Source organism: Poecilia mexicana, unplaced genomic scaffold, assembly GCF_051168715.1.
Source record: "Poecilia mexicana isolate PSO_F unplaced genomic scaffold, ASM5116871v1 scaffold_2, whole genome shotgun sequence".
NCBI lineage: Eukaryota > Metazoa > Chordata > Actinopteri > Cyprinodontiformes > Poeciliidae > Poecilia > Poecilia mexicana.
The window spans coordinates 33,152,405-33,268,424 of NW_028263371.1; the positions used below are offsets into that span (position 1 = coordinate 33,152,405).

At 39.2% G+C, this 116,020-nt stretch overlaps 1 protein-coding gene across 1 annotated transcript; it reads left to right on the forward strand.

Moving 5' to 3' along the window:
• The first annotated feature begins 33,200 nt into the window (after positions 1–33,200).
• tns1a (tensin 1a) lies at positions 33,201–89,253 on the forward strand. The gene is made up of 34 exons (XM_015012059.2): positions 33,201–33,315; positions 37,879–37,916; positions 52,559–52,597; positions 53,610–53,651; positions 57,051–57,100; positions 58,509–58,671; positions 58,753–58,803; positions 58,918–59,040; positions 59,943–60,007; positions 60,456–60,539; positions 62,324–62,436; positions 62,518–62,578; positions 62,690–62,765; positions 62,841–62,970; positions 64,400–64,465; positions 64,555–64,680; positions 75,049–76,719; positions 77,806–77,886; positions 78,146–78,309; positions 79,132–79,213; positions 79,486–79,560; positions 79,977–80,003; positions 80,134–80,212; positions 81,030–81,568; positions 81,653–81,739; positions 82,519–82,647; positions 82,734–82,829; positions 82,916–82,993; positions 83,124–83,195; positions 83,551–83,577; positions 83,816–83,984; positions 84,498–84,566; positions 84,658–84,687; positions 84,761–89,253. Exons 6-34 carry the CDS (start codon positions 58,522–58,524, stop codon positions 84,888–84,890), a joined length of 4,650 nt encoding a protein of 1,549 aa, XP_014867545.2. The 5' UTR covers positions 33,201–33,315; positions 37,879–37,916; positions 52,559–52,597; positions 53,610–53,651; positions 57,051–57,100; positions 58,509–58,521; the 3' UTR covers positions 84,891–89,253.
• Positions 89,254–116,020: the final 26,767 nt, after the last annotated feature.

A 116,020-nucleotide genomic window follows, 5' to 3' on the forward strand; every position in this document is an offset into this window, starting at 1 on the left:
TTTCAGATCTTTTACATTTTGACTTAGGTTATACTGAATGTGTTGCGTCATTTCTATAAATTAGCAAAGGCAGAGGTGTGGAAAAACTGCACCAGAAATATTGATTTCCCTTCTGGAATCTTGAGGGAAGGGACTTTAGAGACCCTTCAAAAAATAATCTTAAGACGCAGAAAGTTAGTGTTGAGGTTGCTTGGAAAGCTACTTTTTGCAGACGATGTTATTATGTTTGCTTCTTTAAAGGGGATACTTCATGTAAAATCTACCTTTTTAGCCCTTAAATATTTTTTTGTACTATGAGTGTCAATGAGTATGGAAAAAAAAGTATTCTCTCCCGGTGCTGCGTAGATGTTTTTAAGTTCTTCTTCTTTTCTGTTATGGCAAATCACAAGCGCCACCTACTGTACATGAGTTTGCAACAACACTACATCCATTAAATTCTATTTCTTTTATTTTGTATTAAGAAATGATGTCTTTCTTTTTGGGTTATATTTTACAATCTGATATTTTTTCTCTACTGCCTACGTTTCCTTGGCTATGATATATCACCGCTGTGGAACATGACTCCTGGCTAACGAGTTTTGTGAATCCGCCATTTTTCCTTCCTCACAGCAATGTTGTAGTCCAAGTTCAGTTATGCAGAAGTTGCAAGTGGACAAGTCAAAATGTTCTGTTCCTTAAATGGCCCTCCGGCATCGGAGCCTCTTCGAAGTGTCTGGTTAAATGTTTCTTCTCTCGGGAATGTTCCCACATCACGGAGCGCTTTAAGGACATGTCTTCAGCAACCTCCAGCAGTATCAACAGGCATTTTGCGAAAGACTAAATCTGGGCGAGGGTCAGTTCCTTTTCTCTATGGAAGCGGGGAACACAGCAAAGCGATAAGGTGCTAATAACGCTAAGATGACAGCAAAGCTAATTTTAGACATGAATTTTGTGTGTTGATATTAACAACTGACTAGAAAAGGGTAAAGTAGTCCTGCTGTTGGTGAGTCTTTGCCATCTTTGTGAATGGAGTGGAAGATTAAGTTGGTGAACTTGTGTGAAAAAATAGCTGAGCCAGTAAACAAAGCTTTCTTTTTTTCCTGCTTTACATCTTAAAGTTGGAGTATGCTCAAATCTATATCTGAACGTTTTTCTGAGAAAAACATTAAATATGCTTTTTGTGTCATTCAACACAGCTCTCTGATCCAAACTTCCACTGACTCAAGGCAATCCTTCCACCTCTACTCTGGCCTCCTCCTCCCTGTCAACTGCTGAGCCAACTTCTGATGGTTCATCTCTTCTCCAATGAGCGCGATGTACAATTTAAATCTTGCTTTGCGCCAGTGGCTTCCGGCACTGGAGAAAAAGCAAATACCAGGACGACCAATCTGTCACCACCACAACTGTCATTAGCCAGATGCCAACAGTTGGCCAGATCCAGAGAAATGCTAAATGGACCTGGGTCTGTAATGGAGCAGAAGGGAAGGTGAGGAGACTGTATGATTTCTCTGTTTTTACGACGACGAATCAGAGTAGCTGAGATGTAACAGGGGTCTGAACTATTGAAACGTCACACGTGACTGCACTGCAGTGCTGTGCTGGCTGCTGAGAGTAAACAGTTCGTTTTACAACTGCTCTGTCATCACAAAACCACTAATCTATAGACATGTTTTCATGCGCACAGCAAATAAGAAATGTTGGCTGGGCTCTTTTGCTTTATATGTTGCCGTAAAGACAGAATTCCCCCGTGCATTATCCTCTAGAGTAGGGGTGCCCAAAGTCGGTCCTTGAGGGCCGGCATCCTGCATGTTTTAGTTCTCTCCCTGGTTTAATGCACCTGCATCAAATGATGGCTCGTTAGAAGCCGTAAGAGGAATATAGACAAGCTGAAAAGGTTTTTGCTATCACCAGGGAGAGAACTAAAACGTGCAGGATGCCGGCCCTTGAGGACCGACTTTGGACACCCCTGCCTAGAGCATGCACTGCAGCTCGTTGTGGTCACAGTTTGGTTTTTACATAATTGAAGATCTATGAGGTCAAGTCAAAGTGGACAGAATTCATAAAGAGGCCCTTATTCCCTCAGGATCTGGGTTCAATGCTCCTCTGTGTGCTGGGATAAGCGGGTGCATTAAAGTGTTGATGACCTGCTGAGCTAGAAAAATGGTTTTCTAGTGCTTATTTCTGTGTAGTTCAACTAATTTTAAAAGTATGAAAAGGAGCTTACCATGACCTCCGAAGTTAGATTGTGAGCAAGGCTGCACTGATTGCGGTTCTCTGGCTGATTGAAAATTACCGATCTTTAAACACCTTGACCTGCTGAGTCTTTTGCCTAAATATAGCCAAAAGCCACTGAGTCAGTAATAATGGGGTGACCACTGTTAACTGCATAGCTGCAGACAGGACCTGGTTGGGGGATCTATCAGTCAAACCTTTCTCACAGGAGTGCAGAAGATGACAAGTGGTTGATTTTTAGACTTTTACTGAGGTAGAGAAGATCGGGAGGTAAGATCGGCTCCACAGATAAGTATTGACTGATCACAGTTCTCCCAAAATTAACTAAATCAGAGCCGATAAATCGGTGCACCCCTAATTGTGAGGACATCTCTTACCCACAGCCATCTTCAGGTGAAAAAACAGACTTTGGAGATGTGTGTCCAAAGTCTGTTTTATTCTATTAGAAATAAAGTCTATTAGAAAGAATAGCGAGAGAACCCATATCTATCCACTACAATGTTTTATTGCTGTGAATCCACTACATCCCCAAGTTCCTCAACTGGACTAGGATCTGGTGACCATGGAGACCTTTGGGGTACAGTGAATTCAATGTCTTGTTCAAAAAACCATAGCGTAACTCCAGCCTCTACTGTAGCGTCTATTCTATGTGCCTTACAATGCGGTGCGCCTTATATATGAAAAAAGTTTTAAAATAGGCCGTTCATTGAAGGTGCGCCTTATAATCCAGTGCGCCTTATAGTGTGGAATATACGTTACATTATTGTGGTGGAAGACGCCAGTAGAAGATGTGTACACTGGTCAAATAAAAGGATGGACATGGTCAGAGAGTCATTGACTCTGCAACATTTTTTCATCAGACATCGTCAAATTTTGGTGAGAATTATCCTCAGTTTCTTGTTCCTAGTGGTCTAAGTTTTTGTGGTTTTCCACTGGTGGGCATATTAACAAGTCATTTTCTGTTTCCGTAAACCTGAGAGATGCTTGTGCATCAAAATCTCAAAAGATTGCGAGGTTTCTGATTGTGAGTACTCAGACCATGCCTCGTTCAAAGACCCTTAAACTCCTCTTCTTTCTCATTCTGATGCTCAGTTTGAACTTTGGCAATTTGCATTCACCAAATCTAGATACATAGAACCATAGGATTCCTGCCATGTAATAAGCTTATGAGCTGCTTCTGCAAAGAAGCAATTGATCAGGTGTACCTAATGAAGTGGCTGGTGAGTGGATCTTTATGAGACCTAAACGCTCCATCGAGAACTCTCATCGTTCACGTCTGCCTCTATTTTAGTCATTTTGTTCCACTCCCACTTGTTCCCTTCATTCTGTATAATCCTCTTTTGTGTGACTCTTTTAAACACTCTGCTTGTTTACTGTAACAATCGGACCTGCATCCATGGCCTTCACAGAGGAAATAGCCAGATACTTTTGTATCTGGCTATTTGTGCTAAATTTGGGCTAAATGTGCAAGTTGTCTTTTCCTGACGTTGACGATGGTGAAGAGTTTGCTGTAAGAGAGAAAAGCTGGGATGTCTTTCTTTTTGGCCTGTGTGTACACTTGTGCATCTCTGCAGCCTAAGTAACAGCTAACAGGATTAGACATGGCTTACATAAACGTCTCCCATGGCAACTGTGCACAGACACCAGGAAAAGATGAATTTGTTACCGGAAAGTGTCATCCTCACGTTTGGTCCGCTGACTAACGGTCACTTTTCACACATCTGAAAATTTCTGTCATTTATCCCATAAGCAAAACGACTGTTATAAATATACATTGAATATACATTGTTCATGCAGAAATTGGATGGAAAAGAGCTTGAATGTGTTCCTCCTAGCTCTGTGTGTAGCTTTTCTCTGCCTGCCTGTGTACACGAGTGTGTTGTGACACTCTGACAGTACTGCCTCAGGTTCTGTCCCATTGGATAAACCAAGCGGTTAGAACGCTTCATTTACTAGAATTCCCTCAGGGAAGACGCATCGCTCACTGACTCTCCTAGGCTCAAGCTCTGAAGGACAATCTTTTTTCTCTTTCTTTTGATCACTTTCACTGTTACTGGTATCAAAGTCCCTGCTACTTTCTTTAAATTACAAAGTCTTCATTCATTCCCTTTAATATTTGGCAGAATCACTTTTTACATTTTATGGCTTGGGTCAAATGTTTTAGGTATGGATTTAAAGGTTTTGTACTTGTACTTTAATAGTTTAATATACATATATTTTTAATTCAATGCTCAATTCAGATTTTTTCCCCCTGAAATTACATTGTTGTTCATACTACTAAATAAGTGTGGCCACAATCAGACTTCATACTCAAAAGAGTGTAGAGGTCAGACAGCAGCACACCGTTTACCGAAGTAATAGTCGACAGTGCTTTCTAATGATCAGTTTTAAAGTTGTTTAACATTAGAAATCACAAGATCATAAGATAAAGTTAGCTAAGAAAAAATAAATCACTGCTTGCTTAACCGGTTTGTGTCCAGATTTACTGCGTCTGGCTTCTTCATTGACGTGACACTACTATCAGATATGTATCTGATTTAGTATGACATATGGAAGCACAAATCTGATTCTTCAGGGGATGTAAAGATTGGAATTGGGCAATGAAAAAGTCGGATATGTGTCACATATGTGCAAAAGAATTGGATTTGGGTAGCATTTGCCTGGTGTGTTAGCCTTTAGTGTTAATTACTCACCTTCCCTCAATCTGCTCCCTTCCACAGCTATTAACAATCACCCGATTACCCTCAACTGTATCTAATGTAATTTTCCACTCATGCCTCCCATTATTGTACTTGTTTTCCTTCACGACAGCCTTGCATGTCTTTGTTTTTCTCAGTTATTCAGTACTCTCACTTCACCGTCTGCCTGCATCTGGGGCCTTCTAACACCAATATGACATCCTCCTCTCTCTTCCACTTTGACAATTTTTCTATTCTTTAATTTTAGTTTCATCAAACCACAAGCTTTATGTCAGTGATTGTACCTTTAAAGTAACCATGTGGTCTTCAGGAATTAAAAGTGGGAAACAGCTCTTCTTGTGTCTGGTTCTCAAACTCCTTTAGAAAGGGAAATTAATATGTGCATAAGGGCCTCTATATATGGGAAGAATGTTCATATTAAAATGGAACCTATCTGGTCAAATAGTTGTGCTTTTAGGAAAACCCAAAACCGTTATTACTGAGAGATTGTAAGAAAGGGTCTTGAGCTACAGAACATACACACTGAAAATGGAGATCAAACCAAAAATGTCATTGTAATCGTGACTGTAAACAGAAAAATTAAAACAAGCTATCATTTTGTTGTTTTTAATGACTGAATTCCACCATAAGGGGGTCAAGGTGGAGCTTCGACAACCAAGCACGGTGAAGCAAAATCTGCATTGTGTGTGACCAAACTAGTGACCAGCTTAAGGACAATGTGTCAGACTTTGGTTGTATACGGTTGTATACATGCCACCCAGCCACCTGTTTCTTAAATAAATAAATTATGATATTATAATATGTCTTTCTTCTTCTAACTTTCATCTCCTGATCCAATAAATGAAACCAAACGTTAGTCAGTAGCAGAATGAGCTGTTTGGCATTGGTAACCGAATGACTGAACTGTTCTGCCACTTAAATGATGTGGCTATATTTAAATAGCTTTCCATCAGAGTAAAACCTTTTTTTCCTAATAAGCAATCAACTAAGCACCAAATAAGTTCTTTATTTTTGTGTTCAGTTCTTCAGACCACATAGTAAACACTTTAAAGAGCTCTCTACTGTTTCTCACAGAATCCTAAATATCAGCTTTTTGATTAACCAGAAGAAAATCAGTGCTGGCCCATGTTCTCTCCCTCTCTGGCTTTATGGGTATTTCCTCTAATCTTTATCTCCAGCACTGCAAATTGCCCTTATCCCGATATCACTCTGCTGAGTCTTTCTTTACGGATGAACTGCATTGCGCTGATCTGTCACTTTGCCTCACAGTACAACAGAGTCTCTGCATCCAGAATTCAAATGCTAGGCTGTGATCAGTGATAAATGTGTATAATTACACAGAGTAAAAGCCTGTGGTCTTCCTATTGATTTCTTTGCTCATTTAGGGAATTAAGGAGTCTGAAAATTCCTAAGCACAGCAGACAGAGCCAGGGGATTTCAATGTAGAGTCTGTCTTTCAAGGTGTATTCCTACATACGACAGAAATTCTTACTCCAACTGAAATGAGAATTCAGATTTATTACTCTAACATTGGAAATGACGTTGAATGTTTCCTTTGTCCTTTCCCACTCTGAATAAATCAACAGCAGCTGAAATGTGTCTCTCTGACATTGTCTTTCCTGTCCTGTTCAGTGTTGACAGTACCTCTGAAAGGGAAGTGTATGATCGGAACACCGTGTTCACCTTGAGATGTCTCCCCTGGCACTAGTGTTTTTGTTGACCACAAGGGGGTCTTTAACCTACATAGGTAGCTACATTAGTGGGGCTAAAAGCATGCTGGAAAACAGCCAAGTCAGCAGCGGGATGTGTGCTATGAGCTGAATCCTTTGACATGGAGGTGTGTGTGTGTGTATTTCTGTTGGTGGGTTGTAGAAAATCTTCCCTCAGGCTTTTTCCAATCTTGCTCCGTATGGAAATGGTTTCGATTCAATGTCCTGCTTTGCTGCAGAAGGCTAACACCATGTGATGAACAGAAGGACTGTAAGAACGCAGCATTTTAAGAATTCAGAGTTGTCTTTTGTTTCAGTCTCGGAACAATTGTGATAAGTTGCAACTACCCTGACAACTCCTGTAGTCTGAACAGATACACCAGCCTTCCCCATCTTGCTCAGCTGAAAACGGCAGAACATGGATCACTGAAAGACAGAGAGCTGAGACTCTGGTCAATTCTAATTTGGCTTTGGCCTGCAGCTGATGGCGACGATAACGGATCTGTTGAGTTGCATTGCACTACTTTCATCTGGCTGATACCTGATTGCTGCTTATCTGGGATGTTTGCATCGTTGATGACCACATAGGAAACACTGCTGAGCTAACATGGGTCGTCCTCAGACGAGGAAAAAGACTACAAATAAGAAAAAAGAAGAAAGTTTCTTGTCAGAGCAGGACTGCTTTAGAAACTTTAACAATATCTACGAGTGACCATGTAGCATACAAACTCACAAACTGTTATAAGTTGAAAAAAAAGTCTGGTTTTTCCTTTGTTGGAAATTATTTAGGGTGAATAAGGATTACATATTTGAAGAGATTAAAAGGCAGTAATTATTGTTAGTATCTTGGGTTTGAGTTTGTTTTGGGATTTGTTAGTTATTAGTTTAGCCTTGTTTCTACTTTTAGTTCAGGCCCTTATTGATTTTAGTTATGTTTTTTGTTTTCTTCTCTGTGGTCCTTTTCTTAGTAACTCTTGTTTTTATTATGTTTCTTATTTCTAATTATTTTGTTATGTTTTCTGGTACCCAGTGTACTCTCCCTTGCTCCTATGTCACTTCTTCTCTCTTCAGCCTGCCTTCTGCTCTCTCCTCACACCTACAACCCATTAGCTAATCAGGCCAGGTCTTTCGTTCAGCCTCACAGTACTTAAGCACCTCATTCTCAGTCACTCCTCGCTGGTTTCTCCCATTTTTTTCCCTGATTCCCCTGCATTCTCCCTGTGTCTCCTTGCTGGCTTTTTATTGTTAATTACTTTTTGTTGAACTCTGGCTTCCCTTGTTTTTTGTAAGTTATTTTTTATCCTTTTTAACTTTTCTTTAAATCTTCAAAACCACTTCCAGTTCCGTCTGTCTGCAGTTGGGTCCAACATCAGCCGTTGAGAACATGACAATTATAAAATGTGATCACCTTTGTTATTTCTGGTGATATTCAAAGCAAGTGCCAAGATGCCCATGTCTGGGAAGTCGCCAGTTGAAAGAAAGTCACAAGTTGTAAAGACCTAGCCACAACTTAGCGACGGCCTCTGTATCCTCCACCACGCCTCAATACAAAAATTATGACGTACCTCAAAGATCATATGCTTGAGACTGGATCTGTAGTCAATGAACTCCATGTACCTTTGTAATTAATACCTTATCAATGAATCCTCTAAGGCTAGTTTTGTTAGTTTTTCAGAAAACGTGGATTAGTGACAAAACAGGTGCAACATTTTATAGCAGAAGAATGCATTGTACTATCGCTCCATCTGTTGTTTATACAAACCAGCACCTCATGGGTTGTGAAGTAAATTCCAGACCACCACCGATCCAGTACACTGAGATCAGCAGCTTACCTGCTAATGTTAAGACTTCCTGCGGTTTCGTATCTCTGGGTGATCCTGGAAAGGCTGGTAAGGGTCACGTGTGTTATGTGTGTTGGTGGAGGGGGTAGGTGCAGGAGGGGAGTAGATGTTTCTAGATAACTGAGTTTCCTTTGGCAGCCAGCCCCAGAAGTGTCACCACCCATAGACCTCCACTCTAAGTGCACTCAGGTGCCTCCCTGTCCCTGAGCATGATTTGCTCCCGCTAAAAATGAACCTGTCACCTGGAGGATTTTCCAAGAGCAGACCACGAAATAAGACTGTATGAGAACTGAAGACCCTAATCCTAGCCTTCTTTTTAATTATGAAAAATCATACTTACATGTAGGATATTTTGGCGATTTAGACAAACATATAGTATCTGCTACTACAATGCTCATGTACCACTGAGATTGACTGATTAGGGCACCTTCACTTAATAGACTGAGTCATTGATTACAGGCCAAAAAGGGGTCACCTCTGCCTCTGCGGTGCTTTTTGCTGGATTAGATCTAATGAAGCAAGACATTTCAGAAAAAGTACCGTGTTATTTATATTATTATTATATATTTTTACATATGACCTGGGAGTCTGGACTGACTTCATTAGCATACAATATCAAAGTAGGATGTTGAATTTGAGTTTGATCCTAGACTAGATAATTTTTTAAAAACCTAAACATAGTGATTCTGTATGATGAAGAAAAGTAAAAAAAACTGCATATGTCTGAGCTTAGTCTGTGTTAGAGAGAAACCTGAAAAAAGGAGAGGAATGGAAAGCATATTAGTGTGCATGTTGGTGAATGATGAGGTGTGCAGTGGGGCCTAATCTGCTATCTGCCCTGTACAGTGCACACTCTGTGCACTGAATGTGAATGGGCTGCTGGTGCACAAAACTAAACCCTCCACCTCCTTCTGTCTCCTGTTTGTCTTGCAGCCACCATTCAAAGTTGCCTGACTGTTTTCAGAAAACCTGTACCTTCCAGTCTAAAAATGAAACCTTTTTCATATCAGTTTTACTGTGAACATGGGTCAGTGCTATTCTTTACATTTGGAGATCTCACAGATTTTTGGAGTAATCTTGTCTTTATATCTGATGGCTAATGCTAACAACAACACCTAGCCTAATTATTGGTATCATTTTCTGAAGAGTTTTGGCAATGGTAATTTATTTCAAAAATGCTTGAGGTGAGATCTAAGATGATCATCTTTTCCTCAACTGGAACATTTGAGAAACTACCATGTGTACATCAATATGTTAAGTTTATGCTTAGTTATGACTTATTTTTTCCTTTCTGCTATAAATTACATTTATCTATCTTTATTTTAAAATGACACTGTCATGCAGATAAACATAAAATCACCATAGATTTTTGTCAAAAATTCTGACTGTCAGACCTCTACAACTGAATGCTAATGTTTTTATGCTTAATTTTATTGATTTTCAGAATTTTCCTAAATGCAATACTTGCTTTGGCAATTTAATGTGAAGTCACAGCAAAGAACGTCTATCGGACGGGGAATAATTTGGGAGAATCATTACTGCTAGAAGGTTTTATTGTGAGACTTTTCAAAAACACCTAAGCATAATTCTTCATCAGTTTGTCCCTTTCTACCTCTGTCTGTTTTTTAATGACAGGCTCAAAACAAGCCACTCATCTGTGAACTTTCTGTAAATGTGGCTGAATTAAAACAATTCTGCACAGAAGAGTTGGCCAAAATCTCACACGACGACGTGAAAAACTGGAGACACTGATGGAAGAGCCACTGTATGTAATCAGTTTGTTTAGGGCACTGTGAGGGATTTACCCCCTCCCTAACAGGTGCTGTTTTTTGTGTGCTTTGTATATTCTGGTTTATTTGGGTGGATGTGTTGTTTTGGGGGGTGGTTTGATTTATTTACTTGTTTTAATCATCTTCTCATCTCTTTGAGGTCACCTGGTTATGTGTTGCCATGGAAGCGTGCTCATGAGCAGTGCTGACGAGGATCTGGTGTTTTCAATCAGCCTCATTGGGAAAATCCATTTTCTGAGAGGGAGCAGAGATGTATTTTGGATTTGTAGTTTTGCTTGAGTTAATTGTAACTGTGTAGACATTTTTTTTGTAGGAATAGTTTAGTGCAAATGTTTTCTCTTTCTGAAAATGTGATTGTCTCCACCCCTCTAATTAGTCCTGGTGGGAGCCAATCCTTTAAAAGCCAGGTGGTTCAGGTAAGAGGGAGATTCTCCCTCTTCTTGTTGTGACCTGATATGCCATGCTGTGTACTGAACTGAACTAAAGATAAAAGAAAAGTATTGAGTACTCTACAACTGCTGGCTCCAGTCTGTTTTTCTCTTTGGTCGCAAACTAACAGGCACAATTATTTTTTTTCCCCATAGGCGCATAGGTATGTGTTGCAACAATCATTATCCCATACTAGATGTGCCCTTGTAAGGTTTGCATGTAATGGAAAATTAAGTCGTCATTACACAGAAGACATTCATAATCGCAATTAATAATAATAGGAGGTTTTAATCTGTGACCTGATACTTGAATTAATGTCATAACAAATTTTGAAAAAAATAAAGTTAGAGTTCTTTTCTGCACTTGATGGAAAATTCCCATGTTTCCAAAGATGACAATAAAAAGTCACTTAGATGGAATACTGGCAACTGGCACTTTTTCACAGGCTTTCCAGTCAAAGGCATAGACAGCGTGACAAGCCAGCCAATAGAAGTCAGCAGTGATTATGCAAGTTGCTTATGCCTAATGGGTAAGGTCAGCACATTGCCAGAAATGGGACACATGCCCAGTCTCACACAGGGCAGAACATGTTCCTCGTTCATTCCTCCTGTAGAGAGAGAAACGGCACTGGTGAAAACAGAAAGGAGGTTTAGTTTGCATAACACCTGTGGAGACCAATCTTAGAAATATATTTTAATTTCACTACATGGCATAGGGTTTCATAGCTGTAGTTAAATATCACTTTGTTGCAACTTTTGCAAAGGAAGGTAAGTAGATTCTCTGTCATCAAGGACATGACAATCGAAAGGCAAAGTAGAATAAGTTAACCATAGGCTGGGGTTTCCGGGATTGGATAATTGCACTAATGGAGACCCATAGGTCTCCATTAGTCGTTTGGGCGATTGCTACTTATGAAGTGCTTTCTAATGAGGACATCGTGTGAGGTGGTACAGTCACATGTCCAAGGTGTACATTGTTATGAAACCTCCCTGAGGAGAAAAATCGAGGCTGTTTGATAGGAGACACCTGAGGCCAGCTCCTCTCTTCCTGGTTTATGGACTCCTTAACTTTTCTTTTGAAACACGTGTCTTCCTTGTTTAGCAAGTCTGCATTACTGTTCCCAGAGGAGTGTCTGTCATTTTAGAGACCTAGCCTGAATCACCTGAGTCTAGACCTGATGAACTGGGCCTTTTATGTTTTTGTCCATAAGATTAATTCAACCCTGCTACACCACAATGCCTGAATAACAGCCCGATGCTTGAGACCCCCTCTAAAAATGCTTATAACTGCCCATTTAAACAGTTCAAACATCAAATATACCTGAATATACATTAATACTCCAAGTGGAAATCATCTTGTCACTTCCACAGAAGCCAGCATCTTCAGGCTTCCTTATCACTGCTCTTGGTTTACAGAGAGTCAGCAGCAAGGCAGTTCCCAGATCCTTGCACCTGGAGTACTATAAATCCAATTGTAATAATTCTAGTAAAAACTTGGGAAAAACACTAAAAAGAACAAAAGCATTGGTTGCATTCAGCAAGAAAGGAATTGTTTTTTTTTTTGTTTGTTTTTACATTTTTATGTGTTTGCCCACAATGACTTGTATTGTTTCCAAAATGGAGCGCACTGCATCAGGACATTGTACATAGACCAAACTTGTTCTCTGTTAGATCATCAAAATGATTTGTTTGCTAAATCCTGGAAAAATAAGACAAAACTCATTTTGAATCTTTCTTAAAAGTTTACGTACATTTCCTTAGTAGCTAGTGAATTGACTTTTAGACTGTATTATTTGGGTCAAGTGTTCTGGATATTCTTTGACAAGATTCTTATAATAGCGAAGAAGAAATATGGCTCATTCCTAGTGTGTCAGGTTTGAACTTCGTTTTGCTCGCATCTGTTTTGTGAAGTGCGCCCCTTCCTCCTGTAGAAAATGTGATGCTGCCACCACCGTGCTCCCCAATTGGAACAGTGATAAGGCTTGTAAGGTTACTTCCCAAGTGTAGTGATGGTCATTGTGATCAAAGACAAATTCTCCAACAGTGAAGGTATTTTTTTCTTATGTTTTCAAGCTGTAATTGTCTTTTTATGTTGGTTATGAAATGATGGCTTCTTCCTCACTGAGCGGCCTTTAAGCCCATTTTGGTACAGAACTCACTTCATCTCATGATGATAATGATAACGACACCCTCCTACTGACTTCAGCCAATATCTTGTTTCTTTCAACTATGGTTTGAAAGAAACAAGATATTTCTTTCAAACCATAGTTATGCAGATTTTCAGAGGCCACAGCTAGTAATGGTTCTGTTGAATGCTTCATCTACCTGAGCTGTAGGACTCTGCAGCTCCTGCAGAGTTACCACTGGCCTCCTGGCTGCTTCTCTGATTAAATCTCCACACATTCATTAGGTGCCTTCTGCATTTCAGGATATTAGAGTAAAATCAAAAGGATTTGAACTTATTTTTCTAGGATCAAAGAAGGAACCATTTGTGTTCCCCCATCGACCCTGTAGGCTAAGCAAGCTTTGGTTGACAGAAAAGCCTCCTCTGCACAGTTTATCTCCTTTGCTCATTGCTTTGATGTGTTGTGATTGCATTAGTGTGGCAGTGGTGTGCTGCATGGAAAGGGGTTTGGAGATTGGATGGAGGGGGCGGGGGTGTAGCAGAGGAAAGCGTTCTGCAGTGAGAATGTGCTCCCACTGAAGCGTAGAGAGACTGCAGCAGAGTGAATGAGGCTGTGCACCACCTGCAGTAGTATGTGTGTGTGTGTGTGTGTGTGTGTGTGTGTGTGTGTGTGTGTGTGTGTGTGGAAGAGAGAGAGTGGGAGAGATAGTGGGAAATAATCACCCAAGACACAATGATTCAACACCCTGCCCCTCTCCTCCTTTCTGCGACCCAGTTCTTCTCAGACTACAATCACCAACCTGCGCCTGCATCGCATCAGCTTCAGTTTTCATCCATCCGTCTGCGTGTGTGCTCAGTTTTCTAAAACACACTCCCCCTCTCCTGCTTTTCTTCCAGCGACCTGCTGCTTCCCATTTTGTCATTCCCTTCCGTTCCTGTCCTTTCACATTTATCCATATTTTCTCCTGTGAGCCGTTTTCCATCTCGTCCGTTGCTACTTGATGCACACTTTTGTTTATGTCATCATTTTTAACTCCAAAATATCCCTGCAAACCCCCCCACCGCCCGCCCCTCACCCCCTTGTAATCCATCCTTTTTTCCTTGCTCCCCATCATTCCCCCACCCCCCACCCCTCCTGACTCTTTTGCTCCCCTCCTCCCACTCTGACTGAGTAAATGCTGCAGCATCACTGCATGTATGTGTGTGAGAGCGTGTGTGTCGCTGAGCAGCACGGAGCGAAAGAGATGGACAAGTGTGTGTAAGCGGAGTGTGTGAATGCAAAGCACCGGCGATCCTGAGCCTGGAGGGGTAGCCGTGTGATGAGAGAGGAGGAAGGGGCGGGGGGTAGGGGCTGTTCTGCCTGCGAACACATTTGCCAGGACAGCGTTACATGCAGGCGAGCGTATGTATGTGTGTGTGAGGGGGAAAAGTGAGTGAGGGTATGCCAGCGTAGGTGTAGCGGTGTCGTCGATCAGCAGCGGGCTCTTCGCATTATGCAGCCGACGGTACTGATCACACTTTGAGGACTGACTCATCCAGACTAGACTGAGAAGACGAATGGATGAACATACAGGGAGACATTTTTTAGCTCAAAAAATGCTCCAGGTCCTCCAAGATTGTTCAAAGGTCTAGTCCTTTTCGGGGATTGCTGGTAGCCCCTCTTGTTTCCTTACAAATTGGAATTGCAGGCACACAGACAGACATTCAAAATTTCCAGAACCTCCTGAAAGGAACATAAATCCTCAATCATTGTCTGACTCAGACACTTCATATTTGCTCCAGGGACTAGGACAAGAGGATCTCCTGTCTTTCCATAGTCTTGAGGACGGTTGCAGGATCCTTTCCCAGTGCCGGGAGTGGGAGATAAGAAGGCTGGCAGACAAGACGGGAGAGACACAGGCATGGCTCGCCTCAACTGGTGCCTGGCTGCTGTCATTAGCTGGGGCAAGTTCCTCTTTGCCTGTTTCTTTCCTCTGCGAGGAGCCAAGCGAAACAAGGTAAGACCTCGATGAATGTGCAAGAAGGGTAGTAGGAAATGACTGACTTAAAGGACTGTTCTCCAACTGCCTCTCTGCTGCTTTAGCATCTAATTGAACTAATCAATCTGCATGGAGTCTACTTCAGGATTGGTTCTGTTTTCAATCAAATTACCCAACCGTGACTTGCATTCAACTGGCCTTGCCTAAACCACCGAAATGACGTAGCTGCAAAAAATTAGCTTGGCAATGGACCATTGTCTCTAGAAGACCATTGTCAAAGTGCTCCAAGTGCTGATTCAAGGTCAGTGTTATATGTTCAAGAGGTCTTCAGACGGCTAACTTGAGGTGAATGGAGAACTTTAGTGCTCGGATTTAAAGATTTGCCATTGAAACTTCTGGCCAATCCTGCTGCCAAGGAGGGTCACCTTGATTTGAAACCTGCAGAACCAAGATGCACCATTATGGGAGCATTCCATAGAAAAGAACTTGCGGTATTGCCTCATTTTTATCCTGTTTAACCTGTTCTTAGTTGGTGATTGCAAGTCTGTCATGCTTACAACATACTTAATCAGTCATGTGTCATATTTGTAAGGCCAAGCAAAGTTCATTGAACAGTAACCAACAAGCCAACATGCTTTAGAGGCAGCTTAACTGGCAATCTATGCATTTTTCATTTATTTGATTAATCAGATAATCAGTCATGTAGCAACAATTGTTCTGGTAACTTTTCCAGTAACATCAAGACGTGTGTGCCAGGTTTTACTCAGGAAACATGAACAAAATCACCATATCGCAAAACGCCCTTAGCAGAATATAACCACAAGCAAATTGTCAATTTTGGAAACTTTGCTATAGGATTCTGAACATGAAGGTTTAAACTTGCTGTGATCCTCCCGTAGTGTCGTTACAAAGTCTGCTGGTGACGCTGTAGCTCGCAATGCTGCAGGCACACATCTCTTCCAGCACCAGCACCAAGAGAAAACCCACTCCCCTCCGCGGCACCACCACCACCCTCGCCCAATTGCCGCAGCTCCTTATCTCTTTGCCCGCACTCATTCCCACCACTCTGCCCCTCCTTTCGACGCATTCTTGTGTAGCGTTTGTGTGTGGAAATCCACTCATAGGTCCTTTTTTCCTCAGTTCAATTTCCATAATTTCCATGTTTTTACTTGCCTTGCAGTAATGACGCATAATTCTGCAAAAATGTTGATTGCTTCATTGAAAATACCACTGCTTGTTCTCAAAAGCATAACCTTAACACTCCAACCTTTAGACTTTTGAGAGAATATTCATGCAGCCTTCATGCTCCGTTTGCATGTCTGAATCCTTATATTGTTAAGTAAGGGCAGTGTGAGCTTCTGTCAGATGTATAGATATTTGATAGATAGTTTGTCAGTAAGAATTTGTTTTACTTTGAAAAAAATAATATAAATAAAACATTTTATTAATAAGTTTGGGTCTCGGCGAGAGACTGCTTTATCTGGACAGTTTTCTTCACCATAAATGTAGATGGATCAGGACACAACAGGTCCAAGGGTACAATGACCATTTCATCTCTAGTTTAGCTTCTGTCAGCTTGTTTTGGGTTTTCATTATTCTTGTTTACATTTGAATCGACATTTTCCACATTTCCTTCATTTGTCTCCTGATTGTAATTTAGTATTTCATTTACATGTAATTTTGGTCATTTTTTTTGTCAGCCAGTGTCTTTGTACTTCAAATTTATGTCTCCTGTGGGGTTCATTTATTAATTTTTGATCTCTTTGTGGTTCATTTGTTTGTCATTATCACATTCTTGAATTTTTTTTCCTCAGTGTTAGTCTTCATTTTTTTTGGTTATTTAACTTCCATCTAGTCCCTTCTACGTCCCTTCTGTGATATTTGACATCCTGTTCAATACTCAAGCAGGTTGCTGCATGACAAATAGATTTCCGTAGCGTCTGCTGTTGCCCTGTTGAGCCGAAAAGCCGACTGGGAGGTGAAAGTGGAGAGATATGGTGGCTCCACATCTTCCCTCTGAGGACTGCTGTGAGGTGTTCAGTTTCCATGGCAATGTGGCTCAAGCAGTCCCCACATGACGGGGCCGGGTTACTACAGGAGATGGGATGCGTGTTCTGCCGTGGATGTGCGGTGGTTTTCTAAGAGGCAGACTAGGGGGGAGTGGAGGAGAGAGGGAAGTGGGAGTGATGCTGGGTGAAGCTTTCCTCCATATGTGTTACTAAGGCGACACTGCTGCAGCTTTATGAAGGAAGCAACCTCTCTTTCGACATCATTCTGTGGCGTTTTAAGCTTATTTTTCCCTTTCCCTTCATATGCTCTTTAGCTTGATTTACTCAGCATTTACCTGCATCTGTATTAGTTTAATAAATGCATCCTTGCCCTGTACAGTCCCTCCAGACAGCAGAAAGGGAATTTCCAGGCCCACAGAACTTGATGGATTCTTTATTATTTTAGCATGAATGTTTAAAATGTGATGGATTCTTCAGCAACAGCAGGAGATTCCTCTTCTGAAATAGATTTTTTTCTAACACATTTTTGGTTATTAATGAACCTATCCATGTATATGTATGCAAGCTTGAGTTTTCCCATGCTTTAAACAGGTAGCATAGATTGTTAATGGTGTCTTCTGGGTCAGAATCGAGAGTTGTGTTGGTTCAAATGCATTTGTAAAGGAAAGCTTACTCAGCAGCTTTGGAATCAGTGAGTTTTGCTGTTGAAGTATCCTTCATAGTGATTATATGAGGAATAACTATGGAAGCAAAAATGCAGTCAATCTGCTGTTGACTATTTGGAGGCCACTAGGGGCTGCTAGCAACCCAGTTTAGAGCAGGAAAAAAACAAAAAAAACATGGCTGTAATGCATCAAACACATGCACCAAAAATCTATCTGAACAATGCTTCCTAGCAGTTAAGTGACTTCTCCAGCATTTCCCTAATGCCGTCCTGTTATGTAAATACACAGGCAGAGGCTGCCTCGCTCATAAACACACATAGAGAGATAATGTGTCAGGTGAGCCTATAGATTGAGGTAACTGTTACAGTGGAGGTGATGGAAAGCAGCGTGGATCAATAGGGGGTGTTTTCTCAAAATGAATTGGCTCTTAGCCCTTTATGGATCTGACTGTGGAGTGATGTAATGTCCCTGTGCAGCTGGGGTAATGTTGATTCAGTGCTGTGGTTTGTGCACACAAACACATGCATTCTGCAATTCTTTTCAATGTGCAATACAGTGTATGGATGAATATTTGGTACTCTAGCCTTTCTGCAAGGATTTTAGCTGTTCTGTTTTAGTAATTATAAAGCCTGCAGAATGCAAACAGAGACTCAATATTCTGCATAAAAACTGATGTAAATATATTTTCAAACAGAGTAAGAAGGCATTGTTAAGTGCTCTGCAGTCTAGGAGTGTCCCTGATCATCCACTGGGTTGGCACACTTCAGTGGATCAAATTTTGTTTAACTTTGAAAACATTTAGCACATTTAGTTCCCCCTAAATTAATTTTAAATCCTAAAACGCTACTTTATTTGGAGTTTACTTTCATCTGAATAAAGTTCGGCATCTGTTGAAGTTTTTGTTATCCATTGTTAAGTATTAGATATTTATATTCATGATCTTATTTTAAAGTGGACACAACACTCCAATGCATTCTGGTCCAATAAGTTAGGTCAGTAGAATAAATGAGTAACAAATAATCCTAAAAAGATCATAATGAAAAAAATGTCCACTTACTAAAAAAAAGCTGCTGAAAAACTATGAATAATTCTCTAATTTAAATGACTATTCTTAAACCTATTATATCTCTCATGGAATTTTATTCTTTTTAATACCTTCATGTTTTATAGTTTGATTTTGCAAAACAAAACAAAAAATCCCTAAAATACATTACACAGCATAAAAGTTAATGCTGACTTACATTTGTCATTTCAGCAGAAAGGCTCAGCTCCAGAAAACAGTGCTAAGTGTGAAATTTGATGGGATGCTTTAGATGAAACAAAGTAGCACCATCTATATTTGTCAAAACTGAAATTGTAACATAAAAATGTTTCATTTTAAGATAAATGTGAGATCTAAAATGGAAGTTTTCTTTCTCTTTTTTTTAAACATCCTGTCCTGGCATTTCTAGAAAATGAGATATCAGTTCATATTATTCCAGTTCTTGTTGGTTCTTGTCATAATCTTGTTTAATAAAGATAGCACTTTGCAAATGTAGAATTCGTCCTTCATATCTAGTTTGATTAGTTATAAACATAGCTTAATATTTCTCAATGAAGAACCAATTAAGAACCATCTGAAGAGCAGTTTTAATTAGAAAAATTTCTTTCACTTCTTCTTGTTCAATGTTTAGGGCTGTTGTGCATAGTCCTGGCCTATAGATCTTGCAGTAGATGGTTGTATAACAGGTTGTGTTTTCATTGACACATGGAATCCTGTCACCCAAGATGCATGATAATCTCTGAGCAGTTCTCTAGTCTGCCTGTAATAGTGGACAATATCAGATGTTCACTGATTTTTTGTCGTCTGATATATTTAAAAAAAACAATCACCTTTTACTGGTAGTTGCTTGTAAGGCTTGTTGAGGCAGTTGGTGATCCTTGCTGTGACATCATCCTGACTCCCTACTGGGGACAAACCCTGTCGAGTGCCAGAGTGGGAGCAGGAAGTCCAGAAGCCACATGAGTCCTGCATTGTTTGATGAATGAATGTCCTCTTTCATTAGAGGGCTGAAAAACTTTAAAGGTTTGGACCAACCAACTCTGAGATCCTGAAGTCCAAAGCCCTTACTCTCGCAATTGCCATTCCTTTCCAGCTGGTGCATGAACAAAGAAAACCTGTCCATGTTTATTCTGGTTTGTGAATGTAGTTTGTGTTTACTGTCATAAGGGTCAGGAGTCAAGCTAACAGTAGGGTTTAGGGGTCAGGATGTTGGAGCAAATAATCTGGCAAACATATCAACCATAACAGAAAGAGAGTTTTGGGGCCCTTAGCACAACTGTCTCTATGGCTCTTTGTTTTGAGGGCTTGATGAAGGTTGAAGGAATGGATATGATGATGTGGTGATAAATTAACAGAAGCATGGCAACTCCTTTAGACCACAGACTTGGTAGTATTTTTCTTCATATGCAAGAAATCCTAGTAAAGGTCTTTACCAATAGCAGCATAACAATTCCTGGCATTACTGTACAACATTTGTTAGTAATCTGATTTTAGACACTTTGCACAATAATAACTAAATTCAAGATAAACATATACATATAGGGGTATGATATCACATACAAATCCGCAAATCTGTTGCAAGGAACTATTCTGATGTATCGTATAGGCAATTGGACTTGGCCTTGGCAGAGTCACAGCAGCCAGTTTGTCCTGCAGATATTTCACAGGAGGAGAGACGATTTGGAAACAGGAAGGGGCTGCCGATGAAAAATTGAAGTGACATTAGCACAGACATGAGTGAGCATGCTTCCAGGAGAAAAAATGGAGGGAAGGAGAGGTGAGGTATGCGATGCAAGAAAACTAAAAGTGGGGGTGGAGGGTTGGTCAGTGAATAGAGTTTGTATGTGCATGTGTGTAAAGAGAGGGAAGGGGAAAGGAGGGGCTAACAAGGATCATTTGAGGAGAGGGAGTTTTTGGAGAGAAAAGTAAAGGTTAGCACTCACCTCCTTCCCCCAAAAAATGGAATAAAGTTACCACACTTCAAGAGGAAAGGACTGCAAGGCAGAAGTGAGCTAGAGAACAAGAGGGACAGCTTAAAGTAGGAGAAGGGAGGGCGCTCACATGAGGGAGACTGACTAAAGCCAAGCAGCACTGGGTTTGTTACTCCTCTGTGCATCTCAAACGGCTGGCATGGATCTGTGTAACCAGGGTTTGGGTGGAAACGCTCCGAATTTTTGGGAACACTGTGGATTCTGGCTGTGAGCTTGGATAGGTTTTTTTTTAAAGGATGCCTTCTGTCTCTCTGTCATTGCCCTCTGCTCTGGCCGGAAGGGCCAGGACCTGGGTTTGCCTCTCCTGCATGTTCTGGGTAAGAGAGCTACATTTTGTGTAAAACATTTTCAGAAAGACAAACAAACCTACACTAGAAAGGGACATAAATTAGGAAGGCTATTGCTTCACAGTTGGCTTCCATGTTCAGTTAAGAGGGTGATTGTGTTTAAATGTAAACTCTGAGGAAGTGAACAGTTCAAGATGAAATGTTGCTTTAGAAATCCCAACAGAGTGTCCACTGATGAGTTCACTTGAAGCATGAAAGTTGTTTTTTTTCTCCCACAAATCTGGTTCCATATTTGCTTTGGAAGTTCAAGAACCCGCACGTCCCTTCTCATTCATCCCATCGCACGTCAAATTTATAGTAGACTGCTCCGTTCAGTGGTCCGGGCAGCACTAATCCAGTTGACTGTTCCTGTGGCGACTTGCAATGCCGTGTTCTCGCGTCTGGAGTCCACGCGGCCTCAGCACTTGAGCTATTTCTGGGCTCTCCTGTATAATTTAATCTCCTTCTTCTATCTGGTACTGACTGAGTGCTTCAGGAACTGGGGGCTTTCCACAGAAACACGCCAAACAAGCCCTTGAAATTTGTGATACACATCAACATGGGCAAAAGACCTTTAACACCTGTCTGTCTTTTTAGACCTTCTTTATGTTTTTTGATTGCATTTTACAAGGTCAAGACTTTGCATCATCTCTTTACCTTAAGTATTTACCACTAGCTTTAGAGTTGAATTAGTGGTTTCTTTAGATTGCAGAATGTGCACACACAGTATGCAATGATGGGACACACACATGTACATGAGGCATCTGCCCTACTTTTCTCCAGCTTGCAGTGGAGCACAGAGCTATTTAGATGCAAGTGGAAAGAGGCAGGGTGGAAGGAAAACACTCCCGTGCAAAGCAGAGCATTGAGTCGTCCAGATGGAAGCCTTCAATAGCGCATCAAGAGCCTTTACACCGACAACAGAAAGGAGTTGAACGCTGAGCAGGAAAGGGATGTTAGGAGGTGTGACATCATCAACAGAGAGGAAGAAGAGTGGAGAAGCTGAGTGACGTGTGAGAAGCTGCTTCTCAGAAAGCTCCTCAAATACATGCTATTAATAATTTATCAGCCCCACACACTGAGAGAGAATATTAGATTTGACAGAAGAAGCTACAAATGCCAGCTAGTTCCTACAGCGCTGGTCAAATACATCTGTGAGCTCATTACTGTTGTATAAAATGCAAAGCAGCTTAACAAAACTTACTTGACAAGTGCAAAAACCTACTCAACAGTTTGCTTCTCGTGTTCACCTGAGTTCAATTTGCAGGAGTGGGTTTCTAAACCGGTCATTCTAGTAAATAAAATCTACTTATACCAAGAAAACAATGTAACATAATGTGAGACTTGGATTAATTGCAACATTTGTAGGTAGGTGATTAACTTGACTGAAATGACGAGGTGTACTCTATTTTTCTTTTTCAGGTGATTCACCAGAGAGTGAAATTTGTTAAACTTATGAAGTAATGTCACAGCTTTGAGAAGAAACTGTTCTTATAGTCCATTTGTTAACTTTATCGTGTCCTACTGAAATCTCCATTTTCCCATTTTTTTCTGGAATTTTTTATTCATTATTAAAACACTAGAAAGTTGTCAAAGGGTACATAAAAGTATGGATTCTGCACTGGTTCTATTAAAACAGACCAAAATCAACTGTAGTCTCTGCGAGCCAATCATGCTAATTGTTAGCAGGGTAACCCTCCTGGCATTTCTCTAAATACCACATTCATCCAGCTACTTGTATGCAAAATTATTTTAAGATCATCAGTAACTAACAAAAGGGATTACTGGATAGCAAAATAATAAATAAAGTCGACCGCTGAATTTTCACTTCATTACTTCATTACCAATATCTGCTTTAGCACATGCTAAAAAAATGTCTCTAAGTAATACATAAATATTACTGTACATATACATTATGGATTTATCAGTTGACAGTGGTCATTATTAAAAAGCTGCACAATAATTAAGCAACAGACCTGCCATAATGATAGCCTGCTTACATAAATGTTACCATGCTAATTCTAACATTACTATGAATACTACATTGTCCTAATGATGAAAGCAATTGTTTATGTTAATTCTAAATTAATCAAGTAACATTGATTGTTATCAAAGAACAAATTATGGAATATGAAAACACCAGTTGAGCATTAAATACAACTACATAGTCAACCACAATTGAGGAAACACTTGTGTTGAGCACTACAAAAAGAAGCTGAGTAAATGCTTGGATACCCACAGCTGAACAATTACAACTTGAATCACAACTATTCCAGACAGAAATGTTAAGGAATAGGATTTTCTCTTTTGAAATATCCTGGTTTAAGATCAGAAATGTTTTGTATGGGTCCCAAACAAGCACCAAATCTAGGGAGTTCTATTACAGGGCCCTAATTCCAGCATGTTATTACAACCTTTACTTAGCTCCATGGTGGAACAGTTGTTAACACTGATCACTTTTAACAAGAAGGTCCTGGGTTCAAATCCCAGTCCTGGGACTCTCCAGGTGGACCCATGGATAGTTGGGTACGGACAATGAATGTAAGGATACTTTAATATTTAAAACATTTTCTTGGGTAACCAAATTAAACAGACTTTCAAGTCCCTATTATATGAGCTTTTCCCCGAATGGACAGTAAGTCATTACTTTTACATTGTGGTTTCTCCTCAATTCTTTTCACCTTCACTTAACTCAAGTCTCATTATTTCAAGGCAGCTCAAATAAATATTTCTATTCTCTGCTCTAGTCAAGTTCACGGCAGCTGCAATGCTGTCAGGCAAGACGTATGGCAGATCCATCATGTCCTGAGTTGTCTAACAGAGTCCCTTATTGACCGACCAGAATCCCCAGAGAGCTCTGAAAATCAATCAGGCTTTGATCGGACGGTTACTGCCTGCCATGCCTCTGCGTGTGACACCTCTGTTGAGTTTGTGCACGCATGTGTATGTGTTCTAGAAATTCCATTTTCCTCTTGTAATCATGCTAGCCCTGCCTTGTAATCAGCTTGTGTTGAGTGAACAGATTATTGAGTGATAAATTTACTATGGATCCTCCATGTGTGGCTGTGGGCGTAAGAGTTCCATAAAAATACCACAGAAACCGCGTTAATCATTTTCTTTTAAAGTTAAAAGGCAAAGCTTAGGGGTTTTCTGATGATGTTGTTCATCTATCAGTCTATTGTCTTCTGCTTTCTAAGATAAAGTTGTTAACATAGTGGGTACAGGAGAAAATCCCAGACATCCCTCTCCTCAGTGTCACCCTGTTGCTCCTTCTGGAGGATCCCAAAGCATTCCCAGCCCAGAAGGGATTTAGAGATCCTGAAATTCGGATCTGACCTGAAAACCTTCAAGGAGGTTTCAGACACACAACCACCTGGGCTGACTATCATCCTGCCTGCTTTACATTCAGTCACCAACATCTCCAGTGAATGTTGAACGTCATGGCTTGAAGACGACAATAGAACCACATTATCCACAAAAAGCAAAGTGAGAACCTGAAGAGACCCTCTACTCCATGACTTCAATTTCAGATTCTGCTAATGAACACCATAAACAGTATCAGCTCTTGTTCTTGATAGCCTAAGAGGTAATCACATTTGACCGATTGATCAATTTGTCTTTTTCCAAATTTTTGGTGACACGTTATCTTGACCATTGCCTTCTTATGTAGTTGCACTTGATTCTCATCTCCCTTCAGTGCACCCTCTGGGATTTTTCCCATTGAACTGGATTTCTAAGGATCAATTTCAACCGAACCAGTCCATGAAGCGTTGTGAACAGTGACTGTCTTAGAACTGTAATCTGCCTGTGGTTAGAGTTTGACAATGGCAGCAGAGGAAGTGAACAAAATCATTTAGTCTGCTTTTGGCCAAGCTTAAGAATAGTCAGTCGAATAAGAAGAATACTTACGACATTTTATTGCTTGCAATGACATCGTGACCTACTCTTCACGGAATTCAGCAAAAGTCTTTTCAGTGGCTGATGGTTGTTTACAGTGTAGAACAAGGAGCTAGTTTTTACCAAGCTGGTCACATATTGGTTCAGCCTATAGTGTTTGTTTGCACAGTTTCTGTTGCTCATTCTAATGATGTTATGAAGTTGACAGCTGAATGTTAGCTTTTTGATGCTGATGTCCTCCCAGTGACAGAATTGTACTCAGACCCAGTTCTGGTCATGAGCCTCCAATGGGACGTCATGTCCTGTCTTGGTTCCAGTTCTCACTAGAGCTTCTTCCTTGCTCCAGTTTTTTTTTTTTTATCTGTGAAACTGCATGAATGCATGGCCAACATAGAGTGAAGACTTTCCTCAGAGACTTTTTGCTGTCACTCTGGCTAAACAATGCTCTTTGTATTCATGACCAGGTGATTTATATCCATTGTGACTGAACACCTCCCTCCAGACCCCCAGGCCACCATCAGGTAGCCCTCAACCCAGCTTTAGCACCCTTCCCCTGGGCACTGTGAGATGCTCTGCCCCCATTTCTCATACTGCAGTTTGAATTTCAGCCCACATATCTCAGTAGCTGCCAGATGAGATGGTTTCTCTTTGCCTTTAGAAGTCTTAAATGTCAAAAACTGTGAAACTTTAACATGGGGATGACCACAGGAAATACACAGCTAGTAGATCAAGACTGAATCATTGTTCTAATCTGTATTTTCAGTACTTTTCTTACCAAAACAACTGTATTGCCTGCATGTTTTGAGTAGTACTCGTAGAAGTTCCAAGCTAAATGCACATTCCCAAGGGGAAATATTTCATGAACTGTCATTGGCTGGAGCAATTAACCTAATTAATCGTGATGAATTAGTCTTTAAAATATCACTAAGTACTTTAGTAATTGATTGTTAACCACAGTCTCGAAAAGGTCATTTGCTGATAAAAAAATGTTTTGTTAAAAACTGAAGAAATCAGAAAGGGTTAATTTTTCACAACCTTAAATTATACTATACTAGATAGAACAAGATAATTCCTCTACTGTCTCAGATAGGAATCAATAGTACACTAACAAGTTGATTTGTAAACTGCCTGTTTAGAATAATACTCATTGTTTTAATCAATTTATTGGCACAGATTTCCTTAATTTTGGGAAATTGGTGATTGCATATTGCATTATAACACTCATTTTTATTTCAGATAGTGAAAATAAGTTTTTTTTAATATATGCAGTACTTACAAATATCTGCCTTCAACTGAATGTGACCCATGTATCCCTAAATCTTAACAAAGACATTTAAAAAGTTAGAAGTACCTGCTTCCCAAGATCAAACAATGTAAAAAGCTGCAGTGTGTGTTAGAACATCAGCTGTAACACTTCCTAATGAATAATTCAAACACTACATCTTTGTGTTCTTTTTAAAAGTTTTTCTCCTTTTTCCTGAAACAAGAGTCAGAAACAGCAGAGCTCATTAGCCAGTATGCAAGTCCAGGTTCATTAGCTGCAGAGCAATGATCATAAGCAGGCCAGACTTGATGATCACAGCACATTGATCTTTGGCTCTCTCTGTCTAAACCTGATATCGATCGCTCTGCACACATGCACAAACAGGACAAACAGCTGCAGTCAGGCTTTCACACTCAAAGGTAAGTGCTTTCATGTAAAATGACACTCAGCTGAGTAAAAAAAGCTTTCCAAAGCAATTTGGCTCAGTGTGAAAAAGTAATTACTCCCTTTAAATCATGAATTGTCTGTCCTTCTAGAATCAATGAATGTGCTACTTAATGTCACAAGTTTGGACCCATTGAGATTACTTTATATCATGCTGTGCTATGCACACGCTCTGTCTGCACTGATGAACATTCACTCACCTTTGCAAAACTGAATGGTTGACGTGGCTCCAACTGAGGGCATCCTAACCTATTTTCTGATTAATTCAGCTATTAATTATTTGACCACTTGGGGGCACTAACAAAATCACATAAATAAAGTAAGTAGGCTAAAGAACTGGGCGTGACTTTGTTTTGTGGACAACAGGAACAACGGCATCGATATTTATCATCATGGAAAAGGTTTGGGACGTTAGTGAACCATGAGAGTCGATATCCAATATATAGAAACATGGAATAGTATCTCCCAAAATCAATGACAACTCACCCCAAAGGGATGCTGATGGTAGTGCTTCACTGTTTCAGTATTTGGAGGATTAGCTGTGATGAAGGGAACCATGAATTTAGCTCTCTAGCAGGAAGTCCTGGAAGAGAATGACCAGCCACCAGTTTGACTTTAATCCCAAACACACTTGGGTTATGTGGCAGAACAGTGATGCCAAGTACCTCTGGAAGCAAAGAGCAGATGTCTGGAGTGGCTTTGTCAAAGTTTGGACTTTAGCTTGATGGAGACGCCCTTTAATGGGCCATCCATTTAGAATAATTCTGCAAATATGATTGGGTTGGCAGCTGTCACTTAATGAAAGTTGTTCCTGTAGCTAAGAAAGTTATCAGGTTTCGAGGCTAGCTTACCTTAGATAACATTTTATACTTGATTTTACATTGAATCTGATGATCTGAAACTTTTAATGTGACAATAAAGCCTAAACAGAGGAGATCTGTAAGCAGTAGCCTGTGGTCCTTCTTAACTTACAGTAATGATGATGGGTAGTAACATTCCGTAACATGTTACGGAATGAAGAACAATGATTTTTGAAGATGAAATTGAGCAACAGCAGTGACATATTGATATGTATTTATGTAAAGAATTGTTCTACATATTTACCCGGCTAGGCTACCTTTTATGAAATCTAGTTTCTTCACTCTCTCCTTCTAGTATCTCTCCTTGGCTATTCCTGTTTTCTGCTGCTCGCAGTCTCACAAAGCACAGCATTGTTCCCAACAGAATTTCAATTCGCTCCAAATTGAAAGCAGGTGTTGCGCTGTGGTTTCATCCAGTAAGAGGGGTGACCGGCGGGTCGGGTGGGGTCCAGACTCCTCTCTTTTGGTGGGGTCTCCCTCGTGCCATCATGATCTCCAGCCTTTTCTCTACACAACACAACCATCTGCTAACAGCGACTCAAGTGACTGAAATTATCGCCGTTTTTTTTTTTTCTTTTCTTTTTTTTGCATTTTCTAGAGTTGAGTACAGCTGAACAGCCACACATGGCTCTGAAAAACATAATCAAGCTCAAACAAATCATTCCAGTGTCGTATTTTATTCCAAAATGTGCTTGATTTACAGCGCTCTGTTTGAGAATTCTGCCTGAGCGGTTGAAGGGCTGCACGGTTTGTGTCAAATGTGCTCATAATGCAAGATGATACGACACAACTTTACTTCAACATGTCCCGCATTGTGTGCTTAAGACCCATACTCCCAATTCATGCAGAAAGACTTCCCTCTTACAGGGCAATAAACGGAACCACATGTGGAAGTCTTGGAATAGAAAAGGTTTACCGGCTCTAAATATGGGAATGAAAATGGATGTGGGTTAGCTTGCGTTCATGGATGTACATTTTTGTTGGCCATCAGGGATTTGGCTCCAGATGGAGCACCTCAAAGTGGTGCTCCATCTGGATGATGATGACTTACTGTCATGTTTACATCTTCCTCCAATGACAGTGTGCTTTATCTGAGGATGGAGTTTGGTTCAGCTCAAAATGAACAGATTGGAAAAAATCAACCAAACTGATATAATGTCAGACAGAAATAAGGAAAAAGGCTTTTTGCAGGGTTCATATCAGTCTGTGTCCGGACAGAGGGACAGAAGCTTGCCTTTGAGACTTCCCTCCCGTCTCTTCGGCTCTAAGTGGGGTCGCGGTCGAGTTAGTGTAGCGATGCTTTTCATTAGCTAAGTGCAACTGCAGGAGAAGAGCAGCAAGCCTTGATTTACTGGGTCTCCTCTGTACGTGCACACACGTACACAATCATACTCTCTTCTTGTTCCGTCTTCCTCTCCTTCCTTTCCTTTAAACCATCTTTTTTTTTTTCCGTCATCTACATCCATTTCTGCCTCGGCTTCCTTGCCACTCAGCATGACTCTCCTGTACATTGTTCCTCCTGGGAATCTCCTGCAGCCTGCAGGGGAGGAGAGTATGGGTTTCCAGTTAAATTTGGAAACGTGAAGTGACTTTTGCAGCAAGATTATTACTGGTAATTACAGGAAAATAGTTGTAGTTTGCAAAAGAGTTGTAGTTTGCTTTTGTTAGTGGCTAAATTTAAGATAATCAGCTATATAGCATATTTATCTTCAGACAAAAGAAAAGTTTAACCCCTTCCCCCAACGCAACTCACTTCTATTGTTTTGCTCTTTTTTTTTTTTACTGAAATCTAATCAACTCTTATTTAAACAGTGACAGCAAATTCCAGATGTGGCTTTGCCCACACACAGCTTCTATTTGTCCCCCGGTTTTCTCGATACTTCCTTGTGTGTGTCTGCAAACTTCTGGATGTTTTTGTTCTCCCGTTCTTCCCGTCGCGCCTCATCCATTCTGGTGTGACAGGGCACGTTGACCCCGGTTGCCACAGCAGTCAGGTAACCATGGCACCTGGCTGTGACACAGCTGGCTGTGTGTGATTGGTTCAGTTTTCTGGTGGCTTTCTGCCAGGTCATCTTTAACAACGGGGCTGTGGAGTGGCACCGAGGTGCTTTGAGTTCTATTTATAAACCCAGACCGGACCTGCACTGTAAAAACACTCTGTGTGGACGAGTTGGTAAAAGCACTTGGATATTTATTATTCATTTTTAACAATATTGACTAATTTGAAGAATATGAATAAACAATAAAGCCTGAAGAAAAAAACTTTTAAAATTTCTGTAAAATAGAAGACGAAATAGGGAGTTTATGGTGCGAGACACCCAGAATTATTCTTATCTAGAATTTCTACAATGTCACGGTCATGTTAAATGAAGTTCTCAGATTTAGATGAAGATTTATATAGTTTAAAGAGAGATTGTTTTATTGGTTTATGTGTCAATTGTGGAGATTTAAAGCCAATCTAATGAAGGATTATTAAAAGTGAAACTCCAAAAATGTTCTCCATACTTCGTTTCTAAGAGCCCAGTATCAGGACTGATGAACAAAGTTCTTTTTCTTGACTAAAAATATATTTTTTTAAATTCAGCCACTTAGGGTGTTTTCATATCTGGTAGGCGGATTCAGTTTGATTGAACATTTGTTCCATTTTCAGCTGCTGCGGTTCACTTTCACACTGCACTGTGTCAAACTAACCAAACTAATTGAAAAACCTGTTCACCTCCACGCCTGTGGTGGCGCTACACCAAGAACTACTGAAGGGAAAGACAAGAAAACCTCTGAGGAAGACCAGTGGAACTTCTTTTTACACAAAATGCAAACAAAAATGGAGTGGCATCAGATAATGTTGTTGCTCAGATGAATAGAAATGAAGAGAAAGGAAAAATAATTTGTGTTTTGAAAAATGTTGGATTCATGAAGAGAATGTGAGGCCAGAAAATGATGAGTAGTCAAATCCAAGAGATGGCAGTAGTGCAACATTGATGGGTGCAAGCTGCCATTAAAAAGTAAAAAAGAAAAAGAAGCCAGATTTTAGAGGATTTTATCTCTTTTATCTCTGGTAAAAGTACTGAACTTGTGCATTTATTTTGCTTGTATTTTCCCAGAATGCCCTGCGTTGTATCTGGTTCCTGCTTTTGTAGCAGCATCCACATGCATTCAGTTCACTTCAACTGAACCGACACTGAGTTTTCTTAGAGGGAACCAGAGTTCATATTTTTGGTCCACATTACAGTTCAATTACACATTCACACCTCCCCAAACAAACCAGGCTTTCTAGTCATGGAGTAATCTTCATCAATCAATCAAAAAATTATATATATATTTTTTTATTAGTTTTGCAATCCCTAAAGTTTTTACTGGCCTTGTTTAGTCAACCCTATGAAAATGGTCAAGGGGAGATATTGACTTAGGACAATATGTACGGCACGGATAACAGAGGACCATAAATGGTTCCCTGAAGAAAAGACAAAAGAAAAACTTTACTTTCATCTAAATTTTAGTCTAAAAGACCCTAACCTTATCCTTTCTTCCTGCACGTTTTGTTTACTTGGCAGTTTAAGTCCTTCAGTCAGCTCTGATTGTTCAAAAGCAGCTCAAAAATCACCAATAATTAAAGATGAATTTCTTCTAGCGTGCTATTTTCTTTAACATGCTCTGTCCAGCTCAGTGTAGCCAAAGTCAGGATTGCTCTCCGGAGCTTTGGTGAGAGTGTCACAGTGTGACAAAACCCATTAAGATGTGGGCAGATAAGCAAGTAAAACGATGAGAAGCAGATTTTTGAAGAAGAAGGAAAAAAAAAGCTCTGAGCCAAATTAGATGTGGGACATGGAGGGGGGGAACCATGAAAGGCTAAAAGGAAAATGAGCTCAAATATGATGGTGCAATAACTTTTATCAAGAAGTACGCACGCTGAAGAGTTTCAGCTGTTTTCTCAACGGTAAAGATGATGTGGATGAAGAATAATGGTGCATACTGTAGTAATGGGTGAATTTAAGCTGGAAACAGAGCAGAATATTTATTGTGAGTGTTTTCAAAGGCAAAGTGCTAATAGTACTGAAGATTGAAACTCTACCTTCATCTGTATGAGTGTATAACTTCGGCAAAAAGAGAAATAAATAATAGAAAGCTTTAAATCAACTTGATTTAAAATGAAATGGACGACCTCAGAATTTTGAGTTTAAAGTCAGAATTTTAAAAATCTCATTTAGACAAACCAATCGTTGGTCAGAAATCCTAGAAGTGATATTTATAGACCTCCAGTATCCATTCAGCTTTAATATTTAATGAACCTTGTAATGGTTAGCTTGTTGTTGTCTGAGGCCATTTAGCACTTGGAGGAAGTACAAATATTGCTTCTTCATGTTTCCAAAACCCTTGTTAGTGTTTCCTGTAAGGCTACGGTATTTATTATAATATGTAGCTTTAGTCCTTTATTTTTAGCATTAGTTTTTTTCAGTGAAACAGTAATTAGTGTTTCACTCAGCTGAACGCTAAAAGGCGTGAGTCTATTTGAGGTTTAGATCTATCTTAAATTCTGGAGGTTTATCCCCCTAAATATGATCAGCTGTTAACTCCTGCTGTTTGGTAACTTTAAATCATGGAATCTGCTGAAAGAGAAGCTGGAGTCATTGCTGACTGACCACATGTTACATATCCCAGCTTTTCTCCCCGTCAGCAGTGGCTCACTGAATCAGTTTGGCTCGGGCATGGAGGGAATCCTTTCTTCATTTAACCTGTCAAGGTGACAGCTGGAACAAGATGCTGGTTCCTAGAGCCCAGAGCGGCACAGCTGCACAAATACACACAGGAAATGGCATCATTACTATGAGTCATGAGAAGGCTGCTCAGACACAAGAGAAGAGAGAAGGAGATCTAAACGGGTTGAATGTGCTCTGATTTTTTTGTTGAGTAACAAAACACTTTGAACAAATCAAATCAGAGCAGATTAATATGCAGCTGTTTGGCAGGAAAAACTACACTTTAAAACAGTTCTTTGATAGTGAATGAGATAAGTCATGGAATGGACTTGTTTAGTGGCTCAGGGGGATTCTCTCTGATGGATGAAAAGAAAAACACCAAACACACCACAGCTGCAGTCACCACCTCCGTTTGTGTCAGTGTTATTGTCTCTGATTGCCAGATTCCCTCTGAAGCTGGCGTCCTCTGGTTGCACTCCAAGCACTTATTGGAAATATAAAGATGCAAAGCGTGTTTCCATCTTTTTTTTTTTTGAGTATTTTTCAATGAATCCTGCAACAAAGTTCCCTCTGAAGTCCTCATCCTGAATCAGCCATTCAATTCGATGAATAAAATCCAATGTATGTTAACAAATGACCCCCTGTTCACTTTTTAAAAATTATTTATTAGATTCAATTGTACTTAAAACAACAAAAATCATCATTTTTAATGAAAAAGAATTCTACACAAATGTGTTTCTTTGTCATTGTCATAAAATTTGATCAGTAGCAGTAGATTATCAGTCAACAAGTAGATATAGAGTAATCTGACTGAATCTATTTCATTTTCAAATTGTGCTAATTTACTTGTTGACAATGACAACAAGCGTGTTTAAGTAGACATTGGAATAACTCTAAGGTGAGTTATTGCTTCCTAAGAGACAGTTAGCTAAATATTAGCATGGTGTATATGTGGAAATCCTAAAAATCCTCCTTGTTATTTGCTGTAGCGTCATTCAACTTCAGAGTAAATGCATCATTAAAGCCTAAAATCAATGAGGATGTGTGCATGTAAATCCTCTCTGTCAAACGCTACATTAGTGACAGTAGAGATCTGGTTCACTGGAATCCAGCGATGTCAAAGGCCCAATCCGTCCAGTGAATAAATGCATGAAATTATCAGTGCATATCTTGTTCCGTTCTGTAGACTGAACTCTGATATTTTCCTTTTTGTTGTTTTCCTGCAGCCCGACGAGCTGGAGGGCGTCCACACACACACCTTCAAGCTGAAGCCGTTCAAGAAGGCAAAGAGTTGTGATATTTGCAAGCAGGCTATCACCAAGGAGGGTCTCATCTGTAAAGGTGAGTGTCTGGTATTCAGCCTTTTTTTTTTTTTTGCCAAAAGTGACTATTTTACCTAAGTCATCTTTTGGCAACAACTCTTAAAACTGTTTAGAGTCCTGTGTTGTTTGACTCCCAGACAGGTTTGGGGCCAAAACATTTCATTCCTTCATCTATGTTGACAAAACCATCTGAAGAAAAGTAACCTCAAATCACAAAGTTGCCACCACCATGTTTCACAGAGGACTGCATGTTCTCTTAGTGACATTGATTTGAATTAGGAATTATAAAGGAGGCTTTCGGTGAGTTTTAGTGTTCAGCGGTTGCTTACACAAAAAATCAATGATTAACATTTATATACTTCATAAGTAAGTAAGATTAGTAAGTAGGGCTGAAACGATTCCTCGAATAATTCGAGTACCTCGATTACTAAAATTCCTCGAGGAAAATTTACCTGCCTCGAAGCTTCGTTAATTTATGTTTTATTAGTTAGCGCACCGTGTTCCGGCCGGGACTTCATTTGCGTTGCGCGGAGCTCTCACTTCCGCCTCTGAGTTGTTGACAAAAGCTAAGTCTCAGCGGCATAAAGTCCAATCTTCAAGATTGGCCCGTGGGGATTTTATTGATTGATGATAATGCCCGACTTTTTATCGTTTTTGGGGAACCAATAAGCATCCTTAAAATGACTGGGGGAATGCCTGGAGTACGGCAGCATTTCTCCTCCGGGGCTGCTGGTTGAAAGCGAACGGCGGGAAGAGCGCTGAGGTGAGCGGATAGCCTGAACAGGGCGGGCGGCTGAGTAGCTGATGCTTACCGTGTAAATGTAGCTTTACCGACGAACCGCACAATACATTTCATATCCCGGTCTGAAGAAACGGGTGGCGGAGCGCATCGTACATGGCTGGTAGATGAGTTTCTGAGTGTGACCAGTGAAGGTGTCGTAAATATCCCGTATTGCTTCCCCCCGTGTTCGTCCCCCGGTCTAACGGTTCGTCAGTCCGCTGGTCTATTTCCTCCCCTCCACCCCATCTTACGTTCGTTCATTCGCCCTCTCCTCCCACTCCAGGCGGCATTTCCCGTATTTTCAAACCCAAAGCGTGACAGGTTAGGTGGCAAGGTGAGTTTAATTAATCTATTAAACTCACTGAAGATGAATACATAAACTAAAAGCTGGATTGTAGACATTTTTATAAGCATATTTGTGAGCCTGCCTCTTTGTTATTAAATTCAATATAATTTCAGATTTTTCTATAACTTTTCTTCTGGTTAACTTAGAAAGTGAGCTATTATTGTTACAGGTTACTTTTCTAAACTACAAAAAAGCAACTGTTAGGGATGCTCAAATATGGAAAATTGGACTGATATTGATATCTGATAGTAACACCGGTATTATGCCAGATTTACCAATATTTCATTTTATAATTTTTTTTATCCGATTACTCGATTAATCGTAAGAATAATCGATAGATTACTCGATTACTAAAATATTCGTTTACAACAGCCCTATTAGTAAGATACAATCAAATATTGAGTTGTGGAGAAGTTACTTGTTTCATTATTAGTAAGCATGGAGAAAATGCCCCACTACAACGTGATTAGGTGACATAGTTGCAAAGGGTCAGTATCAAAATCAGTCAGCCGAAATGGTTCAGGTATCTGATTAAGTTCCTTCTGTCCTGGGATCACCTTAAAATCACCTAACATACTTGGATAGAGACACCAAGCAGAAAGATGTCTGAGCCTGGAAGGACGGACTGACTGACTGACTGACTGACTGATTGTCCTGATGATAGCAGTAAACATCCAGCTAGAACAGCTGATCTTGATTAACCTGAATCAATAGATTCCCCGATTATCTATTTGGCCTAATCTTTACATCAGACACATTGACTGTTTGAAAGCCAGTGTATGTGTCAAATTTAAACAAAGTTTTAGCTAATATTGCTTCTCTGAACAAGCAGAAATATGACTAAACTCCTGCATGCAAGTGTTACCAACATGCTTTGATAACCCAAATTTTTCATTGTCCCTCCAAGAGAAATATTTGCCTTCCTCATTTTCTCCCTTTATCGCCTTTCACACATCTTAAGTCGATCTCTCTGTCACTTTCCAAAGGCGTCACAAAGAGAGCGGCTTTAACTGAGGCTGAGATGAAGAGTGTAGAGAAAGGAGAAAGAGGATGGGGCTTGTGAAGGGCTTTGGCTGAGGATTTGGTGTTTAAAATTAGCATGGCTGCTGCTGCATTAGCCTAGATAAGAGGCAAAAGAGAGGGAAAAAGGGGGTGAGGGGTGGGATGTGGGGCAGAGGCAGGCAAAGGAGCTAAAAAATGGGGAGAAGAGAGGAAATAAGGAGTTAGACCTGGAAGAGCAAAAGAAAATGAGGGCACAAGAGAATTATGTTCTCTTTCATCTTCTTTTTTTAATCTTCATGCACCCTAAAATACAGGAAAAAACAAGCTAAAACCCAACATAAACTACATCCAGAAAGTAGCAGGTAGCTTGGAGATTTTACCTCCTGCATATTGTATGCATAGCTTTTCCATTCAAGATGACAAAAAGAACGAGAAAAACGTTGTAACATTCAACTTCCAGATATTTTATTGTTAATTTACTGATTTTGGTCTTTTGTTGGCTAAACTTGTGGTAATAAAATTCGTTCTTCGAAACCAAACAACTTTTGGTGTAGGCAGTGTGATGGAATGGGGCAGGAAAAGCAAGACTTGTGATGACTGGATGCAGTGAGGTCGTTTGAGGGTCAGCAGGAGCAAAGCAGAGCTAAGAAACAGCTAGCCGAAAAGTTACCTATACTAGCCATAAAGCACGGATCATAACCATTAGTTAGAGCATATAACACCAGTTTTAAAGTCCCCACACTGGCTCCCTGTAGCTCAAAGAACAGACTTTAAAATAGTTTATAAATCACTGAACGGTTTAGCACCACAATGCATTACAGATCTGCTGTTGTTGTATGAACCTTCCAGACCCCTCAGGTCTTCTGGTTCTGTTCTGCTCTGCATCCCCAGAACCAGAATCAAATGAGGAGAAGCAGCATTCGACTTCTGTGCACCACAGATTTTTAACAAACTTCCAGAAAACTGTAGTACAACTGAAACACTGAGTGCCTTTAAATCTCAACTAAAACCCCACCTGTTTAGAGCTGTATTTGAAACATAACCAATTACGAATTTCATGATGGCGCTTGACTTAATGTAATGTTTTGATTGTTGAATTGTGTTTTTGTGTTTGTTATAATGTAAAGCACTTTGAAATGCATTGCTGCTGAAATGTACTATACAAATAAAATTTGATTTGCTTGATTGATTAGTTTGGTTAATGCTAGTGTGCAAACTTCAACCATGTTGACACAAAACGTGCCACTAAAGTGTTACGGATGGAAAATGAGAGGAGAGGAAACGAAACTGCTGGGCTAAGTTTTCATCCACTTCAAAATAAGAGCATGAATTTAGACCTCTAATCATTTGAAGGATTCTTAACAGATGTCAACACAGCTGTCAAACTTCATTCAGCTGAAAGTTCACATAACAGTAAATTACTGCATTAGAATTTATTTTAGGGGAAGCTAAGTGAGATAAACATTTTCAAAGCTAGCATAGACACTAAGCAAAAATGTATCTACACTATTAGCACATTAGTGGATTAGTGGAAGTGTGCCCCCTACTGGAAATACCAGATAAAAAAAAAAAGACTTGTATGTCATTTTTGCTCTTAGAAATTTTTCTTCCAACATTTAGTAGCAACAAACATTCATGCAAACATCACATGAATGCCCAAGGTGCCATTCATGCAAAGTTTGGAGGGAAATACTGGAACTAGTCCCATATCTCCACTCTTAGGAACCACTTTGATGACTTTTTTCTCTTTTGAATGCTAGTGTCACATGAAACAGTTGCACCCTGGGTGAGAGCCATATTGCCTATATCAAAAACAACTTGATATACACAGATGCATTCCTCCTCGGTTGGGAAGTCAAACAGTGCTTTTGCAGCGTGAAACAATTTTCTAGATCCAAGAGGATGTAAAAGAAACGTGAAGTTACATCAGAACGTCAACAGAGCCAAGCTAAATGTTTCCTCTCTGCTTTGCCTTTCTGATTGAAATAATTAGCAGGCAGCCCTTCACCAGCACCGCTACTAAGTAATTCATTCATCATCATGACACACGTTTACCTAATTTAACCTGGGAGTGTTTTCCTACTACGCAGGCAACCAGAAACCTCCCTCAGCCATGTGGAGCGTCTTCCTGCTCATTAAGACCACCAGAACCGGGACAGGGCTCCTGGCCTCCATCAAATGATGTTTATATCACATGAAATTTGAAAAAAAAAATCACTATAAAATCTCTAAATATATATAGAAATACTAATTTAAAGACAAAGAAAGTGGTTGATTGCTTTTTTGACCACTTGAGGGCAGCACTGTAGCATTCTACTCTCAAAACTGGAGCCAGAAGTTATTCAGCATTAAAAATGATTATGCTATTACACCATGCATATGTTTGTGTTTTTGTTGTTTTTTGATTTTAAGCAACTCAATAATCAATTAATAACCTGCCTCTGTTGTTTCAGCATGCCGCCTGTCCTGCCATAAGAAATGTGAAGTGAAGGTAAGACCCTGAGCCTGCTGCGCTCTTCCAACCTGACCTCTTCACATTATGAAGAAACATTGCAGCTAATTCTTTCTGTAGTCATTTAATGTCTAAGTTTTTTTTGTTCAAACTTTTGCGAGTAAATAAGGAACTGCAAGTTAATTTTTTTTAAAGATTATTAAGTTTGATGTTAAATTGAAAAGTTGATGAAAAAACCAAAAGTCTCTATTATTTTTGTTTATAAAAATCTAAAATTTTCTAAAATTATTTCAATTAAATGTTCTATATTTATTTTTAATTAATTCCCCTGATTTTTTATATGCATTTTGGATTAGTCAATATTATTTATTTGTTTTCTGTAATTTTTATGTATTTATTTATGTTTTTATTTTGTGTTATATACATTAATTTATCTTTTGTCTTATTTGTTTAAGTTATTTTAGTATTTTATTTACATGTATTTATTGATCTCTTTATAGGAGTCAATTTATTTATTGGACCTATTTTTTTTTTTTTGTACTGCCATTTTCGGGCGCATGTCTCTCTATCTGAAACGTGCGTCCTGTGTGTGGCCACTGGATCCTCCACGGCCTGCATCAGGCCAACCTGTGGGCAACTTTCATTCCTGCCAATCTCTCACTAAACTCCACCAAAATGAGCAGTTATACCAAGCTCAGGCTTTGAAGCGTTGCAATCTGTTGCGATCAACAAAGCCTTGAACTCCCTAATCAGCCATAGAGTACTTTCTAACAAGAGCTACGCTGCAAATATTCCAACATTTCTTCTTTCTGAAGTGCGCTGGCATCATCAGTGCTGTAAGGACTAAAAACAGAGTAATGTGGAATGTTCATCATACAAGAGGAGAAATAAACCCATGTTGGGAAAAGTTTCTACTTCTCCCATTTCTACGTCCCAACAATCAACTGTACCACAAACAGGGAATGCATGACGAGAACAAACAAAACGAAAGCAGCAGAGGCATGACGGACAGAGAAAGGAGGGAGCCAATCAGACGAAGGAACGAGTGTAGCTGAGTGTTTTTTGTTTGTTTGTTTGTTTTTTTTTTCCATTGGGACTGAATGAGAGAATTTAAAAAAAGTCTAGAATTAATTTTTTCTCCTCTTCCTGAAGCCACCCTTACACCGAAATATCATTATAGGAACAAAAACTGTGTATGCAAAGCATTCGAGGAGAAGAATCTGCGAAATACCTCAGAAACCGGGCAAAGGCCGTTTGTGACGTTAGCGTGGGTAATCATCAGACGACAGACAATGGACAAGAAAATAATTCCAACAGAACAAAAAGACATACATATCTTTGTGTGTAAATTTTGGATAAAAAAAAATATTTTAAACTTTTATTTTATTAAATCTAATTGACTCAAATAAAAGTAATGCGTTGGATTTTTATTAGGGACCCATATGAAAAAAATGGGACTGATTTCAGTATCTGATAGAGCCAATATATCATCCATCCCTAACTTTTAGGCAACAAAGAGATTTCTGTCTAATTATAACATTAACTCCATGTCGTTGATTCTCAAAGATCACTCTGGAGTGCACACTTTAAAGCAATAATTCAGACTTTTTTGCAAAGGTGATCTGTGAAGAGATTATCAGCAGTCTAATGTACCTGCAGTCGATTACTTTGGAACAACATCAGCATAGAGAAACTGGTGATACTTGTGTAAGAATTTGAGAAAGATGGAACGTTTTGATACGAAGTGATCAAAAAATTACCATAAACCATAAAATTATTTTTCTGGTGTTTGCGAGAATTGTGAGAGTTTTGGACTGGAAGTTGTTTCAATTTGGCAGAAATCCACTTCGTCTGACTGGCTACTAGCTCAAGCATCCGGTGAATGTTATATTCTTCTCCACAGAATATCAGTTCAGATTTTTGCCTTGAATTTCTTCACAATTCCATCTGTTTTCGGACTCGTTTCAGTTTAGGTGAACAATGCTGAAGTGCTGAGATTGCTTCACTTGATTTCAATAATGAATTTCCCTGGTTTTCTTCAATGATGCCTTTTTTTTCTTATTTATCTTGTAGATCTTGGCCTGACACAAACTTGGCACTAACACAACCAAACTATGCAAGTAGATCCTCTAAACAGCATGCCATTAAATACCCAGAGTGCACTGCCTCTGTTTTATCTCACTAAGCATCAGTCGGTCACATCCTCTCTTTTCTCTCCTGCCCTCTATGGAGATCCGTTCTCATTATTCCTCCTGATTTATCCCAGCCGCGTCCCAGACAAGCCTCCAGGAATGCTGTTCCCGTGGTTTGTCGTGTTCGCTGGGCTGGCGGGTTGGAATACGCAAGCGAGGTTTGGCAGGGAAGCTTAGGGAGAGGGAGGAATGATGGGAAGAGGTTGGACAAAAACCAGCGAGAATGCATGATGTTTAAATATTTGTCATGTACACAACAATGCCAGAGATTAATTTATCTCAAAATGACTTCTTTTTTCTTTTTTTTTTCTAAGATCCAATTATTGTATGTTTATGTTTCTCGCTAAATGAATGCGGTCGTCTCTGACATTTTGCACGTTTTAATGCTCCCATTCCACCTCGGCCACAGAACAAATTTCCACGTCTTACAGTCGTATATTTCAGAGAATGAACAGTATGAAACACGGCGGTTACAAAGTGGCCGCAATCCATGAATTGGAATGTTAAAAAGGGAGCTATAAATGCATAATGTCCAAACTGATACATTTGGCTTTACATTGACTAGTTACACATAAAAATAAATAAAAAACAAAAATGTATTGGTCAAATTAAAATTTGCGGCATTGGTGAGTTCAAATTTAATGTGCATCTAAACTTTATGAAGTGTGGACGGACCCACCAACCAAGATGCCATCTCATAACACGATTTTTATTGTCAAAAATAAAAGATAATACAATTGATTAGAATTTTCTTGCATAAGCCATAAACAGCTGAGCCCCAGTTTTAACGTTAGACTGGGAGTCTTAAACTGTGAAACCTTGAGGTTAACAGTTTGTAATCTAAGCATCCTGACATTTTCATCCACATCCGCGCTTGTGTGATGTGTGGAAAATGGGAGAGGCCTTTAATTAGATGCTTTGCAAATGATACGCTCTATAAAGTGGCATTAGGGGACACATAGCTGGAACACTTTGAGCCGTTTAAAGCACCCTTCGTCTTGTCTTTATTCGCGAAAAGCTAAAATCGAGCTGGAGAGCAGATAATTATACAATGTTGATTGACACTAAAACAATTCCATTCTACTTTACTACAGCTGTTATTTTATTTCACATAGTTTATAATACAAAACTTATGACAAAACTGTATCTTACAATTCTGTACAATTCAGAATTGTACAGAACATTAGCATGATTGAACTTATATAGAACTTTTAGTCATATCAAACAATAGCATTATCAAAACCAAAAACAAAAAGTGATCATTGTCTTTTTTAAATCAGTTTTGTAAGAAACACCTCTGAGTTTCACATACAGGATTGTACACAACCCGAACCAGAGCAGACCAGCAATTTGCCTTTTAATTTCCAAAGCCTTTCATTTTTTTTGTTTGCTCCACCCTTGACGTATATGACACTGGATATTGAACACCCTAACATAAGATTTTGTAGAAAAAGTCTGCAGTTAAGTAAAAGAGAAGCACATTTAAGCAGTAAAAACATTATCGCCAAAGATAGTTTGTTTAGATAGTGGGTTGTGCAGCTGCTTCCCAACAATTATTAAATAGCAAGTGTCATTATGAGCTTAAAGGGTATATTTTTCATAACTTTGTTATTATGTCAAGAACATTCATAGATTCTGCAATCACTGATCCCAAAATCCCCTCTTCAGATTAAGCCCTGAACGGGCACTCATAGCTTATTTTTAGTAATGTTTGAATCTTTTCTCCATCTATGGTTCTTATTTTGATCAGATTTATCTTCCAAAATAGAGAAGTGGGGCGAGATCAAAACTGCACTAAGAACTCTACAGGGATGAGGAAGGTTCGGGAATGTTGGCATGGAAAAAAAAAAAAAAGAAGAAAAAATAAGTACCTATCCAAGCATGAAAGTAAAAAAGGTACAGCGGTGAGGGAGAAAAGAGAAACGACAGGATATACACACATGCACACACTGAGAACAACCGGAGCCAAACCTCTTCATTCCTCGGCCGTGCAACACAGAAGGAACTCTGTTTCCCCGGTACAGACACGTCACTTCAAAGAGCCGCCGCCGCATGCTTCCATAGCAACACCCTTCAACAGTACAGACGCAGCCCAGTAGCTGAGAGATAGTGTTGGCAGACAAATGGTATAAACGTTATAATAACCAGGCGCTAGCTGATGACTGATGGGCTAATTTACCTCCGTCATCATCTGGAGGTCAAGAACTAAGTTCACTTTAAGAGCTGAAAAACCCAGAGTGTGGCGACTACATAAATCATCCATCTGTCTTTTAAAAAGGAGAACTTTTTGGTGGTCTTTGCAACACGTATTTATGACTTTTGAATGATTTAAAAAAATACTACTGTTTTATTTTCATAACATGCATATTTCATTGTCAAACAGGCGATAAAGATATTAGGAGAAAAATTTAGCCTCTGAATAAAAAATTCAGAGGCTAAATTCAAAATAAAAAACTGACGTAAAAGATTAGCAATATGTTTACAAATACAAGAATATGCACAGTGGTGCAGATATATTCTACTCCCTTTCTATGTACCACTGAGGTGGTAGCGTCATGGTATGGGTCGGTTCTGTTTTGCTTGTATTCTTTGGTGGGTACTTGGTCTCTTGTTTTTCTAGAGCAGTGGTTCCCAAACTTTTTCTCCTGGGCCCCCCCAGTGGTTTCCAAACTATTTCAGACCTCCCTCCCCCTTCCCCCAATGGCTTACAAATAGCTGTCTGGTTGAACGATGTGTGTGAGCGAAGGGGGTGGGGGATGGATTCTTAGAGACTCTCTGTTATACTCTGCCCTGACTCAAGATGAACAAGGGGGGGGGGGGATCAACTTTTTGGGGGGCAAAATGAATCGTAGCTGAACATAGACAACACCAGTAGCCTAAGCTACTTGTTAACAAGCTTAAGGTGCTGTATTGATATTAGCTAGCTAGTCATCTTTTAGTTAACTTTACCTGCATCCAACAGCATGACTCAACAGTCTGTTAGTTTGGGGGAAAAACTGTGAAAAGTTCTTTACGTTTTGCTGGTTTACTGCCATGATTCTAACACACTCCTGCGTTGCTCTGCACAGCAGCAGCAGGTCTCCTTCACTGCTGCACAGGTGTAAACCCAGCGCGAGAGTCGTAGCGCTCATGTTGCGTTTAAAGGCGGCTCGGAAAAACAGGTTACGACATGTTAACAACGGATTAAACAGTTTTAACTGCTGATAAAAGTGACAGAGGACACAGATATGGGAAGTGCGGAAGCCCCTATTGTATCAAATTGACAGAGGAATAACAGAGAGTTGGCCATTCTAAGGTAAAAACCCAGCGCATACAGCGTTCATGGGTTTTTTTGTTTTTTTTTTCTTCCAGACGGCTTCCCGCGCCCCCCCCCTGCAAGGGCACGGTGCCCCCCCTAGGGGGCGCGCCCCACAGTTTGGGAACCTCTGTTCTAGAGAAAGTATTTTTTTTTGTACTTGGTGATTTTATATAATCATCTATCTATGTTTTTTGGCAAGCAAACTGGCCTGAATACAGTCCCAACTAAGGATTGTCTGCATATACTGTATCGTTCACTGACTCACTTTTCAGTCGGATAACATTTCTGATTACATATCATCTCTTATCTCTAGTTTTCTGAGAAACTAAATTGTGAGTCTTCATTCGCAGTTTGCTATAAACTAGCCTGGCCGTTGTCTTCCTACACAATTCTGCAATCTGTCAGTGCTCCGTCTGGGATTTCTCCCATTGAGGTCAATTTCTCTGGTTAAAATTCAGCAAAGAATGAGTTGTGAACGATGACGTCAATTTTCCACATTTTAGAGTTGTAGTCTGTCTATAAATGGTTGTAGTTTGACATCAGAGGAAGTGAATGAAAATGTCCAGTTTGTGTTGGCCACAATTCCAAAGATTGAGCATTTAAAATCGGAGTAAGACAAATGTTTAAGACATTTTACTGCTGGTAAAAGGTATTGTGGCCGTTTCTGGAAAGTCTCATCGAGCTGATGCTTTACATACGTTATGGCCAAAAGTTAGCGAAATAAAAAATCAACAGTCCACACCTCCTTGGAGCAATCGTTTCTGAGGGTCCAGATTCTCTGGACGGAGTAAAGCATAGAATAAGGACCAGCCTCGAGCTGCAGTGTTATCAGGCAGTTGTTAGTGCATCCAAACGTTGGCCAGAACAGTCAGGGAAAAACCCAAATCCAGCATGAACAACTCCCTTGTGGCCAACCATGCCAAGCTGTCAGAAATGTTTGGGTTCAGCTTGGACATCAAATCTTACCCAACACAGTCCTCTGGTTGCTGAGAGTCGGACAAACTGCAGCGTCCATCTAGACCTAGCATGGAATCAGCATTTTGCTGACCTCATGATCTTTTTAACATTCCATCAAATGCATTTTCAATTCAGTGAGTCTATATTTAGCCTAATTTGCTAAACTGAAACAACAACAAAAGAGTTGTAGACTTTGCCTTTCCCCCTTCTCTGTAGAGTCAGCAGCTTCCAAAGAGATCTACGAGGGAAAGAAGGGAGGAGAGTGTGTTAGCAAAAGGAGGAATACAGAGGGATACAGTTACTGCCCCTGAACGACTTTTGCTCTCTCATTTTGGGTACCGTAGTCTTAAGGAGCCCCTAGCCACTTTCTTGGCCTTATATAGCGTCTTTCGAAATTTCTTGGCAGTTGACGGGAGGAACCAAAGCCAGCAGTAAAACGAGTGCATCCTGGTCCAGTCCAGAGGCTGAGCAGACAAGCCCGCATTCACGCAGACTCAAGTTCAGTAGCTCTACTGGCACGCGTTTGGGATTACTGCTGTTGTTTGGAGTAAGGGGGAGGAGGAGGACGGTTTCTCCATTACAGTACCCGCTTTCTTGCCTTGACTCTCTTAGAAGGGGTGTGAAGGCAGAGAGTATGTAAAGGTAGCAGCAAGGCAGAACGGGACGGCGCACAGGCGTGCAGGTAAGAGTGTTTATGGAAAGTGTTGTCAGCTTTGACAAAACGTTTTCTGTAGGGTTTTTATATAAAATAGGTAAAATAGGCGAGAAAGCTGTATAGCATCGACCACAAGAGGCTCCTGGATATAAACTCCAGCAGAAGCTTCCTTTTTTCCTCGGGATGTTTTGAATGTGGGCTGCTCTGACTCAGCCATGGGAAAGTTTCTCCCGTGGGAACGAGGCAGGCTGAGTTCACAGGAGTTGCTGTTGGAGGCCGGGGGGAGCCTTTCGTGACCTGACGAGCAGTGATTTGTGGCAGCGGAGTCAGCAAGAGACTGGGAGCAACTGGTCAACACAGCAGGCAAACGTGTTTTCCCTTCTCCCGGGAAAATCTGCTGTAGCATTGCTGAGGAGGAATTTCATTCCCACTCTTTTCCTTCATGTCTCTTCTCATGCTTCTCTTCTTTTGGGAGAGGATGCTGGCAGTCAGTCACCTTTGACCTCAATCTAATAAAGGCATGGCAATAAAATATGATTGATTTTACTGAAAGGGTCAAAAGTTGAGAGAGAGACAGTTGTAACTCTAATCCTATCCTTATTCTTTGGCCAATGTTTTTTACTTAACCTCATCCTGATGCTGCATTTTTCATTTGCCAAATCTCAAGGGCATTTGTTGCTTCACTTTAACTCCCCCAGAGATTTATGTCTTAACAGTTCCCTGCAAAGACTGAACAGCTTCATAAAAAGTGAAACATTAACAAAATTCGGTTAAAACTGCAAGCTCCTCTGGCTTGCAAAATATATGCTGAAAAACTGTTATGTAAGCATTTATGCTTAACTGCTGATTCACATCTGTCAATAAGTGAAGAATTTTTTTCTGTAACTTAACATATTCTGGTATATTTTTTTCTGAGGCGGTCAGATCAAACGTAAACGTACACGTCAGGTTCTCAGCTCTTGTTGTTTTACTGAGGTTTTTTTGTAGCTTTGATGTTGGTGGTGGAGTCGTTTCCCTTTCCTTCACCGTGTAATTAGTGGTCAGGCGAGAAATGGCATCCTGCCGTCGTCCCTAATTAAACCGGAACTGATAGGCTGTCCGGGACATGCTGATCAGCGCCTTCCAGTAATGACCAAAACATGCGCCGGTCCACAGAAGCCCTGCTGTTAAAAGTTTGACAAATTTGCAGACTTTTTTATTTCCCCACAAAGGAAATAGGAATCAGGTAGATTTCTGTCAGCTTGGTGCCAAATACTAGAAGTCTCCCATGACTGAATCCCAGATCAAATGTCCTATGATTATATGCAGTCATGTTCGTCTTGCGTGAAATTTTGAGGCAGCCGTTCAGATTTGGTGGTTTTCAACCTGTATCCAAAGTGAGCCACAATCACACATCTGATATTCATCATTTCCCTGTTTATTGGAGTGTTTTGTCGTCTAGCTAGTGATTTAAGCTGTAACCAGGGGTAAAACAGCCAAGCCAGAGCCTGCTCAGGGCTCACTTGCTGATCAAATAGCTGCCTTCTCCATGATCCGCAGTTTTTGGCCTCTTGCGTGTCCACTACAGAAAGCCGCACTCGGCTCTCAAACCAAACAATGGCATGTCGGTTTGGAAGTGGAACAGTGTCAGTGCCTTTTGTTGGACGCAACACCGAGCTTCATAATAGCTGCACCACCATGGCAATTCGCTGCGATGAATCATGTTGTAAATAACTGCCTGTAAGCTGTGGTGAAGTTTGTCTGAACCGTTTAGAGGAGACGCAAACGCTGCTTGTCACCAATTTCCATGCTTGCTTATGGAGTGTTAGCCATGTGGTAGTCATTTAGTTCTCATTTCAAAAAACAAATCCCCGCTGGTGACATCCAAGAGCTTGACAATGGATTTGTGAAACAGACAACTTTGATGTGAAACGAAAGAAAGTAGCCAAAGAGACTATGACCACACTAATGAGTGGGCCAGCTCTGCAGCACCTGGTATGTCTAAATGTGTGAGGATTTGTGAGAAAAGATTTTTTACAAGCTTTTTTTTAATTTGCTATTGTATCTGTCTGACTGTTGACACTCCATGTATGGCCTTCATCAAGGCCATTAGCGCTGGTCATTCTGACTTTTTACCAGCTTTTCATGCGTCTGGAGTTTTGGCCTTCTTTTTCTGGTAGAACTTTTTTAATACCAGGAGATGTTTTGACAACTAACATTTTAAATTCATTTTATATAAGACTCTGTCTTAGCACACAAACATAACTATGTTTGTTTGATCGAATCAGACGTAAGGCTGTGTGGTGGGCTATGCATTGACAATAGGTATGTCATATGGGACTGAGTTAAAGTTGTAGTGGTAGAGAAAAATATGCTTTTCAAATGTATTCATGAATAGACTAATTTGGAGTCATATCCTGGAGAAAAATTCTCAAACAGGTGAATATTAGTGTTGCTGCTTCCATTCAATTCTTTGGTTAGTTTTCTGAAACATGATGTAGGCCTCAAAACAAAAAACAGATGAGATTTATGCCCACAATTTAACTTCTTACTGGTCTAAATTTCCTGATCAATCATCTAAAACATGGACAATTATGGAGAAAATATATGTATTTATACAAACATCTAGTGTATTTATTGCCCAGTCATTACATAATGTTAGTAGACAATGAACACTAGTTATACCAACCAAGTAGACAAAACAAAGACTCATGTTTTTGACTTTAAGTTACATTAAATAGTTAGTGCAATCACCCATTTCAAAATTTTCTCTTTTGAGATAGCTCTATCAGCATTAATTGAGTATTTTGCTCCTAGATTGAGGAAAATCAAATCTATAAGCAATCACTGAAACTGCCTTTTTCTGTAACATTAATATCTCAAACATGTATTGCATGTTTAACATCGTGTCAAGATGGAAAAGAACACGCACTCCGCCAAATTTGCAAAGACCTCCAAGTAAAACAGAAACCCAGTCAATGTATAAATCCCTGCGCAGCGGACCCGGTTGAGCTTCAGTCCTTATTTGGCCCCGCGTTTAGAAAGAGAAGAATTTTCTTCCTTGGGCTCGCCGCCATCAGTGTGGTAGCAGCTCTTGTGTGGGCAGAAAGGAGCGCCTGAGGAATTCTTAGTGCGGTCGGACCAACGGCGGGCTTATTTAGTGGAACCCGTGAGATGATTTATGCACGGTGGCAAACGCATGTTTTCTCCCATCAGCTAGGGTCATGTTGATGTGCTAAGATCACAGTAACGGTTGAGCTAGCAGGTCAAGAGGGCAAGAAATGTCTTGGAACACCACAGCTTTGGAGTTAAAACCTAAATGTTAGGTAGAGAATATCTTAGAAAACCCCAAATGAAGACAAATGTTGCTGAAACGCACAGATTAGATTGTCCTTTCTGAAATCATTTAAACTCTTTTCATACTTGGTGATCCTGAACCTCTGTATGAAAAGCACTAAAGTAGAAAGAATCTCACCTGAGAGACTTGACCTTTAGCATTGAACAATGACCGGCCTTAACTCTCCTCTGTTTGGCCCCTAATGGGGCCTCTTATCCAGTCTAAGATTCCAGAAGCCCCCCTTGGGTGTTTCCTTTGACCTCTTGTTTTATTCCTTTTCAGACACCCCTTGTGACCCAATGAGAGCATAAGCTCCCTGTTTGTGGTCTGCTAGTCACTATACACTCCTGACTGGCTGGGAAGTAATTATGGAAAGTCCTCACAGTCCTTAAAGTGACTGAGTTTAGTGTTCTGTCTGCTCAGGTTCTGACATGACTTGTATAAGTTTTTTTTTTTTTACATCTCGACAAAAAAGAATGTCGTCTTACTTTCAAGATGTTCACAAGAAGATAGAAAATTCTAGAAAATCTTTAGTTCAAAATATCACAGTAAGATTCAGTCAGAGCTTCACAACACATTGGACCTGTAAGACGCCGTACAGGTCCAATCCTGTTTGGCTGAAATACCCTTCATGAGAAGCTCCTGTTCCCTTCTACCAGTGTCTGACATCAGTCTGAAATGTCTCAGACTGATGTCTGAACAGCTGTCAGAGGTTCGAGGGGTTCCCAGGTATGTTTTAGTCACTTACCATGTTGCAAACGACTTTTTCCTTTCTTTTTCCTTAACCAACTTCTGGCACACTAAATAATTGTGGTTTCTATGGTGGTGTTCAGCTCAGCCAGGTCGAGCTGAAGGAAATCATCCCCAAACCATGACACTTTCAGCTCCATGCCTCACAGGCACTGTACGGTTCTTGTCCTGGAAGGTAGTAGCTGCTTTATACCAAACCTAACCTTTGTAATGGTTTACAGATCATTCAGTTTCTCTCTTATCTGTCCAAGGAATTTTATTCCAGTCCTGATCTGTGTCTGTTTTCTCTCTGGCAAACTGTAGCCTGGCCGCCACATCTTATGAAGAGACCAATGGTTTCCTCCTAACAAGCTTCCTTAGAAAGTTAAACATATCCTGTTGCTGGTAGTGAAATTCCTTGGACAACCAGGACTGAGCATGTTGCCGCATGTTTTATAGACTTATATTTCCTAAATAGTTCAATATTGTTGTAAGTGATATTAATTATGAATATGTTCAAATCTGTTAAAACACACAGACACTCATTAGGTGCCATGTTTCACATGAGTGCACACCTTTATGCAGTCTCCTTGAAAAACACTACAGTTTCCTCCACTCATGTTTGGACATCTGGTAAAGATGTGGGAAAAAAAAGTCTCAAATTATTTTAGTACTGGACCTTTGACCTTTGCTCTTTGCACAGTCTGTCTGGATAGTCCAGAGTCTTGGGAACTCTCTTTTGCCCTCTTCTCTTTGATTTCTTCCAAAGGTTTTCTGTACGGTTTAGACCAGGTCTTACATCCTCAGGAAGAGACAGACCCACAGCATCACAGATGATCCACCATACTAAGCAGTGGACATAAATTGTTTTTTCGTACATCCAGCAGTTGTTTCAGGTCAGACCCTCCTGGAGTGTTTGTGGCTGAAAAAGTCCAGGTTACCATTGCTCTGATTGCAGATAGAGCCAGGTTTTGTCAAGTAGCAGAAATCTGTAGAAAGGTACCACTCTTTCCTTGGATCCCTTTTATCTTCATCACCTTCTCGTACTGTTTCTGATATTTGTTCCTTTAGAGCAAGCCGCACACCAGCGACGACTTGTCGACCGACTCTTAAGTTTTGCAGGTCAACATGCTATGGGTGTGATTGCTTCTTATCCAGCTACTGGTACTGTTGATAACTTTGATTGCAAAGTCAATGAGCTCTTTGTTTTCCCACAGTAAATAATTACAGCAGCTTCCTTCCTGGCCATGCCTGCTTTCCGTTGATAGCGCGTTCTCATCCCTATGGTTGTAAATTGCCGTCAGCTCACAGCATGATGGGATACCAGGTGTTATAGGCTCCTACTTAACTCTGTTTCTCTTATGAACTTCCCCTGTGCGTGTTTATCTGTACACACTTAAGTAAATACAATCAGATGGTAGCTATAAGTTGCCATAGAATACTTGTTTGTGCTCTATAATCAGTGATTTTATGCGCAGGGGGAGATCCAGACTATTAGGAGCCACTTACTTGCCGTGGGTAATGTAAGAAAACATTTCTGACATCCAAATGGGCTGGTGATGGCCGGGCTGCTATTAAAAGATGCGTCATGTTGCATTGCAACATCAGGAAATCAACACCCTGCTAATTTAGAGGTGACAGTAAAATTAGGGTACAAGTGATACTTTTCCTAGCAACAAGAACTGGCTTGTGACTTCACACAGTAATGTGTGTGTGTGTGTGTGTGTGTGTGCCATTTAGCCTCATTTGTTGGGAGTTCTACACTGCTGTTTACAGAAAACTTGCTATGCAGCAAAACACAGCAGAGAAAGGACAGTGGTTGCAAAAAAGAGAACAAAACATACAAGAGTACACCACAAAAAGAGCAGCTGTTGGAGAAGGATGCAGACTAGGGGGACCAAGAAAGGCTTTGCTTTAAAAATGTTTTTGTATTTTTGGTATTCAAGCTTTAAGTTATCACATACTCTGTCCTTTAAATATTGGCTTTATATCACTTACTGTTAAACTCATGGTGTTGGCTACTAATCAGTAGTATTAAAGTTATGACTCTAACTATTATAATTATCTCTCAGATAATTTTCCAGATGACAGAAATCAATAAAAAGGCCATAACTAATTCTAATTTTGTCGCACAAGAGTTTTAAACTCTTACCATACCGCCCTAGCAAATTAGCTTGCTAGCTAGTGCTAGCTTGTACAATGAACATAGTAGAAGTGGAAACACACTCAAAACCCCCATTTTTGTGTATTGCATGTGCGATACTGCATAGGTTGGGTGTACTTTATATATTCTTTGTGAGGTACCTACATACTTACTAACAGACACATGTTATACCTAGCAAATCTTTCACTGACAGGAACAGCTTCCTGCCTGCCAGTTGAACTCACTCCCACTTTCCGCTGGACTCAAAATTTGTGGCGGACAGCAAAGTGTTTTGACAAGAACCATAATCGTGGAGTACCACAGGGTTCAGTGCTTAGGCCAATTCTTTTTACTATATATGCTTCCAGACGGCATGGGATTATTTCCACAGTTGTGCTGATGGTACTCGACTATATCAAATCCATAAGTCCCAATGTCTTGAAGAAATAAAAACCTGGATGAATCAAAAATGTTCTGCATTTAAATTCTGAGACAGGAGTTGTCATCTTGGGATCAGACTGTGTTTTTTAAAGTGAAATTTGCCGCTCACCAGTCTGACTCTCCTCTCTCATATTTTCACTTGCTTTTGTGACTCCACAGTAGTGCCACACCACACTGTGAACTAGGCAACCCTCTGCAGGAGTGAGACTTTTAGGTCAAAATATTAGATTAATCTGCATTATGTAGTTAAACGTTTTAGATTAATCGCATTAATGTTGACAGCCTTAAATTGGTTGCAACTTTTCTATCTTCATGTAGAAAGAAGATAGACTTTCTATGCTACAACCTAAGAGTTGCTTACAGATGAAGGTTAGGTTTTAGCTATTGTCTTGTTTAATGTTTCTTCCTTTCGCCTGTAGCTAATGTTACTCACTTCAGCTACAGATTCTCTGTTAATAAAGGCTTTTCTGTATCCGGAGCATCATTACCTGCTTCCATTTGGGTCTGGAAAGAAAAAAAAGAGATCATTTTTTCCATATAAAATAAATGAAGCCAACATAGTAAAATGGACAGATTTAAAGCCATAAAGTTACCTAATAATTAGTGCGAAACAGATTGAAGCAACAAAGTTGACATATGGAGGCTTGCTTTAGAGATCTGTAGGCAGCTGGTTTTGCTTCAGCCCTGTTTGTTTTCCTCACAATAATAGCTTTTAAAGCGAGGCTGGAAGCCCCCTCTAAAGGGCACAGAGCTGTATGGGGGGCCGTGGAAAATCAAGGCAGGATTATAGAGTGAAATTAAAGCGAATGAATGTGATTTATGCTGAGAAAATAAACAGAAATGTCCACTGGTGCTGTTGTGTTAAGCTTATGTTTTCACTGTTGGCTGTTTCTGTGACTTGTCATTGCGCTCCTGCTCTCCTCACTCATCAGCTATCTTTTCATCTTCAGGTCACTACATCATGTCAGACAGCGACCAGCTGTGAGCCGGTGAGTATGAAGCCCCAGCACGAGTTCATCACCAATCCTGAGATCTTTGAGGAAATATTCAGACAGTTACTGGTCTTGAAATCCTCTACACTAATCCAGGAAAGGACTTCCTGGAATTGTAGTTCAAATGGGTCAAAGGTCGGCGTCTATAAGCTTGAGCGCTTCCTCCTGTCTGCTCAGACTGAAGTGTACAAAGTGTGTTCAGCTTCAGAGGTGATGAAAGTGGTCGGGATGTGGGCAGAGATGAATATGAAAATATTGGAATGATTATGATCTATGATTTTGACACATAAGGGACACAAAAAATGAATAAAAAACACCAGAGACTTGGGTCTGTCATTCCTACTAAAACTTAGATATGAAAAACTTTAAAGACCAGTTGATAGTCATCTACAATGAAAACAGATTTAGTCCACCAATTATGATGAAGACCTTCATATTTGAAAGAGTGTAGGCTTTTAAAACTGGTCATATGGGTAGATGCTCAGGGCAGCAATAGAGGGGGGCGAACTCTTCTCTAAAAAGACACATCCTCATTAGTTCCAAGTGTCTGAAGGAACTTCAACACCAAACTACAGGTGGAGGAAGATGAGCTTCAGCCAGAGCAATTTTTTTTTCTGTTTCCTAAGGGTTGCAGAAAATGATTTATGCTCTGTGGCGCAAATTCTTGACTCATTTTCATTTTAATGAGCTTTAAATTGAAGTTTTCCTTCTCTTCCACAAAAAATGTAAGCTCAGCAAATGGTGGACGGTGAATGGAAGACCAGCAGATTCATTACTCTTCCAATTTCTAAGCTTTTAGCATGAAAAGTTATGTTTTCTGTTCTTCATCTTTAACATTAGATAGGAATTGGATGACCAAAGTTCAGCAACAAGAAATGGCCCTTTTGAATTTTTTATTCTAATTCCATTAATTTTTTTTTCTTCTTTTCTTTTTTAACCTGAACATGTTGTTTGTTCCTTGTGGCGAAATAAAGTCAGTAATCTGCTGACCCTTCCTCTGTCTCTGCAGCCTCCCACTCCACAGCTGCCGCTAAAGCATGTAGATACTCCGGTAAGTCTTTTCATTCATTAATGCTCCTGCTCTTAGTGCAACTCTGATCTGTGGAACAAGTATTATCCAAAACCTGTGTTTATTTGAACACATGGCTTGAATGATTGGCATCCGTCCTTCCATCCAGTTCCTCTGGTCTGACCTAAGTCTTCCTGTTGGAGAAATTTATCAGGTTTAAAACTCTTTTAAATCTATCCAGATATTAAATAAATGCTCATTTCTGACATGACCTGAGGTGTTTTCCTGATCTTTGTTTCCATGAGAAGTGCTGCAAATGTGGAAGGAAAGCTGTTTATTTAAAGCAGAAGGCAGAAAAAACAGAACATTTGTTAAAACACAATTTTCTTCACCTTTTTTTCTCCAGAGTAGAGCAAACAGACATGAAAGTGGCGCTGATATCTCACATCCCTCGCTTTCTCTGCCTTCGTTTCTCACGAGTCAGCGTTTGTGTCAGATGTTACCCGAATAATTAGATCAACAATGACTCAGAGCAGCAATATAAACACAGATGGTTCCCTTTGTTCACCAGCTTTTATAGGAACTCACACAGAACTCTGCAGAATAATAATAATAATAAAAAAAGACTCTGTAATTATCTTCTTTCTTGCATTCTCAGCAACAGGAATTTACAGATGGTGACTTTCATTTTCTCTCAAAAAGAAGCTCAGATTCATTTTGATATTTCTTCCCATATATGCTCGGTTTTTCATTCAAAGTATCAGATCATTCCTCCCGGGGGGTGGGGGGTGGTGTGGGGGGGTATGTCTGTGGAGAAGGTGGAGGTTTTGTTGGGTTCGTTTCTGCAGGATGTGTCCATGACGGTTTGGTGCTGAAACGGCCCGTCGTGACCATGGTGGCCAGATGACCCAGACTCTAATTCCAGACGCTGTCGACCAAAACGAAACTCATCAGACAGGGAAAACATTGGGTTGCTGGCTTTTCCTCTCACATTCTCAGCATTCTTAATCAGTTTCTCCACACTGAGGCGTAATTCAGATGGAATATGGAGTTGAAGGGGAATATCTACCAAAAAGGAGGGAAGAAAAGTTCAAATAAATGCGAAGCAAAGACAGAGAAGGCAGGAGACGAAATGCAGCATGATGTATCAAATTACCACTAATCAAGACTGGCTGAATCAGTGGAGGTTCTGGCATGCATGAGGCCCTCAGCTCCCAGGATCCACCGCTTAGCCCCCGTAGATGGGTTAGATCAAGGGTGTCACTTATTTCCAATTTGGGCCCATATTAAGATCAGGAAAGGGCCGGTTGCACCAGAATGTCCTGATAAAACTGCAAAAATATTAATAAATAGCTGTGTCTGCATTCGATAAGTGTTAAAATTAAATAATATTGAACATGTTTTGAAACTGATCAGTTCCTCCAGGATTTTGTGATTGTTTTTTTAATTTATTTTGGCAATCAAAATCACTTATTTGTGGAGCTAATTTACAAATATTTCCAAAATATCTTGCAGTATTTGCAGTAAATACTGCTGCAAACAGTTATTAACTGTTTGTTAATAATTGCTACCTGCGGGTGGGAGTTAGCATCACATAAACCCAATGTTTTAGACTATTTTGGTGGAAATTCTGTAGTAAAATCACAATTAAGCATTATCGCGAAAACACGCGGGAATTTGTTGATTTTCCATGATTGTGGATTTGCGAAAGACTGGAGAGATAAAAACTGCTTTATTTTACTGATAACACTGTTATGTTAAAGGTTTTATTTACACATCCCTCCATAGAAATAACTACGGTGGGCCAGATTTGGCCCTAGGGCCTTGAGTTTGACACATCTGGATTACATAGATAGATTAATACCGTATTTTCCGCACTATAAGACGCACCTAAAAACCTTCAATTTCCTCAAAAGCCGACAGTGCGCCTTATAATCCGGTGCGCCTTATATATGGACCAATATTGAGCCACAACAGGTCCAGCAACGGACCTTACCACAGGGGCCGCGTTTCATTGGCTAATGCCCATTTTAGGTCACAGTGCAGCTACCACGTGCGTGACCGTCTCACAAACACAAGCTACAGTAGTAAACATATGCTAATGTACATTCAAAACCATGAATGCCGACTTACCCAGCCTTGCAAGAACAATAGGCATCAGTGATCTTGTCCACAGCTATATTTATGCTGAGGGTGTGAGGATCTGCTGTTTTCCTCATCTATCGGTAGCTTTTAGCTGTGACGCGCACAATGTTGGAGGCATCCAGTGGCTCAAACACCTTGATGTCGTCCAAAAAAGATGACATGAACTTGTTGGTTCCCCTGTCCATTGTCGTGGCTGATATGTTGTGAAAATCCGGCAGAAATGCTACGCTAATTAACTCAGATCGAAATGAAAGACGTCATGTTTACACAGACATGCAGTAGGCTGCTTACGTAGTTGGTCCACTACGGTAAGCAGCCGCCTACTTCTTTTTCCCCCGTAGAAGAAGTAGTGCGCGGTGCATGCTGGGATAGTTGTCAGAACACTGGTTTGTTAATAAAGTTCGATAATACATTTAAAGGGGGGGAGGGGCAGGGGAAGAGAGACAGAGACTGCAGCGGCAGCGTGTCGGTTGGTCTGTGTTACCCAGAAAGCAGTTGGGCATAATATCGCAACACCAACACCGTGAGTGAAACAACGGCTGGGCCAGCCTACTATATAAAGTACTCGGGGACCATTTCTTTATTAATGTGGATGTGTAATAATAGAGTATGAAGCGTCTATTCTATGCGCCTTATAATGCGGTGCGCCTAATGTATGAAAAAAGTCCTAAAATAGGCCATTCATTGAAGGTGCGCCTTATAATCCGGTGCGCCTTATAGTGCGGAAAATACGGTAGTTTGATATATTTGGTTGGATGGATGGATGGATGGATGGATGGATGGATGGATGGATGGAGTCACCATCCATCCATCCATCCATCCATCCATTTATAAAATTTCAATAAACTATTTAATGATGATAGCATTTTTTTTTTTTTTGTCCGAATTAACGTCAATCAGACAGCATCACCACTGCTCACCATGCAGCTTTTAGCTGCACAGGCAGCCAGGCTTTAATATGACAGAGCTGAATTAATGCATTCAATCAGTTATGGGTGTTTCAGATGCTGTAATTTTTGAAGATAGTGCAATGGCCTAGTTGTTCAAATTTTAGGGATTTTTTTTCACTTTTTTCTCAGCTGGATATTTTTTTTTTCAAACAATTTCCTCCATCTTTACATTTAATGCAAATATTTCTGAGACTTCATGTTTTTGTGGTTCTTTGTTCCAGTTTTGACTGTTTATTGCCTCTTCCCTACCAATCTGTGGCAGGCTGTTAGTACATATAATCACCAGGTGACACAACATGATGTTTGCAGATGAATCTTTTCTCTTCTGTCCTTCTGTTTCCCTTAGGGATCTACGAGGTCCTGCAAAAGTGTGGAGATTCGGAGAAAGCAGTCAGGGTAAATATTCTATATACATGTTGTCCAGCATATTCCAGGCCTGCTTCTAACAATTTTTCAACATTTAATAATTAACTGCACTTTTTCCTTCCTGTGGTGTGAATATGACATAAGACTATTTGTAGAGTAAACTTTTCCTTCTCTTCAAATAGGAAATACCTGAGAGCATGGTAATTAAACAAGGCAGCTGTGTGTTTATCTTCAGGAAATTAGAACAAAACTCACCTAAACGTGCCCTCATCATAGTCAGAGTAATAAAACAACTGGAACTATGGCAAATAAATATAGCATATTAACAGGAAAGGTTAATATGCTATATTTTAACCTTTCCTGTTAAGGTTAATATATATATAAAATATATAAAATATACCTCATAGACCTCGTAGACCAGGTCTATGAGGTGGACCTGGTCTCCCTCATGCCTCCTGGATGAGGGAGATTGTTTCACCAAATTCCCATAGTAACCACTGAACTTTGAACAAGGAAAGGCTGAGACCAGCTTAAAAAACAAAAAGTGTGAATAATAATAAATCATTTGCAACATATTTTGTTAAATTTGAAATAAAAATCTGAAAAAGAAATCTGAAATGATACCATAATCAAACCTAATGGTCAAATATGGATACATTTTTTAAAAATCTAATTGTAGTCGGCAAGAGCTCAAGATTCAACATGTTCAAATAACAAACTCAGCTGTCGATGAACTGAGCGACGCTGTGAGCTCTGGAGGATCCATGCTGCACAACATGGTCCAAGAGGCCTGCAACTAGAAATAACATCAAAATCCACCTGATTTTAATCAGAAAAAAGTGTGGATAAATCCCAATCACCACAGGTCGGAATTGACATGTTTCCATTTAGCAGATTTATTTTTGTAATTCAAATTTGCACCATTTTATAAGCAATTGCAACACAGTTACTAGCAATATCTACATGCTAACTGGTAAGCATGGCAGAGTATCTGTGCTGCTGTGGGTCTGTTTCTTTTCTAAAAGCCTTTTTTAGAAAGTCTCCGAAGTATCCAAACATTTTTTTGCAAAATCTGATCACCTCTCTGTGAAAACTGAAAAAGCGTTGTTATGCGTTTCAGCAGGACTTGGGGCTAAACAGGCAGGGATCTTCCACCGCCATGGTCTAGCTAGGATGCCTCCTGGATGTTTCTTCTCATGCCCACCGGTCATTAAAGCATTTCTGCTCAGTGGAAGAGGCTGCATGCTATCAGCAGAGGTTGTGTCAACAGTCCGTGCAGGAATGTAAACCGTAGCCTTTCCAAGAAGCACATGGCTGAGCTGTGGGAGTTTAGATTTGATCAAGTGGATGTTTGTCATCCGTTCCCAAGAGGAATGGAGGATTTTCCCCAAAGATGTCGCAGCAACTGAGATTAGATGTCTGTGTCTCCGCCGCACAGCGTGCTTCAGGCCATGGAGGAGAGCTATGAGGTGGACCTGGTCTACATCACTGAGAGGATCATCTCCCTCTCCTTCCCCGCCGCGGCCGACGAGCGCAGCTACACCAACAACCTCAAAGAGGTGGCCACCATGCTGCGGTCCAAGCACGGCGAACACTACCTGGTGAGACGAGTCCAAGCCCAGAACCTGTTCTCTGCTGAGCTGAATCGCTTTAATGTGTCATTCTTGTCTCATTCACCTCAGGTGCTCAACTTGAGCGAGCAGCGGAACGACTTAACCAAGTTAAACCACAAGGTACGAACACTGTTTGGTGGAAGCAGAGGCCGTGCTTTTGAGAGGAGTGAAGTGAAATGTGAAAAGTGAAACGGGCTCATGCTTTCTGAATGATTTCTGATTGATCCGGCTCAGGTTCTGGAGTTCGGCTGGCCAGATCATCATGCTCCGGCACTGGACAAGATCTGCAGCATGTGCAAAGCCATGGACACGTGGCTGAGCGGAGACCAGCGCAACGTCGTGCTGCTGCACAACAAGGTGACCAAACACTCAGGGATTAGAATAGGAAGAAAACACTGTGAAAATACAAGGAAGCTAGAAAATAAATTCATTTAAAAAATTGTTATGAATGTTTATATTCATAAAAAAATTATGAATACATATTTTTTTTAAATTCAGACATTTTCATGAATTTATTATATCATTACCTTGCATATCCCTTTAGAATCAATTTTACTTAACTTACATGAACTGCAGAATTTTTTTTTCTGACATTAAATCAGAATAACTTTCGAACAATGTTTAGAAAAAAAAATGTATTATTGAAAATAAAACACTCATTTAAAAAATAGATTTGTTTTAAACCATTTTTGAGATCTGAATAAACTTCTGTTTTAGATCAGCTACAATTAAAAAAAGTGTTTATTGTTTTATTAGCTAGCTGTCTGGATGATCAGAGTTATCTTATTACTTTCTAAGATAACTAAATGATTTGGGAACTGGCTTTGAAAGCTTCTAATTGGTTAATTGAAAACATCAAACAGAGATGAAGGGACACCTGTAGATGTACTTTAAGTCAACACCTCAAACACACTGCTTCCTGCCTGGTGTGACATCATCAAGTTTCCTGCCAAGCCCATTTTCTACACTGCAGATTTTTGGGGGAACAAACTCTTCTCACTGTCATACCTTTAATACTACACAAATAATGTATACATCAAATTGTAGATATTTCCCTTTCCTTTCAGTTGGTGTGTCTGGATGTGTTCTAAGATTTATAGTTTTCCTCTAAGTCCCCTCAGAGTGCAGGAAACTCACACGCTCCCTCTCTCATTCACGTTCATTGTAATTCTTCTCTGAACTTTCAGGAAGTTGTTCCAGTATTTCCAACATGAACTTCACTTTAACTCCGTCTTCTTGTGTGTTCTGTGGTTTTGCAGGGGAATCGAGGTCGAACAGGCGTAGTAGTGGCTGCGTATATGCACTACAGCAACATATCTGCAAGGTACGCAACATGTTACCACTGCACCTTTGTTACTTTCTAAGCTTCTGTTTAAAGTTCACAATGCTACGGTAAAAGATTTAAGGCTGTCGCTTTTTGAAAAACTGTTATTTGAGTACTTTGATCTTCCAAACCCCCTTTTTTTCAAGTGATGTGAGGACAGGAGTAACAATCCATCAAACGAAGGTTTTGAATATTAAACACCGATGTGATATTTTAGCTTAGCAGTCCGTCCTAGCTAGTTTATTTTCCTGGCATTGTGGAGGAAAAATGTCATCCATGTTTAATGCAACCAGATGTTATAAAACGGGCCCCAGCCAGGAGGACTTAAAGCCAAGGGGTATTTTTTATAAAGTTGTGAAAAGATTTTTGCTTGTCTTATAAGAACAAAAGGGAAGATTCTGAATTTAAATTTAGAATAATTACATCTGTGTGATTTCATGCCATGCAGTGCTGACCAGGCGCTCGACCGGTTCGCCATGAGGCGATTCTACGAGGACAAAGCTCTTCCTGGCGGTCAGCCGTCACAGAGAAGGTAAATTATTAACTCCCTTCCTTTTCTATAACTACTTTTTATAATTAATTCCACTGAAGAGTTAACACGAAGACACCCTTAGATCAGCAGAATGAGACATCCTGCAAATCCTGAAAGCAGTTTGAATTTTTTTTTCACTGTAGAAACAACCAAGAAAAAGTTATTTCACCACTTTTAGCACTTTTTTTTAATATTTAAACGTTTTTCATCTTCAACAAAATGTTGTTTTCATACCAAGATAACCTGAGTAAACTGAGGAATTATGAAATCAAATATATTTTTACGGTTTATGTAATTTTATTACATGACAAAATTTCTTTTACTTTTTCTTTTTAGATAAGTTTAATGCAAACCTATTAAATAAACCTTACATGATTCATGTTCATCAGTGGAATAAACCTCTTTTATTTAATTACATTCTCCTTAGGTTTATGTAATTAGTATTATTAAAGTATAGTTATATTAAATTAATAAAGAGTGTATTTCTTTCAAATACATAAAGTATATTATTTGAATTGCATAATAATCAAATTACCTATGCAAATGAAATTGCATGCATATCTTTGAATTACATTTTAGTTGTTGATATTTGTTACTCTGGAAAGTATTAGAAAGTTCTTTCAGATGGAACCACAATGAGAACCAATTAACCAGACAAAAAGTTAGCTGTGCTAACCCTAAAGCACTAATCATAACTATTAGTTCCACTAATTAAAAAAGTGCTACATGGTATTTGGTGAAAGCTAATGCTAAAGCACTGAAAGTTAAATTCAAATTGCCTGTGTCAATGTCACAGCATGTGTTATGACATAGTATATTGCTCTCAACGTTTTTTAAAGTTAGCAAAAGTGCTAACGCGCTAAATTAAATATTAGTGCCACTATTAGTGCATTCGCAGAAGTCTACCCACCACTGATGAGACTGATGAGAACCATTATCCTCTAATGGAGAAAGAACACAGAACAGTGGGGAACCTGCCCAGGAGTGACCAACCTACAAAAATTATCCTAAAGGAAAAACAAAGAAGGTGGACTTTTTTCTGCTCTCTTCCAGAAAAGTCCACCTTTTCTGGAAAAGAGCATTGATTTTGCTCGATGATCCATAAACATCTAAATTGCATCTTTGTTTCACCGATATTTTGGGTAAAAATAAATAACCATCATATTATAGCTGTGGCTCCTTCGCTCTTCGTCTAGCTGCTTCCATGACATCTCGGGTCAGGCTAATTGAACATTCCAGAAACCACAACATCTGGTCACTGACAGGAGAACAAGGAGGATGTGTGTACATGGAGACCTGGAGGTCAAGGTTACCTTTGATGCAATCATTATTAGCATCATTAACAACCAGACTATACTAACTCAACAGACACCTAGCAGCCCTCCGTACACATCCGTCTATTCCATCGGATCCTAAAGAGAATAAAGCTACGTCATACTGAGACTGAAACCGGGTTAGAATTTAAAAGGTAATCCAACTGATATAGGGAAGAACCTAAAACATGGAGGGAAGATGGTTAATATCTGAAAATTGTGTTTTGGCCTCTGAGCCACTGAGACAATGGTGTTTCTAAAGTCTTGAGTCCAATTTAGTTTTTTTTGTTGTTTTTTTTTCTTATATATTTACACATTTTTACTGGAATATATAAAATTGGTTTCTCAATGTTGCCCTGGGCAGCTGCCTATAAAACTGACCCCATTTAAAACCACCACCTACTGTGAGTGGAGACGGGGAGCTGCGTGGAGCCTTGGGGCAGACTGAGGATGCCCATGGTATGTCTGCAGGTATGTGCAGTACTTCAACGGCCTCCTGTCTGGACACATCAAGATCAACAACAAGCCGCTCTTCCTGCATCATGTCATCATGCACGGCATACCCAACTTTGAATCCAAAGGCGGTGAGTTTCCCAGCCAAAGGTCTGCAGGAGAGACGCAGCTTGTCACCATGTCTCATTCGTCTTGTTGCTGTTTCCTGACAGGATGCCGGCCGTTCCTGAAGATCTACCAGGCGATGCAGCCAGTCTACACATCCGGAATCTAGTATGGAAACTTTTCTTCCAGTTCAGTGTGGTTTGGCTTTGAGTCTGCAGAGAAACTAATACTTGATGTGATTCCCAACTGAAAGAGCTTTACTGTCTTTGGCTTTGGCAGCAATGTGCAGGGAGACAGCAACACCAGTATCTGCATCACCATAGAACCTGGGCTGCTTCTGAAAGGAGACATCCTGGTAGGACTGCAATCTGTTTATACTTATATTGTTCTATTCCATATGTTGTAACAATTCATATTCTGTTCTTTGTAGCTGAAGTGTTACCATAAGAGGTACAGGAACCCAACCAGAGACGTGGTGTTCAGGGTCCAGTTCCACACCTGTGCCATCCACGACCTTGGGGTCGTTTTTGGGAAGGCGGAGCTCGATGAGACCTTCAAAGGTGTTATTATCTGTTATTAATAGTGAAATTATATGCATGAGTCATAAAATAATTTCTCTTTGCATGTTAAAAAAAAGACATTTGGACATAAAGATCAAAGTCAAAGGCTTAATTTTGTCTGACTGCAGAAGACAGGATGCCTAGAGTTTAATAATAAACAGTGCCCTCTGCTGGTCAAACTGTACTATTGAAAAGCTAATTGTTCCATAAAGTATAAGTGATTTTATTTGGCTTTACAATTTTCATTAAAATTATGCAATGCTATTTATTTATGCATAATAAATTTTAAATTAAAATTCTTCCAGTTTAGTTTGAAATAAATGATTAAGATATATATTTTTTTACATTCTTTCTCAAATGTTTTGACATTATTTCTTCTTACATTTTCAATAAAAATAATTTAGATATGCAATTTTAATCAAATTTTACATAGAAAATTTATAAAAACTATTTCTATATATCGATATGATAATTGTCTGTAATGAACAATAGCTTCAAATTAAGATAACATTAGCAAAGCATGGACATTTTAATGCTAATTGTTTTTAGGACAAAATAAAATAAGGATCTTATGAAGACACATGTTTTTTTCTTCTATATTTAGGATTTATTAGGATTTTAATGGAACCAAACAAAATACTGTTTTTTCGAATAAAGAAATCATAAAGATGAAGATAAAAAGAATGGTTATGTAATTACAGCTTATGTTTTTCCCCTTCAGTGCAGCTAAATTAAAAGACAACCTTTAAGTCTAATTGTATATTTATCTGGAGAGGAAAAGCAGTCATTTTCCGCCATGTCACATTTTATATCTCACAATCAATTTATCTACCGTGTTGTTCATAACCTTTATGTTTCTGCCGTGTCATCCAACATCTACTTCCTGTTTATTACAGCCATGTGTAGCACCAGCATCTGATGAAATTCCACGTTTCATAGCCTGACTGATTCACTCTAAACTAGAAGATGGAAAACACAATTTGAATTTCTTGTGACATTTCAAAAGTTTGCTCAAAATTCGTGTGACTATTTGATGGAAACATAACTAGTGAATGTTTTATATCACTATGCCGGAAATTTAGCCAACTTTTATTTAAATAATTGTCTATATTGAGCCACATTTGATTTGAGTTTTTGATCACAGATTTAAGATCCGTCTTTAAATAGGACACTCCATTTGGCCAAGAGGTTCAGGTCATGAAGCAGCAGACCAGACCAGACCAGCGCACCGCTACCAACATGTCTGACTGAACTCAGACCTAAAATGTCCACAGAACATTTGACGACACGTCCTGGTGATCGAGAAGCGTTTGGCTCTTTATGTCCTAAGATGTTCTGAATCAATTAGGGTCGTACTTCACCAGTGTTATTAACTTTCATGCAGTTCTAGGCAAAGATGCATGTTGCCCTCTGCTGTGTGTTTGTACAGATGAAAGGTTCCCAGAGTACGGGAAGGTGGAGTTTGTTTTCTCCTACGGACCAGAAAAAATCAGAGGTACTCCAACTTCCTAACCACTTTGAATGCCCGGTTTACCCATCAAGAGATAATTCAACTAAAAATGCTTTTTAAATTTCGTACACTAGGTCTGGACCACTTGGAGAATGGGCCAAGTGTTTCTGTGGACTACAACACCCAGGACCCCCTGATCCGCTGGGACTCATACGAGAGCTTCAGCCATCCCAGTGAGGACGCAGTGGACACAGAGAACGGTATGTCCTCACACATTCCATACATGGACATTTTCTGTCTCAAAGTCCTCAGCTTTATAATTCAATTTAATTATTAGTTTCCATAAGATAGTAGATCATGTATATATTTTAGCAAATACTTGAAACCAAAGGTTTGTCAATTCAGAATCTGTCCTGAAAGCTTCATTCAGCCCCCTAAGAAGGGAGTAAATATGTGCCTAAAACCAAATTATTATTATTATAATTAAAACTAAAAAGCAAAAACTTATCACAAAGAAAAGAAGCAACAGAAACCAGCTCCAGATTTTTGTTGCCTGTGAAGCTTCACACCCCCTGCTTGTCCTCCTCTGTCCTGTCATTGAGCTCTTTAAATAGCCACTGCAGAAATAGGGGGGCGTCAGTCACCCTGCAACAAGCTAACCCCCCGGGTGGGGGGACTGTTGTAAACTGAAACACCTACTAGCATCAACTCCAACGAGCTGCTGAGCTCACGGCTAATGTTTCCGTCGGGAGTTTTAGAATTTAAATAGAAACTAAATATGTTGGAGAGAAAGTTGATGATATACCTGGAAGCTCCATGTGGCTCCGAGTTCTGCAACTTCTTCATGAACAGAGCCCTCTAGTGGCAAACCAGATAAAGAACAGAATAGAATAGAAACATATTTCATTGTCACATTTGGGAAGTTCAGGTGCAGTAGCAGCATCAAGGTATGTAGAGTCACACAAAAAATCAAAAAGTTTTAAAACTGTATATTAAACAAGGTTTGAAATAATAATGGAATTAATAATATGTAATAATAAAAATACCATGCAGTCATCAGAAAGGGCTTACTTGAGATCTGCAACTGAGCAGATTGATATTTATTTTCATGAATATGAAAATAAATATCAAAATATAAATATTTTGCATTTGAGTATTAAAAAACAGACTATTAACAATATATGAAAAAGAAAAAAAAGGTGCAAAAAACAAATGTGCGGTGACAGAAGAAATGGTATTTAAAAGTATTTACAGGGATGTAAATATTTATTGATGGTTCTACAGTGGGAGGAAGGGTCTGCTGTAATGCTCTGTTGTATACTTAGGATGCAGCCGTTTGTCATTGGAAGAGTTGATATGTTTCTTCACCACGAAACTGTAAACTCCAGTGTATTTAAAAATGTTTCTGTGTTTGAATATGTTTATGTTTGATTTTGCATGTAAAATATCGTGTGACAGAACAACAATACTGGACAAAATGGGATGGAGATAGAGATGGAGAAATCATTTTCCACAAATGCTCTCCGTATTACAGAAGTTGAGTTTATTTGCAAAGCTAAAAGCACAACGTTTTATTCTTAATGTTGGCAGAAATGGCCTTCCGTAGTTTTTAACTGCGTAATGCAATGTAAAGAAGACTTTCCTGCCATCACTTAACATCTGATGATCTCACCAGGTCCCTGGGCTCCTTTAAGTGATGATGAGCTCTATGATTACTTCCATAAAAACCGGCTCAGACAGGAGGACTTGTGAGTCTCAGTAGAGCTGGACTTGGCAGCCTTTCCCAGCCTTCCTGCACCGCGTTCCCCTTCTTTATGAAGACGCTATTTGTTTCATTTTCAGCAGCTTTCAAAGACCCATTTCATTTTCATGCATGTCCCCAGGGAGCTGTTGAGGTTGCTGCCATGTTGCAAAGAAGGTCAATGGGAATCACCAGGATTCCCAGTTCCGTCCCAGCAGAGGGGGCTGCAGTGTTCTCAGAAATAACTAATCTCTTCATCAGTTTAGTTTTTTTCCTAGTTGGATATTTTTTTCTGCTATGCTGGGCTAACAAGCAGAGAGGCCTATTTTTACAAGCTACCGCTCAGAGGACAGCTATCAGGCTTCACTTACAGAATCTAGACCTGCTTATTTGTGCAGGTGCTAAATGTATGTTTCATCCTGCGAGGTTCTATATGAACGGACCCTGAAAGATGAGGAACTTTAACGTGTCTGCATGGTTGGAGAGCATAACATTTCAGCTCAGTGGACTTTCCAGGATCACATTATAACTGCTGTTGAATTTTGAGGAGAAATCCATTTTTTGCCTGTTAGCTTTAGCATTAACATTAGCATTTAACATCTAGGAGTCAGAGTGGTTTCTAAAGCGCACAGAGTTTTTGTCTGGTTATAGATATGTTCTGTTTCGTCACATTTCAATGTTTCAGCTCATCAAACTAATCTAAATCCCAAAAGGCAGTTTTAAAAATATTATTTTATTCATTAGGGTAAATAACTTGAATCATAATCTTCCAGAGTGACTGATTTTAAACAATTCCACAGCAGTGATGGAAAACAATCTTTCCCAGTTGATAAATTTAATCACTTATCTTTTGCAGTGATTTCCTGTTGAAGTGTGTGTGCATGCAATGCAGTTTGTGTGTTTCCATCGCTTCAAAGGCAGTCCTGTAGTTTGGCAGCAGCTGCCAGCCTGGAGTTTCAGTGGGGTCAAAAGGCCACTGCTTGCGCCTCGGAGGGGCTTGTTTACTACCAACACCAACAAATCAGCTTCAAAACAGACAAACTGGGTCATCCTCTGGAAGGAACACAAGGCTGGTCTAAAGTCCTCCCACCGGCTCCCTGCAGCTCGGAGAACAGATTTTAAAATATGTAAATCTGTTGGTTTATAAATCACTGAACGGCAAAAAAATCTGCTTTTGTTGGATCAACCTTCCAGATCTCTCAGGTCTTCTGGTTCTGGTTCTGCTCTGCATCCAAAACCAGAATCAAACATGGAGAATCAGGATTCAGCTTTCATAAACCACAAACTTCTGGAAAACAGATGAAACAGTGACTTCCTTTAAATTAAGGCTAAAGGAACTGCTTAGAGCTGCTATAATTCTAGTCTGCATGTCAACTTTTTCATTTTCTTAATTTTGCCTCAGTAATGTAATTTTGTTTAATTATGTTATGTTTTTGTCACACAAAGGACTCTGAACTGCCTCATTGCTGAAACGTTATACACTAAAAAACTTGACTTGACAGAACAATTCCATCTTAGACTCTTTTGTCCAAACAACATTATCTTTGACTATGATCTTCCTTGTAGATGTAGTCATTAAAAGGTACTTTTAATTTTTATTCTTCATTTATATTTCTAACAACTTCCAATGTTGTTAAAAATATTGAAAGTTTAAGAAAGATTTGGATGTGGCCTTGGTCTCCATCCTGATCTGTTCTAATTTTAGGGTAAGAGGTAAAATTTAGATTTATGATATTAATCATATTTAACTTAAAGTTACTGGTAATGGTTAGGGTTATGTGTAAATGCAGTTACAGAAATGAACGGATGTCAATTCAAGGTCCAAATACAAACTTGTGTGTAATGTACAGTAGATCAGTGACGGTGCAAGGCAGACTGTGCCTCCTTGTTTACCGCCCTCCGCCCATATTTGGCTGGGGCTGAGCCCTCAAACATGTCTGGAATAACTGCCCAGAGACAGACAGACACAGACAGACAGAGAGGGACGAGGGACAGAGAGGCTCCAAGGGGAAAACGTATCACTATTCCGAAGTTTTGTCTTGTAAGTGAGGACATTGTTTTAATGTGATTTTGAAGTTTTGGGATATTTTTCAAGAAATACGATTTGGAAGAAATTATGAAGTGGCGCTGAACAGCAGGACTTTCTGGTGAGTGTAACATAACTCATATTTTGGGAATTTAATTGGCTGCTTACATAAACGTGCAATAAAATTATGTAAAATAAAAAGTTAGATTATATTTTTTTTAAAGAAACACTGCATTTCAACTTTCTGCTCAGTCTGGAGCCTGCATGTCTGTTTATCATGTTTCCTTGGCAACGCTGCATCCTGTGTGTTTGGCACCCATACAGTACCAAATGAGTCATGGAGCAACCAATTTGAGTGTGGAACATTTTATGAGCAGGCTGCAATTTGGGTACGCCAAAACTATTAGAGGCGCTGATTGGTGCATGCAGAGACCTTGGGCATCAGGACAGGGAGAGAGGCGAGGAGCTGAGTCTGTGGAAGAACAGCGAAAAATGTGAGATGCAGTGCAGTGCGATTGAGTCTATTGCAAGGAAATGACGTGTCTGCATTTAATCAGTAAAGGTCTATTCATTAAATTGAGTTTATCCATAAAAGCCGAGACCGTAATGTTTCTAGTTGGATCTCCTGCTGCTGGCAGCACTGGGAGTTCCAGCTACAGGTTCATATCAACCCCACAAATCCTGCCAACTTCCTCCTTGTCATTACTGCATGTCTGCATCCTGCCGCGCTGCCCTGCTGCCGCTCTGTTTGTCGTTTTGTCCCATGAAGTCGTGTTGGAATGCGTTGGATGTTGCGTCTAATAGATACATTTCATATATTTTCCATTTTCTGCAATCATGATAGTTTGTGGTGGAAAAATGGAAGAGATTTTTATCGGAACCACTGAGCTATTTTTTTCTTTTATTGTTTTTGACAAGGCTTACAATCCACCTAAATTGGTTCTAGTTCAGCACCAGTAATGTGGACATGTTTTAGTAGAGCTTGCTTAAAGAAAACTTATTGTTAAATGAAAATAATGCATAACCTCCAACATGTTCTAGTTCCGCCTGGTAAAACTGGCGGAAACCATCACTGGTTCCCAGTGATGTTTTTATTTTTGTTGTTGGTTTTTTTTTTTTTTTTTAATTGTTTTGACTGTGCATCCACATAGACCCAGTGTTTGTTCCAATTGCAGTTTCTTTTTTTAAGCATTTATTTGCTGCTTAAAAATGTGAAATATTGCTCTAACTATAGATATGTGAAATAACTACTTGCCTAATCAGAATCAACACAAATCTTTCTGTCGTTCCCATTTTGGAGCGAGATGAACAGATCTGGCACGAGTAATTATCTTAAAGTATTAAAGACAAAAAAAATACTTCAGTTGCACATTTATCTTATTTCTTATTTATTTATTTATTTTAGAAGAATAATTGGGGTCCTAAAAAATGTGACACCAGTGATTTGGTGAAAACCAGTTGCTGTAAACTAAAACAAGAAAATATCAAACCATTTTAAAGCTTTTCACACATCAAGAATTGTTTGTCAGTGAAGGTGAAAGGGTTAAATGATGTCCAAACAGACACAGACACGAGCGTCCAGATGAGCTGCATACAGATGAAACAATGAGTGACGTCTAAATAAGGTTCATGTATTGACCATAGTTACAAATAAAGTTACATTTAACGATAAATTGAATTGCTTCTGGTGTATACTCAAGTAATTCTATCCTAATTAATGTCTTTTTTCCTGTAAAATGTAAATCTTATTCCGATAATCAGATTTCTACCTGAAGGAAGCTTCAGGGTACATTTGGTGTTCCCTATAGCTATTTTTACCAGGTGTTGAATACCTAAAGAGGGCAGTAGAAGTCTTTATCTTGGGGGTAAATTTGGTTCTTCAAAGCTGCCAGAGAATTCGACATGTAGGTAGACAGCAAGCAGATGCAGTGTTTTGACAGGCGATTGATCCTTGTGAGTGAAAGACGGATGAATGGATGGACAGATGCATAAAGGAAAAAATGACTCCAGTCGGGAGCCAACAGAACCTACAGGGGGCAGACATGCAGACCTCACATGATCCCGTCTGGCTCCATTTAGTCTTTTATCATATGCAATAAGTTTTATGCACATTTTTCTCTAAAATTTATTGCATCTCATGATTTTCTGGGAATCCAACATGGCTGGAAGTCACAGTTAGTGACAGACAGACAGATAGGTTTTCTATGACACCCACTCAGGTGACAGACAGACAGGCGGATGGATGGACAGATTGGTGACATCATCCTGAAAGCAATCTCGGAGACAGACTCAGACAGAGTCGCATCACGTCACTGCATACCGTGACAGCTGGACGGTGACAGATACACTGAGAGGCAGACATTGCAAATATAAAACTGCAGAAGTTGTCCTTGTGCCAGTCACCGATACGGCGGCCATGACACCTTTTTTACTGATGGGCTGTCACCTCATCCTTCACAGGAATGTCTCTTTCTGGCTGTGCCAACAAAAGTAAAGATTAAGAGATTATTAGTAGCTTTTTTTGTACATAGTTTTTTTTTTTTTTTTTTTTTTTTTTTAATGTAAGGTCTTTGCTCAGATTACTGAAATTGACTTATGTATCATGTTTACAGGAATCGACTGAGATGTTTCTCAGAACTGAAGTCAACCCAGTGACCCAGTGATATGGCAGTAATAATGGACAATGATGGACAAATATTAAGAGAAAAAACACATTTCTTCTCTTAAACCAAAGAAGCTAGTTAACACTTGACTGATTACAATGTGACTCACTTGCACATTAATCATTTTATCAATCATTAATGCCTAATGTCAAGCTTTTTTTAATCGCTATAGTGAACAATTAAAAATTACCAATGATAACAAACAATATAAGAAAACTGAAAATTTCTCACATTTTTATTGAAGAGGTACGCTCACTCAAGGCTAATTAGCATGTGGTTAACTAGCATAAAGGCGAAGAGTAACATGACACCAAACTGTCTTTAACACCATGGCACATAATTATAGAACAGTATTGGAGCAAATATGAACTAACAAGAAAAATATATATATTATTAGTCAAGAGGCTAGTTAGCACATGGCTAATTACAATGTAACTAATAAGCACATCAATACAGATGCAGATTAACAAACTGTTTTAGACAGCTATTGTAAATCATTGCATATATTTTGTTTCAGCTACAACATGAAATTAAAATTAAAGCAATTCATTGTTTTGTTTAACCAAAGAACACATGGCTAAACATTACATTCTCAATTAGCTAATAATAATTAATATGGCAAAAAAGTATCTGGCTATTTGGCAGAACTACAGCATCATGAAGTGATTCCAAAAAAGGAACGCTTCAATTTAAATAACAAAGTAGTTTAAGATTTTCCAAAGTTTAATGGTTTATAGATTTTCTGCTGGTCCAATTGATGTCTAAAAAGTAATTTGGCTGAACTTGTCACAACTTAAAAGTCTTGGTGAGTTTTAAAGGGCAAATGGTTTTCTTAGGACAATGCTCACAGGATATATCCTGTGAACATATGGGTGTTCGTATGCATTTATAAGCGTGCAGGCATGCATGAAATCAAACACCAAATCCAATAAAACAACTATAGCTCATATATATGCTAACAGGGATTTAGATCTACCACATGGACCCATTTTGACTTGATATAATTGTTACAAGCACTCCTTTTATTAATGTATATATTTGCATATGTGTGTTTATATGCATGTGTGTGTATATATATATATATATATATATATATATATATATATATATATATATATATATATATATATATATATATATATATATATATATATATATATATATATATATATGTGTGTGTGTATGTATGATGAAAACAACACTATTGTTGTTTTGGAGGTATTTTGTGTGTGATGCTGTTTGAGATATAATTATTTCACCTTCACAAAAAAGGAAAGCACCTGTCCCATGAAAGAATGTAGAACACACAGGTGTTTTATTAATAAAAATGGGATATTGACAAAGCCATAAGTAAATTATTCTTTTTTTTTTTTACCTAAACAGACTTTATTGTTTAGGTAAAAAAATAATAATTCCGTTTTTTTTACTGAATTGTAAAATGTGCATTGGTACAAGTAGCTCTGTTCTCTGAAGCACAAAGATGCTGTAGATGTTCTCTAGAAAAGGAAGCAAGTTGTTAGCTATCTGTCCTGTGAGTCAACCGATCTAATTTGAGCTGAGCTTCATTTTTTTACTGACATCAGAGGAAAGGTATTTGTCCTATTCTAATAGAGCACTGTTTGTTTGTCATTTATAATCAGGGTCATTACATAGAGTAGCTGGCAGTAGTGCCATCTAGCTTTAACATTACATTATAAAAAATTGGGAGCAATGATGTGTTGCCGTTCACAAAGTGAACAATCTTTTAATTCCCATTACAGTATTCAGATTGGAGATGACTAGTCAGCTCTACCTGACTTTCTATACCAATACGAAATGTGGTAACATTTATAAAATATTTAATATATTTTCAAGAGCAATAATTGTCTTAAAATCAACAGATTCCATTTATTGCTAATATATTTGTTAATTTACGGTGAGACAGGTTTTCAGGTCAAATCCCATCCAATTCCATTTTTTAGAGAGAAATGCGTGATATGAAAATAATGAATGATCTCTTAAGTCTCAAAAGTCTACATAGGCATTATTAGGGTTTTTTCCACAATATATCTTTATCAAAGGTATTTTGTAGAGAGAACTTAAATCAAGACCGGGCTTAAAGGGCAGTATTATGTAAAATTATCTGTTTTGCGCTTTACGATTATGTTATAATGTTATTCATTTAAGAAATCCTTTAATCTCCCCTGGTAGCCATTCTATATGCAGAAACAAGTGGGGTAACTACACATCATGCAAACCATGTTGTGATGAAGTGGCATTAATTTGTGAAGTCAAATACCTTTTAAGTCATGTTATATATATATATATATATATGTTTTATATTACCCACTTATTCCAGTCAGGTGAGCAAAACACTGTTTTAAGCCATGAAAAAACATGTTTCCCACAAACTAACCTTTGCAGAACAGATAAACCAGAAGAGTACTTCTTACCTGTCTTTCCTGAATTGTAAACATATATATATATATAACTATAATAAAAAAATAATAATTACGGCTTCATTGCACCAGCTCTACTCAACAGTTTCTATTCCCAGCTGTCATTCTGTTGTGACATTTTTTGTTGCGTTTCTTAATCTGCCCAGCCCTAGTTAAGTTGAGTCATTTTTTTTTGCCACTGAGCTTTTAAAGATAATTTTCTATAAACAAGAACAAGGACACTGCCTCTCCTGTTAAAGTACAGAAGCAGCTGGAGGCAGAGCCAAAGAGGTTACATAGTGGAGAATACAGCTTACACATAAATTTAACAAAATACCAAACTTTTATGCCTTGAAAAATATTTTAAATGTAAAGAAAAAGGCAAGCATTAAATGAGTAGGATTTTATTGACACGTGGTACAGGGAACCCCCAATGGCATTGGTGTTCCTACTGTTTGTCCAAAACAGCATATCTTCCCGGACAGCTGGGTAATGTTGGATGTGGTTACGGTGGTGGAGTCCCCTCCCCAGCTGCCGGGAACAGTAAGAAATCATCCGAGTGCCAGCTCACCCCTCCTGGCAGCTTCAGTGGTAGAGTTCCACCTCACTACAGTGGAGCACATGTTAGACGATGTTAGGTTGTGACTCAGGACGGAGGGAGAAAGTCTTGTTCGTCTGAGCCGAATGATCGAGTCTGCCTCAAGATGAGGAAATATTCTTGGATTATACATTGATCTAAAAATTCTCCTAGTGCAGGTAAGAAGGAGGTTTCTGTTGAGTTTATTACTACGGCATAGCATTGTTGTGATTTTGTTTTTAGATTCTAAAAGTAAACTGCTTTTTATAATGAAGGAGTGTTCGTTCTGGTTGTAATTAGTGCGTTATGTGGTGGACCAGACCCGACTATTCCTAGAGAAATTGTAATCTAAACCTACGTTTATATTTTCATAATGTGTTAACATGTAGTGCAACCACAGGGACAAACTGTGTTTACAGCCTCCTCTCGTGCCGCTTATTCTTGTTGCTACTGCATCCAAGAACTTGTTGTTGACATGGGTTTTGAAATAGCTACAGTCCGAGCGATCCACCATCTGGCCCCAGAGGGGGTCACTCAATCTGGAACATCCCACATATGAGCCAGTGTCATTAATATTTTCTATCACTTTGTAAATGCAACTTGTATTATTGAAGCCAACTTTGGTTTAGTGTTTAATTATATCAATATGGTTCTTTAAGTTAACAGTAATATAGAATTTCTGATAAACTGAGTTTTACCTTTTGGAAGTGTAACCTAGATCAAAAATATATTTGGTAATTGATCTGTATTCCCAAGCCAATAACTAGTCAAATGCAGCAGAAAGTAAAATGTTCTCCAAAATGTTTGTAACCAGTTTGACATGACTAATATATTTTAGCAGCCAGAAGTCAACCTGAGGAAGATTGCTTCTCCTCTCCAAGTTCATCTCCAGGCATTCAAGCTGGCACTGTTTAAAATGTTTCCATTTGTAGGGCTGGATCCTAGTTGTTTCATGTTGGCCCCTATGGGCCTGTGCTGACGCAACATGACAGAAGCTTTAGAACTACAAATTGGCTATTAATAGAGCTGAAGAGGTTGTGTTGCTGGTAGAGAGGACACATGCAGAACCTTTGGATTGCAAAAGTTGGATGCAAAGGGTGGCCACTATGCTTCTGGTTAGAGCAAATGTATCACTTCTTGAATAAAATTGTACTTGTCCTTGACGTCTACTTTACATATGATTTTCTCCTTTTTGTCCTTTCAGACGTTGGTCATACTCAAGGTCCGCTTGATGGAAGTCTTTATGCCCGGGTCCGAAAGAAAGACTCCCTGGAGGGAGTTGTTACCATTAATGGCCTTCCAGTCCGTGAAAACCCCTTGACAAATACAGAGGGCTCATTGCAGCAATCTAACCATCACCTCCAAAAGACTGAGCAGTCCCTTCCAGTGGCAGGCCACACCTCCCTTCCTGCCGTAGATCATACCCTTTCTGTGAGCAGTGACTCAGGCAACTCTACTGCATCAATCAAGACTGATCGCACTGACGAGCACAGCCATTCCCTGCACACAGCTGCAGGTCACAGCAACTCAACAACAGCCCACCCAACACTTAGCCCCCAGGAGAAACGAGAACTAGACCAGCTTCTTAGTGGCCTTGAGCCACCAACTCAGCGCCAGGCTTACTTGTCCACATCTACCAGTCCAGGAGGAGGGGTTCGACACCTGGTTCCAGCGCAGGTGCATGTCAACGGGGGCCATACCAGGATTCTTAGGGCACCCTCAACAGAGGAGCGTGAAACTGATATCCTTGATGACGAGCTTCCTAATAGTCAAGAGGGCAACAGCGTTGATAGCTTGGGTACACTCTCATCTTTAGAGGGTCAGGCAACACCAGCGAGCCTCTACTACCAATCACAGACACCTGTTGGTGGCCAGAACGACGGCCCATACCTTGAGAGAAACGTTCTTGGGGAAAAGCTGAACGAAATGCCTGTGCATGGAGTGCAAACTCCTACAGCAATGCAGGAGAGGTCTGTAGATTCACCATCACTGCAGGTGGGGTATAACAACTACCAAAATGGAGGAGGAATGTACCGTTCACAGTCCTTTGGAAATCAGCCACCCAGTAGCCCTGAGACCAACCCTAAAATGATGCCCAAAGCCCCTGAGAGGAGTACCAGTAGTCGAGAGGCAGTTCAAAGAGGTCTTAACCACTGGCACCAGCATAGTCTTCCAGATGATCCCTTTGGGCCTCCTCCTCAGTCAACCCACAGCCTCCCTCATTTCCCAACCTCTGCCTCACAGCGAGACATTGAACAGTCCATAGAAGCACTAAACATGCTAATGCTTGATCTAGATCCAATCAACTCACACATGTGTAAGTCCCACAGTGCACCACCTGGAGATAACACCCTCAGTTCATCCCAGATACCATTCTCCCAGACCCTGGCTAGGCCATCCTACCAAGGGGACTCTGCCATCCATGGCTACAACAACCCAGGGTCAATGAACAGCACCTATCATCAGCGGCAACCTGTGAGGGTCCCAGCAGTGCCAAACCAGAGTCCCGTCACGGAGTCTCCAACGTACTCACCCCAAAGGTCCAACACTGGTTACCCATACCAGAACACCACCCCAACACACACCCCTGAGCCCTACCTCCATACACGCCAAGCAGCCCATCATTGTCCCATTGATACTTCTGCTAATGTCAACCAGCAGTCTCCCCAGAAACTAATAAACTCAACAAGCAGAGTTTCACACTCCCCAGACCTACAGGGGCCATCTCCTTACCCAGGACACAGCACCTCTTCTTCTCCTCTTCCTGCGCTCACACCCCAACCCAAGGAAATGTCTTCTTCTTCCTTGCCAAGAGAGCAAGATGCAGAGGAGGAGACTCTGAACTTGGAAGGCCTGGTTGCTCACCGTATCGCTGGTAAGGCATTCAGGTTTTATGTTAGTTGTTGAAATGATCAATTCACTACAAATGGAATGATTTATTTCAAGTGTTTATTCCTGTTGATTTTCTGATTATTACAGTATTTATATGATACAACTAAAGGAAAGACAGAACATTGTTATTATTCCCTAAAACCCATTAAAAAAGTTTTCTTATTACAGAATTCTTTGCGGCCCTGTGTTCATTTTGATGAACTGAAACAATTTTGATGTTCGGAGAAACTTAAATATGGGTACTAAGTCTAAACCCTAGGGAATAAAAAAAAAATAATTAAAATATATAACTTTGTGTGTACTTTGTTTTAGTTTTTGATTGGCATGACTGAAAACACCTTAACTTTCTTATGATATCTTAAAATATGGAGAATTTTACAGTTCAGGATTCAGTCTTACATTTAATTTCTCTTTCCTTCTTAGAGTTTACCTGAGGTATTTACAATGTACTTACACTGATGTTTTAGTGTATAAGTGCAAGCTTCTTTGTTGTAAGATGTCTTAATTTATGTTTACTTGTAAAAATGGTTGATAATCTTAAAAACAGGACATATGAATAGTGCAGGACTCCGCATTATGTCACTAAAATGATACAACTGTTACCTGACTGCTTCCAAAGTGCTGACAGAAACGCAAAGAAGACTCACGTTGTGTGTACCAGAACGTGAGCAGCGAAGCTTTCAGCAGTTTGTATTACAGATCCACAGTGGCGTTCTGTACCGCAGTTCTGACCTGGCCACATAAAATTAGCTCTGCAGCTGAAACGAAGTAAAGCTGGTGACAGCAGAGATGGGAAGAAGAATAAGAATAGCCAAGCATGCAAGAACTTCCATTCATTATCTGCATTCAGAATGCACTGTCATTTAAATAAGCTCTCTGGTGCCTCCTAGTGGAGGAAGGGTTTCCATGCTTATTTCCATATTTGATTTTTTATTTTTATTTTTTTGTTTAATCCATCTTCGTGGAAAACCTTTTGCTGTCATTGCATCTTCCTCTGCACCTTCCTCACCCTCTTCCTCCTCCACCTGCTGCTTCCCCTCCATCACCTGACTTTCCTCCCCTGGAACAGAGTACAACGCTCGTATTCGGGGCATCAGTGAAAGCATGACATCCCAACAATCTGACCGCCATCGCTCCTATTCCTTCTCTGGTTTGTCCATTTTTCCCTCACTTTTAATTTTCACATGTAGTTGATGTATTTTTCCTGCCTCGCTTATTTATTTTTCTCAATCATGTAGTTTTACTTTCGACTTCCTTCTTTTTGCCCATTAAAATTCTAATCAAGAATTTGAGCTTGGTTCTACCAGAGTTAGGTGTGGATTGTTTGCTTGTGGCTTAGCAAGTTGCATAACAAGCTTTTCTAGAAAGCATGTCCTGAGTTCTGCAGTGAATATCTTGGTGGGTTTCAGGAGTTCGTTCCAAAGGAATGACCCCGGAGGTGACGCAGGAGACAGGCAGGCGCCGGACCACAAGCGAGGGCCACTACCAGTGCGGTCATGATAACATCTCTGCGTCTCATTCGCCGGACTTTGCCAACAATCTGGCTCTGAATCCAGGTGGAAGACCCAGAGAGGTACAGTCAGACGCCTGATCTTTGGGTCAAGCCCAGCATAGTTCAGCAGAGCAGACTGTGTGTGTGTGTGTGTGTGTGTGTGTGCGTGTGTGTGCGTGTGTGTGTGTGTGTGTGTGTGTGTGTGTGTGTGTGTGTGTGTGTGTGTGTGTGTGTGTGTGTGTGTATATATATATATATATACATCTCACTGCCTCTGAAACATTCTTTTGCACTGGGTGATGTAAGGTTTGGGAATCCATACTGTGATTCTGTCTACACATTCTTGAGCTAAACTGAAGGCCACATGAAGTTTGGAGATCTTTAGGTATTGACGCTATACTCTATGAGCCCCACGTCCTTTGTCGTCATGCGGTTCATGTTGACGTTTTTCCCAACTGAAACCAACAAACAGTTGACTTTGGAGTATATAGTAGGGATAACATTTCATAAAATTACTATTGCCATGAAAGTGATTGTAACTCCTGGATTTTTGCTGTTTAGTGTTTGCAGATTTTTCTGTGGAACATAACTCCAAATTAATTGCAGAAAATTTGCCTGTCTGCAACTTTTTTTGTAGACCACATCTGAAATAATCAAAAGTAAATTCTGTACTTGGGAAGCTGGTGTTTGCAAAGCAGCCAAACCAGCAGGACCATTTTTTATTTTTTTGTCTGTATCCCCAAGAGTGGATTTAAGGAAGACGTTGGATGTTAGCATCTATGATAGCGGTACGATGGTTTCCACTGTGTATATTGATGCATATGAAGCACATTTTAAAGCTGGTATTTTTTCAGATTATATTGACTGTTGAGAAGTTCTGTCTGACAATACTTTTTTCTTCAGGGTCTTATGCACAGCTACCGGGAAGCATTTGAAGATGATGAGACATGTCGCCATGGCAATAGTTCCTCTTTTGAAAGCAGTGGTAAGAATTCTCTTAACTCTTTCAATTAGGATTTTAAACTTGATTGGAATGGATTCCTCTTTATTTATTCTTTAAAAAATAAAAAAAAATGTGTGTGTAGGTGTGTGTGTGTGTGTGTATCTGTGTAACAAACTTTATTTTAATGGATTAATGTTGCTGACTTTGTTTTTTTCCATTTTCATTTAATCCGTGTTGGGCAGAAACAGAACCTTTTGCTGCAGTAACAGTGGTTTGAATCTGTTTTTTTTTTTTTCGTTTGTTTTTTGTTTTAGCTCGATCTACTCCAGGTTTGACAAAGACACCTCTTTCTGCTCTGGGACTAAAACCTCATCAACAAGGTGGATCAGGTCAGTGTTCTAAAGACCAACTCTATTGATTTTCCTTTTCTGTAGCTGATCATCAAACAAATGTTGATTTCAGACACAGATAACTGAAGTACATTCAAATAGCAGCAGATTTCATTTACTTAGGGCCTCCATGTGAACGTTACAATGCTAAAATGACTGCTGATCAAAAGGAACAAAAGTGACTGTCAAATATTTGCAAAAATATCTTGAAGATCCCAAAGAAATACATTTTTGCTTTCATACTCAAAAACCCCTCAAATTAACTGATTTAATAAACTTCAAGATTCCTCCACATTGATGTGAAAATACTGAAAAAGTTGTTTAAATTTATACCTGCTTCTGGACATGCTTCTACTTTCCTGTTTTGAGCTCCTGTCTTCTTTTTTTCCTTCCTTTTTGACTTGCATTGCCACCAGACTCTGATTGTAATAATACACAGCAAGGTAGGGACACTTCTGCTTTGATATAGTTTCACAGTCTCCAGAACTTTTTTTTAACAACCTTGTAAATACAAGGTTGTTAAACTACACGTTTTCTTTTTGAGTTCACCTTTTTGTCACCTGTGCTTCTCAGATAATCGCAGCGCTGGGGAAACGAGACCACAACCATTCACCGCTCCTCTGTCCTTCAGCAGTCCTGTCCACACCGATGGGTAAGTTTTTCCACTCTGACCTCCCACAATTTAGTAAACATAAGCATTTTTAGTAGGTCAGTATTGCTTAACCAACTTCAATGCACTGTCTTGTAGAAATATACAGTTCATTCTATTTTTCTTACACTCATTTTTTGCTTTTGCTTTATTAAGTACCACTGCCATTTGTCATGTAGGAGTGTTGGGTTACTTATGATTGTATTTATAAATATAATAAAAGAAAACAAAAGACAGACATTCAAATATGATGTAAATTTGCAACATTTAACCCAGTTTCTGACATTTAGATTTTACTGAAGAAGATTTTTAAACTGATTTTCAAGATGGACCATAACTAGACCGATGGACTGTAACTGTGGACCAGATTTGTGTGATCCGATCCATAGTTAAAGTACTTCAGATACAGCCTGGTTCTGTAACCTAATAGCTAGACAGACTCTGGCTTCTAGATGGCAGCAAAGTGCCTGCAATACCATTCTCCTTCAACTTGGCTGCTTTAAAGATTCGAATTAGCGATGATAGTCTAAAGAGAGGCTTCTTATAAATTTGTGCTACACTGTCATAAGTCTGATATACTTGGAATAACCAATTGATTGAGCATACCTTACTGTTTGATAACTAGTAATGTGTACTATAATTATTCACTACTTTGTTTTGGTCGATAGCATAAAATCCCAATAATATACTATATAGTGGGGTTGTAGCAAAAAAAAAAAACAATTCCAAGGGGTGTTAACATGTTTGGAAGGCACTGTATGTAGAAGAATTTTGTAAATTTGAATTTTCAGGAAAACAAATACTTGTTTTTATGTTTCAGAAGGAGGACTGGTTCTTCAGACAGCGCCCCCCGCAGTCCCGTCTCCCCATACACCAACAGACCTGCGTCCCCTGAGGGCTCCCAGGTCAACATCATGGGTGTCCACACGGTCCCCGGCAGTCCGAACACCCTCCACCGCACAGTGGCCACTAACACGCCCCCCAGCCCTGCCCTTCAAAGACGCCTAGGTCAAGCAAGCCCCTCCCTGACTAGACACCAGCCCCCATCCAGCCCTCTGATAGGTCGAAACCCTAAAACTGCAAGTGCCGCCATCCCCCCAAGTCCACTAATGGGGCGGCGTGCGGGGTCGAGCGGCTGCAGCACACCCGATGAGCTGGGGGCTGCCTCTCGTCAGGGGAGCGCCCAGCCGCCTCCCACCCCCGCCTTTCCCGTCTCCCCACAGCTTCCAGAGAAGAGACACATGTCCAGCGGAGACGCAGAGAGGACAGACAACAGGAACCTGACGCCAGCCAGCGGTGGCAGCACGCCAAACCTTTCCGGCACACATACCCTCCCAGACGTCTCCAAGTCCATCTATGGTGAGACAAGGGACGGGTTGTGTTAGCTCGCAGCTGGCTTGTGTACTCAGTAATCATCTTTCCTGTTCATTTTCTTTTAAACAGATGGTTATCCAGACATTAAGATGAATGTTAAGTTTGTCCAGGACACTTCTAGGTTCTGGTACAAGCCAGATATCTCCAGAGAACAAGGTGAGGGCTCTAAATATAGCAAAACCCAAAGATTTACAAATGCTGTGCAGAAAAAAACACAAGGCTTTTTCCCACTTCTGACATTTAATCTGATTACAAACCTTTTCTGTTTAGATTAGAATTACTAAAATTATTTTTGATTTGCTAAATGCCAGAATTTGCCCAGATAATTGTTTCATGATTGAAAATAAAAAAAATATATATATCCAAAGTAATCAATAAGCGATCCATGGACTTTGGTAAGACTTGTTCATACTTGGATACAATTTCCAGTTGCCTGAAGGTGGCACCTCATCTGTTGAAAGTATAAACAGCTTGTAAATATTCAACCATCACATGGTTCAGGAAGGAGACAGGTTGGTGTGAAATTTCCATATGAACCCCAAAACTTAAGATGCTAGCTGAAACTATAGAGAAAGTGTCATTATCAGCAGTGAAAACAAGTCCATGGGCCGAAAGGCCGCTCAGAAAGTTGGATGCCATTACTCCAAATGCATGAAAGACAAACAAAATGTTTGTCAGCTTCTAAATTCGAAGTTAAAATCTGCCTTCATAAAATCTCTCTCACCATTCTGCCTTTCAGATAATTTTATTGACTATAAGGGCCTTAAAAACTGCTAACAATTCAGTCTGATTTAACATCAGACAGTGGAAAAAAATATATTACGGCATTTTCTACAGTGTAAGTGAATATCTTGTCTCAGTTGTATCTAGTGGTATACACTAGTGTTTATCCAGCATTTTCCTTTGTATTCTGACTTCCTACATCCTCTTTTCAGCCATTAGTCTGTTAAAGGACAGGGAGCCAGGGGCGTTCATCATACGGGACAGCCACTCTTTCCGTGGAGCCTACGGTCTGGCCATGAAGGTGGCCTGTCCCCCACCAACTGTCCAGCAAAACAAAAAAGGTAAACTCAGTGACATATTCAGCACTTTTATGAAGTTTGTGGCCTTTTTTACTCACTTGATGTCATATATTATGATTCTTTGGTAGTTGCCGACATGACCAATGAGCTGGTGAGGCACTTCCTGATTGAGACCAGCCCCAAAGGCGTTCGCCTGAAAGGTTGCCCCAATGAACCCTATTTTGGTGGGTATCTGACCTTTTGCCTGTGGTGGGAGCTCTTGAATCCGGCGGTCCAGTTTCACACAAAGATTTTTTTTGTGTATTTGCAGGATGTCTCTCTGCTCTGGTGTACCAACATGCAATGACTCCTCTGGCTCTGCCCTGCAAGCTGATGATCCCCACCAAAGGTTAGCAACATCCTAACGCTGTCTGATTCTCATGACTGTTAGAAGACTGAAGAAGTGATTGTTGCCTTCATCTTGTGATGTACTTAGGATTTATTTTCTGATAATAACTATTTATTCTCCCGACAAAAAGATCCAAATGAAGAGGCGCTGGAACTTGCTACACCTACTGATCAAGTTGTTGAGCTTCTCAAACAGGGAGCAGGTATGGATTCATGGAATTTAAGAGTAGAAATTTTGTTCTTATTAGCCTTTCAGAGGGATTCTGCAGCTTTATGATGCCGTTCTTTTATAGTACTAGTCTTTTTTTAACCAGCCATTACATTGGGAGACTTTCTGGAAACAAACTTTCAAACAAACAAGGCAGCAAGCACTGGTCAAAGTCACAAGAAACTGTTATTATTATTATTATTATTATTATTATTATTATTATTATTATTATTATTATTATTATTATTATTTGGCAAAGAAGACTTTACAGAAAGTGAAGCACATAAGGTAAAATTAGACATCTATTTTCTAGAAACATTTTCTTAAACATTGTTACCCTTATTTTACAGTTCAGAAGGTTCCTGAGGAAGCCTATGGTAAATACTGGTTTTGCATGGTTTTTGTAGTTATGAACATGTTGTAATGGAGTTGGCTTTAAATTATTCCTGAAGATATTTACTATTGCATGGACAAGGCATGCATGCGAGTGACTGTAGAAGAACATCTGAGTGTAAAGCCTCCCAAATTGATTGGTTCATCCAGTACATTCTGCAGTAAATGCTCTTCCAGTCATCCTCTGTCAGCTGACACTGCTCCCATTTTGTTAATTCACAGCATGTAATGTTCTCTTCATCAACTCCGTGGACATGGAGTCACTCACGGGGCCTCAGGCCATTGCCAAGGCCATTAGTCAGACACTGACAACCAATCCACTCCCAGCGGCCACCACTGTCCACTTCAAGGTGTCCATGCAGGGTATCACCCTCACTGACAGCCAGAGAAAGTAAGGAAACTACAATGACATCTAATAAATGCCATGATAATAGTATAAAGGCTCCCACATATTCAGGCGTACCTTAGATACTCTGCGAGCCGCACAGACTCTGCGCACACTGCCCACTGACAGTTGGGATTTCACAGTCGAGGTGCAGATTGCACAAATTTCTTCTGAAAAATGTGTTCATTTCCCATAAACTGAATGGATACCAGCAAGTGTGGTGAGCTGGTTGGGCACCCAGCCTTGTTTCTTCTCCACCACTGGCAATCTGGCAGTTGCGCGTCCTTGCAACTGGTCGTACCAGCTCTCAACCTTATCATCTCGTTGTCACACACAAAAACAGTTTGATGTGAACATTTCCCTCAGTGTACATGTATGCAGGCGCAAAAATGAACCTTTGCGCAGCCGTCCACTTAGAGTTTGCCTCGAATACGTGCAGACCTCCGCAGCATGAAGGACGCCTGAGTATATGTGGGCCTTAAGTCTCAGGTAATAGGTCATTTATGTCTTTTGGTACAGAATTTTCTTCCGGCGACATTATCCCCTTAACACAGTTACCTACTGTGATTTGGACCCCCAAGACAGAAAGTAAGAATTATATTTCACAAAAATTAGCAGCATTTATGTTGACGACCACCAAATTGTAATACAGTATAAAATTTCTATTTTTGTTCAATAGATGGGTAAAAGACGGAGGTGGATCAGTAAAGTAAGTTCACATTTCAACAGTTGAGTTTTTGTTATACTTTACAGTTTAAGCTAAAAATTTTCTTCTCTTCCAGGCTTTTTGGGTTCGTTGCAAGGAAACAAGGAAGCACAACGGACAATGTCAGCCACCTGTTTGCTGAGCTGGACCCAGATCAGCCCGCCTCGGCCATCGTCAGCTTTGTCTCCAAGATGATGAAGCGGTGAAACCCTGAAACTTCAAATGGCAGTGGCCGGGTTGCAATCTTCCATCATCGTTGGCGTCTTTTTTAAAAGGACGCAACGTTGTCCTTTTCTTTTTTTGTTTGTTTTCTTTGTTCTCGCCTTCTTTTTTTCCCTTCTCTGCCTTGCTGGTGTGTCTTTCTTGAGAGCCATCTCCACCCGGAGGCATCGGCATTGGCACAGAGCAGAGCTAGCGGACGTGTGGAGTGGAGCAGAGCACGTGACAGGAAGGCAACATTGCAGAGTTGAGTGACGGGAACATGTAAGAACTTGTGGATTTTTTTTTCTGTTCATTTTATTGATTTACCAAAGGTAGTTGCAATACAAGTGCAAGAATGATGTAGCTAGTAAGCCATTAATAGTTTTCTCTTTTTAAAAGATGAAGTGAAACAAAAGAAAAACAAAACAAGATGAAAGAAATGTTGTTTCTCTTGAACTTTGATTCTTCAGGAAAAAAAAGGTGGAAAAAAAACTTTCTGAAGACGTTATGCATGTTAGCTTGATCTTTAAGCTCGGTTCTTCTACTTTCCACAAAAAGTAAATGTGAACTACTTAGAGGTCATTTTATGGGTCTGCTGTGTGTTGGAAAGGGCTTTGCAGTGAAATAACTGATCTAAACTGTGCATAGCAGACCTCATCTACTAAAAACAAAAAAAAACCTTTAGGGTCATTTTGTGTCGGTGCAAACCATGCTCGCATTCTTTCAGCATCCAATCCTTAAAAAAAAAAAAAAAAAAGAATTGCTGGATAAACTCCAGTCTGAAATAATCAAATCGCCTAAAGATGTGCAGTTTGTCCACAAGATGGCGCCACTTATCCTTCCTTAGAGACTTCTTCCATCAGCACCTGCTTTGCAGTAACTGATCTGTTTGTAAGACGCTGCCACAGAAACACACTGGAAACCACCGGGAACCGGCCCAATGACCTGGACCTATGCACTGTTCTTTATGCATGTTATTGTCCCAAAATGCACCTCCATCATAGCTCCGTTTACCATCTCTGAGAACATTCTTTGCCATGTGTGTACAATAAAAAAAAGATAAAGAATTATCTACCTTTAGACAAGAGTTAAACTTGTCCAAAACTGCATGAAATAGAATTTTTTTAGTCTTTTCAGAGTTCTGAAAAATTGACAGATTACTGAGTAGCTATTATGATGGCAAGTTTATATATTTATTTTTTATTTAATTTTTTGTCCTGTTCTGTTCCATTTGTGTCAAAACTCCAGTTATTTATTCCCTGTTGTTATTGGTCCATTTAAGCCCTAAGTTCTGATTTTTTTTTTCTTTCACCCAGTCCTCCCACGTTTAACTATTCAGGACCTTTTGAGACAAAGGGAAAGAAACATTTTTTTAAAATTTATAAATTTTTGTCTGCTGAGAACAGAACTAGCCTGAACTGTATGGACCCAGTACGGCTTTGGGTTTCTTTTTTTTAATTCACACTGCAAAATTTGACATTTTAGTACCTTATAGAACAAAACAAACAAAAATACTAAATTAAATTATTCATTTTCTTTTCTTTCTTAGTAGTTATCTTTCTGATGATCAGGAAATTCAACTTTTGCTCCTTTCATAAATATTAATGTCATGTTTCACATTTCAAGCAAAAAGGATGCTGACAAAAAAAGACAAAAAGTTAAGCAAATATTCAGATTTTCTCCAGTTGTTTTTTTTTCCCCCAGGAGTTTTGGGTGTTTCAAAAAGTCTTACCCTCACATTTTTTTGAATGAAAAAGAAAAACTACACACAGAGTGCATGATGAACATATGCTTAGACTTTCACAGTACAGTATTCATATGATACCATTTTAAAAAAATTACAGATCAGTTCATGCAGATTTTGTTTCCTTTTAGGTAAAGAAGTAAAACACACAATGTGCTTAGTTCACAGGTTTTCTGAATGAGATAAAATGACATACACATTGCTTCCCCCACCCTTGTATTAATAATCGAAAATATTTCCTAATAAGAACCAGGGAGAGCTAGGGTTTAGTTCTCCATTTATTGTGTTGTTATATTAAAAGGTGAGAAAAAAATAAAGTATTTCACATTCTTATTGAGAATTTGCTCAACCATTCACAAAAAAGTATGGAAACACTGCTGTTTGTTTCACAGTGTCGCTAAAAAAAAGTTGTTTTTTTGGTACATTTTAGGAAATAAGAAAAAACTGAGTGTTGAACTCATTTACATTTTTCAGATTTGAGTAGTGATATACTCAAAAGTTGTTTTTTTTTATGTTTTTTTGTTGGTGGTTCATTTTAGCTTCATTCCCTTCCCAGTGACAACCAGAGTTCAGGTTTCGTATCTTCAGCTCTGGTGTTGTCACGTTATCCCATCAGCAAAACATGGAACAGGCTCGCTTGTTTTCGGTACATCCCCAAATTTGTGTTCATTAAAAAAAAAACCTGTGAGGTTTTAACGATAGAGAGCGGATTTGGGCTCTTTTCATTTGTTTCACTGTGTGATACTCAGATTTCCTTTTTGAACAAAAGACAGAAAAAATACTGAATACCTGCTTAATCATTGTTAATAACTTAAAAAGTGTCTTTTTTTTTCTTTTTGTTTTTGAGTCAAAATAGTTTTTCATTAGAACCTGTTCTGTTTTTGCTATGTAACTTTGCAGTGTTTCAGTAATTTAATTTCATTACTTTTTAGGACAAAGAGAGAAAAACTTACACAATATCAAGATTTCTTTTCATAAAGAAACACATTTTATTTTATTTTATTTTGTTTTCACGTATTTTTTAAACTTTAGAGTAAAAAGAAGGGTTAAAAACTAGCTTAAAGCCTGCTTGTTGAACACACATCAACTCAGTTGTCATTGATTTGAGTCAGATTTACTTTTGGTATGAACCCTATAGTTCAAAGTGAGTTTTTTCACTTCTAAGTGTTGTCAGATTTCACGTTTAGCTACCTTCTGGAACGACAGAGGAAAAACAACACACTGTGCGCAATACCTGCTTGCTGACCACATGCATTAACAATAAGCTAATAAAAAAATTGATACTGGTATAAATGTACATAGATATACTTCTTTGAAAGGTGACATAGCGAAAAAGTATTTATTTTTATTGCTTTGTTCCCTCATGATTACTAATATATACATATGTTGTACAGTCTCGATAAAGATAAAATGGGTTGAGAAAAAAAAACCTTATTTTGGCTAATGATTTCAAAGTCTGAGGATTTTGAGATGTGTTTGAATATATGGTGTACATTACTTTGTACATGTATGTTTCTTTTTTGGCTCATAGTATTTTTTTTTTTTTTCATTTTGCGTTCTCTCAGAAAAGAGGCGGGGCATGAATGAGCTAAAGTTGCATGGACAGAAACCAATGAGTGTTTTCTTGCGTGCAAATGCATTGTAGAGTTTAGATATTTTTTGTTTTTTCAAAAAAAGGAAGTTCAGAAGCCAAACCTTAATGCAATATGCACTCATGCTGGTTACATTTATCATTTTGCCAAAGATTCTCTCATGTTGCGTCTTTTCGTGCTGCATTTTTTTTTATACCAAATTGCTTTTCTGTTTCCAATTTCTTCATTTAAATTTGCAGACGTTTCTCAACAGCAGAGGACACACACAATTGTTATGGGATGTACAGTTTACTCACTCTGCAAACTATTTTTTTGTTTTGTTTTGTTTTTGTTTGTACTGAGGTCTCAGCGCTCCAAAAATGTGTCTGCCTCCATCGCCTGTTGAGGAAAAAACAAGCCTGCTGTGCATCGGAGGAGCACAAACAAAGCACTTATGTCCACAATAGAGAGGAGTGACATAAATTTCATATGGGTGTCAGTGCTGGAGGTAAATAAAGTCTGACGTGTCTCACAGCGATGCTAAAAGCTCCACAGCTGCAGCTTTGTCCGACTGCCTAAGGTCTCTTTTGAGAGTCAGCGGGTTATTTATTCTTATTTATTCTTTTAGTTCACATTTGTGTCACTTTTTTTTTGAAACATTAGCGATTTTTGGAATGTACAGTGGCGCTTTATTGAAAGCAAGGAGGGTACACTGGGCTTGATTTGAGAACTAACAAGCTTCTTCCCATCTGTAGCCATTTGGAAAGAAAAAAAATGCCATAATTAAATGTTGCCTAAATGAATATTTATACTGAATTGCATTGTACCTGTTGGCTTTGAGTCAAGAGTTACCATATGTAATTACAAAAAAAAAAAAAAAGATTGTTTGACCTCTTGTACAGATGGCATTTGTCTATTGTATGAATGTGTTGCCGAGGATGTACAAAAGAGTCTCAGATTTTGTTGCTCTTATCATTTACATTATACTGTCATGGCTTACCTGTTCCTAAGGAGAAAAAAGACATTAAAGCAATACAGATCAGTTACATTGGAGCTCTTCTTTGTTTATGTGACTTTTTTCTTTTTTTCTTCTTCACTGTGTTCTGATTTCAGCTTTTACACTATGGAAGCCCTGAAAGGCCAAAAGTGTGAAAATGGAGGTTGGATCTAAAAACCTTATCAGTTACTGAGAGGAGGTTTTAGCTCATTATGGAAGTCAAATAAGCTTTTCCATCCTGGAAAGGATCTATTTTAGCTCATTCATGTTATTCCTGATTTGCTTTTGCATCTTACATATATTTAAGAGAAGAAATACCTGCATTTCAGAAGCTTCATAGTTTGACCCCAGAAATCAATCTCAAAATATAATTATTCTTCATCTCTGTCAGATTGCATATCTGAAATGATCTTTCTTAATTTAATATGTGAATTCAGCATATCTTTAGCCACTGAGGAGGCAATAAAAACGTAAAGGTTTACAAAACATGCAGTTGGACTTCAAAATTATTTGAACACAGTAGTCTCCGCAAACTAGAATAAGAAAAAAGACATTACTAGAATAAAATAGTATTATGTGAAAAATGCACAAGAACAAAGTCACAATATTCTGAGAAGTTTAACAAAATAATATGAAAATAAAAACATAATCTTACCAGCATGAAGTCAGAATGGGAAAATGGAGTAATTTTATAAGAACTTCTACACAAAAGCTTAACATTCATCTGAAATGATGAGTGTTAAGCAAAGTTCTACTTTGGTGTCAATTTTACAACTAAAGAAATATTCATCTTTTAACTTAACACATCACATTCAAATATTTATCAGTAGGACTTTGAAACGATTGTCTCCGTTTCAAAAAACAAAACGAACTGAGTTTTTCACTTCAAAGCTCCATGACGCTATCAAAGCTGTTTCTCATTACAACGACTTTTACCACTTTCTTCTGGTAATCTTCTTACTCTATTCCCATAACATTATGAATTTATTCTTGTAATTAAAAATAATAATTCTCCCAGTCTGGCCCTAATAATCTGTCATAGGAAACAACGCTATGTAAAGTTAATGGCAAATAAATTGAGAATTGAGCAACTTTCCAAATGGATTTTTACAAATAACTAAAAACAAAATTCAGAGCAGCATTGTAATAATGTACAGACATATTTCTGAATCTATCCAAACCTCAGAGCCACTGAACAGAAATTTCCCTTCATTGAAGTGAATAAGCTCTAAAGTGGTGGCCCAGGTTTAAAGCTCGAGTCTCGCCTTACTTAACTAGAGCCCAGAGAAATGAGGGAAGGCGATCGTAAATATAAAACACGAAGAAAATGTTAGCTTTCTCATGGCTGCAGACGGTGTTCAAACTCCAAAATATGCATGACACATTTCCCCTCTGACAGATGGCGTAGGCGCCGTCGCTCTCATTTCACTGTGTCACATTAGGAGCTGGAAGGGAGGAAATCACTGGCTGAGATCACTGATGTACGCAGAACACGCCACCTTTCAGACAGAATGGAGGGAGGTGTCACAGCCACTCATAGCTGGTCACAAGTGATTCAAGTTGACCGTGAATTTAACAGTGAACTCTGTTTGACTGTCATTTATACTCTCCATTTCCAGCAGGTTCCCTTGTTTGGAAATGTAAAAATCTGTAGTTTGGTTAAACAACGCAATAACTCGTCATAAAAACCTACTTGAAGGATGAAAACATGACTTTTATAGCTGAGGTGACAAGCTGTTCACCTCAGCTATTGCATAGTTACAGCCAAAGTAATAGTCATAAAGCTTGAAATAACTGAATGTGACAGGGATGAAAGATGCCTCTAATGCCTCTACTTGAAAACTTATTACAATAAAATTAATAAAAAGATCATGTTGGGATTATTAAAACCACTAGACTCTACATGCAGGAGCTTTCTGAATCATCGAGACTTTGAGGAAAAAGCAACTCTTAAAATACATTTTTGATTCTGATGCTGGAAAATTGAGAACATAGTTACAAAACAAATACCCAAATAAAGACGGGAATTGTTGTCTAGACAGTAAAAAAAAAAAAAAAAGTTCTTCCGAGTCCATCACATCCCCCAAACCTAAACCTGTGGTGTAATCTAAAGATTAGAAAGCCTGTGCTAAAAGACGTGGTCAAAAGTCACGCTTTAAAGTTCTAAAATATTTAGACAAAATTTTTAGTTGAATGATATACAACTGAATTAAAATATCCATTTCTGTGAGGCGTTTTACACATATCAGAGGTTCCAGGAGTGGCTGTATCAAGACTTGCTGGGATACTGTACCAGATGTTGGGAATGTCTGTCCTCAGGTGTTAGACATGTGACTTCCTCTAACACCTGATGCTAATGATTGCATTTTCTCTTCAGCCTATCACTGCATGGGTAAGATAAATGTCCAATAAATGTCCAAGAAGTTAGACAACATGCCAGTAGGTCCTCGACAACTAGAACTGTCCAAGCAACTCAGAAACCAGAAACCGCGGCATCGGGATGTTAAATATGAGGTTTTGGAATCGACCCTTAAGAGAGAAATTATGTTTGGACCAATATGGTGGCTTCCAAATCTTCAACAATAAAAGTTAGAGCAAGAGGAATCCTTAAGACATTTTATTGCTGGCAAAGATGACAGCTCAGCATTTCCAACACACGACTTCCGGTAAGCTTCATAGCGTAGCTAATGATTGGGTAAAAAAATTCAAATGTTTAAAACTGCAATAGAGCACACGCCTCCAGGAAGTGATTATTTTTCCATAGCTGAGACTCCAGATCATCTGTACGAAGCAAAGTGAACAAGATAGGTTAGACTAAGCCCGGTAAAAACATCTTAATTGTGCAGTTGTCTGTTTTCATAAAAATCTAGGAATGCATTTTCTTAAAATCTACCTTTCACAAATCCACTAACTTTGTGAACGTACTTTTATAGAATACACAAGGTCAGATTTGTTCCCTGTTTTGTAAAACATCTATCGAACCTTGTCAGAATCTGTCATGGTTCATCAGAGCCGAACAGTCTGCCAGAGGTCTCACCCAGGTATAACCTTCCTACACAGAGCAGACTCCTTTGTTTTGGAAAAACCTGACCCCTGAACATTCAGATGTCACTGTACTGTAAATATTCAAACACGGGGAAAATTCCCTTCGTCTGTTTATCAAATGGAAAATCAACCTGCTTGTTTAGATTTGTGCTCCATCTCCGTCACTAACTTCCCAAAGAGACCTGACTATGTATTTGTTCAATAGATAGGAGTTACAGATGTAATCTCTCAGAGCAGAACAGAAGGTACTGAACATTTGTTAATCTTGATGCTTTTTTCACACCTACAGAGATTCTTGGTATTCTGATTTTGTCTGTGCACTCTTGATGTTAAACAGAAGTCTTTTAGGAAATTATTAAAAGTTAATTAGTGATGTAACTGGGCTGTTTGAGCCAGAGATAATCTTCTCAGGAGAAGCCCTGATTTAGCCCGTTTGCTTTGAAAAACACTCCCACCTCCTGTCACATCCGCTCTCTGACCAACTCACAACTCCTGAGGGTTTCCTTAGGATAACAGAGCCGGGGTCAGGTTTGTTATGGGTGGAAACTGGGCTTCTCCTACACCCAGCTTTTGCTTCACATCCACGTCGGTCAGGAAGAAGCCGTCGACTCCTCGGCCCTGAGACGAGCCAGCTGCTCTCCAGCCAAAACAGGCTCTGCGAGGCTCACCCAGTCCCCGCAACAGCTCACTGACTCCCTTTTAGCTTCACGCTCGTGTGAAATCTCTCCACAACAGTGAATGTGTATTGGAGTCTCATCAGCTTTTGTGTGTGTGTGAGTATGCTTGTCCAGACACATTTTCAGTTTGACATGCAGAGATTCAGATCTGATCCTAGATCCAGTAGGACCAGGTTAGTGAGCCTTAGCGGAGTCGCTGAGGCTTCCCAGTCAAGTGAAGACTTGGAGCTGGAAGGAAACGTTCAGGTTTCATTGCACACCTCAACCCACAACAACAGTCACAACAGCAAACTCTCTAACTTGAATGTGAGTTTGTATGAGGAAGATTTTTATACCATTTGTCTAGTGAGGAAAAAGAAGTAAGGAGAAACATATGAAAATGTTTCTCCTTACACAGGAGACCTAGCAGACTAGCACCCCACTCAGGGATTTTAAAGCACTCTGAAACAGGTCAGCATTCAGGTAGATGTTGTCATATTGTCTATGTGTGCTCTTAAGTTTTCTTTTTTGTGTTTGTAAATGGTAAGGTAGGCACCAGTCTTGTGATAGTTTTATTTTATTTTTTTATTATAGTTTAGTATTATTTTATTGTTATTTTTTTTTTGTTTATCAAACCCAGTTGGTTTTAGTTTTTAGAGTGGGTTTTTATTAGTTATTTTTAGTTAAATATTGTTTAGTTTTAGTTTAAGTTTCATTAGTTACAGTAATAGTTTGTGTTTCCATATGTTGGCTGCATTCATGTTACAATTTATACCTTAAATTAAATATTTACTGTTAAAATTAAGAAAGTGTTTGATTATTAGCCAATAACCAGTGACATTGGTGGATAAAGATGAAGTCTTAATGGCTCATAACAATATGTTCATGTAATGATGACAATATGAATGTCTCCAAATGAACTGCGTATTAAATGATTGGATTATTTAGGAAACAAAATAAACGATAGCTCACCTGACGTTTTCTCATTGTTAAGTTAGCTGCAGCATTACAAAGACACTTACAGCCAAAAATATCAGAATAAAAGTACTTTATATCCTGTTCATTCAAAATTTAATACTTTACTTCTTCCATGTTGTCTCCCTCATCATGGTGGAATTTATACCTTAAACGTGAACATCTTTACTATTTAGAACTGAAAACAAAAGTTTAAAATTGAATTTAGGAATGATTTCCCAATGTTGTTAAATGCATTGTATGATGACCTAGATTTTTTTCCACTCCCAGAAAACTGGGAAAGAAAATGAAGCTTGGGGAGCTGAACTAGCTTAACGTATTGCTACTTTACGCTGTTGGTTGATGTTCCCGAAGCAACTGATCAAGGCACTCCATACGTTTTCTGTAGCGCAAAGAAGCTTGCATCAGCAAATATTTCTGAACTTTAACGACAATTCATATGACCACTTACAGACGAAAATCCCAATTTTCACACCATGACCACTGGTGTTCAAGGGTTTGACTGCATGTCTGTATCTCTTATTCTTGTTTTCAATCTTTGAGTAATCGTGGCATGAGATACCCCTTGTCTTTGAATCACAGCTTAAGGTATATTTGGTGTTTGAACAAATAAGACAGGTATCATTGTTTAAAGAGGAGGTCTGTCCACTGTTTGCTAGATGTTTGATCCATGATTAGTATTAGCTCACAGAAATTGTCAGAAATTTAAAAATTTTAGTCACTCTGGGGCAAATATTTTCCTTTTTACAGCCTGAGCCAGGTAGAGATCACAATTTAATTGTCTTCAAATGCTTGTAATAACTTCCTGTTAGAGATTAAATTCTTGTGGCAAGTATATGCTGTACTTTTTATCCTTTAAATAATTTTCCACAACATGATTTGTAAAAATCCTTCCAACGCATCAAGAATAAAAGAAAACCATTTGCTCAAACATTCTAGTGGATGGAAACTATCGTTTGAAGCAAAAACATGGACATGAACCCGGACTAACCTCATTTCAGAGTCGAGTTGGTGAGTGCACCTGACAAGCACGAGCGGTCATAATTTTGGATCATTGCAACAAAGTCTCTCTATTGTATTTCCAAAGTTAATAATTACCTTTCTTTAAAATGGGATTTCCTGGGTTTTTTTCTTGAATAAAGGCAGAGATAATTACCATCATGAATGAATATGACCACCACATTGAGTCTCTCTGTTTAAGGCAGCCCAGATTCCATTACACAATCATTATTTAGTCTGCGAATTTTGCCAACGGCAATAAAAATCGAGACGATCTCATCCGAGGGTGGAACAAACACTTCTCGCTGCAATCACAGGGAAATGATGATGCCAGAGAATTGCGAACTGTCTTAACACACCTCCAGTTCTCCTCCAATTTCTGCCGATTTAAAGGAATGTTTTTGAAATTAAAACCAGCTATCCCAATTTTTTATGACCCATGCCTGTTGCCTTACTCAAATTTTTGAAAACAAATGACAATCTCTAAATCTTTTTATTTTAGAGAAACTGTCTTGCAAAGGGGATGATATTTTTATTCATAACAAATATAGCCTAAAACATTTTTGCTTTTTTATCCTTTGCCAATTAAATTTTTCACCTATTTGAAGAGTTTCTTAGTTTCTTTCCTTATCCGTAACTAAAACAACACAAATCTGAAAAAGGTACAAACATGAACATTTCATCAATATAGAATACTAGGGGGGAAGCTAAAAATTAATTCAGATTTAAAGGAGGCATCTCGAACAATAACTGCCATCTAGTGGTCAATTTGGAAATGTCAATGCTTTTAATTGTAAGGTCTCCTAAATATTTGCCAGATTTTCCAGATTTTTTGCAAACAACTTCTGCTAAAGGTCTTTTTATGTTATTTAGAAATTTATCAAATCTGTGATTACACCGAGCGCTAACAGTCCTTATAAAAGTGATATTAGGCTACCAGAAGTCTGTTATTTGACTGGTTTTACAGGAGCTCATCGGTTGTTTTGATGTCTTCAAGGCGGAGTGGGCAGAGCTCTGATGTCATGTGCCAAGAGTCAATAGCCTCCTGCGACAATGATGTAGCCATGTTGGGTGTTCAATTATCTTAATTTTGGCCCTAATACATTGCCATATAATTCCAGTTTAATACCCAATTTGTGGTCTGAACTTGCAGATACAGGATTCATTCATTAAGCATGTTGCATTGCACAATGAAAATCACTTTTCTTTTGGAAAAGCTTCCACTAAAAAAACTGGCAAAAGATCTTCAAGCCAGCAATTTCAGCAACTGCCAAAGTCCCAGATGAATCAGTGCCGTTGGTCATCAACCCTGTCAGCGATACAAACTCCTGCCGGGGCATGGAAACCAAACACACTCCCAGAGGCTTGCGTCTGCAAAAATCAACACACTCACGCCCCAACTAGGCTTGGAAAGGGGATATATATATATATATATATATATATATATATATATATATATATATATATATATATATATATATAAGCATAATTCAACTTTTCTCTCAACAGCAACTGTCAAGACATCCCCTTGAGGAAAATACTCAACCAACAACCCCACCTACAGCGTTGCTCAGGTGTCAACACTGAAAGAGTTTTATTCAGTAGCTCCCAGCTGTGAAAGATAATAAGCAGAAAGATGTGAGAGGGAGAGGAACATTTTTTTTAAGCTGCTGGAGAAAAAGGAAAAATACAGTTGTACCTGTTGGATCCTAGTGGGCTAGGACTTGGAAAAGCCAAACATTGGAGGAAGATGGCTCAGATGCAGCTTCTACAAAGAGAATAAAAACAGTGAGAGAACCTGAGGTTGAATGCTGAAATAACAGAAAATAACACAAAATTGGATAGTAGTTGAATGTATCATTGTGAGGAAAAGTGGACAGTACATCCTCTCCTGGCAGCAGAAGTAGAATTATTAGATAAACCAAAACACAAAATCTTACCAAGTATTTTTGGTCTAGTTTCTGGTATAAATATCTTAGAAGAGTTGAAATAATACAAAACTAACTTAGAACTTTTCAGGAAGATATTGGAAATTGCTTAAAGTCTATCATTCCTTAATATTGGGTCACCTTGGTAATGTTAGTACCTTAACCTTCTACTGCCAGTGGATATTGCACTTTTTTGTCAGTGTTAAGCAATGACTGAAAACAAGCTGCATTTCATAAATGTCTGATGAAGAATTTAATTTTTGGATTGTATTTTTTCTACACTATTTGGGTGGAAGCTTTATATGAGTCTATTGGGCTTTTGCCTCTTCCTGTACTGTTATTATTTTTTAAATATAGTTGACCTATTTCACAGATATATACTAAACGCCTCTGTATTGCTGAACATTTCCTAATAAGTTTATTTTGTCTTATTTCAAATGTATTTAGATATTTTCCCATAAACTGGATCAAAAACACTTGGTAAGATTTTGTGTTTTTCATGACTTTCTGCATTTTGGTTATTTATTAAAGATAGTCATCAAAAAATACAAAATAGAAAAAAACTGAATCCATACAACGGATTAAACATTGAAGTAAAAGGTATGAACATGGAAATATGAATATGAACTTGCATATTAATACAACCAAATGGTGGTTTAGTTGGAGTCTGAAAGCATTGATTTGTCGAGATGTGGCCTCAAGTTTACTTCATATCTTCTTTATTTCTGCTCCGTTCCATGTTGATTTAGCCGGTGATGATGCCCAGACTGAGCTGCTAGCTTGGTCATGCAGTTGCTTATGGCCAATTCTGCAAAAGTCACTTACGCACATAGTCTGTCTGCAATGTAAGCAAAGAAATCCGGTGTAAATACAGGAGTCTGATACATCTCCCCATGGAAGAGGTGATATAAACAGGAGGTCAACACAATAAGACATGAGAAAAAAATCCTGGCTTAAGGGACACATTTGTTCTAAGAGCAGGCCAAGCGGAAAATATTTGGAACCAATTTGAAGTTTGTCATAATTTCCGAGGAATGTTCAGGGTGTCCAGTCAGCATCGTGTGAGGCGGGGGGTGGGGGGGCGAAAATCACAGGCTTCAACGTATCAGCAGCTCCCTGACGGCTGGGTGGGAATGCTTGTTTTTGTCTTCTCCAGAAGCATTTGGATAAAGTGGCTGCTGATGGAGACGTTGATGACAGCGTTGCACTCGGCGCATAGGTATACACATTTTGGTGGCCCTCTTTAAAGTTAGACTGAAAAGTGCTTATGGTGGACATGAAAAGTCTACACACCACTGTTAAATTAGAAGGTTTTTTTATATGTAAAAAAATTGCAACCAACACAATGTCAGGGTCTTCAGTTGTTTGAATTGTTTTGAGGTTTGTTATTTCTGTGTTCCTGAGTTTCTTTAATTAGATCATCCATGTTTCTGTTTTACCTTAGTTCAGTCCTTTATTTACTTTAGTTTTATTATGTTTTGTATGTCTAGTTTTTTGTTAATGTTAAATCAACTATTTGCCCATTTTGTGTACTCTGCCTTGCCTCTGTGCCATTCTCTCTCTCTCCCTTCACACCTGCAAGCTGTTTCAAATCATCCATCTGTTCCTTGTTCAATAATTAACCTCCCCAGTGTCTATATATGCAACTCTTTGGCTAGTCACTCCTGTTGGTCCCTGTTATGTTCTTGTCTTTGTGTTCTCCTGGCTCTTTCTTCCATTAAACCTTCACCATCATGTGGGTCCTCTTCAACATGACACAAATAGTTTTTACCTTTTCTACTATTCAAATATTCTTTTTACAGCTCCTTCAGCTCACTATCATTAATCCTGCAGCTTGGTTTAGTGAAACAGACTAAACTGAATTTACTCGTATGGAATAGTTTTCTTGGTATTTATTATCGTGACTCCATTCGCCTCCTATTCCAACAAGTTTGTCTGGTCTTACTTTTGTTTCCTCAGTGGTTGAAACATTGTTTCTGAATTTTGTACCTTTGTAGTGAGAGCGCTGAAGTTTTATCTTGGTGGTTGCAGTTTCCATTTCCCTTCCCGGGCTTTTTTTTTTTTTTTTTTTGACAGGTTGATATGCCGTTATGCATGTTTTCATACTTGCAACCCTCCCACTCAACCATCTGCTTTCGCGCACCACATTGGAAAGTATTTCTCATGCACAAGTTTGTTCGAAAAACTCTGGGATTATGAATGTTGCAAAGTACAATGGTGAATGCAACGAAATCTGTATTTTCACACTACATTTTAGTTGGTTTAGTCGCCTTAAAGTGAAAATGAGATGGGGAATTATGGAGCTGTACCAGGCATGATAACAAACATCCCGTCTTTCCGCTCTCTGATCTTCTCTAATGGGATCTGTGGGCCTGTATTTGGCATGACAGTTGTACAAGGCACACACAGCATCTGTTTGCTTTGGATACTGGCGTTGGTGCAAACCTTTAGCAAAAGGATAATATTTCCTCGTAATTAATTGTAGCTCACTCTACCACTCACCGAAGGAAGGAGCTGGTTGGAGAGCAGAAAGCAGTGGAAAATCTGCTTCACTGGCCTGGTTGAGTGAAATCAGCTGGATGGATTTGTCAGGAAGAGCGCCATGTGTTAGTGAGAATTCGCGCCACTAAAAAGATGCTTATGCAAAAGGAAACCGCCATAAATCCACAGTATTTATTTTAAAAATTCTGCTGATGTTCTGTTCTGGACTGCACAATCCCAGTGCAGAACCCAGAACAATCAGATTTCCAGTCTTATTTAAAGTTGTTTAAATTAGCCAAACAGATTGGTTCTACGTAAAAAAATAAATAAAAACATTTGCACCTGTAAATGTAGTAACTGTTTCTATTAAGCCTGACAATAATACAAGAAATAAAATTGTTTTAATTCCACAACATTGGAGGACAGACAACAGCACCTGGTTTGGATGTTAGTCCAAAGACTAAGCTACTCAAAAACCTGGACTTTTAATTTCTATCTTTTCTCTAGCCAGCCTGATAAAAACCACCCCGTTGTCCGACGCTTTGCTCTGTTCACAGTCTGGACTCCTGGACGTTGGAAAAACCACTTGTTGACATTTGAAATGTTTGGATATGATCTTAAGCAATCACTAACGTTTAGCCGTAATGCGCTAGCTTAACTGTGAAAAAAGCTATTTTTGTTAGCTGCAAATGAAGTGCTGAGCTGAACATAATCTTTGCCAGCAATAAAATATCTTAAATACTCCTCCTGCTCTGACTTTAACTGATCGATATTTTTAAGCATTTCCAACAAAGACTAAATGTCTTTGTTGCCAAACTACAAAAGAAAATTGATGCTGTTGTTCATGACTCCTGTTCAGTCGAAATTCACCCTGAAAAATGGAGCACAGTGCTAGAAATTGATGTACTGGTTGTAGTTGTACTCAGCTGACCAGAAAAGTTTAAGTTTGATCAGGGCGCTGATTGATTTAAACAGGGCGCCAACGCATTTTGTTGGCGCCCTGTTCTGCCGTACGTTCTGTAATCCTCTCCTATTGTCAGAGGGTTGAATAATCCGACATCCTTTCCACGGTCAAGTGCACCACTCGAATTGGCCTCAAAAATAGTACAAGCAGCATAATCCCTGAGATATTACGGTGCCGAAAGCTGTAATCCCGGAAAGCTTTAAGGCTATTGCTTTCACATGTACAAAAACAGAAAAGATTAAAGTTTGACTCAAAGTAACTCTACAGCAAAACTGCAAATGTTCAAGTATCTCCGTATAGCACTCATCTTATGCAGGCCTAAAACCAGAGTCTGTGTGTTCACGCTGCAGCCATTTCTGTCAACTCCTGAGTATGATTAGAAGAGCTTCCTCTCTGTCAAGAAGTGTTGCTCAGACACAACTTGTGGCGTGTTAAATCAGGACTGTTGTGAGTAATAAGACATGCCAGTGACAGCTTTGTAAAAGGTTCCAGTTCACCTTAGGAAAGAGGCTGATTGTAACTTGTGTAACTCTGTTTTTAAGAGTACTTGAAATATTCACAAATTTTGGCTTCTACACTGTACGATTAACACATGCTAATCCTGGTCTTTGGGATTGTGTTTGTGACTTTTTACCAGTCAGAATCACCAATTTTTGTGGTGCTATTTTAGAGATATTTTGTAAGGAATTTTGCAATATTTTTCTCCCAGGTTCTTCTGGCTCTAATGGTATTTATTTGAAAGTGCTATGACAGGAAATGGGTAATGAGAGAGAGGGAAGACATGCAGCAAAGGTGACCAGGTTGGGCCACCTGTGACGGCCGGATCAAAGACTAAGGCCTCCATATGTGGATTGTGCTTAACCCCTGCTACACCACAGCACCCCTGATTTTATGATTTTTTTTTCTCCTTAAAACCACTTCAAATTTGCATATAAAAGAAAAAACATGACCGGGGGGGAATAACAAGGAGATGGTTAGGACATGAACTTTTTATAAAAATTTTAATATTTTTATTTTTATTTTTTTTTTAACTCGCCATATTGATCAGACAATAACGCAAGAAATACCGCCACCTAAAGTTAGAAGAAGGAGTTAGAAGTCACTTTTTTAACACATACACAGGTAGATGTAAATATAGTTTGGTCAGCTTCAATGAAAGCAAAAAGATTACTTTATTCAATAGTACCTCATCCAAGCAGCTTGTTAATATTGGTTAATAGAGTCTTGACTTGAAGAGAATAATGCGCCTTTTTCTTTTAAAACAAACTTCTTGTTAATAGTGTTTAACCCAATGTGAGCTCTTCATTAATAAATACATTGGATTTGTGGTTGGAAGTGGATATTAACATTAACTTTATTTTTTAGGTTAGGTTCTGTTTTCTAAATGCCAGAATGAGACCATTTTTATTTCCTAAAACATTATTTGAAGTCAGACACCATGTTCTCCGTATTTGGTAGATTTAACATGTTAATTGTATGATTCGAACACATACAAAGAGAGCAACACGTTTCTTTTGTTTTCATTCCAGTCAGGTGACTAGTCATTTTGCACAATTGGAAGAATGTCATCAGGGCACAATCTCTGCATCTTGATGCCCAAAAGATGCAGAAGTGATGATCTCTGCATTTCTGATAGGAATCTGCAACGTTCATGGAAACTTTTCCATTTGTCTGCTTGTTGTGTTGCCCTTGGCTTCTCCTCTTCAAGGACAATAAGTGACGCAAATAGCTTTAGTTTGTACTACCACTGCTTTTTCTATTACATTCTAGCACAGTATCATATAAAACCTTAAAGACGGGGTGCAAAACAAGAACTGGTCATACAAGTTCATACAAGAGAGTGAATGTAACATAATTGAAGCCGGAAGACATGAAAAGGAAAGCTTGAAGGGTTTTTAAGAGATATTAGAGGCGCGTGAGCATCTGTCATGATGAGTTGGGGCAAAGTCTTGACTTTATTTGCATCTTCAGCAAAACAATTTCACTTTGGGGCAGATTCTGTTCTCTGCGTAAAAAAAATGAAACCCCTCATTTAGTGTTACACCCCTTAAAAAGGGAAAACATTAAAAAGTATCAGAAAGTGACATTTACTGCTTGATTAAGTTTCAGAGAGGTCTGTGAGCATGATTTCGGCGAATGATTTTGACCTAGATTACAAAGGTTTAATTTAGACAAGAACAAAACTGACTGATCCCATTATATGGTTGTTTTATTGCTCTAAAGCTCTGACATCAAAAGTCAGAATTCTGGGGGATAAATGTCAGAATTCTGCAAGAAAAGAAAACATTCTGAGAAAGTAAAAATTCTGAAAATATCAATTCTGAGAAAAAAACTGTCAAAATCTTGAGAAAAATTCTGGAAAAAAATTCTGATGAAACAGTCAAAGAGTCTGACTTTTGCTCTTAGAAAATTTAAGTCTGATTTTTTTTCTTCTTTTCAGTGGTCATAATCTTCTTCCACATTCTGCAAAATTCTGTCAATATGGAATGATGTGCATCATTATTTAACTAACTACAGCAGCCACTGTAGCCCACTCCTACAGTAGAGTGCCACTCCTGTCAACTAAAACAGGGAACTGAGGCTACAATTTGCACAAGCTCACCAAAATTGGACAACAGAAGATTGGAAAAACGTTGCCTGGTCTGATGAGTCTCGATTTCTGCTGCGACATTCGGATGGTAGGGTCAGAATTTGGCATCAATAACATGAAAGCATGGATCTATGCTGCCTTGTGTCAACGGATCAGGCTCCCAGTAGTGCAATGGTGTGGGGGATATTTCCCTGGCACACTTTGGGCCCATTAGTACCAATGGAACATTGTGTCAATGCCACAGCCTACCCGAGTATTGTTGGTGACCATGTCCATCCCATATGACTACAGTGTACCCATCCTTTGGATGGATACACTGTAGTCATATGGGATGGCTACTTCCAGCAGGATAACTTGCCATGTCATAAAGCATGAATCATCTCAGACTGGTTTCTTGAACACAACAATGAGTTCACTGTACTCGAATGACCTCCAGTCACCAGATCGTAATCTAATAGAGCACCTTTGGGATGTGGTGGAATGGGAGATTTACATCATGGATATGATTCTTTCAGTGTTCATTTCTGTTGGTTTCCCTGACCTGACATGACCTGGCTGCTCTACGTTTCCCTGATTAGTTAACAATCCTCCCATTAGTTTTAAATCTGCCAGTTTCTTCTCCTCCCCAACAGATTCTTCTGTGTTTTAGAACTAACTTATTGGTGATTAGTTGTATTTAAACTCTCTGTGTTCTAACCGACCTGGACATACATTAGATAGTTTGTGCAGCACTTCGTAAGTTTTATGGAATGTCACATAATATCTGTTTGTATTCAAACTGTTTGTTTTTTGTCTGAATAGCACTTTGTAAGTTTTATAGAATTTCATGTAGCTTTTCTTTGTATTAATATAATCTTAGAGCAGAGAATGAGAGCACAGATGTACGTTCAAGGTCTTCCCTCTACTACCAGTACGTCTGTTGCCATTAGTCACACGCCTGAAACAAAACGCATACACACTTTTGTATCACATTCCGATGACTTCATGTGTACAGAAGCTGGATGACCCATAGTAATAGCTTAAGGCCCACTAGATTGTGTTGTGTCCTGCCTGATGCTCTGGGTGAACCTGTCCAAAAATATAAAAATGTCATGTTCCTCTTTCTGTAGTGTTTACACTACAGGAAAGAGTCCAGCTATTTGTATGTGGTGAAGAATAAATTGGACTTTGGATAAAGAATGACTCCAGTTATTTTCATTGGGCTGCCAACAAAAGAACTGGTTGTCTGTTACGTTTTGTGTTTTCTCCTTACTGGTTACCAGTGGTGGGCTAAACTAAACAGTTAGCTGTGCTATCCCTAAAGCACTACTATAAGCATTAGTTATTTTAGTGTACTAAACCAACATGCTATTTCACAGACACTGATACTAGAGCACTAATCACCATGTGATATATCATACTTAACACCTTCAAATTAGTTTTAGCACACTTCAGGAAATAACTCTTTGGAACAGACATTTCACTCATGGCTTCAGTTATAGAGTTGTTGAGCTTTGCTAACTCTGTTGCTGATTTTGCCTAGTTGACCATAGTAGCCTGATTAAAAACGTTATTTCCTGCTCTCAGCTATTGAGAAAGGTTTGCCTCCTGGAGGGGTAAACTGTTGGGATTTTAAATGTTACCCAATTGCTAATTGCTAATGTCTGTGACATGTAATGCTTCAGTTCAACACTACGAGGTTTATCTGTGCCGTAAACAACCGTCCTTCACTGCGAAGAGAGAAGAGCTGAATCAAACAAAATGGCTGTTAATGTCAATATTTGAAGGTGTAGTCAACATGAACTGAACGGCTTTCTTCATTTCCTCCACTGTCATCACTAAAACTGGCGGCAGATTACAATTCTAAAACAACGCAGAAAATAAATGTCATCATTTACAACTTCTCCTTCTGTTCGTTGATTGGCCCGGTAGAAACTCTACCAGAGAGAATCTGAGTAAAGATTCTCTCTGTGCTGGAAGAGCGATTTGAATTGAACTGAATAGCACGGGAAGCTAATGGCCAGGCTAGCACAGTAGGAATTTATCAGAAATAACGCAGGACATAAACAGCTGTAATTCAGGATAAAAGTCATTTACGCAAACGACTCTCAGAACATCATATGTCAATTTTAAAAATTTGTTTAAGAAACACCCCTGGTTTGTTCACGTAAGTGTTGCGATCTTTAGAACAATCATCTGTTCCCTTGTTGTGTACTTACCATGAAGGATACAACCAATGTTATTGTTTTTCTTTTGAAAAACAATAAGGAGAGGAAACGGAACTGCTGTGGAAATAATCTCACTAACGGTCATACCACATAAAGAATAACCAAAACTTCAACACAGACATTGAACTTTATTCAAATTAAAGCTAAAAAAACAGTCAAGTAAATTAGTGCTTTCGAATTTGTCAGGAAGAATTGTTTAGGGGACGATGAGGATGCCAAATATTTTCAAAGTTAGAAAAAATACCAACTGAAAATTAGCTTTGCTATTAGCTAATAAGCAGAAAAATGGCAACTTCTGCTGTTTACCGTTTGTTCCAGTTGTTTCACCTTTTCCTGACATTATGTCCTTGATTTTGTGTGTGTGTGTGTCTGGTTTGGATAAAAGCAATCCCACTTCTTTGAGTCTTGCAACCCTCAAAGTACTTAAAGATCATGTGGAAGAATGATTTAAGCTGGTTTAAGTTATTTTTACATGAGGGTTGGTATGAAAACTCTCAGGAAGAGAAAAACACACACAGGACAACTAAATGAGGGTTTTTCTTTCAGCCTGGTGGCAAGAAACTCTAAAACATTCATATTTCATAAGTTTTCAAATTTAAATCTCTGCAGTGATATTTTTGTATCTATTGTAGATAAATACAGGTGTGTAAATACACACCTGTAGATAAATATACATGTGTGTATTTATCTACAGTGGGGATTATTATTATTATTTTTTTAATTTTTTTATTTTTAATTCATTTACTTATTTATTTTGCAGAAGTAAAGGAGAGGGAGAATATCTCTGTAGTTATACAAACGAAGGAGTTAGTTTAGTCTGTTGGAGTCACAGTAGCCCCAAAGACCACAACTGGACTTATTCTGGGAAAGACCCTTTACAGAAGCTTAACCATCACTTATTGCATTGTGCTGCGACGCCAGCTGGACCGAAACAAAAGGGAAGCAGCTTAACCTCAGCTTCGGCGTGTCCGGGACCCGGACGAGGGCCCGAAGGCTCGCAACTGTAAATCAGAGCGATTCCTCGGAGAGTGTCCCCCATGCCAAATTCATCCATCGTTCCTCTGGAGATGTTCTGCATGCCGATCTCATACGAGCAGAAACCGCAGATTCGGAGAAAGCATTTTCGCATGAGTGATGACGGTGTTGCTGCTGCCAGATCTTGTTTTCCTGGAAATGTTTTTTTGCTGTTTTCCGGCGTAGCGCTCTAGAAGAGCCACAGTGGAGTTAGGGATTACTTTAAGAAAATGCCTGATTTTTATTTTTTTATGTTTTTGTAGTCGACATTTATCAATCACTGTACGCGTTAAAATGCGACCACAAATGTAATTATTTTTGGATTTGGGATCCTTGAAATGCAGGAATTCAATTCCAGATGGGAGTTGGTGTAAACCCTCTCAAGGAAAGTTCAGGCTTTCTTTCAAATAGGAGCTAAATCTGTCTGACTGAGAGATATTCTTTTTCATTAAAACTCAGCTATTGCCTCATGAGTTGAGCCGTTTTTGTTTTTTTTTTAACTTATTTTAATATTTTGGATCTACAGATTTGGATCTACCCTAACATACAAAATGACAGAATCACCAAAGCAAAGGAACGCCACAGCTTGTTCAGCATCTGATTGATAAGGTTTCCTTCCTGTAACATCTGGAAAAGTCTCAAATGTATTTGTTTTTCAGGTTTTCAGAAATTTGTGTCCTACTATCCTTCATTGTGTCCTGTTTGTGCTCTCCTAGCTTTCCTTCCTTGTCCTCTTTTCTCTCCTTCTGCCTCATTGTGTCCCTTCACCCTTCCGTCTTCACTTCCTCCCTTCCTTCCTTTCATCCTTCACCATTTTCTTCCTCAGATCTTTTATTCCTTCCTTAAGTTACCTGCCTTTCCTTCTTGCTTCCCTTCCCTTCCTTGTGCTCCTCCTTTTGTTTTTCCATCTCCTTTCATTCTTCCATCTTTCATTCATTCCTTTCTCATTCTTCATTGTCTCTTTCCTTTTGTTCATTCTGTCAAGATCCTCCTTATGTACTTTTTCGTCACTTTCTCTTACTCCTTCTACCCTTCTCTCCTTCCTTCTGTTCTTCCTTCTTTCCTTTTGTTAGAGCAGTCAATCTGTCTTTTTTTGTTCGTTTTTTTTTGTTTGTTTTGTTTATCCAGTTTCATATTTAAAGTGTAGAGTAATTGTAATTTAAATTCAGTCAGTTTTTATATTCATTTTTATTATAAAATGAAGTGAATATAATGAAAAAAATAAGAGAAATTCAGAAATGTGAGTCTGGAAAATTCTGGAATTTTGCCTTGTATTCCTGGGTTTTGTCAGAGCCACACAGATCTTAACCAACATGGCATGTCACATTCTGCTTCCTGTAATCCCTCCACCACTCCCCACTCCCCACTCTCCCCCCCCCCTCATTAAATGCATCATTTGCTGCAGTTTTTCCAACCCTCATCTTCCTCAGTAGTTCTCTATGCAAATCCAGGCTCCCTGTTGATTTGCGGCTTCACATTTCCCAAACACGAATCACCCCCACGTGCAATTTGGTGTTTGTGACTGCAGTTTCTGTGTCGTGGAAATAAAAGTGCAGTGTCATCTTACCAACTTGGTGAATCAGACGAACCGCAGCCAGATGGTTTCGAGTAATGAGGGAGTTTTGGTGGAGGGAAGTTCTGTCTGACAAATGATTTGCTGCCTTATCTTTACTGTAACCTGTACACAATAACATCATTGATGCTGTACAGCCATTCATCTGCTTTAATGGTAGTTCACTTCCCGAACATACAGTAGAAATCTGGCAGTCTGGTCATGACCCATGGAAATCCTTTTTTTTCCCCCTGGGAATTTCCCTAAAAGAGCCTTAGCTTCTGCAAGTGGACGTGAGCTCCTGAGATGTACCCACTTCCACTATTAACTAAAACCAAGCATGTAATGCATCAGCTGCTAGCTAGCAGATGCTATGCTACCATAAAGAGTCAAACTAGCAAAAGTTTTCCATCTCTTTTTATTTTTTTACATGTCAAAACCACAGAATTCTACATGTTCCGTCCCGTAGAAGAATCGCTGTAAAACATACTGAAGTTAATGATTGTAATATAACAGCATGTGGGACTGTAAGACAGCAATCTCAAATGTACATTTTCCTCAGTGAGTTTGTCCTTAAATGTGAGGAAAAGTTAACATATTCATTTCAGTCGTTGTCACCAAGACGGACATTCTTGGATTACTCAGAAACTCAGTCTGTCCCGGCTGTGTTCCCTTAAATCAGACTGCATTCTGGGAATTGATTTTTATCTCCAAATTAATGGGTCTGCTGGGGGAGGGTAAAACCTGCTGCATCAGCACATTTTCAGAAGTTTGCTTGTCTTTGCTGCTTACAGTAAGCTCTGACTATGCCATGAGCGCATCAGTCATCAAAAGGCCTACAATCAAGTCCATACACATTTATTAAGAATAGGGGATTCTTGGGGCTTTTACTGTAAATCCACCGTTGATAGATTTGACACATAAAAAGTGGAGAATCTGAATCCAGTTTGATCTTCAGTGCCTTTTAGAAGCACCTTTCAATGCCGTTACACGTGCAGCTAAAGAAAGTCCAAGATTTCAATATTGACTTTCCTGTGGCTTTCTTTCTGCTGTTCTTCCACAAAACCTAGATTTATGGACTTGTCCTGTCTATAAATTCCCCCACCTGACTCATGGATCTCTGCAGCGCCTCCAGAGTTCCTGCTCTCTTAGCTCCACAGCCATAGACTGGCAGGTTTGCAGTTGGGTTACACTTTGTGTTGGTTTATCAAATGAAGCATGTGAGTTTGTGGTTGCCACAAAAAGAGCAACATTTTACTAGGCTCTAAATGACATTAGACTTACATCATTTAGAACCTAGTAGTGAGGGTGTACTTTATTTACTACTTACTTGCTATTTTTCTACTGTTTTGATACGTTTTGTTATGATTTAGTAAAAATATAGTAGCGAATATAATTGTCAAGTCTGGTGTAAAATTTACACCGCAATTCATCCATCCATCCATTTTCTGTACACCTTTGTCCCCTAGTGGGGTCGGGAGGGTTGCTGGTGCCTATCTTTTAGTTAGTGGTGCTTAACACTGTGAACCAACCATGGAGTCTGCTCTCTACCATTAATGTCTGCTGGCTCAGGTCCACTTCCCTATGGCTCAAAAAATCTAAAGGTAGGTTTTGGAAGTGGTCTAGTCAAAGTTTTGATTAAAATGTTCTGGGATGATCTTAAACAAGCCTTTAGGCCTCCCAGTATGGCTGTGTTTTAACATAGCCATACCATAGCTATAGATGGCATACATCTGATGTGAGAATGTTGGACTGGCCCCTTAAGGACAATTCTTCAAAGAACTGTTTAAAATACAATAAAAGTTATGACATCACATTCACATTCCCCAACTCCCTGTTGGCTGGAAGTGCATAAAAGCAATATAAAAAAGTTAGATATGTATTTTTAATCTGCATTCTCCCCTTTTGTAATGCTGCTCTGGGCAACAGCCCACATTCCCCACAGCAACCGTCAGTTTTTCACATAGCGCCAGGCTGGTTTGGAGAATGTTTTTCATTTAATAAACACAATCATAATCTCAAAAGGTTTTATGTTGTTTTTATTGTGGCCATATTGTCAAAATGTGTGACATGAAAACAAAAATAGGAGTCCCTAAGAGGGAAAAAAAAAACATCTTCATATCTATGAAATATTGACGTTCAGAACATGGTGTCCAATAACTAGACATTCCTAGAATTTTGGTCTGCTAAAATTCCTCGAAGTTGTTGTACTGGACTGAGGTAGAGTTCTCAGAAATACTTCCTGAAGGAAACAGATTCACATTTTTAAATCATTATTCAAACTTTAGTTGTATTGGAAGTCAAAATATGTTCAAAATTGCAATGTAGTTGCACATTTCATTGGAAAGTACAAGAGTTTGGAATCAGAAGGTCCTAATCTAACAAAATAATGTATTACTTCCAACATAGAACATGGTATGGTTCTGATTGGTAAACCCGTGAAAGAACTGTACAACTTAATCTTCTCAGATATTCTCTTCACAAGGCCTTTTTCCATGTCTGGATTACATTTCTCATCATCTCTTCTCTTATAATGTAGCACATTGGCTCAACATCCAGGCAAATCAGAGAAATACAACACTTCTGAGCCGTTTCCCATAGATCGTATCGGTCCACTGAAGCATTTTTGTGCTGAGCTTGCATCTCTTCTCTGCTTTTGATTAGCTGCACCACTCAGACGCCGTCCGAGTCGACTCAAGCTCCATTTCTCTCGCTGAGCAATTGTGACAGCAGCTTTAGCGTCTTTTGACAGATATTAAAGTAGGTCAGGAAATGAAAGCCAAGCTGCAGATAGAACAATGTCGGAGAACAGGGAGGGAATCAAAGACGAGAGGGGCGAGAGATTAAGGACTTGAAGATTATTGTTGGCATTAGAGCTCTGAGAAGAAAGTTTCCCATAAGAGTTTTTGAAACTTGATACAAATGCTCTTTTTATAGATTTGGATATTTCTCCCTGGAGGCCTTTACTCTTCCTAAAACCCTGAGACTCTGACTGACTTTTCAAGCAATCAGCTGAAACTTGACGTATACACACGTCTCTCAGCCCATCACAAGCATTCCATGTTTTATTCTGGTGCCACCGAAGCTGAAACCGGCCCAGCCCCTGCAGGGTGGGGAGCATGCAAGAAGCAGCAACATGACATCACTTGGCTGCTGGAAGTGTGTTTTAATTCACACTTTATTTCCTAGCTGTAAATCTTCTAACACTCTCCGCAGTTTATGGTGTTTACATCAATAGTCTGGGGGAGTTGAGGCCATAATCAAAGAAGTTCTTGGAGTATTTCCGGAAGTTGCTTGAGTTGTCAATGTCAATAATACTGGTAACATTTCATTTTCCTTTTTTTTTTCTATAACAGTGTTGGAGGGACTTTCGAGAGACAACTAAAACATGACTTAGCAAGTGTAAAGGTGAATCTTACTCTTAAGGAGCGGAATTGTACAGTAAATGTGGTAAAGTTTGTCCTTTTTTCAAAGTATTTTGCCTAGTTTTTTCATTAATGTAGAAATTGTAATCTTAGGTTATACATTTTGAGGATTATTTTCAATCCTGTTTAGCCAATGTCACCAAAGATTAAAGCTTTACTGAAGGCAAACTCAAAATCTGGGAGTTCAGACAAGTTTATGAGGTTGATCGAACTTCATAATCTATGGCAAGTCTGTGTTTCAGGCAGACAGTGGCATACATCTGATGTGAGAATGTTGGACTGGCCCCTTAAGGACTGGAATGTTTGCTTGCCTGGGATGGAAGAGTTGAGACTTTCCTTGGACCTGCCCTTCAGATCTTTAAGAATTGACTTATACTTCAGACAAGTTGAGTTCAAGGCTAGTCATGACTTGGACATCAGAAAAGAACATACCTGTACTCACCACTTGACTTTGACTTGCCCTTCCAGGAAGGACGGGAAATTTGACTTGTCATGACCCATTAGAGAAATCAAGCTTAACTTGTCCTTGGCCCTCAAAGACGTTTGACCTGACTTGGACTTGGAAGATTCGACTGCTTACTTGGACGTTGAGCAATAGACTCAGAGCTTGATTTGGACTTTCCCCTTACAGACATAGGACTTTACTTGGGTTTGCCCCTCAGGGCCTTAAGATTTGAGTGGATGTCATGTTTATCTGCCGTTAAGCTAGCACTCAATGTTCCATTGAGGTTGCTCATATTTTCTGAAAACAAAAGTAGCTGAACAGAAGAATGAACAAAAACTAGTATGCATTGTGATGTGGGAAACCCTTACTATTTCTACAGGTGTCTGTGTAGCTTAGGTCCAAACTAGGCGATGAATCTCCGGCTGTTACCAGCTCAGCCACCCACGCACACACGCACATGCACGCATGCATGCACACACATGCAAACGCATACACACACGCACACTGTATTGGCATATCCTCCAGGAAAACAGTAGACTGTAATAGATCATCTTGATGACCCATCTTCTGGAGGTTTTCCAAGGGAAAAAAGTGGGAAATTTATGCACAAAGTCCAAAGTGACTATCATTGACATTTGTCCTTTTATATAAAGCCCTTCTGGAAATTTTCAGGACTGCAAAACATGTCCTTAATCACTCCGAGCATGACAAGTGTAGGCCTTGACAGTATTAGCTATGTTGAAAAGAGTGATTGTGGAATAATCTGAGGCCTTTGTTCCTTAAGACCCAGGTGTTGCACCATTCGAGAGTTTGGTTTGGTTAAAGCAACAAAGTTATTTGGTTAACTTTTCCCACTCTGCAAATACACAGTGTTTATCTTCTTTGTTTGCATGTCACCATGTGAAATACTGGACTATGAATGAATAAAAGCAATATTTAACAAAGGCTGAACTCAAACAACCTAGAAGTAAAAGCCAGGTTGTTGTTTTCTAAAGCCTTTAGAAAACAACAACCTGGCTTTTACTTCTAGGTTGTTTGAGTTCATTTGAATAAAAACAACCTCAGTATTTTCTTAGTGTCGTTTAATGCCACACGTGGATCCCTCTGCCGATCCTTTAATTGCCAAAATAATTCAGAAACATATATAAGGTTGAAATGCTGTTTCCATTTTACATTTATTTATTGCATCTTTGATTTGCTGCTCAGTGTTCACAACAGTAGAATTACATAAAATTTCAATATTTTTTTCAGCCTCGTGCCACATTGCACAGAATATTTTTTCATTTTCCTTAGTATGGATTCATTTCATTTAAACCTAAAAAATTGCTTGGTTTTCTATTTTCTAACTAAGGCAAAGTTGCCTCAGCTCGTTGCTATAAATATCAGGATATCCAGACCAAATTCCGGAGTTCAGGCTGATAAAAAAAGAATATGTCCAGAAAATCCCAGTAATTAATTTTTAGTTACAAATAAATATTAACAATGAGTAAATGGTTCAGATATGTCTTGGCGAAATTTGGCATATATTTAGCTAAAAACTAAACTTGTTTTAACTGTAAAATGGATTTTTAGACATTAAGTAGAAATTTAAATGTAGACCTGTTTTAGCCAATATTGACAAAGATTTAATTAAATAGACTGTACCATCTCTACAGGTTTAGTGATCATGCTAACACACTTCATCATGCACAAATATCCTTGGTCTAAAGCACCTGAATCAAATGATGGGTCATTACAGGCCTAAGAAGAACAGTGACATGCTGAAATGGTTGTTAGTACCACCAGGGAGATAACTAAAACATGCAGGATGCTGGCCCTCCAGGACTGACTTTGGGCACCACTGCAGTAGATGGTTGGATGAATCAGACCCATGCAGACAGGCAGACCAAGTGTTTGACTGGAGCGAAGCTGATCCTGGATCAGCCCGCTACCTGAACCACACTGCTGATCTAAACCCTTCACTGCACATCTTACACTGCATGGAAGAAAGAAAGGAAGACAGGAAGAAGGAAAGAAAGAAAAAGTTACCTTCTCTGGTTATAGTGGGGGTATTAAGGTACAAAAAAAGAAGAAAGTATCCCTGAACTAAGGTTGAGCTCAGGTAACATTGGATTAAAATCCAGCTTGTGTTCAGAAGCAAAGATATTGGGTAACATTTCAACCCTGCAGCTAGCATATATGCCCATATTAAATCTTAAGCTTGACTGCAGCAGAAATCCAAACCTTCCACACCTGCCTAGTGCAGCTTCCAGTACTGAGCTGCTTCTCTTCTGCTGGATGTAGTTAAAATATTTAGACCATGAATTCTCACAGCAGCCGAGTTCCAGATTACAATTCCTGTTTGGTTTGTTTCCAGGCTTTCTGAAGGCCTTTATAAACATTACTTGTACTTTTACTCTTTTATGAGTCTTTCCTCACCTTAGTCTTGGTCTTTTAAAGTTTTGTTATAATTGAATCTCGTCTCATTTTTAATTAGTGCACACGAGAGTCGTGTAAAGATCAGGTGTTAAACACCAAGCTTTTTTTTTTCTTTGTCGCCTGTGACGTTCCTCGACACCCGATACAGCTTAAAGGTCAACACCGAAGGCAAACAAGAGTTGAATGATCCGAAGAGAATTTGCCAACAAAATTTCAAAGAGGAAGCGAGAAAGAAAGAGGAAGCGAAACTTGAGTTGACAAAGGAATAAAAGCTTTAGTCGGGGTGGCTTTGAAAGGTCAGTTTCAGTGCTAATTGAAGTTGCAAACACTGACTTTGGATTTATACACCAAGGTTAATTTACACAGTAATACAGGGAGTAGAACAATGTAAACACACACAATTATATCACTATTCTTTGTAGCAGAGTTAAGGACAGGTTCTAGATGGCCTGGGTCAACAGTTGAAGAAATGTGTTTTGGTCCATGTAGAGACTGTTTGTTCGCAACACAAACATGCTCATCATCTGAACCCCTCATATCTGCCAAAACACCAAGTGAATTACGAGCTCTCTCATGAGAGTGCACCACTTATCTCACTGGACCTCACCAAGTCATAAAACCAGGTCAGTCTGAGTGCAGCTTGTGAGCCCAATCTGGAACTCTGAGCACATCTTTAGAGAGTTCATTTGTTATCGTTGAGCTGGAATGTCTCAATGTTTAAAGCAGGAATACTTTGGCAGAACAGCGAACCAAATGATATCTGAGGGGAATTATAAAGAGCTCTCGTTTCCCAGGCAGGAACTCGCCCTCAATTCTGGAAGACACTGAACATTTTTTTGTGATCCTTTGAGTTAACCTTTACCAAACTGTAAGGACTGTTTTTTCTATATCCATATAGTAGCCCACTGGAGAAAACCATCACAGGTGATATCAAGACTAATACCAAACTGCATATTTTGAGGGCAAAGACTTGTGAAGATTGAGCTACAATAAAATAAATATCTTAGAGGACTTGAGGTGGCTGTCTTGGTGAGGAACTGTTTCACTTTCAAAGCTGCAGTAGCTAATCAGCCAATCTGCTTATGCACTAATAGTGGAGTTAAACATTTAGCTGTCCCTTAATTGTCTTTTCTGTATAAATTCTAAAGCACTAATTTACTTGGCTATTTTGTAGACTTGAGTTGCATGAATTTTGACATCTGTGTTTATGTTTTGGTTATTGACTGTTAAGAATTCTACAAATAGTCAGATGGATTCATTCATACTCCTATATATTTCCTAACATATTCCTAACATAAAGGTCCTATGAGTGTAGCCCTCAGCATTCTGCTCTACACTGTTTTCCTTGTTAATATAGGCAGAGCAAAAATGGCCCAAAGATTAGAGTAGAGTTGAAGCAGATGAGTATATTTTATTATCTTTTTGTGAATGAACCCAAATTGTGAGTTTTTATGATGGAAGCCCAGAAGCTTCTCCTGACTGAGATGCTCCACTCACCTGCCTGTCATTCTGGTATTGTACCCACCTGGTTTCTGAATCACATCTCTGTCGCTTTATCATGCGGTTGCCTATGATCCATTAGCTTTATGATTCTCATCAACAACAGCAAACATGACATGTGTTAAGACACAGGTGTCAAACTCCAGTCCTCGAGGGCCACTGTCCTGCAACTTTTAGATGTGCCTCTGCTGCACCACACCTGAATAGAATAATTAGGTCATTAGCAGGACTCTGGTGAACTTACCTACACAAGGAGGAGGTAATTAAGCCATTTCATTCCAGTGTTTTGTACCTGTGGTACATCTAAAAACTGCAGGACAGCGGCCCTCGAGGACTGGAGTTTGACACCCCTGTGTTAAGAGGTTCCAGAGCTCATCATAGCACTGAAACTGCACTGGTGAAATGTACTATTGGTAATGCCTGGGGCTCAGACAACCAAGTCGTGTCTGTTCTGGTTTTTCTAGATCTTACAAAGTTGAGCACAATATTCTATTAGAATGTCTTGAACATGTAGGTCTCAGGGGAACAGCACTAGATTGGTTTAAATGCTAGATTCCAGTTTGTTCGTGTGAACAATAAATCTTTACACTCCAGAGTTACTTCCTGAGTACCACAGGGCTCTGT

Bases quoted from the DNA above. Each gene is read 5' to 3' on its own strand.
- tns1a (XM_015012059.2), top strand. From the start codon at position 58,522: ATGGAGGAGAGCTATGAGGTGGACCTGGTCTACATCACTGAGAGGATC. The intron at 62,437-62,517 runs GTGAGTTTCCCA...GTTTCCTGACAG, and splicing joins CAACTTTGAATCCAAAGGCG to GATGCCGGCCGTTCCTGAAG. The intron at 81,740-82,518 runs GTGAGGGCTCTA...TCCTCTTTTCAG, and splicing joins AGATATCTCCAGAGAACAAG to CCATTAGTCTGTTAAAGGAC.